The sequence below is a fragment of the Brachypodium distachyon genome, chromosome 4 (assembly GCF_000005505.3).
Source record: "Brachypodium distachyon strain Bd21 chromosome 4, Brachypodium_distachyon_v3.0, whole genome shotgun sequence".
In the NCBI taxonomy this organism is placed as follows: domain Eukaryota; kingdom Viridiplantae; phylum Streptophyta; class Magnoliopsida; order Poales; family Poaceae; genus Brachypodium; species Brachypodium distachyon.
In genome coordinates, this window is record NC_016134.3 from 61708 (window position 1) to 184493 (window position 122786).

A 122786-nucleotide genomic window follows, 5' to 3' on the forward strand; every position below is an offset into this window, starting at 1 on the left:
GCAGAAAATGCACCGTTTTGGCCGTTTTCGTGGGCAATAGCCCACGTTTTTTGAGTTCCTAGTCGATTTTCACGAACCATGTTCCGGAGTACACGGTTTCGGGCACTTTCCGGCAGGTGCATAAAATTCACCGTTTGGGCCGTTTTCGTGGGCAACGTGTTTTGGGTTTCCGGCCGATTTTGAGATACCGTGACCTCGGGCACACGGTTTCGGGCAGTTTCGATCCAGTGCAAAAAAATTCACCATTTTTGCCATTTTCGTGGGCTATCGTACACGATTTTTGGGTTCCTGGCCGATTTTGAGATACCGTGACCTCGGGTACTCGTTTCGAGTAGTTTCGGGCCGGTGGAGAAAATTCAACGTTTTAGCCGTTTTCGTGGGCCATGGCACACGTTTTTTGGGTTTTTGGCCGAATTTGAGATACCGTGACCCCGGGTACAACGTTTCGGGCAGTTTCGGGCCGTTGCATAAAATTCATCGTTTTGGCCGTTTTCGTGGTCTATAAGCACACGTTTTATGGGTTCCTTGCCGATTTTGAGATACCGTGACCCCGGATACAACGTTTCGGGCAGTTTTCGTGGCCTATAGCCCACGTTTTTCTGGTTCCTGGCCTAATTTGATATTCCGTGACCCCGGGTACACGGTTTTGGCCGTTTCACGGTTTCGGGCACTTTCGGGCCGGTGCAGAAAATTCACAGTTTTAGCCGTTTTCGTGGGCAATAACCCACTTTTTCCCGGTTGATTTTCACGAACCATGACCCGGAATACACGGCTTCGGTCACTTTCAGGCCAGTGCTGAAAGTTCATCGTTTGGGCGCTTTTCGTAGGCTATAGACCACGTTTTTTGGGCTCCCGGCCGATTTTGAGATACCATGACCCCGGGTACACGGATCGGGCAGTTCAGTCCGGTGCAGAAAATTCACCATTTGGGCCATTTTCGTGGGCTATAGTTCACGATTTTTGGGTTCCCAGCCGATTTTGAGATACCGTGACCCCGGGTACAAAGTTTAGAGCAGTTTCGGGCCGGTACAAAAAATTCAACGTTTTGGCCGTTTTCGTGGGGTATAGCACGCGTTTTTTTGGTTCCTGGCCGATTTTGAGACATGAACCCGGGTACAACGTTTCGGGGAGTTTCGGGCCGGTCCATAAAATTCACCGTTCTGGCCGATTTCGTGAGCAGCGCACGTTTTTTGGCTTCTCGATCGATTTTGAGAGACCTTGACCCAGGGTACACGGTTTCGGGCAGCCTCGGGCCGGTGCAGAAAATTCACCATTTTGGCCGTTTTTATGTGCTATGCCCACGCTTTTTGGGTTCCCGGCCGATTTTGAGACACCGTGACCCCGGGTACCCGGTTTCGGTCCGTTTAAGGCCGGTGCGGAAAATTCACCGTTTTGGCCGTTTTCGTGGGCTATCCCCACGTTTTTTGGGTTCCCGGTCGATTTTCACGAACCATGACCCTGGTTAAATGGTTTCGGGCACTTTCAGGCCCGTGCATAAAATTCACCGTTTGGTCCCTTTTCATGGGTTAGAGCCCACGTTTTTTGGGTTCCCGGCCGATTTTGAGAGATCGTGACCCCGGGTACATGGTTTCGGTCCGTTTCACGGTTTCGAACAGTTTCGGGCCGGTGCAGAAAAATTTACCGTTTTGGCTGTTTTCGTGGGCTATAGCCCACGTTTTTTGGGTTCCCGGCCGAATTTGATATACCGTGACCCCGGGTACACGGTTTTGGCCGTTTCACGGTTTCGGGCTGTTTTGGGCCGGTCGAGAAAATTGACCGTTTTGGCCGTTTTCGTGGGCTATAGCCCACGTTTTTTGGGTTCCCGGCTGATTTTGAGACACCGTGACCCGGGGTACACGGTTTCGGTCCGTTTCGGGCCGGCGCAAAAAATTCACCATTTTTGCCGTTTTCCTGGGCAATAGCCCACGTTTTTTGGATTCCCGGTTGATTTTCACGAACCATGACCAGGGTACGCGGTTTCGGGCAGTTTCGGGCCGGTGCAAAAAATTCATCGTTTTGGCAGTTTCCGTGGGCTATAGCCCACGTTTTTTGGGTTCCCGCCGATTTTGAGATACCGTGACCACGGGTACAAGGTTTCGGTCCGTTTCGCGATTTCGGACAGTTTCGTGCCGGTGCAGAAAATTTACCGTTTTGGCAGTTCTCGTGGACAATAGCCCACGTTTTTTGGGTTCCCGGTCGATTTTCACGAACAATGACCCCGGGTACACGGTTTCGGGCACTTTCAGCCTCGTGCATAAAATTCAAAGTTTGGGCCCTTTTCAGGGGTTAGAGCACACGTTTTTTCGGATCCGGCCGATTTTGAGAGACCGTGACCCCGGGTACATAATTTTGAGATACCGTGACCACGGGTACAACGTTTCGGGCAGTTGTGGGCCCGAGCAGAAAATAAACCGTTTTGGCCGTTTTACGATTTTGGGGTTCCTCACCGATTTTCACGAACCATGGCCGGGGTTACACGGTTTCGGGCTGTTTCGGGCCGGTCGAGAAAATTCACCGTTTTGGCCGTTTTCGTGGGCTATATCCCACGTTTTTTGAGTTCCCGGCCGATTTTGAGACACCGTGACCCCGGGTACACGGTTTCAGTCCGTCTCAGGCCAGCGCGGAAAACCCACCATTTTGGCCGTTTTCGTGGACAATAGCCCACATTTTTTGGGTTCCCGGTTGATTTTCACGAACCATGACCCGGAGTAGACGGCATCGGGCACTTTCAGGCCCATGCAGAAAATTCACCGTTTGGGCCCTTTTCGTAGGCTATATACCACGTTTTTTGGGTTTCCGGCTGATTTTGAGATACCGTGAACCCGGGTACACGGTTTCGGGCAGTTTCGTTCCGGTGCAGAAAAATCACCATTTGGGCCATTTTCGTGGGCAGTTTCGTTCCGGCACACGTTTTTTGGGTTGCCGGCCGATTTTGACATACCGTGACCGCGGGTACACGGTTTCGAGCAGTTTCGGGCCGGTCCAGAAAATTCAACATTTTGCCCGTTTTCGTGGGCTATAGCACACTTTTTTGGGTTCCTGGACAATTTTGAGATATCGTGGCCCCGGGTACAAAGGTTCGGGCAGTTTTGGGCCGGTGCAAAAAATTCACCGTTTCGACCGACTTCGTGAGATATAGCGCACGTTTTTAAGGTTCCCGGCCGATTTTCACATACCGTGACTGCGGGTACACGGTTTCGAGCAGTTTCGGGCCGGTCCAGAAAATTCAACGTTTTGGCCGTTTAGCACACGTTTTTTGGGTTCCTGGACGATTTTGAGATACCATGACCACGGGTACAACGTTTCGCGCAGTTTCGGTCCGGTGCATAAAATTCACCGTTCTGGGCGATTTCGAGAGCTATAGTGCACTTTTTTTGGGTTCTCGGCCGATTTTGAGAGACCGTGACCCGGGTACACGGTTTCGGGCAGTGTCGGGCCGGTGTAGAAAATTCACCGTTTTGGCCATTTTTATGTGTTATGCCCGCGTTTTTTGGGTTCCCGGCCGATTTTTGGGTTCCCGGCCGATTTTGAGACACCGTGACCCCGGGTACACGGTTTCGGTCCGTTTAAGGCGGTGCGGAAAATTCACCGTTTTGGCGTTTTCGTGGGCAGCCCACGTTTTTTGGGTTCCCGGTCGATTTTCACGAACCATTACCTGGGTTACATGGTTTCGGGCACTTTCAGGCCCGTGCGGAAAATTCACCGTTTGGGCCGTTTTCATGGGTTAGAGCCCACGTTTTTTGGGTTCCCGGCCGATTTTGAGACACCGTGACCCCGGGTACAAGGTTTCGGTCCGTTTCACGGTTTAGGACAGTTTCGGGCCGGTGGAGAAAATTTTACCGTTTTGGCCGTTTTCGTGGGCTATAGCCCACGTTTTTTGGGTTCCCGGCCGATTTTGAGACACCGTGACCCCGGGTACACGGTTTCGGTCCGTTTCGGGCGGACGCAAAAAATTCACCATTTTTGCCATTTTCCTGGGCAATAGCCCACGTTTTTTGGATTCTCGGTTGATTTTCACGAAGCATGACCCGGGTACACGGTTTTGGGCAGTTTCGGGCCGGTGCATAAAATTCATCGTTTTCGCCGTTTTCATGGGCAATAGCCCACTTTTTTTGGTTCCCGGTTGATTTTCACGAACCATGACCCGGGTACACGGTTTCGGGCAGTTTCGGGCGGTGCATAAAATTCATCGTTTTCGGCGTTTTCGTGGGCTATAGCCCATGTTTTTTGGTTTCCCGGGCGATTTTGGGATACCGTGAGCACGGGTACAACGTTTCGGGCAGTTGTGGGCCCGAGCAGAAAATAAACCGTTCTGGCTGTTATACGATTTTGGGGTTCCTCACCGATTTTCACGAACCATGGCCGGGGTTACACGGTTTCGAGCTGTTTCCGGCCGGTCGAGAAAATTCACCGTTTTGGCCGTTTTCGTGGGCTATAGCCCACGTTTTTTGGGTTCCCGGTCGATTTTGAGATACCGAGACCCCGGGTACAAGGTTTCGGTCCGTTTCACGATTTCGGACAGTTTCGGGCCGGTGCAGAAAATTCACCGTCTTGGCCGTTTTCGTGGGGTATAGCACACGTCTTTTGGGTTCCTGGCCGATTTTGAGACACCGTGACCCCGGGTACACCGTTTCAGTCCGTTTCGGGCCGGCGCAAAAAATTCACCGTTTTGGCCGTTTTCGTGGGCAATACCCACGTTTTTTGGGTTCCCGGTCGATTTTGAGATACCGAGACCCCGGGTACAAGGTTTCGGTCCGTTTCGGCCGGAGCAAAAAATTCACGGTTTTGGCCGTTTTCGTGGCCTATAGCCCACGTTTTTCTGGTTCCTGGCCTAATTTGATATTCTGTGACCCCGGGTACACGGTTTTGGCCGTTTCACGGTTTCGATTACTTTCGGGCCGGTGCAGAAAATTCACCGTTTTAGCCGTTTTCGTTGGCAATAGCCCACGTTTTTTGGGTTTCCGGTTGATTTTCACGAACCATGACCCGGAGTACACGGCTTCGGGCACTTTTAGGCCGGTGCAGAAAATTCATCGTTTGGGCCATTTTCGTAGGCTATAGACCACGTCTTTTGGGCTCCCGGCCGATTTTGAGATATCGTGACCCCGGGTATATGTTTTCGGGCAGTTTCGGTCCGGTGCAGAAAATTCACACTTTGGGCCATTTTCGTGGGCTATAGTCCACGATTTTTGGGTTCCCAGCCGATTTTGAGATACCGTGACACCGGGTACAAAGTTTAGAGCAGTTTCGGGCCGGTATAGAAAATTCAACGTTTTGGCCGTTTTCGTGGGGTATAGCACACATTTTTTTGGTTCCTAGCCGATTTTTTCGTGGGGTATAGCCTAAACCCATGAACCCGGGTACAACGTTTCGGGCAGTTTCGGGCCGGTGCATTAAATTCACCGTTCTGGCCGATTTCGTGAGCAGCGCACGTTTTTTGGGTTCTCGGCCGATTTTGAGATACCTTGACCCCGGGTACACGGTTTCGGGCAGTGTCAGGCCGGTGCAGAAAATTCACCATTTAGGCTGTTTTTATGTGCTATGCCCACGCTTTTTGGGTTCCCGGCCGATTTTGAGACACCATGACCCCGTGTACACGGTTTCGGTCCGTTTAAGGCCGGAGCGGAAAATTCACCGTTTTGGTCGTTTTCGTGGGCTATAGCCCACGTTTTTTGGGTTCCCGGTCGATTTTCACGAACCATTACCCGGGTTACATGGTTTCGGGCACTTTCAGGCCCGTGCAGAAAATTCACCGTTTGGGCCCTTTTCATGGGTTAGAGCCCACGTTTTTTGGGTTCCCGGCCGATTTTGAGACACCGTGACCCCGGGTACAAGGTTTCGGTCCGTTTCACGGTTTAGGACTGTTTCGGGCCGGTGGAGAAAAATTTACCGTTTTGGCTGTTTTCGTCGGCTATAGCACACGTTTTTTGGGTTCGCGGCCGATTTTGAGACACCGTGACCCCGGATACACGGTTTCGGTCCGTTTCGGGTGGACGCAAAAAATTCACCATTTTTGCCATTTTCCTGGGCAATAGCCCACGTTTTTTGGATGCTCGGTTGATTTTCATGAACCATGACCAGGGTACACGGTTTCGGGCAGTTTCGGGCCGGTCCATAAAATTCATCGTTTTCGCCGTTTTCGTGGGCAATAGCCCACTATTTTGGGTTCCCGGTTGATTTTCACGAACCATGACCCGGGTACACGGCTTCGGGCACTTTCAGGCCGGTGCAGAAAATTCATCGTTTGGGCCCTTTTCGTAGGCCCTAGACCACGTTTTTTGGGTTCCCGGCCGATTTTGAAATACCGTGACCCCGGGTACACGGTTTCAGGCATTTTCGGTCCGATGCAGAAAATTCACCATTTGGCCCATTTTCTTGGGCTATAGTCCACGATTTTTGGGTTCCTAACCAATTTTCAGATACCGTAACCCCGGGTACAAAGTTTAGAGCAGTTTCGGGCCGCTACAGAAAATTCAACGTTTTGGCCGTTTTCGTGGGGTATAGGACACGTTTTTTGGGTTCCTGGCCGATTTTGAGATACCCTGACCCCGGGTACAACGTTTCGGGTAGTTTCGGTCCGGTGCAAAAAAATTCACCGTTTTTGCCGTTTTCGGGGGCAATAGCCCACGTTTTTTGGGTTCCCGGTTGATTTTCACGAACCATGACCCGGGTACACGGTTTCGGGCAGTTCGGGCCGGTGCATAAAATTCATCGTTTTGGCCGTTTTCGTGTGCTATAGCCCACGTTTTTTGGTTTCCCGGGCGATTTTGAGATACCGTGTCCCGAGGTAAAATGTTTCAGGCAGTTGTGGGCCGGAGCAAAAATTAAACCGTTTTGGCCGTTTTACGTTTTTTAGGTTCCCGACCGATTTTCGCGAACCATGGCCGGGGTTACACGGTTTCGGGAGGTTTCGGGCCGGTGGAGAAAATTCACCGTTTTGGCCGTTTTCGTGGGCTATATCCCTCTTTTTTTGGGTTCCCAGCCGATTTTGAGATACCGTGACCCCGGGTACACGGTTTGGGGCAGTTTCAGGCCGGTGCGGAAAATTCACCGTTTGGGCCCTTTTCATAGGCTATAGCCCACGGTTTTTGGGTTCCTCGGCGATTTTCACGAACCATGATCCCGGATACACGGTTTCGGGCACTTTCAGGCCGGTGCATAAAATTCACCGTTTGGACCCTTTTCATGGGCAATAGCCCACGGTTTTTGGGTTCCTGGCCGATTTTGAGATACCGTGACCCCGGGTACATGGTTTGGGGCAGTTTCAGGCCGGTGCGGAAAATTCACCGTTTTGGCCGTTTTCGTGGGCTATAGCCCACGTTTTTTGGGTTCCCGGCCGATTTTGAGATAGCATGACCCCGGGTACACGGTTTCGGTCTGTTTCAGGCCGGCGCAGAAAATTCTCCGTTTTGGCCGTTTTCGTGGATAATGGCCCACGTGTTTTGGGTTCCCGGTCGATTTTCACGAACCATAACCCGCGATACACGGTTTCGGGCACTTTCAGGCCCGTGCATAAAATTCATCGTTTGGGCCCTTTTCATGGGTTATAGCCCACGTTTTTTGGGTTCCGGACCGATTTCACTGGTTCGGGCAATTTTGGACCCATGCAGAAAATTCACCGTTTTAACCGATTTCATGGGAATAGCCCACGTTTTTTTTAATCCGGGCCGATTTTGCGATGCCGTGACCCCGGGTACAAAGTCGTGCAACTTCGTGCCGGTGCAGAAAATTTACCGTTTTGGCCGTTTCTCTTGTTATATATAACACGTTTTTTGGGTTCCCAACAGATTTTCAGATGTCGTGGCACTGTATACACATTTTCGGACAGTTTCGCACCGGTGCAAAAATTTCACCATTTTGGCCATTTTCTTGGGCTATAGCCCGCGATTTTTGGGTTCCGGCTGATTTCTCGGTACCATGACCCGGGTACACAGTTTTGGGCAGTTTCATAACGGTGCAGAATATTCACCGTTTTAGCCGTTTTCGTGAGCTATAAACTACATTTTTTTAGTTCACAGCCGATTATTTAGTTACCGTAATTGATGGCGAATTCAAAGCAATGGTATATTTGTACTACATGCAAATTTTGAGTAGCAGATTTGGCACCGAAAAATTCTTAGTTGCATTTGGTCATCCGAGCAAATTTTGTAACTAGGTGGATATTTCGACCTCTCAGGGTAATGGTATATTTGTCCGTCCGGTGAGACAACTCGGAAGGACACAACTTGGTAGGCTAGGTAGGGAAGCCAGTAGGTTGCCTATTTTACTACCACTCTTCCTCGCCGGAATGCTGGCAAAATGAAACGATCACACACATAGCGTGGCATTTAAGGGCTGAAGAATCACATCCTAGTTGTAGGTCGATCAAACAATCGGGTGCGGTCAAAACAAAGTATAGCAGATAGCAAGCACGTGCTCTACTTCCGATGGCCACCCCTACGACGACGCCATCAATCAAGCAAACTTAGGTGTGGTCCGAGTTAGGCGTGTGGAGAGACGTTCATTCGGTTGTCGTAAGACGTTGGTCATTGTCTATGATCATAATATAATCATAAAACGATACACGCAAGCAGCAAATTCAAAAGTTAGGTGCCGTTCAATTCCATATTTCTGGTCCAGAATTATGGATGGCAATGGGTACCCGAAACCCGATTACCCGACAGGTCTAGACCCGATTAGCAGCGGGTCTGGGAAAATCAGACCCACGGGTCTATAAATGGGAAAGTTTCGGACCCGTCGGTCTAATGGGTCCGGGTATGGTAGTGTCTTACCCGAACCCAGAAACCAGGTTCAGCATGTCAAAAATGCATTGAGTTACTCAAATTCAGCCCAGCACAATAGATAAGCCCAGTCCTAACTCCCGGTCAAACTAAAAACCCTAACCTCCCGATCCCATCCAAACTCCACGAGAAGCAACTCCCTTCGTTCTCCTCCTCCCCACGACAGCACCGCCCCCTGTTCTCTTCCTCTCGCAGTCTCGCGTCTATCCCCAGCAGGGCTCCCCAGTCCCTAATTCCGCCCTCTGCCGCCAGCCAGCCAACCACGGGCCCGCAGCCAGCTGCTGTGCTGCCATCTCCTTCGCCGATTGCTCCGCTTCCCCAAGTCCCCAACTCCCCATCCACCTCCGGCCCAGCCGTGGACACCTAATATAAGCTGCTGTGATAGTGATGGATGTACGATGATGCTTGTGTGTTATGCCCTGTGCCGTTCTATTAGCACCTGATGCTTGCAGCTTTTCTTTTCGATTTGTTATTTATGTTCCTCTCCTGATTTTAATCTCGACTGATTTGAGGCTTTGAACCTTAGGGCCCGTTTGCATCTTATATTTTTAATTCTCGTCTGAATTGCTATTGTTGTGGTGAAGACTGAAGTGCTTATTGCTAGACTGTTGAACCGGGTCAGGTATACCCGCGGGTTCTTGAGACCCACGTCGGGTCTGGGTCTGGAAAAAATTTAGACCCAGGTCCGGGTTCGGGTCGCAAGGCGAGTGGCCGGGTCCGGGTCTCGTATGGCTGGCTGGACCCAGCCCCGAACCTGCCGGATCCAGAATAGGCCGATGAAGACACAAACCAGGAGTAAATAAGCTCGCCAGCTTTCCCCTGAAAACAAGTACAATGCACAAACTACCGTGCCCTCAGATCGTCATCATTGCATCAGTTAAAATGACGAAAATTTACCGGTTGCACAAGTGTATTTTTCCTCACTACCATAAGCAGCTTACTATAAATTCGTTACGGATTAGCGTCAGGCACCAAAGAATTAATGGTCCACATAAATTTCATCCTATCACAGGAGATGTACATGTACTGGTATCAGATGATGACCTGGATTTTTCTTTTCTGACAGAATAAGATGACTTGGATAACACTTAAGGGAGAGATAAAACAAGTAATGACAAGTAAAACATATTCATACAATCCCCCCAAATTAAAATTTTCTTTGTTCCATCAAAACAGGACAGACACCCAACCAGTCAAAAAGGTAAGACCATTGTTCTTTCAAGGTCTCCAGATTGTCAAAAATATTGTACCCACCCAGCCAGAAACAATCAAGACTTAAACAGTTTAAAACCCAGCTTACTCTGAGCATGGGTAGGGGCTACAACGTTTGGAACAAGCTTGCTGCCATTCGTTCTTAGACTTTAGAACACAATCTGATCCCACGATGTAAGTCAAATTCTCTTTCACTAGCTAGAAATCTCAAACCTAACTACATGTGTACAGCCATATTAACTAAATACGGCAGGAGCAATGAAATATGTTTTACCAATAAAAAAACGCAAACTTTGTGTTCCAAGATACTGGGGAAATAGATCCACAGTATGCACAAGTTGACCAATATCCTTGGTTTTCACAATTTACTTGATATTTATGAGTGTACCTTGTGTGCAACGCAAGGCATGCCTCATAGCTGGATGACAACTTACAGCTTTCTGCATTCTGAAAATTGTTTTGACGCTGGAATTATGTCAGGCACCATTCTACTGATGTTACGAAACATAAATTGTTTAGCTCTACTAACTTTCTGCGCTATCCAAAAGGTCATATCAAGGTAACAAATAAATATAACATTTCTTTTTAGAAAGGAATAAACGGACGGATACAAATAATAATATATATAATGACAAGCGACTTTCTTGTCTATTTGAAAAGGTAAACCTGTGTAACTATGGACATTTTAAGCTTTTGTTAAGCTTGCAAAATGTCTTTTCACAGGAAAGAATAGGAGGAATCTGATATGTTAGAATATTCAAATAATTCCAATGTTCGAAATAATGAAGAACAGTTAGTAGCGCCACCGAATTTGAAAATGATAACAAAAACTTGCTTAACAAAAAAAAGTAGCTTCGAAGTTTTTTTATTTTGTTTTCTGAATTACATCAAGGAACAGAAGCCACAATAATCCGATATCTAAATTTGGCTAGTTCCTGAAAAAAAATGTGGCTAGCGGTTTCAGAATCAAGCTGTTTAGACCATGTATCCTTAAGTACAGCTTGATATCAAAAAATTTAAAATGCTGCTGCAAAATATAGCATTTTACTGAACTGGAACCAACTAGATGCAAGTGCAGAACCGACCAATGCAGAATATCAGGTGAGAAGTTATCATTTGCATAAACCTTTTACGCCCAGCCAAAAGTTAAGGTCATGTTAGCAGAACATTAATATCAGATAAATGTAATAACTTAACTACAACATCAATAATTAAATAATCGTTCGCCACTGCCAAAATAATTCAAATGGCAGTGAACAATTTAAACAACAGAAAGAAAAAAAAGCTATGTATAGTATGATTCTGTAAAGCACAAAATCCAAAAGAAGGGCAACAATTTTTAAGTACTAGGTCATATATCCAACGTCAAGTTATCTTCGTATTGGAAGAGAAGAAAACTGTGGAAGTTTACATCCATTTATGATATAAGACAATTTATCTAACAACTATCTTGATATGGGAAGAGAAGAAAACATAGAACGTTTACATTCATCTATGATAAGACAAGATTTTATCTAACAGCATGTTTATCTTCTAAATGAATATATTGCTTAAGTACTTCAGGATGTGGCATTTAGCCTTAAGGCGAACATTGAGTCATTGACAAATGCGTTTGAAGGCATCAACTGAATGGAAATAAAAGCAGCAGCTTCAGGGTGCACTTCCAGATTTTCACGTAATAAATGTGCATACATTTTTTTTTAGCTACACTGCTAAGTTTCTCCAACTTTTCACTTGCTTCATTACACAATGAGATAGCGCCAAATACCAAAGGAGTTACATAACCTAATAATACGGAGCGTTTCTGAAGAGTGAAAGCACTCAGTAAGAACGTCATGTGTGAAGCACTAAAGTTCTCATAAGATATTACCTACCAATTAACTCTGCTTCGTTATCCCTCAAAAAAAAAACTCTGGTTCGTTAAAATACTTAACAGAATCCTGTAATGAAGATTAGAGAACACCCTAGACATACACATAAAAAAAGGTTGTTCATAGAGAGAGGACATTTAAGAACGAACTAAGACATATCTAGGAAGTTCAAAGAGGTTACCACATGACAAGTGTAACCGGTGCATCCAGGAATCTTCATCCCAGGGCCGCGATGCATAAAAGGAAAGGTAAAACTTTCAATTGGTATTCCACATGGTATGATGCAGGTACATAATAACAATAAAAAGGGAAGAAAGGCTTTCTTAGAAACAAAACTAACAGAAACAAAATAAACATCACATCAGTTCACACAAAATATCAAAATGGCGATAGTAGAGTCGACTTTCTCAGTCTACCCAAAAATACTAAAATATATCCATAACTTCAATAATACAAAAGAAAAAGAAATTACATGGTAGATTTGTTTGTATTTTAATTTAATCACTCCGCATACCTTTTCCGCCATCCACTAACCCTACAGGAGGAGAAAGGTGACAAATGGCAAAATGTGAGAGCGAAAAGGGTTATACATTTTGTCGCTAAAAATCATTGTACAGTAACCATCCTAAATAGAGAGAGAAAAAATATAATCAAACAGCTATTAAGAGACCAGATGACCAACAAGTGAATATTCAGTATTAACAAAATTTCAATGTAGTTTCCCCCAAAAAAAATCAATGTTCTATACCTACGTATTAAGAGACTAGATGACCAACAATCAAACAGATAGCTATTATATCTACGCATGACTTATCTAACCAACTTAAACGCAGAATCATCAGTTTCCCAAAGAACAAGAAAAAACAATAACATTACATAGGTTAAAACACACAAGTCACCCAGATTTCAACCAGGGTACCTTCTTATGTAGGCCCTTAAGGATATAAAATGTGCACGCAGCAGAGGTCCTGGCAGAAACCCTGAATGAAAAGAAGAATTAGATCTTAAACTACAAATACAAATGTACACGTAAATTAACAGCAAAAGGCCTGTTTTAGTATTAAACAAAGGAACTTGTCAAGCAGTGAGAACATCCGGTGCATTGCACCTCCAGATAAGTAAATGCCTGAGCCAAGCATGAAAACAGTGAAATTTAAACATCAGCAGTGCTTGGCAGCACAAAGAGAAGTGTGCTTGATCCATAGACGTATCATGTGCAAAGATTTGCTCACCCCAGTTATTAAAAATACATAGAACCTTGGTTTTCACACAAGTCAGCACAATTGTTAAGTGAAGTTAACCACAATTTCATCTATATATTGTAAATCCAGAAGAAAATGCATACAGGGAATGAAATGCCAACCGGCCAGTTGTCTTACAAGCAACAGAACATATCCAAATGACAAGTGAATGCAGCAAGGCCTGTAAGACAGCCATCTCTTCAGCAATCCCATGCTTCATCCATGTACTCGGATCTCATAGCTCCAAGGAGTCCAGGACACAAGATAGAAATGCCGATGATTAGACAGGAGGAACCCAAATTGTAGTTTACAATGTCAAGAGGAATCAACATCTTATTTTTCACTTGCCAGTGATAAATGGATGGCTAAGTGCCTGTGACACGGTTATCCTCTTATCTGGATCTAAGACAAATATTTTTTCAAGAAGATCTTTAAAATTGGAGAGCATTTTTGGGTCCTCGCCAGCAAAGTTTGAAATCAAAGAACCCATATCCTTTGGTTTAATATTGAGAATCAACCTCCTCACAGGCTGCAAAAAAAACAATAAATTAGGAACTTGGAGTGCTTTTAAATATATATAGTACATATAATAAACAAAATATGGTTGCATAGACACCTTTTTTGTCACAGGATCTTCATCGATAGCGTTAAAATTGAGATCTTGGTCGAAGTGTTGCATCGTGAACGCACCCTGTATAATTAGGAACATAACTTTAGAAAAATAATTACATATTCACCTGAAGTCGAACAGGGTTACAGTAGTTTGTAGGCTTGCAGCTGTAAAGTTAATAAAGAATATATATCTATATCTATCTATACCTATCCAAAAAATGTGTAACGTTCCCTTCACCCCCACCTTAGTCGGCATCCCCCTTTGTCAAACCCCCACTTCTTCCGCCGTCGTCGTAGCTTTTCGACACCCCCACACTTCATCATACCCCTTCGACACCTATCCCTTTCCCTTCGTCATACACCTTCCACGCCTAAATCTAAAAGCTTTGTCAAAGCTGGAATCCTCCTGCCACTCTTGCCTGCTGCCCCAACACGCCTGCCTGGCCTGCCACCACGCCACACGCCGCCCAGCAGCCTCGATGCATCCCTTCCTTGCACCGCCGCCTACCTGCAGCGGCAATCTCCTCGAATCCCTGCAGCCTCTCGGGGTCATCACAGGTCGTCAGCGTTGCAGACGGGGTCGCCACTTGCAACCTTGGTTCATTGATTTGGTTGTGAGGAATTGGGATTTTGATTTCCTGATTGGGATTGGGTTTGGGTGTGGGTGGGTGGGGGTGGGGACCCATCAGTCCATCGATCCATGTGTGAGGAGGCCGGCGGCTACGATTACGGCTTCCTCCGTGGCGGTGGCAGGAGTGGGGAGTATGCGAGGGTCTCTGGACATGAGATGGATATATGTCTTACTACATAAAAACACAGTAGGAAGCTTTTGAAGAATTCATCTATAGACATCTAATTGAAACTCAGAGAGCATCTAAGAGCCTCATCCGGTCCTCATTCTTTTTTTTAATCTCATCCCTTTATTTAAGCACATAAGTTCAGTTTGTATTGCTAAAGGTGGCTACAAGTTGCACTTATATTTTCCTCACTTTCTGATCCTTAGGTCTTGTGAGAGAAGCGGTTGTGGATGAGATGAAATAATTGGTCTGGAGAACATGTGTGACACCTAAATGAAATTACCTGCTTATTATCCTGCTTGTCAATATGGTGATGTAATGGCTCCAGGCAACGCTTGGATGAATAAGTGCAAGCATATGAGGTTTAGAACTGATGTGTCGTTCTGGTATAGTTTGGATTGCATGGCTATGTTGCTGAGATGTTTGAGATCAGGGAACCAAATAAGCTTTGGGCAGCTGGCATGACAATATGGCATATGGTGTACACTAATTCACTACTTAATAGATATTGGTAGCAGATCAAAATGAGCAATTAGGAAACAACACTGGTTGGTAGCATGAGGACGGGTTTGATAGCATGATGTGATAGGACAGACATGAGTACTTCTGAGAAGATATAATTCCGATCTTGTTTTGCTACCTGAAAACTGTCTTAGCCTGTGCGACCACATGTAAAAATCCTGCATAGTAGAACTCCTTGATTTCGTGGATGACTAAAGTTGGCATGAAGCTAAATGGTACAAAATCCAAATCAGAATGGAATTTTAAGATTTTAAGTAGTGCAATTTTCTGTTTTTTTTTCTTGTGAGTACAAAATAGCCTATTTTGTTAATCAGTTGCAATGCACGGGCATCGGCTAGTAATTATGTAAAGTTCATAAAAAATTCTAACCTTCCGGAGCATCTTCTTAGGGAAGGGGCCCTTCAGTTCCATATGAAGCCGAAGCATGTCGTTATTTGTTGCACCTGGAAATAAGACCTTTCCGGTAGAAAGCTCATATAGACAACAGCCAACTGACCAGATGTCCAATGGGTGATCATAGGGCAGACCAAGAACTGCATGAAAAGTAACTTATTAGAGGTAAGATACATTTTAAATAGAGCACACATATGGAGACAGCCTGTGAGTAGAAAGAGTATCAACCAAACATAGCAAAACAAGGAGCAAGAAGAAAAAACTCACTGATCTCAGGCGCCCGATAAAAACGGCTGACAAGATAAGGCGTGACCTCATTCATTCCAGCAAGCATAGCATTGCCAAAATCACATAGCTTCAGGACATTCTTAGCATCATTCACCTAAAACACAAGCAAATGATACAATTAAAAGGATGTCTACTTGATAATTGTACAATAATGAATGGATGCTCCACACTCAAAGGATATAAGAAGGTGACCATGACCTAACACCATATTTGTAACTTTTTGCCTAACTAGTGGATATAAAATATGTTCCATGTGACCAAATTCGAAACTACAAAAGAAAATACAGTGAAGTGAAAAAATATATGCAAAGGATGACACCATACCAGCATATTATCTGGCTTTATATCGCAGTGCAGAACTTTGCAGTTCTTCAGGTGCTTCAACGCGATGAAAAGCTGCTTTGAATATGCCCTCACAGCAGTCAGTTTAAGCCCAATATTACGACCAAATTTCTTTAGTACCTCACGGAGATTCATATTTAAAGATTCAAAAACTAAGCAAAGATGGTTCCGGTACATGAAACTAGAAATAAACCGCACGCAGTGGCGTCTGTCCTCACGATCCGCACTTGCCAGTTTTTCTAATATTGAAACCTCTTGCTTACCAGCCTTGTACCTGTCAAACAAAATATTGAATTAAAGCCTAGCAAAAGAGACGAATTAAAAGGCCATCTTTCATTCTCTTAGGGTAGCTTAACTCACATTGTCTCGTTCTTGCGAATAATTTTAATAGCAACTACTTCAGGGTCATCTTTCCCGGCTTTAAGATCTTTTGCCCGGACGACTGTAGAGAACACCCCCTTCCCATGTGCGGCTGTAATTTCATAACGGCCATCCAACAATTCCCCAAATCGATGAGCTGTAAAAAGTTGCAAAAGGTTATGCAAAAAGAAATATATGAAAGGTACAGGAAGAGAGTTTGGGCACATTAACAAACAAAGAAACTAGAAGGGAAATGTCAGTTTAATATAGCAGAACTTACTATAGTATCCCTCAGGATCATCCCAATTGTCGTGAAGAGCATTTTTCTCAATACACAAGCCATCATCCTTATCCTGCGCAACAAATGAACTGAGATTGAATAAGCAGAATAAGGGTCTTTTTATCTAACACTGGGAAAATATATTTCATCTTCAAAGTTCAACCAGATGGCATGTGACACAAAAAAATAAGTTATCTCTTTTTCCATGACTTTTTTAATCGGACAGTAAAGTGTTTTTCGATGATTTTTGTGTTCACATTTTGAAACAAATCTCACAAGTAATACAACTTGAATGCTGAGAATAAATAAGATTTTAGTAATTGTTACAACTTACAAGCATATTGTAGATGAAGCACACTTGATCACTAGTGACCTAAATTAGAGCACTAAGGTAGCAGAAAGAATAAGAACTGTACCAATTTTCGAAATCCTGGAGGTGATTCTCCGAAAATATCATCACAAAACATATCCGCTGATCTCTCGCTCTGAAAATTTAAAAGGGTCAACATAAATATTCTGCTAGGTACAATTTTGCATAAAATCTATAGCTGGATAGGATAAGAGAACAAAAATACCTTTGGAGTACCCTCTCCAAGGCCTGAAACAGCTGTTGTCCTCTCATTACCCAATGCATCCGCATGGGCTACAGCAGCATCACAGGCAGGAGACTTGCCCACAGTGAAGTCCGCTTCACCAACAAATGCATCTGAAGAATCTTGCTTGTTTTCAGCTTCCTCGTTGTCCACAGAAATGCTATCATTATCATCTTTCACATCTACAGTCTCACCTCGATCCAATGTTCTTACTTCTGTGCAATAAACGGTACATTTGTCACTAAAAAGTAAGACGAATTGAACTAGTACATGCATATTATTATGTCATGAATACGTCGTTTCAAATTTAATTAGCTGGTCAAATTACCTTCATCAGCGTTTCTAGATACAGATTCCAGTTGCTGCTTCTGCAATTGTTGCTGCCTGTATTTTGCCAAAATAGCTTCTTTCCTCCTCCTCGCTTCCTCCTTAATTTTTTCAGGGTCCTCTTCTTCCTGCATGGCCAATTGTTGCTCAATTTTCTCTTGATACTCTTCTTCGTCTTCCTCCCTAACACCATCAGGACAGAAGTAAATATAAAGTGCCAGAAAATAAAAAAAACAAAGAGAGGAGAAGTATGGCAGATCATCATATGAAAGACGTCTTACTTGAAAGAATTTTCCTTCATTCCCCTAGATCTCTGGCTTCTACTGTCAGAATCTCTACCTTTCTCCCCGGATCTTGGCCTACCTTTATGAACATCAGACGTGCTGTATTTTGAGCGTGAAGAATCCATCTGCCTATCAATATTGCTAACTCTGTCCTTCCGTTCTCCAGCTCCAGTTCTACGAGTTTCACTTTCCATATCCCTATGCCTCCCCCTGTCTCTATCCTCTCGCACTTTATCCTTTTCATTACCAGTACCAACCATGTTGTATTCCTTATAACGATCTGTACTTGATTCCCTTCTCCCGTGGTCTTTATGCCTTGAACTACCACTCCGTCTTTCCCTCTCCCTGCTTTCATCACGAGTGTGGTGTGCACTTTCCCTTCGTTCAGGTCTACTATAACTGCTGCTCCTTTCTCTGTGCCTACGATCAACATTGTCTCTATCTACAACGTTGCTGCTGTGCCTCCTTTCATCCCTATATCTTTCTCTGCCGTCACGCCTGTCACCATGTCCTTCGTGAACAGTACGACTGCTGCTCCTGTGTTTCTCATCCTGCCTTACCCTAGTCGCATGCCTACCAAAACCATTCCTATCACTGTTATCACGATCAGAATCATCCCTTGGACTTGCCCGTGAACCATTAGCTTCGGCATCAGCTTCTCCAGCCCTTGAGTGATTCCTAGCATGAACTTCAGTGTGGTGCCTCGAGGAAGGAGATCTTTTGGTGTGATCTTTCGGATGAGAATCTTTAGAAGGCGTAGTTTGATGCTCATCTTTGTGCCTTCTTCCCTTGTCCCTTGTCGGTTCTGGAGATTTTGACACCCTTTGACTTTGTCCATATCCTTTGGCATTCTCTGCATCGCTTGAAAAGATACCTCCACTTTCAGACTCACGAGCAGCGTGATTTGACTCGCGTTCGTCTTTGGAGGGTGAATGACTAGACAGCCGCAAAGCATGCAGCTTGGTTGCATCAATGGTTGAGTTGGTATCAGCATGATTACCAAAGAGATCCTGCATTTAAAAATAATATCAAACAGTAAGTAGATTTCCGGATTAGGCAGCAGCAGCAGCATGGAGAAAGCACAGAAGAAAAACTACATACTATTTTTCCTCTCTCTCGAGTCGTTTCTTCCAAGTCATTCAAGAAATTGTTAGTTACACTAGCCCTCGTTGCTCTGGATAGGATTTTCAAATCTACTTTACAGCACAACAGTGTGTCGCGACCTGAACAATCGAAGCGTACTAATATGGATTGCCTTCCTAAATTAAGAGGGCACACATGGATAATTAGCGCAAACTCTGAATCAGGTCTGTAAACAGCAACTGCGGGTGGGTTGGAGAGACTGGGAGAAAGATTGGGGACAGACCGGAGCAGAGGCGGAATCGTTCTTGGCGTGGGTGTCGACATCCATAGCGGCGGCGGCGGCGGCGCTGCCGTCGTCCAGTATCTCTCCCTCCTCCACGTCTTCGTCGGCCGTCGCTGGTAGCGGGGGCTCGTCATCCTCCACGTGACGGTGGCGGTGCGAGCGGTGGCGGTGGTGGTGGCGGTGGTGCCTGCGGCGCTTCGGGGAGGCGTCGGGGTCGGCGTCGTCGTGCGAGCGGCGGCGGTGCTTGGCGGGGGAGGAGGTGGGCGGCGACGGCGAGGGTTCTCCGGCCATCTCGAGGGTAGGGTTAGGGTTTGCGGCGCGAGGCGAGGCGGGCCGGCGACTAGAGAAAGGATGCCGATGCGCTTCGTATTGCTAGGAGGACTACTTTATTATTGCCAACAGCTGATACTGACGGGATGGCCCCTCCACGTTTCCCAATCCACTCGGACTCTATTCAGAGTCTATTTCAGTCAATCTTTTTAGTAAGTACGGAGTATAAAAAAAATCTTTGATAAAAAACTTTTAAAATTATTTTCTAGCGAAAATGTAATTAATTGCCGCAGCGAGCACACAAAAGTCCCATATATATATAGTCAACCCCATGATCATAATCAAAAGGGGGAAACGTTAGCCTCCTTCTTTCTTGTTAACATCTGCCTCCAACACCACAACGTGGCATCGAGGTGGCCATGCCTACCGCCGAAATCTCCGGCATGGTCAGCAACCGCAGAAGAAAGGAGGTAGTGGTGGCTATATAGGGTCTTTTTTTAGTGCGGACTTGAAGTGCTTTTGTGACCGAGTTGAAACTTGTGATTCATATGGCGGGTAGTTTTTTTTAATAAATTGAGTCAAGGTTTATTGAATTCCAGTGAGACGTGGTTTTAATTTTATTTTTAGTGGGAGAAATACCCATGAATTGTTAGTGGAAATTTCATTCAATTCAGCTAAGCTTTGCGGTTTAATTGATAGTTTCCCAGATACCCATGAAATGTTAGTAGAAATTTCATTCAATTCAGCTGGCTCAGGACCTCCACCTTCTCGTCCTGAGACGCTTTCGGAAGACACGCACGGTCTGTGAGGCCTTCACAGATAGGCGTTGGATCCGTGATATCCACGAGCTATTGGGCCGATGGCTCTTTTGCAATACATTAAAATTTGGAGAAGGATCCGCGCCGTTCACCTCTTGGAGTCGGTTGATGTCCTTTCCTAGAGATTCCAGTACTCATCCAAGTCGTGCTACCGGGCCTGGAAGCTGAACTAGAAATGTTTGTTCCCACCACGGGTGAAATTCTTTATATGGTTGCCATGTCAGGATTGTTGCTGGACTGCTGAGAGGCGGGCAGGTCACGGTTTGACCCACGCGTCGCTTGCCGTGTGACCAGACCTTGGATACAATGAACCACCTCCTCGTGGACTGTCCGTTCTCCCGCGTCCTATGGCATGAGGTACTCTAGTGGATTCATTCCAGCTGTGTCCCGCCAACTGTCGACGATTCTTTTGCAGGTTGGTGGCAGGAGTCCATCAGCTCTTCCCCTCCCACCGCACGGAAGGGTGCCGCGTTTCTGGTCATGCTTACGGCGTGGTCAATCTGGAAGCATCACAATGCCGCTGTCTTCGACAATGCAATCCCCAACTTCACCTCCCTTCTTGACCTGATCAAGACTGATGCCAAGAGTCGGGCGAGTGTGGGCGTTGCAGGCCTCCGAGCATTATTGCCGGCAAACCCTATTTAGGCGTGTCGCGTTGTAATTCGGGGTGTGGCCCTCTGTGATCTTGTACATAAAGTTGTTTCTATCAATGCATGGAGACGCAAAGCTTTTGTGTTTTCTCGAGAACAAAATGTCTAGCCCTTTTTATGAAAGCTCCAAGTGGTTACTTAAACATCCTATGCAATTTAGTTGAAAGTTTTGGGATCATTTGATGGTTAGTTTGAAGTTCTGAATGCAGGATTATTTGAATGCCTTGATGTTTGATTGGAAGTTGCATTTCCTTTCTTTTTTGGTGCTATTTTTCTTCCCCGCCGGAAGTGCAAAGGAAATGACGGTCAGGAAAAAAGAACATAAAAGTAAGAGGAGGAGGTTTGCTGACATGTTTGGGAATCAACCACGCGAACAAACAATCAACTGAGATTAGGTGCCTCCCAAAAATAGATACTGTACAATATCAAACATCTTGTCTGACAAAACAATTACCACGAACCAGTTGGTAGACCTCTTTTGCAGACGAGGAAAAAGGTCTGTTACCTTTCAGCCTCGGCACCGATGGATGCACATAGCCAAAACATTTATAAAAAAATCCAACGGCACCAGAAAAGAGAACGATAGCTTCTCAAGATCTTCAAACAGTGCATAGCGTATTAAACGACCGCCATCCATGTTGGTACACTCATAATAAAACTCATTCCTCGTGACATCCGCAAACAGAAAACGAAATACAAATTACAAGGTTGTCTGATGGCCATTTCCACACCTAAAAAGAGAACAGTCACATCTGTAGATTTATCTGTACTGGCAGGAGAAGCATTTTTTGTTATTGGACATGATTTTCTCTGCGCCCGAAACCACATCGGCACCAGTATTCAGGGACTGGCCCCTCCTCCCCAACCACCCACGAATTCTGTGCCGCGGACTGCAGGCTCATGCGATCTCCTGGATCTACAATGCCTTTCATTAAATCCACAACCAAATACACAAATTACACAGTTAAGAATAAAAATACACAAATTACATACTCCCTCCGTCCTAAAAAGGACGTCACAAAATTTTCAAAATATGGATGTATCTAGACATGTTTTAGTGTCTAGATACATCCAAATTTAGACAAATTTCAGACATCCTTTTCTGGACGGAGGAAGTAGAAGAATTAAGACAAACCTTTACAGAGAAGTCCTTCCAGAAAATCCAGAAGCTGGGGGTTAATGGCATCAGGAATTTCCAGTGGATTGTTCACTATCTATTTGACAGAAATAACAAGTTTACAATATGCCCAAGATTTCTCAAAAAGATACCCATACACTATAACAATTGGCAAAGTCACACCTTGTCATAAGTTTCCTGCAAGGTATCCCCGAGAAATGGATACTGACCCAAAATCATACAGTATAGAGTAACACCAATGGCCCATGTATCGGCTGCCCTGCCATGATAGGTCAAACCTACAGGATGGGGAACACGAAGGAGAAGTGCTCATCAGATATTAGAAAGCATGGGCCAGATGTCAGGATAATTTAGTCTACTTCAGCCATGATCCATCGCCCACCACCAACTCAAATATTTTGAACTCTTTTGCAGATGTATCCAATTACGATGTAATGGAAGCTACAGTCGACCAGTTGCAAGAAGCACTTACAGACAACACACATGGACTTTTTACCTTGGCAGCACTCTGGTGCGGTGAAAACAGGAGTCCCTGGAGATCTCCGGAGCATATCATCGTCATCCTGCAAGACAACAAGGAAGGAACTTCTCAGCAAGTGACAAGCATGAAAGTGGCTACCATGAGGGCTTGTTTTGACTATGAGAGCGAAGCTGAAAAAAGAGGACATGAAACTGTTCCATTTCATGCGGGGAACACTCCAAAGGGAAACTGAATGTCCATTCAACTAAACTACAAAATCTCTGGACAAGCATCTAGATCAGTGCAACCATGGCCTTAGGAACTCTAGAATTACATTGTTATACTTCATTTACAAAAGAGGCTATTTTCTTAACCAAGAAAAAGGTATGGGCATGGTTAACTTAACTTTCATATTTAAGAGGAACAATGTGGTATAATAATGTAGTAAATTTAGATCTTATTCGGATGGTACCTGATGAAAAGACCTTATTAAATGTTATTCTTAAATACCTTAGGAAAAAACCTTATGAGGGTCAATTTAACATGATGGTACTTGTAGAGACTACCTCAAACACCTGGCTAACACTAAAATCCCCTATCTTCACATTGCCGTTACTTGTGACCAGAAGATTGTCTGGCTTAATGTCACCATGAATGATATTCGGCACATAAATAGCCAAAAGATCTTTTGAGTGAAAGCAGGATTTACTTATCATTAGTCAGTGTGACACATAATCAACAGCATGGATGCAATTCCAGGAACATGTAACGGAGAGTCCGAAGAATCTTACATGAGAATGGAGGTACATGAGGCCACAGATAATCTCCCGCAAATATTTTCTGGAAACAATTTCCCCTAAACCATTACCGCAAACCATCTTTCCTTCAACATATTCCAAAACTGGAAACGCCGCCCCCAAAAGGCAAATGTCACTGATTAGAAATCTTATAGTACCAAACAATAACCTTATCAAGACATCAATAAGAAATGCCATTTTAGAAGGTTAAACAAGAATGGTATGACGAAGAGAGGGCAAGTAAATACCCATGTAGAATTTATAAATTTCTGGGTCATCAATCACCTCAATGAGATTTACTATATTTGGGATGATCCAACATTTTCATGATGGAAACCTGTCACCGACAAGGTTATTAGAGAATTTAGATGATACTAAATCAGATGGTATCATGTGGGAAGAATACTGTCTATTTGACTAGCGCTTGCTAAAATACGGCCTTTCTACAAGTTGACAATTAACACGATAAAAGTAGAATTTCAGTTCAAAACTGGTGTAATGGACGAACTCTAGGTCACATTGCTCAGTGGCATTTAGCAATCCAGCCATCCAGGTACATTTAGAGTGACTTCTAGGAGAGGATGAATACTTCTCGCTCTCGGAGCTTTATATTGACATCAGTTCTTGGTTATGATATGAAAATCTTCTGATGTAAAGGTGGATCACAGACAATAAAGTGAATATCTCAAAACTCACAAGTGGTGTTTAGCAGTATTGTGTACTCAGGAGTCTAGAATCTAGATGTGTGCCAGAAAAAACACAAGCACGACATTTTCCGTATGTGCAAATGAGCGTGATAACTGCCAATTATTCTAAGCCTTATGTGGATGAATAAAGCAAAGTATTCCTTACCTCGCGAAGAACATCACTCATGGCAGTCTCTGATGGTGCTACGCGTACTTTCTTCATGTAAGATTTATGCAAAACCTGTAACAGAATGGGATAGGGTACAATTCCACAAATCAGAAATCGCCATTATGTGCATACAGAAGCATATGCCTGAGCTATTAACAAATTATAATGTGTGAAAGTTCAATAACTAGTTTCACAACAAAAGCCTCACAAGTAAATAACGTCCTAGCAAGACATCATCAAGTTCTTATGAGATCACACAAGCAAGCAGAGTAAGCAATAATTAGCCTGCTCACACACATGGAAATGATTAGCCAAAAAAGACATCCAAATCATTACCTTTAATGCATATAGCTTCCCATCTTCAGTGTTCCGGTATAGAACCTGTTTGACAGAAGAAGTAGAAAAGGGGAAATGAAAATGTGTTGATCACAGTTATGTTGCTGCATATTAAATGTCTTACCACTTTGCCATAGCTTCCAGACCCAATCTTCCACAGGTGGACATATTCATTAACCATCTTGTTACCCTCCTCGTCCTGAATATGAAGAAAATTGAGCATGATGTTTCCTTACTTATGAATGTAAGTATAAATATTTCTTATTCACTGTTTCCTTCAAGATGGAGATGAAAACACAGAGACAATCATACAAAGGCAACAACAAAACCACAAACAGAATAAATGTTGATAGAAAGGGTATGATTTCTGCGATAAATGTTGGTTACTCAATGCCACATGCAGGCAATGTACAATAAACACAAAAATAAAAACAATAAAGCATATATATAAATATATACTCCCTCTGGTCCTGTAAGCTGTCATTTTAAGGGGAGTCAAACTTTTAATGCTTTGACTACTAACATCTTTACAAATATTTAGATTTGATACTCGAAAGTTATGTACTATAAATCTGTCTCAATTATACAATTCTTTCAAATTTTAACGAAAGTAAAAAAGTAAAACGGTATCAATTCTTGCTGCATTTAGTCTGATGCCACTTAAAAGGAACAAAGTTGATGTCCGTGGAAATATTACCTCGTGGCAAAATGCTTTATTTGTCTCCTTAACAGGAACTTGCCGACACACAAAACCACTCTGAGCTCTGGACATTATAATCTCTTGAGCGCGCTTGACAGACCGTCGTGGCCTAGTGTCACTTTCAAAAGGAAAATCTGCATCTTCGCCATCGTGACCGTAGTCGTCTTGACAAATCAATGGATCATCGGATAAGAAGCCATCAGAGTCACGAGACTGGGAGGGAGACTCACGACGTTTGGTGAAAAGGCCAAAACAACTAGAGCAACCCATGTCAGTTAGGTCCGACAGGCAGAATGAGCAGTCACCTCGGAGCTCTGAAACAGAAGGAACGTTAGATTTGAGCGTACAGGAATCAAAGAGTGACATGCATTTTACCAGCTTGCATAGGAGATGGCGAAGCAAACAAAAAGAATACAACAGAAACGGGTAGCAAGTACCGGTGATCTCTACAAGAAGAGTTGGCATAGAAAACCCCACGGTTTGGATTTGAGGGGCACAATTAAGAATGGAACGCAAGGATCACACTACTGGTACATAGTAAATTGAGTCAATTTAAATGCAGGAGGTATTCTAATTCTTGTCTCAGGTGAAATTATTATTATGATGATAGAAATAAGAACAGTCGTCGAGTACAGTGAGTTGGATAACAGGCTAATACAGTAGCACTTGAACAAGAATCGAACTAACTCCGCGACTGATCGGATGGATTGGACTATGAAGTGGACTAGTAAAGAAGAGGGATTTGGATCCGATTGCTCACAGCAAAGAAGGAAAGTGACGATCCACATCCACGCTAGGGCTTCCGCGCCAAGAGAAGAAATAAGGCTGAGGTGTGTGTCTCCTCCGGCACATACTTACGGCAGCCAGCCAGCCGAAGGGAAAGAGCGCCTTGGAGTTCTCCGGCGACGGGCAACAGATGCAGAGGGTTCGGTGGGCGGCGCTGGATTCGGAAGTGGGGAACGAACGAGGTGGGGTGTGTTGTGTGTGGGGGGGCAATTTGCATCCGCAAACCCCCAACGTTTCAGTAAATCCGGTCGTTTTTACCGCCAAATTTGACATTGGTTACTCGTATTGTCGTATTCAACTTCTTGTCAAAATAATTATGAGAGTTTTCTGCTTACTCAGTTCTTGTCGTGATTTTAGTAAAAACGGAGTGAGTAAATCTTCTAACTATGGATACTCGTTTCCGTAATTTGCGTCGATGTTGTAAAAATAATTTTTTTTGCAAAACCGTCATTTTGATATTGATCTCACTCTTCAGTTGCCTGATTTTTATATAAGCAAAATGCTTAAATCAGTCAATGTATCGGAACCGTTGGGTTAAGATTTGGATGACATCCACATTCTCTCATCTCCTACGTGTTGTTGTTGGATTAAGATATGACAGCCAAACACACCGACTTATCTCTAACTAAAATACAGACGATTCCTCGATAGTAAAACCGTTTGTAGTTATATATGACAAGATATAATAAAGCGTCCCCAAAAAAAAAATCAAAACCCAAATATATATGGGGAGAAAAAAATTAGAGTGCTGAATAATGTCTTTTTTCTTTTCCTTTTCCGAATTCACTTCGCAAGATGTAAAAAGACCTTGGTCACAAATACCTAACCCCTCACTCAAGGTGCATGTTCACTTGTAGTCTTGTTGCCACACCACAAAATGTCTCTATTTCCGTACGACAACCTTAAGCGATGATTGACCGTTTAAAACGTGCCCACGCAACGCGCGAGAGTCGACTCTCCCCCTCCGTGTGTGTGTGTGTGTGGGTGGGTGGGGGTTGGGGGGGGGGATGGTGATGACTCCGAAGCAAAGGCAAGAGGCGTTTTGAAAACTTGCTTCTTCAAGAGGTCCGAGACAATCGAGCGACAACGCCGTGAAAGTCGAAAAAGAGCATGCTTGTCAACGAGCGAAAGGACAAGAGAGACCAAAGGAAAGCAAATGGAGAAAGTAAAAGAGCGGGGTCCACATGGTCAGGCGAGCCGAGGAAAGGAGAGGGAGAAATGATCGTTGGAGCGGGCGTGCGTCGGTTAGAATTCCTGGCAAAATCATGTCACATGGTGGTAACATGGAAAGCAGCTCAGCTGAGTGAGTGGAGCAAATAACAATCCTCTTCTTCTCCTTCATCATACACACTGTCATGTGGCCTGACCGCCATTAACACACTCTTTCTCTCCTTCCTCCCTCCCTCCCTCTGCCCCACCCAGCCGCAGCAGCCAGCCATTGCCGTCCATGGCCGATCCGTACGGCGACGGCAGGGCGCTCAAGCAGCAGCAGCAGCAGCAGCAGCGCCCCAAGCTCAAGCCCGCCCTGGAGATGGAGGACTTCATCAACCTCCTCCACGGCTCCGATCCCGTCCGCGTCGAGCTCACCCGCCTCGAGAACGACCTCCATTGTGAGCCACCCAATGCCGATCTGATCTCGTCCCATCTGCCTAGATCTCCTCCTCCTACTCTGCTTACAGATTCCCATCTCAATTCCGTCTCCCTCTGCTTGCTTGCTTGCAGACAAGGAGAAGGAGCTGGGGGACGCCCAGGCGGAGATCAGGGCCCTGCGCCTCTCCGAGCGAGCGCGCGAGAAGGCCGTCGAGGATGTCAGTACAATTCCCTTCCCCCCCTCTCTCTCTCTTCAACGCCTGCCTCTTTTACATCTGGATTCTAGGCTAGATCCCACCAGCAACCTCCCATTTCATCTTTCCAGCAATTTCATGTTTTTTTGTTCTCTCGTGTCAAAAGACATATCTTGAGCTACAACTCACGAACAAGTACCTTCAAAGGATCATCTATCATCTGGCAAACCTCAGTAATTTCAGGAAACATGTATCAACTGGCAACCTTCAGTAATTTCAGGAAACATCTATCAACTGGCAGCCTTCAGTAATAATTTCTAGAAGAAAAAAAATGCAACCTTCAGTAATTTGGGACAATTGTTTACATGTAGACACCTCTCCTGTATCTGCACTTCAAATGTCTTCTTTCCTGAAATTTGTCAAAAAATAAATTTATATATAATTTCATACTTCCTTTTAAACTACTGTATTTATTAAGGATTTTGTTTTCTACTTTTGGGACAATCCTGACTTTGCCTTCTGCATCAATGTAAGCTTACGGAAGAATTGGCAAAGGTGGATGGGAAGCTGAAGCTTACAGAGTCTCTCCTGGAAAGCAAAGTAATGGACTAGCCCTTTTTTCTTTCCTCTTTCCAAGCTCAAGGTTTCATCTTTACAACATCTATTGATGCTATGTGGCATTGCAGAACCTTGAAGCAAAGAAAATCAACGATGAAAAGAAAGCAGCACTTGCTGCCCAGTTTGCAGCAGAGGCTACGCTACGAAGGGTTCATGCAGCGCAGAGGGATGACGACATGCCTCCTATCGAAGCCATTCTCGCGCCACTGGAAGCTGATCTGAAACTAGCCCGTCAAGAGGTACTTGATCCAAGCTTATGGTTTTATTGTCTTCTTTTCTTTTCAGTCATGATCAGTGTGCTTCATGCATTTGTATTTGTGCAAAACATTTGCTGCGGGTATCCATCGACCTTTGAGCACTGAGGAAATCGTATCCAGTTCTTTTTATTAGATGCTTTTCCGTCTTTGCAAAAGAAGAGTGCCGCAATTTTTCTCAAGACATAATTATGCGAAACCTCCTGCAGTCCTACTTATATGTCAATCTATTTCCTGGTAGTTGGCAATAGTACAACCATCTGCTTTTTGGAGGTGATCCTTCACAAATTTGCAAGGCATGTATTATGGCATTGTTATTTATGTGCAGCTGTTGATTTTTACCATTAGGGCTGGCTACTTTCCCCCTGTTGATTGGATGTCAAGCTCCCGCTGAAACACTAAGGTTCTGATTTTCTTGCACAGATCGCAAAACTGCAAGATGACAATAGGGCATTAGACCGTCTTACAAAGTCTAAGGAAGCAGCCCTACTGGAAGCAGAAAGGACAGTTCAGATAGCATTAGCAAAAGCTTCACTGGTGGATGATTTGCAAAACAAAAACCAAGAATTGGTGAAACAGATTGAGATATGTCAGGTATAAGACGACAAATGCATGCATTCCAACAATTTACTTGCCGTGGCATACAATTACCGTATATGAGACCTTTTCTGTGGTCTTCCAGGAAGAGAACAAAATCTTGGACAGAATGCACCGCCAAAAAGTTGCTGAGGTTGAAAAGCTTACTCAGACTGTCAGAGAGCTAGAAGAAGCTGTTCTTGCTGGTGGTGCAGCCGCAAATGCTGTGAGAGACTATCAGCGGAAAGTTCAGGAGATGAATGTAATGCATGATAAGCTGAACCTTTATTCATGTATTTCATGGTATTTAGCAAAGTGTATCTGAAATCATAGTGATACATGACAATATATTTTTTGCGTGTGTTGTTATCAGGAGGAAATGAAAACTCTGGATCGTGAGCTAGCCCGTGCAAAGGTTTCAGCAAATAGGGTTGCAGTAGTGGTGGCAAATGAGTGGAAAGACGGCAATGATAAAGTAATGCCTGTTAAACAATGGCTTGAAGAACGGAGGATTCTGCAAGTAAGTAATGAAGGTTTCACATCGTGTAGTTTTACACTGCTGTTGACATGTTCTGGATGGATATCTAGAAGCCCCTCAATGTAACTGTAGGCATTTCACTTTTTTTCTCTTCTCTTTGACTGGAGTAAATTATGGAGCTTTTTACAGGGAGAAATGCAGCAACTCCGTGATAGACTTGCGATAGCAGAAAGGGCTGCAAGATCAGAAGCTCAACTGAAAGTATGTTTTTGCTCTTCATGTTTCTCATCAAATCCTTTACTTCCGTCTTCCTATCAGTTTAGGTTGTTGCACTGTACTCTCTTCATTGTGATATGCATCGAATATCTCAGGACAAGTTCCAGCTGCGGCTTAAAGTACTTGAGGAAGGATTGAGAATGCCGACATCCCGAACGAATGCAAGCGCTGCACGCCGCCAGTCTATTGGTGGTGCTGAGAGCGTGTCTAAGACCAATGGCTTTCTATCAAAGCGGCCATCGTTCCAGATGAGATCACCAGTATCTACCACAACAACTACTCTAGTGAACCATGCAAAGGGGGCATCAAAGTCTTTTGATGGAGGCTGTAGATCACTTGACCGTTATAAGGGTCATGTAAATGGGATTGGCATGAACGTATCTACCGACTCGAGCGAGGATAAGGAGTCAAACAACTCAGATGAGAAGCCTAGTGAATTTACATCTGTCGAGTCGGAGGATACAGTGTCAGGCATGCTGTACGATATGCTGCAAAAGGAGGTCGTTGCTCTAAGGAAGGCATGCCACGAAAAGGATCAAAGCCTTAAGGACAAGGACGATGCAGTTGAGGTAACTCTTGTTGGCTACCAGGATTCGTACGATCGGGTCGCTCATTCTTGTACATTCCTTTTGCCCGCCTTGTCTTAACGAGTGGTTCACTATGTAGATGCTGGCGAAGAAAGTCGATACTTTAACAAAGGCGATGGAATCAGAGGCTAAGAAGATGAGGCGGGAGGTAGCTGCCATGGAAAAGGAGGTGGTGGCTATGCGATTAGAGAAAGATCAGGATACGAAAGCGAGAAGGTTCGGCAGTTCAAGTGGTTCTGCCAACAGTTCATCGCTTCCGCCTGGAAGGTATTTTTTTTTATAGAAAATAAGCTTTATGCACAATTGCACACACAGCCCACCCTCCCTGGTATGTGTTGTTTAAACAGTTTGTTGTATGTATTTATATATGTCAGGACTCTGCCTCGTAGCGGTTCAGCACGCAATATGTGATGATGCGTGAGAAGGAAGCCGTAAGGGGCCATACGATGGAGCATTCGAAAAGTATGGAGCATCCTCGTCTAGTCTAGTTTGAATCCGAGGACCCTCTACTGATTGATTTGCTTCCTGGAGAAAAGAAGATGGCGTTTCGACTTGATAATAGAAGTGGTGAGCCTGAGCCTGAGCCTGATCCTGCCTACTACTTCTCGTGGTCGCAGGGAATCGATCGGTGACTCCCACGAAGCTAGCGGATTTTTCTAATGAGATTTGGTTGTGTTGTTGTATTTATGTTTCTCTTATATTGTGAAATCGGAACCCCGTTGCTGTATAGGTTTGGTGTGTGCCCTTGCAATGTTGTTTTGTAATCTACTCGAGAGGTTTTCCAGCGTTTTCTGCTGGCCAAGATGTTGTGAATGACACGATGACCATAGCATAATTGCTGATGAGGAAGTAATTAATATCTGCGTGTGTGTTTTTTTGGGGGTGAATTATTGAAATCGATAAAAAGTTGCCACTGAGTGATTGTAAAACTGTAGCTTCAGTCAGACCTGGTACCACTTTGGTGTGTGCGATGAAAACTGGATTGAAGAGTGAAGCGAGCTCATGAGGCAGGCAGGCATCCATCCAGTATGTGTGTAGAATGAAATTCATGGCCTTGGATTTTGTTCTTGACTTGCAGCTTGAAGAGTCTGTTGAGCAAAACTAAAAAGAAATTTTGTTTGCGTTGGTTGGGAAAAGAGGAATTAAGAAAGAAAAATGTGAGGCGGAGGAGGCCCTGTGGGCGGAAGGAAGCGATGAATCGGGCGCGAAGAGTGCGGGCTTCCGCTTCCGACCCCGATAAATAGCATTTGCACCTCCATTCAGATTCATTCCTTACCATCCTCTTCCAGTACGTCCATCCAATCGAGACAAGACATCCAAGCTAGCAGCCATGGCGGACGGCGAGGACATCCAGCCTCTGGTGTGCGACAACGGGACGGGCATGGTGAAGGCCGGGTTCGCCGGCGACGACGCGCCCCGTGCCGTGTTCCCGAGCATCGTGGGGCGGCCGCGGCATACCGGCGTGATGGTGGGCATGGGTCAGAAGGACGCGTACGTGGGCGACGAGGCGCAGTCGAAGCGGGGCATCCTGACGCTCAAGTACCCCATCGAGCACGGCATCGTCTCCAACTGGGACGACATGGAGAAGATCTGGCACCACACCTTCTACAACGAGCTCCGCGTCGCCCCCGAGGAGCACCCCGTGTTGTTGACTGAGGCGCCGCTCAACCCTAAGGCCAACCGGGAGAAGATGACCCAGATCATGTTCGAGACCTTCAACACCCCCGCCATGTACGTCGCCATCCAGGCCGTCCTCTCCCTCTACGCCAGCGGACGAACCACCGGTCGGTATTCCTTGGCTTCCTCTTCTTCTTCCTTGGGTTCCTCCGTTCATCTTCTGAATCCTCCATCTTGCAGGCATCGTCCTCGACTCCGGCGACGGCGTCAGCCACACGGTGCCCATCTACGAGGGCTACGCGCTGCCGCACGCCATCCTCCGCCTCGACCTCGCCGGCCGGGACCTCACCGACTACATGATGAAGATCCTCACGGAGCGGGGCTACTCCTTCACCACCACGGCAGAACGCGAGATCGTCAGGGACATGAAGGAGAAGCTCTCCTACATCGCGCTCGACTACGACCAGGAGATGGAGACCTCCAAGACGAGCTCCTCCGTCGAGAAGTCCTACGAGCTCCCCGACGGCCAGGTCATCACCATCGGCGCCGAGCGCTTCCGCTGCCCCGAGGTGCTCTTCCAGCCCTCCTTCATCGGGATGGAAGCCGCGGGCATCCACGAGACCACCTACAACTCCATCATGAAGTGCGACGTCGACATCAGGAAGGACCTCTACGGCAACATCGTGCTCAGCGGTGGCACCACCATGTTCACCGGCATCGCCGACAGGATGAGCAAGGAGATCACCGCGCTGGCTCCCAGCAGCATGAAGATCAAGGTCGTGGCTCCCCCCGAGAGGAAGTACAGTGTCTGGATCGGAGGATCCATCCTCGCCTCGCTCAGCACCTTCCAGCAGATGTGGATTGCCAAGGCCGAGTACGATGAGTCCGGACCTTCCATCGTCCACCGGAAATGCTTCTAGGAAAATCCAAGAGGCCAGCCACCATGCCTATGCATTATATATTAACCTCCTCCTCCTCCTTCGACCAACAATTTTTACACAATCGATCTTGCCCCGGCCGGCTCCTTTTTATTCATCTCTTCCTTCTTTCTTCTTCCATCCGCGAGCGCGACGAGGCAATCTACCTATCTATTCTATTATCTGTAATTTTTGTTTGTTTTCTACTCCCCTTTTTCCATTTGATTGGAGATCTCGGGCATATATAATGCTATTGCACCACGTATGTACAAGCAGCATGCAATTTTGGTTCATCTAATTCTAATGCGTACCATTTTTGGTTCATCCTTTTCTTTCTTTCTTTCTCAAGAAAGATGTTTTGCTTCATTTGGACTCTTGTGTCAAAATGTATCATGCAATTTTTTTTATCATGATTTTTGTTCCCATGGTTACTAACTAGTATTTAGCATGCCAGTGCTCCTTCCTTATGTACCTAATTCTAGTTTATTTTTTTGGGCCAAAGTTGACAACTCAGGATGGCAAACAAAACCATGGCCAAATTTTGGCAGGCTCAAGCCGGACTCACCCTTAGTTTTTGTTATTCCAAATATCTACATCATATATACTACTCCGTACTAACAAAGAAAATAAAAAAGATACTTTATTGCTAAATAAATATAGGGCATATTTTTTTGTTTTCAACTTAGCCCGCAAATTCACTGTACGATGTTTATTATTGATAGTTACGTAATCACAATCACCAAATAGGAATCCAATGCAATGGTCAAGTTTACAGTCAGATTTGGAGAACTCACCTACGTACTCTCTTTTCATAGGATTGACAGGATGAATAGTCCACAATCTCTGGTGGGGCACGACACAACCATGGCTCCAATTATCCAAGAAAACTGGTTCGATGCGAGAAATCATGCAGTTTGCTGTTCCACAGGTACAGTTTTATTGTTCCACTGTGGGCGCAAATCTGAATTACCCTCCAATAATGCATACAAATTACAAAAGCTGAATGATGGAACGAACCACCACCACCCCTCTCCCCCATCGCTCACTTCTGCAAGTCTATGTCCAGCGTCGAATCGGAGCGAAGCCTTTTAGGTTCCCGCTCGCCCAGATGCAGAGAAAAACAAATGTCTTCGGGCGAATTCTCCAGCTCTGACAGGTTGTCCAAACCACCGTTGCCTTCTCGAGCGTTGTCGCGCATCGGTGACATACCAATGAGGTTTGGGATGAATTGACGCTCTTCGACATTGTTCATCCCTTCCACTGTGTCCACATGGAACTCGTCGCTCCCAAAGGGTTGGTCCGTCAGGTTAGCGGAACCATCTCGGGGAAGTTGTTGGATGTTGATTCCAAGAGGCTCATAGATCTTGTCAACTTTCTCATTTTCTTGGGGGGTGGCCACAGGTGACGATTCTGTGGCAGTAGAATTAGCCGCGGCGGCGGCAGCTGCTAGAGAGATTCTCTGTTCTTCTAGGGCCTCTGTACATCAAAGAAGGAGATGTGTTTCATCAGGAGGAAAACAACGGGATGCTACAAAACAAGGTTAACATGTCTAGTCATGATACAATTTTGTTCCGTCTTAACAAAGCACAAACCTTGTAATCCTTCACTTGTCGTGATTAGATCAAGCTCCAGGAGATCAAGAAGGCGGCCCAGATCAACTCCACTTGTCCAGTTCTCTGGACCCTGACCACTTTTTAGCTTCAACCTTCCACGATTAGCTGTACCACCCCATATAATCCCTATAGGCTGTGGCTTCTCACCATCTTGTCCTGTTAAGATTATAAGGCTTCCGCTATCGCCTTCAAGATCAAATGTTTGTTGATTCTCCCCAACGACGAGAAAGTCAGTAAAAAAGCATATGCCCTTCTCATCATTGTATTCAAGAGCATATGCCATAACGGTCCCTGTTGTCAGACCTGAGCTTCTCCCAACTTTGACAACTTGCTTCCCAATGAGACTGCTAATTGGCGATTGTAGATCGATCGCCTTGATATCACCAATGATTCCGACTCCTTTAACTGAAGTGCTGACATTAGTGATGTCAAAGTCGTCAGCGAATGGTATAAATGCACCATCAGCTCGGACAAATGTTTCTGCAGATGCACCACAAGGCAAGTGATATTCAGGGAACAAGAACATTATAAGAAAACAGATGACAGCAAAAGCATGAAATGAGCAGTTGTGAATGGACTGCAAGATAGGCCTGGCAGAACACAGTATAAATGTATGCCAAAACATGAAAGCTCCACAGATAAATCTTTCCTATTCTGCTTGGCTAGAGTTGGTAGTTGATTTGTTGAACTAATGTATTAATCTATTGCCATGAAAAATATTGTTACCTGGGTTTGTTCCCGCATAGATACCATACCAAACATCATCCGTGATAAAAGATGTTGCTCGCTCAACAGCACCTAAGTAAACTCCAGGTCCAAGATTTGGAGGCAAGGGATGGAACATCTTCTGATTAGGATAATCCAGGTCAACCGCAACATGCCTGTTAGTTAAGAAGCCTACTTGCTTGCTGCCAGTTCGACTCTTCACAATGGCACCCAATGTCCCATATGTTTCAAGGCTAGCTACCTGAGGATTAAAAAACAACAACTATAAGTTACACTGTCAATTCGTGAAACTGGTATGCATGTCGAGAGATGACAACTAAATAATGATTTATCATCTTCGGGAAAGAATAGCGAAATACAAAATAACAGAATCTTTAGTCCTTGTGTTGTTTGATTATAGCAAACCACACCAGATGGTAAGAGCCTCTTTGATGCAGGATTCCAAAAATGCAGGGTTGAGAGGTTGTTTGATTGCACCGTAGGAGAAACATGGGAAGCTTTACAAGAGGCATGAGTCAATGGTGATTTTCCCATAAACATAGAGCAAAGAAACTTCCTACAGGTCAGAATCCTATGAATCAGACAACCCACAGAGAGAAAACTTGAAATCTAGATAATCATTTGAAATTGCTTAAGAGTGACATGCGCAGTGCATCAACTTTTTATTGTGATCGTGTGACAAAGCATTAGTAGCAGTGAGAAAAATATGACCTGTGAACCAGAACCTATAGATGGATCACTACCACGCAGTCCATCAACAAGCTCATCATACAACTGTTCCTTTGGAGTCGGTGCAGGTGCACCGTAATAAGAGAATTCAACAACATCAACATCACACCACACACCCCCAGGTCCCTGTTTATGAACAGTAACCGATTATGAAGTTTCATATGGCATAAGTAATTAAATTGCTAGATTTACAAAACCACGTGACGTACCTCAAGGGCAGCTGGGAGACACTGTGTAGGCCTGAGCCATTTCTTGTTAACCTTACGAGCAACAAAGACAAGGATGGCAGGTGTGTCAGTCAACGTCCCCTTCCTGATCCGAAAACCTATTGCTGTACCAAGGCTAAAGCGACGCAGGATCTTGCTATGGAATGCTCTTATAATCATCAAATCAAGTAAGGTGGTGGCTTGCTGCCCTTTTGGCAAGCGGCCAAGATGTCCTGGCAATACGCCCTTCTGTAGGTTCCCGAAGTAATTAGCACGACCTTCGGCAGAACCGTGCATTAGAGTAGATGTAGGCCAAGAAAAGTATGCAACGCTGCTCTCGGAGTGCTGGCCAGCTGAGGCAATCGGTTGGAGAGGAGGTGGGCAACAGTTATGATTGCATCCGTTTCTCTCCATATCCAGTGCTGGCCCCTCTGACTGCGATGATCCTGCATGCGCCTTCCAAATATCTGAAGGCCGCATTATGCAAGTATCATCTGGTTCTTTTGAGCTTTAGAGATCTTCAACATCAATCTGTAGCATTGGAGAGCAGAACTTCACATAAATAAACTCTATTCAAGTTGACACAGAATGACGAAGATAACAAACGAAAATGTCATTATTGTTCAAGAAATCGGTAACTGCTCGGTCGGGTAGGGATTAGCGATTAATCAGTCCGAGAAGGGAGCAGCAGCAGAAGAAGAAGAGAATGATAGGGAGAGGGTGGAGGACATACCTGTAGCAGCAGGTCTTCAAGCAGGGGCTGGCGGAGATACTGATGGGGCTGGTCTGGCCGGCGGAGACTGCTTGGTGCTGGGCCTGCTGGGGCGGAGTCTGCAGGGGCTGGCCGGCGGAAGCTGCTGGGGCAGGCCAAGGAGAGCAGCGTCGTGGGGGAGGAGGAGGACGAGGAGACGACCCGGCGTCCTAGATCCGAGCGCCGGCGGCTGGGTGAATCGGGGCGGCGGTGTGGTCTCCAGACCTAGAACGAGGCGGGAGGCGGGGGATCGAGCGCGTCGGCGGTGAAGCTAGGGCTACGGCACGGCGACCGCTGGTGGTGGAGTGGTGGCTGAGCTCATGGTAGCAGGGCTGGGCTTTTCTCTAACTTGTCTCTCTGCTCTCGACACAGCTTTAGTATTCGCTAAAAAAACTGTTTCTCATCATTTTCTAAAAGTATATGTATAGTTTTTCTTGTTTTCACCGATGCATATATCAAGCAGGGTGGTACCTTTTCCAGAGCAAACATAGAAATCGTGCTGTGTATTTTACGCCGGACAAGTTTTCGCTGTCTGTATGTATGGCCTCCTTGATGGTGATCGTGATATAAGTGTTGACACTCCCATGTAGGAAGACAATAGTTTTCCTAAGAGAGATAAGGTAGAGCAACTAACGCCGAGAAAGTGAATGATGCACAACGATGACGTTTTCACAAGTTTAGCCCAACAAAGTTAAACGAGATTTCATCTATAACGGAGCAATGAACCCTCTAGGAGGCTATCACCACTTGCAAACACAACCTCCACCTAGCAGTACATCATTGAAAAAGCTAAATCTGACCAACGTTAAACCTACCACATTCAATAGTCACTCCACACATGTGATTCCTAGGGACCGGTACCACCGGCTAAAAGCGAACATAGCGCATTCGCAAAAACCCTACGCTGTTAGATTTGGACCAAGGGATGGCGTGCATGACCTGCTCTAGATTTGTAGAGACCCATGATAGAAAGTATTAATTTATTGCCACCTAAGCCCTAAAGTGCCGTTAGAAGTACCACCCGCCACGGAAGGCATGTTATGTTGTGTTATGTGATGTGAGTGGAACCGTCTCCCACAATTTTTTTTGATGTTCTTGTCTGTGTAATTCAAATCTGTTTTCTTTTGATACTTGTTTTTTGCATATTAATAGACACAAGGGCTTAGGCTAATAACCTAATCCTAAACCCTAAACTCTAAGCATAAGCTCTTCGATATTTTGCAACTATTTGTAAATTTTTAGGAAGAAAAAAAGTTGTAAAGTGTGTTTAAGGACATCTTTGGACTGTAGAATTCTAATCTTTCCTTTAAAAACCATTTGGATTGTAGAAAGACATTTGTCATAATCCTATGAAATGCATCCCAATGGCCTCAATTCCATAGGAATTATAACATGAGCTCAAATCTTATTTTTTTTCCTTTGAAAGCTATCTCTCTCTCTATCTATTCTCTTACTCTATCTTATTTCAAATCTTCCTATGTAGCACCCAAACACACTTTTCAAACAATTCCTATGTTTTTATTCATATCCTGTGTTTTTGCAATCTTGTCAATTGTGATCCAAAGAAGCTCTAAGCAAGAGTTAAGCCGTAAGTAAAGAGTTGTTGCAAAGGAGGTGACAAAATGGCAAAATGACAAGAGGGGAAGGGAGGAGCTCACGTACACACAAGACTCTGCACACAAAGACACACTCTTTGCAGTGGCAAAACAAAATCAACCAAGGTTAGCCAGAAGGGGAAACCCTAGAAAAGAAAAGAAGAAGCAAGCGGCAGCAGCAGCTCGCCGGGTCTTGGTGGATCGACCGAATCCGGGGGCGGAGGCGGAATAGATAAAGACCATGGTCCCATGGGCCGCCGTCGCGTCAACCTCCCCCCTCGCGTGACCACCAGGGCCGCCGCGCGTGCCGCCGCCCAAGCGCAGCCGGAGCCCAGCAGCGACCCCGCCGACGTACAGCAAGAGCAAAAACCCTCCAACAAGGAGATGGCGGACAGCGGCGGAGTCAGCGCCAACAACGCCGCCGCCGGCCACGACGACGAGGAGGGCAACACCGCCCCTTTCCCTGAGACGGTCAGTGCTTTGCTCGCAAAATGATCCATTTCATGGACACACGCATCATCTCCGTCTAATTCAAAACCATCTTTTTGTGTTACTTACCAACCATATCCATATGTTTTCGTTTTTGCTCGCGTATATTAGTATATTAGATGCATATTCTCTCTCAAGGAATCCGGCCACTATCTTTTTCTGGCCGCACCAATCTCTGTTAGTTCCATCTCGGTCTAGGTACTTCTTTTTTGCATCAAGAATCGTATCTACGGCAGATATAAGAAATGCAATTACTATTATGACCTTTTCCTAGCAGATCCGAGACAAGCAAGGGAAGAAACAAGAATCAACACGCAAGGGATGCCGATCCCAATTTAGTTGTTGATTCACCAAAGGCCCATCCACGAACCGACACATTTATCTCAGTTTTTTCCCCAATTACACAAGGATGCTAGCTTAGTCAGGGCTGGTGGCATTGACCAACCATCGGAGATCCTTGTTTTTGTCTGTGGCTTTGCTTTTCTCACCTTCACCTTGTCCCATGTTTTGTTGGCGCTGCCAACTTTGGTACTGGTCATGACATAGCATTATGATGTGCACCTATTGGAAGTAATGAGCTATGTTACACGAACGGGGATACGAATATGGGGATACTGATACGGAGATACGGGAAAACGGCATTTTCTAAAAATGCTGTTACGGGAATACGGCGAGTATATGTAGAAAACTGGCATTTAAATCTTTGCATTGCCTCGCGATGCGTCGCCAAGAGCTTCACGTTGGCGATGTGTAAGTGCGAGATGAGAGAAATTGGCTTTCGATTGAGCAGTAACAGGCCGCCTGTAGTATCCCACATGTATCCCAGCAGTTTTCCTTTTAATTCGGAAAAAGTGTACAAATCATGGACTGGAGTATCCCAGCCGTTTTTTGAAGTATCCCCGTTTTTGCACGTATCCTGCACGGATACGGCAGGTTTGGGCCGTATCCGTGCAACATAGGTAATGAGCACCACATCTATTGGGAGTGAAGGGTATAACTGGAGTGGCTTCCTAACAGTTAGACCCAAAGCTTTGCAGCAGAGTGTTTTAGCTACAATTCTAGCACAAACTTACTCCCGAAAAATCAAATATTTTTCCCTTCCTTTACTAGGTTATATGTCTGTCAGTAAGTCTATTTAATTAGAAATGATGCAAATATGAAGTCACATTTCCTTGGCTCCATAGACCTTAGATATGTGAATTCCAATTAACACTACCTTTCCCTTTCCAGGTCCAGGTAGGTGGATCTCCTGAGTACAAGGTCGAGAGGAAGTTGGGCAAAGGTGGATTTGGCCATGTTTTTGTTGGCCGACGTTTAACTGGTGGGAATGGACGGTCAACAGGTGCCAGTGCTCAAGAGGTGCTAATATTTGTTTGTTTTGTGCCTTTTTTTATCAGAAGAACCCTTCTGTTTTGCAAGTGTAAATTGCTGGGTTTTTCCTTGCGGCTAACAAGCAGCTTCCTTTTGTAGGTTGCAATAAAATTTGAGCATAATAGCAGCAAGGGTTGCAACTACGGTCCTCCATATGAGTGGCAAGTCTATGCGTAAGTGCTGTCTTCTGTCAGCGCAAACAACACCACCATTCTTGTTACTTATTTGTGCTTTGCTTTATATTGCCATCGATCTCATAGTTTTACAATACCAGTGCTCTAGGAGGTACTCATGGTGTGCCCAAGGTGCATTATAAAGGTCGAAAGGGTGACTACTATGTAATGGTATAAATTCTTGTCCTTTCCGATAATCTTGCTGAATGATATTATCCCAATGGTAGTGCAAGTATTTTATTCATCTTGTAAAACTGCAGATTATGGATATGTTGGGGCCTAGCTTATGGGATTCGTGGAATTCGTCAGGGCAATCGTGAGTTCCTCTATTCTGTTAGTCTTCTGAACAGTTCAGAATGACTTCTATTTTCTTGTTGTAAACATAGAACCTGTTTAGCAGCTGCTTTTCTTGGAAGTCATTCCTTACAAACATACAATCGCGGAGTCAACTTTTGGAAATATTTTTTTTTCTTTCGCTGCAACTAGGATGTTCGAACTTTGTACTAGAAACTATCACTATCAGTTTTCATGGACCGAAATTACTACACGTACGACACTTTGCTGATACGATTCTCGTACGACGTGAATCCAGTGGACTTCCTTGCTCTATGCTGCTCCATCGAAGGCTGCTATGCAGCGTCGTGCGAGAATCATACAGAATTGACCGTACGCATAGCAGCTCTCTTCATGGACCATTACATTTTTGTTCTCTGACTAGATGTCTTTTCATCTTTTGTTCCGTGTGAGAAAAGAAATCAGTTATAGTTTTGCATATTTACATGAGCAATAATTGTAGTTGAAGGGCCAACTCTGTTGATTCCTTTACACACTCATAACACATTAGATTTTTTTAATATTGTACTGTTATGCTTAAATTTGGTATAGTTACCTTTCCTGGAATTGCATAATGATCTTTTCATCAAGTTGTGTAATCAACACACACTATTGTTTTTTGCTTGCTATTTCTGTAACTTTTGTTGAAAACTTCCAGCATGTCATCAGAAATGGTAGCTTGTATTGCTGTAGAGGCCATCTCTATCCTGGAAAGCATGCATTCAAAAGGGTAAGCAGGCATCCGAAGGCTGGCTACGTTTAATGCATTAGGCATGTTCTGTCTTTCTCTTGATGCTTCTATTATTTTGCTTTCAGGTATGTACATGGAGATGTCAAACCTGAGAACTTTCTTCTTGGTCAGCCTTCAACTGCTCAAGAAAAGAAACTTTATCTTGTGGATCTTGGGTTAGGTAAACAAACCTCTTTAATCAGGCTGTTATTAATTTTAGTGTAGATGTGAATTGCCTCTTTTTTTTCTGCTAGAGTTCTGGTTGTTTTGAGTGTTCAAATTTGATAATCTCACTGCTTTTACCTTCAGCATTGTTCCATCTTGCTTTGTAAGTAGATCATTTGATTTTTGCTTTGTTTTCATTTGGCAGCAACAAGGTGGAAAGATCCTACTACCGGGACACATGTTGAATATGATCAACGTCCAGATGCCTTCAGGTATGTTTTTTTCCAGCTCAATGCAACAATAGTCATATATCTGGACATATCTAAATTTCGTCTTTGTAATATAGAGGGACAGTCAGATATGCTAGTGCTCATGCACATTTAGGAAGAACTGCAAGCAGGAGAGATGATTTGGAATCACTGGCTTATACACTAGTATTTCTTCATCGAGGCAGGTTGCCATGGCAAGGATACCAGGTATTTTACTGTGTAATCTGGTTGTTCATTCATTGTCATTTTTGTATCATGCCTGTTTGAGTAATTTCCTTTTTCATGTGTGTACTTATCTGTGTTTGCAGGGTGATAATAAATCATTTCTCGTGTGCAAGAGAAAGATGAGCACCTCACCTGAGAGCCTTTGCGGCATCTGTCCTCCACCTTTCAGGCAGTTTCTTGAGACTGTAGTCAATATGAAGTTTGATGAAGAACCAAACTACTCCAAGTTGATTTCTTTGTTTGATAGTTTAATTGGACCAAACCCTTCCATCAGACCAATTAATACTGACGGAGCCCAAAAGGTTCTTGATCGGGCACTGCTCATGTTTTCATGTTATGAAATGAACCTAGAAAACTAGGTGTATCTTGTATGCACTTATATATTCTTACGGACAAGTTTCCCCTGCAGGTAGGGCAGAAGCGTGCCAGGCTGCTTAACGATGACGATGATAGTAATGCAAGAAAGAAGGTCCGCCTGGGTGTTCCGGCAACACAATGGATTTCAGTATATAATTCTAGATCACCCATGAAACAGAGGTACGGTGCTGATTCTCAAGCTAACTTTCGTCTATTGAATGACACATGGAGGTCAGATAATGTGCTTATTACTTTGTTTTGGTGAAACCCGAAGAATCATCTTAGTATTTGTTTCAAGTCCAGCTTTGAGGAAGTGTTAGTTTGAGGGTTTACCCCAAAAATTACAATTGAAAAGCAACTCATAAATCTTCAGATGTAATCACAGAACCCATGCCGCATACTTCTTTCACTACATTTTGTTTAGATCAAGCTTACAGAACCCAGTATGCAGGTGGACTATAATGCCAAAATGCTTTCTTTCATTTTTATTTTATTTTGCATTCGTTGATGCAGCGTTGTCCTTTATATTGAATTTCTGTATTGGCTAATTAAGTTTCCCCTTGGTAGGTACCACTATAATGTGGCTGATATAAGGTTAGCACCACATGTGGAGAAAGGAAATGATGATGGTCTGCTGATAAGTTCAGTATCATCGTGTATTGATCTCTGGGCAGTCATCATGGATGCTGGAACTGGCTTCACGGATCAAGTCTATCAACTGTCTCCACATTTCCTTCACAAGGTAGAAACTTCCCACCTGTTCCTCATGTAATTTATACTCTTTACTTGTCCTCATTTTCACCATAAAAAGCAGGACTGGATTATGGAACAGTGGGAAAAAAATTTCTATATCAGTTCTGTTGCTGGCTCCAACAACGGAAGCTCCCTTGTAGTGATGTCCAAAGGTATATATATATTTTTTGTGACATACATTCCTTTCTGTGATTTTGCTAGCTGTGACTTATGTTGCAGTATAGCTTGAAGCATGTTTTCTGTGGTGAGTCGCATTGTTTCATCATGTACCATACCAGATGAATGAGCTTGAAAAGTAAACCCGGACAGCCAAATACCAGCTCCAAATCTGACCGTTTTCCAACAACAGGATCAGTAGTTCTGTGTATCTGCTGAAATTAGATGAATATGTACCTTCTATCTGAACACGCATCTGCCATCTCTTCTATGTATTGACATTAACACATCATTTCTGCGTGGTTCCTGTCTTTCTAAATGGCCCATCGCGATTCTGCGCGGTTCCTGTCTTTCTAAATGGCCCATCTTTGCTTAGCTGGTCCTCTAATATCATGTCTGATTCTTGCCAGGCACACCGTACACCCAACAGTCTTACAAAGTGAGTGAGTCTTTCCCATTTAAATGGATAAACAAGAAATGGAAGGAAGGTTTTTATGTCACATCAATGGCAACATCAGGTGGTCGATGGGCTATAGTCATGTCACGCAATGCTGGATTTACTGACCAGGTCAGATGTTCCTACCGATGCTAAACTTCATAAAGATAAGAAAGTGCTCATGATTTTCATTTAATTGCAAGCAATTAAATGTTGTGAAGAAGAGCAAAAATATAACTTGTAATTTTCTTTCATACCGCATTATTCTCTAAGGTTTTTGGAAATCATTGTTTCCCCGAGTTGTGGGAGATTGTTCTGCCAAGTCACGATACAAGATGGTGTCGACTCAAGAGTTGACTTGTAACATTGTCACTCTCATAGGTGGTGGAGTTGGACTTCCTGTACCCAAGTGAAGGCATCCATAAACGCTGGGACAATGGCTACCGGATCACTGCAATGGCGGCTACGATGGACCAGTCCGCTCTGATCTTAAGTATGCCAAGGCGGCGCCCAAGAGATGAGACGCAAGAGACCCTGCGGACATCACAGTTTCCAAGTGCACATGTCAAGGTACACTGAACATGAGATGCTAGTTGTTGACCATTTATGCTGTTCCGATTCTTAGCTTTACTTCTTTGCGATATGCAGGACAAATGGGCCAAGAATCTTTACCTTGCTGGAATTTGCTACGGGCGAACTGTGGCGTAACATGCCGGACAGTGGGGCTACGCATCCTTGTAGGGTTCCTATTAATCCATCCCAACCACCCCTTGATGTATATTTCCCAATTGTAGCATTGATCAGCTGCTGCAGGCTACCTAGTTGGTTTATTTTGCGTTGAAAAGGGATGACAAATTCTGATGTATGTATGTAGTAATTGTATACTTGGTCTCTTAATTTTAATGAAGTAATGCTAGGGTATCTGACGTTGATCGGTCCAACAAATGGTCTCCTCATAATGCATACTCGTAATTCGATGAAAACTATTCTAGCAAAGCGTAAACTTTTTTTTGCCCTTAACTGTACTTGAAAGTTACAAACGTGCCAGAATTATTATCATTGGACTTATACACATGCATGGTGACTTTGTAAGACAGGGTGACACAAGAAAGACAAGTAATGGTACAGGTAGGTAACAAACCATCCATGGTATGTTCAGTTGCCATGCGGTGCCTGAGTAAAAGACAGCATGCTGGGAGAGTCGACCCTGACAATGACCTCTTCTTCTCCTGCTGACTCATCACTCGACTTGTCATCTTCTATCGCCTTGCGCTGCCTTTGCCGGCTTGCCCCCGCTGCTGGAGCTGGAGCCGGAGCCAGAGCTGGAGCTTTTCTGCTCATCAGATTGGAACCCTCGGACTGCACAGATAGCAGAGGCCGTGCGTTGGATGACCTTGAAGGGACTCTTGGGTAGGATGAACTCTGCTTCTGGTTCTTCTGGCTTGCTTGCAACCCGCCACGACGAAACTTCTGACCAGCGTCCATGACATTAATCTGTGGATGGAATGATGAACAATGAAAAAGCCTTATGGTTTCAGTGCATGCTATGCTACCGGGAAGCATAATCGACAAGAAGAACACACACACACATACCATGCTGCCGTACATGCTCAGCTGCAAAGCTCTAGCAGACAGGCTACCAGGATGGTTTCTGATATCAGTTAAGCTGGCATGTTGAGGCCCTATGGATTTCCGGAAGCTCTCCGGCCAACTCAGCAACCCGCTATGCTCTTTGCTCAGCATCCGTGGCACTTCGACAGTTTGAGACATGCTTCTTTGCAGATTGGCCTCTGTGTCTGCCCTTCCTATTTCAAAGAAGATAATCCTAGCTCTAGCTTCCACCTGATAGCTGGGTGCAGTGTAGCAGAAGTCCATACGGTTGGAGGCTGTAAACAAGATTGAGCCATCAGTCAGGTAACTAATAAATAAACGTATCACTAGATCTCTTGACTGTTCGCTAGAGCAATGAAAATGCAGTGTACAGAACCTGAAGACTGCAGACCAAACAAGTTCAGATCGGTGTTTGATGGTAGAAGTACTCCTGGAGGCGTGATCAAACTTTGGTTCCTTGTCTTCAAAAATCCTTCCAGTAAGACCCCGATGGTATTATGCTCAAGTTCAATATCTTCCCCCTTAATGTAGATGTTCATATTAGCTCTTTCAGCAATGAGAACCCTCATCTCATGCATTGCCATTTTCTCAAATATCCGAGGGAGCAAAACTCTGGCAATGACTAGAGCACTTTCCTGTAATGTGCATGTATGAATGGTCAAGGGCCAGCAGATATATAAAATTCTGAGATACAATGTAACATTTCCACACCCAGCGAGACTGGAGGTGGGACCATATGGCTAGCGTGGAGTGGTAGTGGTGGGTTAGTCCCACCTTGGAAGTTCAGAATCACTAGCATGCTCTCAAATATAGTAACTTCGGATTAACAAACTCAGGTGAAACAAAGACAAAATTCTGAGCAAGTTGAGATCTGTGCTTAGGCTCATCACATGCCAAACACATGGTGGCCAACTAACAAGGCTAGTTTGCTGCTTCTTAACCAGACAATTGCTGATAACTTGATATATCGCTGGATATTTTGCAGGTGTTGCCTAATTCTTTGCCTCCTAGTTCTCAGTTGGGCCAAAACCTGATGAATTGCCATGTTTTATTTTCTTTGCAGAAATCAGTAGGAACACGTTAGTTGTCTATTTTTTAAAAATCTTGGAGATTTTAGGTTGAGAACTAGAAGCAACTCTGCCTCATGTCAAGTTAGAATTACAAAAAAAAAACTGCTCCCACGCCTCACATAATTTATAATTAACAAGGAAACAATAACAGTAGAAATATACAGTTGCAGGATGTACAAGCACGCAGCATTATGAAATTGTACCTGCCACAGAAAAGCCTCAATAGAAGGATCTGCCTGACGCAATTGCTCTATCTTTTCAGCTTCAATGAAGAAACAATGCACCACGGAATCTGTAATCATGTCACAAATATAAGACTTCCCTATTAATGCTTCATATAGACCCAAAGTGCTTCCATGTGATAAAATTGGATCCAATGAATGCCTGCTGCCCAGTCGCTGACTTGTCCACTGTCAAAAAGGGGGGATACAGAGTTATATGTTCATTATAGAACCAAATAGGTCAGAAAAGTGTGTTCTATAAGCTCCAACCAAATTTAGTAAAGTGGCCTTGATGCAGACACAGACCTTTACTATTCCAACTGAAACGAGCCATATACCAGTTGGCCTTGAGCCTTCCCTATAAAGGACTGTTCCATGTCCTTTTACTGCTTCTTTTGTATTACTTAACAACGGATCACGCATAGCAGCAGGCAGTGCGCCGACCAAAGGATGAGTGTTTAAAAGATCGCCGACTCTTGGCATTTTCACCAATGGTGGATTCCTCTTAAGCTTCTTCAAGTCTGTCTGCCAAGTAAATTAACTAACCATAATTGGCATATTTGTAGTGTGAACTCAAATCTCAAAGTCAATTATTCGAGCTACCTGCAAAGCATCATCTAGATGGACCATCTCCTTTTCTTCGAGTAATCCAGTTTTCTGGAGGTTTTGAATATACTCACTTAAGTGTGTCAATACTGAATATGTCACCTGTCTAGTCTTTAGCACATGAAGCACCTGAAAAGTGTAGAAAGTTTCAGATCTACATCACAATGAACTCCCAGGCATGCTTTTCAAATCAATGGAAGATTTCTTATTTTAGTCATATATTGATGTTTTTCTTCATTAATATAGTTGTAGTCTGAATATAAAATGAAGTATTCCGATGTCTTTCCAACCTAGGGCCTCATAGTTCCTCTTTCAGTGCAGACACTGTGCTTTTGATTTCATGTTTTGCAGAACAAAACTGCTCTACTTGTTGAATGAATTAATCATGAGTTATATTGGAAGCTGAAGGCTCCATAGTAGTTGAGTGCAATGATAGAAGAACATTGTAACCACAAACCTGAGGGAATGTTACACGGACATCTTCCAAAAACTTTCTAGCCTCCTCCCCAACAGCATTACTTTCATCAATAACAATTCTTGCAATCTCACTATCACCTGAAGAACGAAGAATAAATAAAAAATAAAAATAGGAACTTCAATAGGCTTTTAATGGTGACTGCAAAATAAAGTAAACTTGCTCAGCTTGAACCTTAATATTTACCAAGAAAATCATGCAGTTGTCTCCTTGCAATTCTATGAGCACGAAGAAATGCAGCACATATGTAACATCCTGACTCCAATCTTTCTACTGTAAATTGTGTGATAAGCCTTCGCGGCAACCTACTCATCTGAAGGAACCTATAGTAATTTGGGAAATGGACACTGGACCGCAACCCCTTCCAGTCACATAATGATTGGCTAGAGAGATCCATAGCTTCATCAACTGATCTCATTAAAATATTTGCTGTAGCTTGAGTTATCCGTCCCTCTTCAAGCATTCCCCAATAAGCGGCTTGCACACCTGACCAAGAATATTTACAAAATAAACAATCTTCTTGTTATTAGTATGTCGACAAAATAGAATCATGAACAAATAAGATACAGAAAATTAAACAAGAGGATGCAAAATATGACAAGAATTTTACGTTCTAACATAACAAATATAGGTGTTTCTCAGCAAGAAGAATTAATTTCCAATTTATGTAATAGATAGATAAGTACCAATGAGAAGTCAGGAAGTAAAAAGGGACTAAGGTATTCTTGAGTAGCATGCTTGGTGATTCACCGACAATATCAAGTTAAAGGAGGCTTCTCCTGTGATCAACCGGCTATGTTGCTATCACTAAAACCGCTATATCAGCAACTCCATCTAGCTGTAACACCCTGGTCCAAATTTGCTTAATGCTCAAGCCAGCCCACCTGTGGTGCAGGCCCATGTACGCACAACCCGGTTACAGTTTTGTCCTTGCTTCATGTATAAACTTGGAAGGGTTAACCGCAAAGCTCTATGTTTGAACACAAGGGTACATATGATAGACTAAACCTATCTAAAATCTCCTTGGGGGATCAACCACATCACACAACTACACTTGGGCCACATGGGCCACCACACTACTAGGCTAGGTATTAGATTAGCCTAGTGAGTGCCTAGTGAGTTTTGGACCAGCGATGAATCACTTAACAAGTTTAGTGACCTTGATGTGCAGTTTGAGAGTTCAGGACCTAGTTGATTATTGCAGCTGCCTTAAAAGTTGATTAATGCAGCAAGTTCAAGGAGCCATGGTGTGTTTCCTCCTCTACATATGTATGTTTTTCCCTGACAGATGCAGCATGGCATTCTGAAGAAGGTACAGCAAAGAAAATCAAACATCATTTAACCAAAGGGAAAAGCATATATTCTAAATGCTCACATATGACTTTTGTCACATCGTTTTGCAGATGCGCTGTTCCAACATGTTGCTCATGTACAATTTTTCGGGGGTTTATTACATGCGCAATTATGCAATTCAAAACCCTTTGCACTCCACTATAAGTGCAAAAGGGGACCACATTCATTAACCAAATACCAAATTCAGTCAGCGCATTATCATGTAACTAGATTGCATACCATTCAAAAGCCGCACTCGAATATCCCTTAAGTTCATGGTATGCACGTGGTCGTCTCTGTCAGAAACATCATGAGGATGCGTACGCTCATCTTCCAAGTTATTCAAGCATGTGATATATTTCTTAACAGTAACCCAATCAGCAGGTCCAAGTTCTTCATCCTCCCTAAGATCACCAAAAGCCTCCAATGCCTTGTTTAGCATTTCATATCTTGTATAGTTTAATATGCGAAGCTGTAGCGGAAATCACATTAGAAATTTGATGTGGAGCACTGACAGAAACAGAACTATACTACGACATACTATTCATCAATCATATGTGAAGCCCAAAAACATGCTGCAACAAGGTAACAATCATGGCGAATTGACCCACCTCGTTGCTCATGAAAGAAGAGGTTTAATCAACAATAGCAGTCAAGACTCTATGAACGACTTTTATTTTTCTCATCATTGGCGTATGTTGTTTAGAAGGACATACAGTTTGTGGAACCTAGAAATTATTGTGTTGAGATCCCAAGGCTAGAATTATGTTACAGATGGCAATTGTAAAGCTAACCTTTGTTGCAGAAAGTTTGTCCATACCAAGTAGGTGCAACAAAAATTGTGTGGTAGAACCATTCAAAATCAAAGTCAGAAAAACGATGCCACCAGTGAAGAACACAAACTGCAAAAGATGTAATAAAATCAGAAAAGATCAACTTAAACATCTCGTACTTTGTCAGGAAATATATATAAAAGCATACCATTGCTCCGACTTCCGGTTTCAGATACGGTTGAACTGCATCGCTAGTACGCTAGCAAAAGTATTCCAGTAAATACCTCAGTAAATGATATAATAGATTACTTTTAAAAAGTAGTCTAGTATGCTCATGATGATAGCAAGAAGTAAATAAGAGAGCCACGTGTTACAATAAAAAATAATACATACTTTAACAGACAGTGATAGTGATAGAGCAACAGCCCCTCGCAGCCCTGACCAAACGAGAATTGTGGCTTCTTTCAGGTCCAAACCATACCCGAAGTGACGCAACAGCGGATATAGAACACCAACAACTAAAGCCCGTGATACTAGCACTAAGACATAGAGCAGAAGAAGGAACCCCCATGAAGTGCCTAAAACAGCAAGAATAAGATGGATCAGAACCAAGCTTCGTTGTGCCTAATGCATAAGCTCAACTAAGATCACATGTCCTGACTACTGGAACGGGGGTTTAATGGAGACGGTACAGAACAATGACTCCGTTGTCTCCAATGCAGAGGATCAACAGTCCACATGTCCTAACTGCTGGAAACCCAAATGGGTGTGTCTTTGCAGCTTCCGCAATGCCAGGGACAGAAGTCAAATGATTTCACAAAACGACAGTTGGCACCCAGGTCGTGAAAGAGAAACTAGAGATGCCCCACTAGCTTTTTGGTTGAATACAAATAGCAGATAGAGATAAATGGAGATGAATACCATGCCTCTCAAAATGGATATTATTTTGTAGCACACCATCTGCAATAACAACCCCACTGAGGGGAATTCAGATGTAAGAGACATTATAACAGTGTCTCTATATAAAGCATAATGTAATACGAAACAAAGCAGGCAGTCTGGTTTAGCCAGGCAAATCGCTTTTCCAGTACAAACAAAAGGTTGTCCATACCTCAGAATGAATATAAGCGTGTTCGCAATGTAAGCAACCATTTCCCTGAATAGAAGTAAAACAGTAATTTGATATGAGGTTCAAACATAAATATGTATGCATATATCAGGAAATCTACAAATAAAGTTCATACATCTATTATCTGATGGCTTAGATGAGAATTCAAATAATGCCTAAATTAGTGTCAACTGAAGACATGACATTTTTTGCCAGTTACATAATCCCATATAGTGGATATGATGAAATCACACGGCTATCAACAGAAATAATAAAACCAGGTGATGAAGACACAAAGCTAGGAAAAAATACTGGATAATGGGTGCCAGCTTCTCGAACGATGGGCGCCAACAAAATTGTTAACTGGTTTATTTAAGAGAGAAAAATGGTTTAAATATAAATCTATGAACTGCAGGCAAGGCTCACAAAAAAAGAAGCATGAACAGAATAATGGAACTGCTGGAATACATGAGGAACAGAGACAAACAAATCAGCATGTGTGACAAGGAACACTAAAGTTGGTCATCTGTTGAGAATCTCGATCTTTGCTGAAAGAAGAAAGTGACATATATTGCTAGAACGTACCAGAAATGATGCAAACTTTGCTGACTGTCACCCTTAAAAGCAGTTTTTGCAAAAGCTGCATAAAACCTGCCACAATGACAAAGTTATAATCGGATGAAGTATTCAAGAATATGCACATTAGATTGTGAAGACAAGTTTTACTAACATTCCCAAGGTCATGACAGTCAAAACACCAGAGACCTCCAGCGCATCTTGTGCCTGATATGAACAATATTAGCAAAATGGATTCTGACAAACTAGAGGCTGAGAACTTCTTAAATGCAAAGTTTATATCCATATCCAGAAAAATATGTGAAACAGTTCATGATTCACAAGCAATAAATAATAAGCTAGTACCAGTAATGAATCTGTTTAACCTAAAAAAAATTGACAGAAAAATAAGACATGGAATTGGAGGATGATAACCTTCGGTTCAATGGTACGAACTCAATAGCTCAAACAAAATTAACTGGACTAGTTAAGAAATTGGATTTAATCCATTTATCATATATCAAATTCTAGAGCCATGCTCCTCGAGTTTCTTTTACACGAAGAGCAAACATTCTGTTCCACGGCATATACTATTTTGTTGTACAAACATTCCTTGGCATGTCTAAATCTTCAGTAAACACCCATCAACTACTCGAAAGTATACCCTTACTTGGAGATATTTGTGTCAACCACATAGCACTCCACAATGCATATCAGAGGAAGACCAATGACACTCTGTCCAGTGTAAACAGGCAGGTACTTTGCCATATGAATATCAAGAAGTTAACTCAGCTTACAAGTGCAACAGCAACACTAGCAATATTGCAAGAAGGCTACCATGAAACATAATTCAGGGACTAGAACTATGAGTTATTCCATTTTCTGTCAATGATTTCAAGAAATTGAACCAATCATGCCTTTCAGAATAAAAAAGTAGGATTATGAGAGCTTGGATATGTTCATCCTCTTACAGTAAAGAAAGCAATATAGCTGACGGCAAGAGTAAGAGAAATCTCTATGATTGTATCATTGAAAATAAAGCCCAGCCATAGTACTGATACAATTCCAAATGCAAGGCCCAAAGCAACACTGGTCAAAGAAAAAATTGATTATGATTAGCATTAGCAGCATGGTAGATTGGTAGCCATATTGGTTAGCCTGGAAGTAAAAGACTATTCCACGTACGCTCCAAGTGCAACTTCTGACAAGAACTTTATTATTGACCCTGCATTGAAGGTTCTTCCGAGCACCATTTGGTAGAATAACTGATAGACCACAATAGCAGTCCTGTAAAATGCATGGTCATATATCGTCATTAACAGTTCCAACGTAAATCTTATTATGGTAGATAGTGTAAATTTACAAAATCAAAAAGGTTTTGAATTAGCTTCTCAAACACCTTAATTACCCCAATATTAAGCTTCACCTTAATACATTAAACAAGAGTACGTGTGGATAGAGGTGTCAGGTCATAGTTAACTAAATCCTGATTTAAACTTTCATCGATAAAATAGCAAAATTACATTTGCAGTATGGCCATAAAATCTTTGTAGCATATATTTTTGTTATGGTTCTATTATATGTCCTCATTGTAAATTCAGGTTACAGCCTGTTATTTCAGAAAACGGAACTTGAATTTTGTAGTGCTAGGTGATCCAGTTCCACTGCCAATGAATACGTGAATGTTAACCTTTTTCAAAAAGAAGGTTCAGCCCCTGAAATGAAGCTCAAGACAACTTACTTTTCACTACAAAATTATTTCCAGATATTCAAGTAATTGACAAGAGAAAGGAGAAAGGTTGTCTTCCAAGAAAAAAAATAACAGAGGGGCATAGCAGCATACCCATCATTCATTAAGGATTCTCCCTCGATGATTGTGCTGATCTTTTTACTTGCTCCGAGATCTTTTAGAAGCGCAACCACAGCAACAGGATCGGTGGCACTGAGCAGCCCACCAAGCAACAATGAAGTTTTCCAGTCCCAATTGTATGGAAAAGTAAGCTGTGCCAAATGAAGAAGCAATTATCAAAATATTAAAATTAACGGTCTGCTTTAATTTTAAGTGTGGGAACATTACCTTTAAAGAAGTGCCAAATGAACAAGCTAGTATCGAAATATTAAAATAAACGGTCTGTTTATAGTTTTGAAATGTAAGAACATACCTTCAAAGCAGTGCCAAGAAAAAATGTCGATATTAGCACGCCTGGGCCAGCAAGTAATAGCATTTGTGCCATGCATTTCTGCAAAACAATCATTTTTAGTATGACTCGGAACAAAAATACATGTTGGATATGACAAGAGAAATTCCATGCTTCCGAAGCAGCATAAAAGACCAGAAAGAAAGAAAAAAAATAAAAGAGTCTAGAAATGGTTAAACAGTAGGGAGACTGCCAGCATAGCATAGCATAAACATGAAATTTGATTGATGATAGAATAGACGAAGGTTAGAAAGCTGCCTTGATCTGGTGTATTTCCATGGAGAAGGAGCTTTCAAAGAGGAGCGCAGGAAGGAAAACGGCGAGAAGAAGGTCAGGATTTATGTTAGCCCCTGCAATTTGGGGAAGGAAATAACAAAATCAAGTCGAGATCCAAAGAAGATCACGTAGATAGATATCCACTGGGGAGGGGTTGAACTTACAGATACGAATCCCAGCTCCAAGTTTCCCTAGACCATCTTTCGTCCCGTATTCTGAAAAAAGGGAAAGAATTGGTGGGAAATTGGAGTTTTTGTTGAGAGCTGCATGTATAGAAAGAAAGAAAGTGAGTGAGTGAGGAGGAGGACCTAGCGATCCTAGGGCGATGCCGAGGACGAGCAGCGCGACGGTGTAGGGGACGCGGGAGCCGCGGAGGAGGTGGCGGGATGCGATCCCGAGCACGAGCGACACCCCGAAGAAGAGCACCGCGTCGTCGGGGTTGGAAGCGTCCATGGCCGCCGGTGCACCGGCGTCCAAGAGGATGAAGCTTAAAATTTCGACTCTTTCTCTTGTAACTACTAGGGTACCATAAAAATGCTCGTTTTGGGAGGGAGTGAGCCGGAAAGGAAGCAAGCAGCAGCAGAAGAAGCCCCCCGAAAACTGTTGTTTGGATGTTTGGTATGGAGGGATTTTGGAGGGATCAGACAGAGAAAAGCAGAGTTTATTTGGGGATTGGGGCGATTTCACAGCAAAAGCCTGCGTTTTCACTTCACAGGATCTGCCATGGGCAGCAGGAAGGCTGGATGGAGACAATGTCGCAAATCAATTTGCGAGTAATCTCTCTCTCTCTCTCTCTCTCTCTCTCTCCAGTTAACTAGAATCCACAGCTTAGCTTCATTAGTTAATGGTTCGATCTCATCTCCTATGGGATGGGACACAAGTAGAAGAATACAATACGATCAGGCAGTACGTGGGTCGGCATCACATCTATTTATAACTCTATCTATAAAACAAAATTAAAGTTAATTAAGATGGGATATGATAGATTTTGCGTGTAGTCTGATCTGATGGGGATGGCGTTGGACGACGATTAGGGAGACTCATCTAACTTGTTGATCCTCGCACCCGAATTTCTAACACGAGGGGCCTAACCTGTTGATCCTGATTAAAAAATCTCTGCTAAAGGCACTTTGTTTGGCCACACCCTCCCTCTCTTGTCAACTCGTTCTACCTTGTTACCACTCAAAAGAAAAAACTCGTTCTACCTTATCAGATAGAAACACACGGCTCAAATTATTTCTCGTAAAACTCCTTTCTCGTCTCCCTACAATCGGTACAGTACAAAAAATGGTCCTAAACGTGTGTTTTATAGCAGCAACAATGCAAATGACCACAAACAACATCCATTGGAGCCGTCTTTAGAAAGAAAGAAAGAAAAAAAGGAAAAAAAACATCCACACTGGAGCTGTGTGACGCATTGGGACGATGTGTCCTTGTTTGTGAGGCTGTTTTTGCGCGAGCAAAACCAAATTCGTTACATTTTTTGGTGAGTCAGTTGGGCCAGGAGTTCCGTGTACAAGTGGCTACACCAGCAGCCACTCACTCCTCAACTGCCATCCCCATGGAGGCGAGCTGGTCTCGTGGAAAAGCAAAGCAAAAAGAATAACAATGCAGTCCAGCTGCAGATCCATGGCCGCCGCCGGCCATGGCCTCTTTCCTCCTCCTCCTTGTCCCTCCATCTTCTCCAAACCAAGACACTGCTACTCTCCCTCCAGATCCACCTGTTCACCTCGTCGATCCCCAATAATTATCCGCAGCAGCAGCACAGAGTCTTCCTCTTCCTCTTCCTCTTCCTCGTCCACCACCACAGCCACAGGAACAAGAACAAGCATCAGCAGCAGCTCGTCGATGAAGCTGACATACCTCGAGTTCAACGGCTGGATATGGGAGCTGCAGAACGGGTTCCGGATCCTCGTCGACCCAATCCTCGTCGGCAACCTCGACTTCGGCGTCCCGTGGCTCTTCGACGGCGCCAAGAAGAGCCTCACCGCAGCAGACTCCTCCGGCATCATCCGAGACCCCAAAGTGGACCTGCTGCTCATCACCCAGAGCCTGGACGACCACTGCCACCTCCGCACCCTCAAGGAGCTCTCCGCCATGGCGCCGGGCCTCCCCGTCGTCACCACGCCCAACGCCCAACCCATCGTCTCCAAGCTCCCCTTCAAACAGGTCACCTACCTGGAGCCCGGCCAGTGCACCACCGTCGATGGCGGCGGCGTCACCGTGCTGGCCACGGCCGGCCCCGTGCTCGGCCCGCCCTGGCAGCGGCCGGAGAACGGATACATCGTCACCCCCTCCGGCTCCGGCAACAACAACAGCATCTACTACGAGCCGCACTGCGTCTACGACGCCGCCTTCCTGCGCGACCGCGGGCTGCGCGCCGACGTGCTCATCACGCCGGTCGTCAAGCAGCTCCTCCCGGCCAACTTCACCCTCGTGTCCGGGCAGGAGGACGCCGTCGAGCTCGCCAGGCTGCTCCGGCCCGCCTACGTGGTGCCCATGAGCAACGGCGAGTTCGATGCCAAGGGCCTCCTCACCGCCGTCATCACCACCCAGGGCACGCCGCTGGCATTCAAGGCTCTGCTTTCCCAGGCGCTCCCCCAGGCCCAGGTCATGGAACCAACCCCCGGCGTCCCGCTTCACCTGCAATTCGACAACACATCGAGCTCTGTCCTAGCAGCAGATTAATTCCCCATTCCAACGATAAGAACGAGAGACAGATTCATCATCATCAATCTATTTTAGAATGTACTCTCTATATATACACAATCAAAGTAGACTGAGTGATGATTGATGTGTTTCATATTCAGGCTAGCCTGTATCCATTCCATCATCAGGATCAGCAGCACGGCCAAGGTGAACCCACACATACTGCAGCAGGTTCTTAGAGCCTGTAAACTGTTTATCCGAGTCCGACTCCAGGTCGTAGCACCAGGCGGTGCTGTCGACACCATCGCCCGATCTCGACCCCTCCTGCTTTGCCACGAAGAAGAGGCGGCCGCCGGAGGTTGCAACCTCTGCTTGGATCACCTGCGGACGGCCATAGAACCTGGGAAGGTACACCTTGTTTGCCCCGGCAGTGGGCATCGACAGAGACGATGGTGTGCCGGTGAAGAGCGAGCGGCCACCCAAGGAGGTCACCCTCTCCCACGCCATCTTCCTCTCGTTCAGCTTCAAAACGTAAACGGGCGCCCCGTTCTTGCCCGTCAGAGCGGCGAGCAGCTCCCCCTGCGACTCAATGAGGTAGCAGCTCTTGTAGCGGAACTCGGCTCCGAAGCCGGCGGGTTCACGGAGGACGATCCACCTCCTAAAACGGGTATCGTACAATCCTAAATTCCCCTCTTCCCCAAGGCAGTACAAGAGCCCCCGGTGCAACACCGGGTTGCAGCACGGCGACATTGTGAATCGTGCCCTTGTCAGCCATCCCTCCATATCATCGCCGACCTCGAATCTCGCCCAGTTCTTCCCATCCCAGCTCTGGACCTTGAGAGTGCCCATGTTGGCGTAGAGGCTGAGCAAGAGACAGTTCCGGGGGGGCGTGCCGCAGCACATGAATCCATGATGGTCGTCTTCGTTCCCCTGTTGCTGTGGAGTCTCCAGCATGGATCCATCCAGGAGATTGGCGAACAAGACGGTCTTCCTCGGCGTCCTGAGCATGACCCACCCACCGGCGGCCGCCGAGAAGATCCTGCTGCTGTCCGGAGCCCTGAGAGGTGTGGCGAGGACCAACATCTTGTTCAGGCAAGGGTCGTAGCAGTGGACGGTGCCGGCGACGGTGCTGATGAGGAGAGGGGAGACGTCGGCCGGGAAGACGGGGAACGCGCACGAGTTCCAGTGCTTGCAGACGGCGCCGAAGCGAGGGACGTCGGGCAGCGGGAGACGGCAGCAGATCAGCCGGAGCAGCTCCGGCAGGAAGCTCGACCAACCACTGTCTTCTTCTTCCTGATCCTGATCCATGTCTGTAGTGTCGCAAGAGATCTGCAATCCTCCTGGCGATGGATGCAAGGAAGTGAGTCTGCGATTGAATCTGATTTGATTTGATGCGCGACCGGATTGAATCGAGGGGAATACGTACCGGGGCCGTGGCGGTTGGCGAGGAAGAGCGAGGAGAGCTCCGGCGCGCTGCCGGCGGTGGCGCGGCAGGGCTTCTTGGGCTTGTCGGCGGGTCGAGGCGGCCACTCCACCGCCCTCTTGCCCCGATCCATGGATTTCGATTCCTCCTGCTCTGCTCCTCTTCCTCCTCCTTGTAATTGATTTGATTGATCCAAGGTGGAACGGAAGCATCCTCGTATATGTATATAGGCAGGGTAATATTCGTATTTCCAATTCGAATTCGTGCAGGAATAATCGCATCGAAATTACTACTGCGCGATTATTTGGACGACGAGACACAAGGGAACATCTGGTGTAAATCATGAATTTTTTTTTTACCCAATAGTACCTTTTTCAAAAGACAACAAACTTCGTTGTTGTAAATTTACAGTCTATACCGACTTGGGGAGTCCTTCTTGCCCTGCTTTTGCCTTTCTTTACCAAGAGATCCCTTCAATTCACCTCACGTTTATACACTGCTTTGTCCGTCCCAAAATATAAGACAATTCAGTTAATTCTTCACAAATTTTCGCTTATTTATATTTCTGCACATATTAGTGGACAAAGTTTTAAACTGTTCAATAAAGCTGGCCGAAGAAGCCTTATGTCCCAAAAATAAAATTGTTAACCACACGGAGAATATTGCTCGTCTTTGATTAAAAAAATCTACGCAACATTACCTTATTGTTTACTCTCTCCGTATCATAATTCTTGTCGAAATATTACATGTATCTAGACACTTTTTAGGAATAGATACGTCCATTTTTTTTTTACAAATTTGAGACGGAGTAGTACTAAAATTTGTGCATAATTGGTTTGTGGTCTGCGCTGCAGCGGCAGGAGAAGAGCTTGCCACAGGATTTATGACATCTAGCATTTCATATGAACAGTAACATATTTCTATTTGTGCTACTAGGCACTGCATGCTGTTAAGACTTTGTGGATGCTGACACTGTATACATTATCTTGATGCAGAGTTCAGAAAACAATAAATTTACTCCATAAAAAAAAAGAGCATGTCAAGAACAAGTGATAAGGAGAGCCAGGCGCCCATGGATGCCAGAATCATCTCAAGCAAAACCCTGCGACTTTTATTTATTGATGATGGTGATCTCCGACAAAATGATAAAAAGCATCTGATATACAACAAAACGTACAACGATGTCTGTCTCAGACGGAGACGTGAAAATGGCAACAAAACAGCTCATGGAGGAAGCAAAGACCAAATTCCAGAGCTGTTTCTTCCCTCGAACCGAGCATTAATATACAGAACCCCCCATGCCTAAGCGTCATAGCGTGCGTTCCCAGTGTCTTCTTCCAAGAAGTGCAAAGAATGGTTGCAACTTCCAACTGCTTAACTCGAGGATGATGTACAAACCTGTGTAACTCAACGATGTGCGTACTCATCATCGTTGGCCTCTCCTCCTCGATGATGCAATGCGGGCTCGTGGAAGTCCCAGGATAGCAACCAGCCCACCGACGAAAGAGGCGGCAGCTGCCACAAAAAATGCCGGCGCATTTCCACCGCCGAAGAGTTGGTCCCACGGCCCACTACCCAGCGACACAATGATCTGCAGGTACCACAAGTTTGTTTCCAGTTAATTTTCTACTTCTTTGAAAAAACTGTTTTTCTTTCAGGGTTCAACTGTGCTAGTGCATTTTAACAAATTTTAGGTAAACTAAGCACAAAATCATCAAATTTTGAGGACTTCTCAAGGCTGCAGGAACTGGCAGAAATGTTATATCTGTGCAAATTTTAGGTAAACTAGAACTAGTTTCTAGTTTTGCTTTATGATGAAGAGATCAACTGGCTATTATACTGAACTGATAAGGTACCAGAAGGTCAACGTTTCATAAACAGTAGCTTATCATCCTTTTTTTAGCATAGTCTAGGGTTAGTTCTTGCCGTTTCATTGTGTTGGCTACCTTGGTGTCCCCATGTTTTCTCAACACGGACTACTGGAAATTCAAAATATGCAGACAAATGAACCAAGCTCAAAAGCAAACATAATAAAAAGAAGCCAATACCTGTGGAATGACAATAGATAAATTGAGAATGCCCATTGCTAGACCTGTGGGGAAAAGGAGCCATGTAAGAACACAAATCCAAGATGATTCAGTCGAACAGCTCGCTCATAAGCAAATTACCTTGGCCAAGCCCAAGATTTTCAACACGACTTGCAGCCATCGCATATGGTATACTGTATGTGACCTGCAATGGCAAACAAAAAAAGAATCAACACCAGATGTACAGCATATGATCGAACTGGAAGAAAACCATACAGGTAATACTGACCGCCAGTGGTGCTCCTAAAATTGTAAAAACTATAATGGAAGCAACAACAATGCCGGTTGGAGGTTCTCCACTAGGTCCATAATCCGAATTCTTTGCCACATATGTTATAATAAGCATCGCCACGAAGCACAAAGCCATTATGATATTGGAGACACCCCACACAAGTCCAGCTCCCCACTTTCTGCACAACTTCTCCATTACAACAGATGTGACTCCAAGAAGGACCGAGTTCAGCATCAGACCAAATGAACCCATTCTCACACCATCATGATACTTTTGAGTGTCGGCAACGATTTCTGGGCTTCCTCGGTAGATCTCTCGACCCATCCAATCGGTGTCAAAGAGGATAAAAGGAAACCACCCAATCCAAGTAAGGGAAGTAACGATCAAAACCATCCAAACAGGTAACGTGAAGTATTTGAACGATCCAAAAAGTTCGAAGAGGAAAGCTTCCTCTTGGTGGCTTGGACGTTCTGCTTCATCACTTCCAAAAGATCGAGGCTCTTCTACTGATGCTACAGTAATGTATGTAGTAATCGCCAAAATGATGATATCGAGCAGAAAGGCAGACTTGAGGTTGGCACAACTGACGCCGCAGGATGCAGTAACAGTGAAAGGAAATATCTTGTACCAGCCACTGTATGCTCCAGTGGCGTATCCGAGTATGTTTCCCAGGGCCATGAAGAGCGAAAAGTAAGCATTAGCAATCCGAGTCCTCCTCGGGTCATTCTCTGCAATACGAAGGAACAGAAACGAGTTATATTCGAAACCAGAAACCAGATTTTTTTTTAGCATATAATACAGATATACAGTGTGATGTGTGGCATGACACCTGATGACAATTGCAAGGCCACGGCCAGAAATCATTGGCAGCCTTGCAATTATTAAGCAAGCAGGGCCCCCAGAGAATACATGGCTGCTGACAAAAGATGCCCTTCCTTCCTAAGTCGTATGATTCTAGGTCGGCAATGGGAGTGAGAAATATCTCCGTCTGTGTGCAACACGCCTAGCTCAATCGGAAAGCGATGCCTTGAGTGAGCTCCCACACACTCATCATCGATCCCACATAAAGAAAATAGACAGATAAATAAATGAGAAACTAGCGTAGAGAGGACACATGTGGTGGCGACATTTGCACCAACCGTGATTATTCAAAGATTTGCATGGTTTTGTAATGGAGTGCCACGTCGTTATTTGGTTTGGCAAGGCTAGTAGGAGGAGCAGGCAGTGTGTCTACTAACCCCGTTGCTACTAGCAGAGGGGAGCAGCTGGCAAGGAGAAGAAGGAATTGAGGGCCGAGCAGCATCGCATCGAAGCGAGAATCTTGGCCTAAAGGGGAAAGCGACATTGCTCTTCTCTTCTTCTTTCTCCTCCCTTTGACACGCACGGAAAATTAAAATACTAGTCAGAACCGTTCGTTCTGCAGTTTATCCCCTTTGCCGTCGCAAAATTGGGATCCCCAATTACTAACAAACAATTTGTTCCTTGCGAGGAACTAAAATTGAAGCAATCAGGAGTAGAACAAGCGATGATTTTGCTTTGCTACAGAAGCAAAGAATCAAAATTGAGTAACTAGTAACTGACCGGTGAGGTCTGCGAGGAAGGCTCTGCAGGGCCCCTGGGTGGCGTTGTTGCCGACGTCGAGGAGCCAGAAGCCGATGAGGTAGACGATGATGGCGCCGAAGCGGGTGGTCCCGGGCTGGACGGAGTCGCCGAAGAGGCGGCCGAGGTCGGCGGAGAAGCCGACGGCGAGGACGGCGGCGGCGATGGATGCGGCCCCCGCGGCGATGAAGGGGCGGCGGCGGCCGAGCGGGGAGTCGGCGGGGGCGAGGCGGTCGGAGAGGTGGCCGACGAGGGGCTGCACGAGGAGGCCCGAGAGCGGGCCGCAGAGCCAGACGAGGCTGGCGAAGGCGTGCGGGATGCCGAGCTCCTGCACGTAGGGGGTGAGCAGGGAGAGCTGCAGCGCCCAGCCGAACTGCACCCCGCACGCCACCGACGCCGCGCGCAGCAGGAAGCGGGAGGGCACCTTCTTCGGCGGAGGCGCCGCCGCCGACGAGGTCCCGCCGCCGCTGTTGGGCCGCCGCGGCGGCATCTCCCCTCCCCCCCTTTCTTTTTCGCTGAGATGCTTTGCGTGGCGGAGAGAAGAGCAGAGAGCACGAGGCAATCAGTTAAGCAAAGCAGGGCTGTCCTGCAGGGAGAAGAAGAGGAGGAATTGGAGGGGCTTTGAGCAACGTGGCAGCAAACAAAATTTTAAAAATAAATAAGAAGCAAGCCGAAATGACCTTTCTCTTTCTCCTTGTGTGTGTGGTGGATCCACGGCAGCAGCTGTCAGTGAGTCCGGAGTGGAGTGGGGAAGACTCTAAATCTTGTTCTACCCTTCTTCTTCTTTTTTATGTTCTTTTGTCAATAAGCAAAGCAAAACAAAATGGATCAATCTTCTATCACTCACTCTACGGTATTGCTATGCTGGCAGCTGGCCTCTTCTTCCACATGTGGATCACGATACTTGCTCATCTATGTATGCATTGAGGATGAAACCAAATGGTATACGAGCTGCCCTAATCAAATCCATGATTTCTTCTATCCACGGTCCATCACCGGCAGCATTCACGATGACTTATAATATCCTACCAATGTTTTCAGGCTTTTTTTATTATTTACAAAACACCAACTCGTATGCAAATTTTTGTTGTTGGAAAAACAGGGGGCGTCTTTATGGTTTTTTTAAGGAAAACTACGGCGGGGTCAGATGGAATACCTTCCCGTCTAAGCGGGCAAAGGAACCACCACCTCTTACCCCCTCCCAACACCGGAGTATGCCGTTGGGCTACCAAAACTCGGTCCATCGACAAGATATTGATGATTGTGGACACCGTCACCGCGAGGTTGCCAGCACGCAAGCTTTCGACATGGTTCTCGCCACCCGAGGCGACCGGCGTAAAGCTCTGACGAGGAGCCTACCGTCGGTTTTGCTTTCGATTACGTTGGATGTATTCAGCAAAGATAAAAGTGGAAAGTTTTTGTCAAGAGGTGTCGTACGAGTGCTAGTGTTTAAATTTGAGCGAGCTAAAGTCCCCTATTGCATTTTTCGTCTGTCAACCAATATGCTCACTAAAGATTAATGCTACATTTTTACGGGTCGATAAACAAAACTACTCCCCGAATGTAATGCCGGTCCTTATCTTAGTCGGATATACGTAGTTCATCCCTATAATGTTTTTGGTGCGCCATGAAAACGCAAAGATGGCCAGGACTCGGTGTTGTTTTAGCTTTGATCGATGATTATTTCATACCTAGGCGATATGTAATAATTATTATCGTTTGGGTTCTCATCGGAGAGAACTTTTGTCTATACTGCTCATGAATGTTTTCTTTTAGAGAAAAACCTTTGACGCCAGTGGAAAAGAAGTTGCTTTGAGATTGTAGACAGACGTGGCGTTATCTAAGAGGGGTCTAAATAAATTTGAGTATCCCGGAAGAAAACTGTCCCAAGAAAAGCATGCGGAGGGATTGGGTTGTAGACTGCTCCGTTCCAAAATACTTGGTGGCAGATGCATGGAGTCCGTTTGGCGGCCTTGGCTGTAGTAATTTTCTGGCCTCTTTCCTAGCTCTCGGAGTCCTGTCCTGCAAGTGCTAATCGATCGTTCTGGAAGTTAACTACTCTAGTTAAGCTAGCTAAATAGGCCGCCGGGAGGACGTCCTATGCATACCTGGCACCACAAGTGGTGCTCACTCCACTGGATGTTACCAGCGTTATTATTACTTGCTCGTGTCCGGTGATCGACTGCTCATGGTTGACGTGAGATTGAATTTTCTCCAAAACCTACCCGTCCGAACTCGCCGGCTCGAGGTTTTCGAGGCAACGGACCTGCATAACGACGCCGATAATGGACGTTGGACTAAGGTTGATAGTTTGAGATGGGGCATGCTCTCTTTGTCAGCCAAGATTGCTCTCGGTCGCTCCCCGTTGCCCATGGACGGATCCAGAATAAAAATTAAGAGGGGGCAACAATGTATTCATGAATTAGTCGGACAACGGAGAGTGGGGGCAGCTTCTCTATACCCAAGCTTAGTAGTGGGGGCAGCTGCCCCCACGGCTTCTATGCTGGATACGTCCATGCCGTTGCCAATCAATATGGAGCTCAGCAAGATTGCGCACAACTTCGACATTTACGAGGGTAGAGAACCTGAGGATGATTTTCTCGGCTCCGGCGTGTACAATAGCAGAGACCAGACCCTGGCGCCATTGTCAACGGAGATGGCGCCCATGAAGACGGCGGTGGTGTCGCATGCCGGTGAAGAGTCTTTGAGTTGGTTGTTTTTGCCCCAAAACTGACCTAGTGTATATAGTTGCTCTCTAATCTCTATGCAGTTCACATTGGAAACCCCATGTTCAGTAGGGTTTGCTTTTGTTTTTGCTTTTGTTTCTGTGTTGTGAACTTCCTTTAGTGGAAATGATCCTTCTGTAATTTCGTTATCGATATCCTGGTAATTAATGAAATCTGTTCAAAGCCATTTGGAGAGAGAGAAAATGCATTGGGAACTTTTTAGGGAGGAATAATTGTAGACTGATGTTTTGCTGATGCTTTGCGTGGCGGAGAGAAGAGCAGATCAGAAGGCAGTCAGTTAAACAAGGCAGGCCGAGAGGGGAAAGCAAAAGCATCAACGGAGAGGAAGAGGAGACCAAGGGGTTGGGGAGCAACGTCGTGGCAGCAAAACTTTTTTTAGAACAAATGTGGAATTTGAGCCCGGGGTGGAGTGGGGACGACTCTAATTCTTGTTTCTACCCTTCCTTCTTCTTTCTTTTTCAATAAGCAAAGCAAAATGGATCGTTAATTCTTCTATCAGTCACTCTACGCTATGCTAGCCTCTTCTTCCACATGTGGCTGCCAGCGCTTGTTCTTCCAGGCATTCACAAGGATGAAACCAAATGGTATACGAGCTAAGCCTAAAGAAATATCCTCTCCTCTCCTATTTAATCTTGGCACAGTTCACGATGACTTATGAGAATACATTGCCGAGTGTCTAGCTATATTTCTCGGTTGATTTAGAAATAGTTATTTTCCGGTCCCATCTGATTAATTATGAGAATATTGTACGAATCTCAATGGTTGGATCGTACGGTCATTAGCATCCTCTTATAAATAGTTATTTTTCAGTCGGCTTACGAATATCTTACACCATGTTTTACAGATATATTTTTATTACACAGAACCATAACTTGTATGCTGCCAAGTCTTTTTCTCTCTCTTAATAATAACAGCACAGCTAAACTGGTTTGCATAGCTTCATCCACAAAAACCCATTCCCAGCGTGTAAACCATTTCGGTTATTCCATGTCTACGTGATATATAAAATTGGTTATGTTGGATTCGTAGCTAAGAACTTAATTTTCGTGTTAACAATCATTTCTTCTTCAAATGAGTGCATGACAAATAATTCTCTTCCCCGGGCCGTGGCCCAGCCTGCCCTTGTATCTGGCCCATGTGTTGACAAATTAATGTTCCTTACCGTACCCAGATTTTTTTCCAATCGCACTTTTTTAGGACAATAATCCAGTTTATATTTTTTTATACAGAAATAACCCTTTATAGTTTTTTTTCTCTTTCTTTATTAAACCTTTGACGAGCCGTGTGTGACCTGCGGAAAGAAGTTGCTTTGAGATTCGTAGACCCCCGCAAAAGAGAGTCGATTCTGGATCCGAACCCAAGGACCTAAATTCATTGGAAACCGACATGGATTTGGTCATTGTGTGTATATAATTGGGAGAGATTGGAGGTGGTAGCAATACGTTGGATACGTAGGATGAAGACGGCGTCGACCCACAGATCGACGCTGCTCCAAGGCACGCACCGGCTGGACATCCTCGGCTACAGCGGCGTCCCGGCAACTTCGACGCCGGCGGCTTCTCCTGGGCTCTCCTCTGCCGCTTCGACTTGGGTGGCCCTGACCATCATGTCGACGACCAAGACGAGACCCCGTCCGAAAACAACACAAACGAGGCCATTGCCAGCTCGGAGCAGAGAACAAACCTCCACGGCGACCAAGACGAGGCCAGCTTGGAGGACTAGAAGCCCCGGCGGCGGCGGCAATGCCAGCTCGTGTCCATCTCGCTGGAGCAGAATCATCGGTACCACTACACCGGCCGCGACCTGGTCGCTATGGCCAGCCTCAGGATCGACGAGACCACCGGCACCGGCAAATTCCCCGCCGCCGTCTGGCGGAGCGAGGAGCCCAAAAGCTTCGCCGCCTGGTCCACTGACGGCTCCTGGGAGCTCGCCGTGCCCGACGAGTTCCGGAAGCACGAGTGGCGCTATGTCGACGCCCACGGCTGTTGGGTTTGCCCAAATCACGAAGACGCACACAATCGGGAGGCATCTGTCGTGCATTTCTTTTTATTTCTTTTTATATCTCAAATCCCACGACCTTGTTAACCTACGGCTATGCCCGTGTATATATATACACGGCCAACACCTAACACACAGGGACTAGTACTCACACGTAGGTAACTCCAATCCTAATAACACAAGGACTCCAACACGTAGGCTAGCCTAACAAAGAAACTAACCTGATTGCAACTCACAAACTCACCTAATCCTAGTAGAACTCAAACTCAAGATTAATTATAACAATCTCCCTCTAATCTTGAAGTTGTTGTCTTCAACGCTCTCCCTGATCTTGGCTCTCTTCAGTTTCACGACTAGTCGACTCAACTCAATGCATGATCCGGACTACCAGCCCACGCGGACACATCTCGCGTGATACGTGCAGATTAGACACACCATTAATCTCACGCAGGAACTCAACTAAACTGGTCATGGTCCCACTACATGCCAAGTTTGATCTTCTCGCCGAGACACGGAGATGACCACATGCCACCTTGTGTGCACGCACGTCGATCTCTTGCTCCGATGACACACCATACTGGACAACCTTCGACCGTGACATGCTTCTACTGCAACAGAGCCTCACACCGACGAGCACTTGGACACAACCACGACTCACAGACGCTGACGCTAAAACACATAACTCCTCAACGAGCTTGCCGACAACAATTTTCCCTAATGCCGAGTACTTTCCGGCGATCAGTATTATGATGTCCCGTTACTAGAAGATCGGCCCACCGCGATGACAACTCGATCCAATCCAATCCACGCTACTCCGTTGCACAACCGCAGATCGCCCGCTTTGATCTGTAGACACCACTCCGCCCATTGACCGCTTCGATCCGCAGACGCCGCTCCGCCACGGTTGCCCGTCCTGAGGCGCTAGCACATCACCTCCCCGGGGCAAGCGCGTCTTCAAATCTTGGACCTCGCTCTGATACCAAATGTTGGATTTGCCCAAAGATCAGTCATATGAAGACGCACACGATCGAGAATTTATTTAGCCAGAGGCACCTGTCGTGCCTCTCTTTTTATTTCTTCTCAATATCTCAAATCCCACGACGTTGTTACAACCTACGGCTATGCCTGCGTATATATATACACGGCCAACACCTAAACACACACGAACTAGTACTCACATGTGGATAACTCCAATCCTAATAACACAAGGACTCCAACACTCAGGCTAGCTTAACAAAGAAACTAACCTGATTGCAACTCACAAACTCACCTAATCCTGGTAGAACTCAAACTCAAAGATTAATTCTAACAACGGCGACCGGCTCACCATCCACTGCACCGTCCAAGTCCTCAAGGAGGAAACCGAGAAGGACGGCTCCCGTGCCGCCGCCACCAGCAGGAACTGCTTCGTCTCCGTGCCGCCGGCGCCGACCGTCTCCAAAGACGTGCACAGGATCCTCAAGGACACCCAGCTGTGGCCGCCCGACGTGACGTTCGACGTCGGCGGGTCCGAGATCCCGGCGCACAAGCTCGTGCTCGCCATGCGGTCGCCGGTGTTCGCCGCCCAGTTCCTCCGCGGCGACATGAAGGACCGGAGCACGCGGCGCCTGAGGATCACCCATGGTGCTGGTGGCGGCGACGACGATGCGATCAGCGTCACCGCCTTGAAATCCACGCTCTACTTCATCTACACCGACAAGCAGCCCGGGATCCTGAGAGGGAAGCGCAAGGTGGCCATGGCGCAGGAGCTGCTGCTGGTGGCGGACCTCTACGACCTGGAGCGGCTGAGGCTCATGTGCGAGAAGACGCTCTCCGAGAGCCTCGCAACGTCATGCCGACGCTGATGCTGGTGCACCAGCGGCACAGCTGCCGGCAGCTAGAGGACCGCTGCATCGACTTCATCGCCTCCGACCCCGACGTGTACGCCGCCGTCAAGGCCACCAAGGAGTACAAGGAGCTCCGCAGCAGCGCCTCCAGCTGTTTCGTAAACGAGATGATGGAAAAGATCGCAGAGCGTGCAGTTGCAATGGCGGCAACCAGCTCTTCTTCGTCTTCCTCCGGTAGCAGCAGCATCAAGATGACGAGGAGTAGCGTGTCGAGGTCGAGTTACAACCCGGCGGCGAGCATGAGTTCCGGATCGGTAACCTGAGCGCCGTGAGGAAGAGGTATGGCGTGGGCAGGGGGGTCCGGTCGGGGAGATTCCATGTCGGAGGCTACGATTGGGCCATCAATGTGTACCCATCGGGATTGAGATGCACGGAGACAGAGGAGGAGCACATTGGCGTCTTCCTCTGGCTCTTCCACCCCCGCTGCTGGCAGCGTCGTCCAAGCATCGGCCGTCTTCACCATCCGTGACCCCGACGACGGCGAGGATGACTTCTATCGGGAACTCGCCCCCTACGATTATGCTGTCGTCAAGGACTCGGATGGGTTCCCAAAGTTGGACTTGCGTGGGTTCCCAGAGTTCATCACGGTGGCCTGGGCAAATTCATACTACCTGGGACACGACGGCTCCCTCACCCTGCACTGTGAGATCCATGTCACCACGGAGTCCAGCTACACCACCGCCGCCAGAGCCGCCATTGTCGACGACGTGCCTCCATCCAACATGGCCTGGCATCTCGAGCAGCTGCTGGAGACCGAGCAAGGCTGCGACGTGACGTTTCTGGTCCAACAAGAGGAGATCCGCGCGCACCGGATCATCATCGCCGCCCGCTCGCCGGAGCTACATGAGATGGCCGTGGCGGCGGATCACGCCGTGAGGATCGATGGCATGACGGCCTGGGCTTTCAAGGCCATGCTCCACTTCATCTACACCGACGAGCTGCCGCCTGACGGCGTGATCGCCGAGGAGATGCTGGCGGCGGCGTGCCGGTTCCGGCTGGAGAGGATGAAGCGGCTGTGCGAGAACCTCCTGGCGGAGCATGTGACGACGGTGTCGATGGCGCGGCTGCCCGGAGCTGGAAGAGTACTGCGTCGCATACATGTCGTTGCCGCATGTCGCCAAGGATGTCACGGCAGCCTGCCTAAGCCTCTTCCTGAATGGACGATCGAGCGACTAGCTAGCAGCTTAATTAGGACTAGGCTGTATATACTTACTGTATGATATGATTGCCTGCAAGTTTCAGGAGTTACTCCTATAAAGATTAAAGAGAGGAATTTTACTAATTCAGCAGGTGATGAGATCATGAGATATGCGCGCTGCATGCAGCTTATTACGTGTCTATTGCGGCGCACCACGTGCCACTGCCGCTTCCATACGTGTCAGTCAATTCATCCAACGCCATAAAAAACACAGCTTTCCCATCTTCTTCTTCCACCTGCGGCTGCACAGCTTATGGCGGACAGTGGCGCCCAGCAGCAGCAACACACGACCGGCAGCCACGGTGAAGGACCACCGGCGCTCGCCGTGCCGGCGCTCCTGGCACTTGCAAGCGGCCTGGCCGTCCTCTCAGGCACGGCCTTGGCCGCCTCCGTCGTGGGGCTGGCCGTGGCCACGCCGCTGTTCGTGCTCTTTAGCCCGGTGCTCGTCCCGGGGGCACTGATGGCGGCGCTGATTGGCACCGGCATGGCGGCGACAGGCGCGCTGGCCCTCGGGGCGCTGGCGTTGCTGTCGCCGCTGGTGAAGGCGGCAAGGAAGGCCGCGGCGAGCCCGCCCGACTACGTGGCGGAAGGGAAGCGGCGGGTGGCAGAGGTGGTGGGGCCCACGACGGCGCACGTGGAGGCCGGCCAGGCCATGAAAACGGTGGAGCGAGGGCCGCCAAGCCGATGGCCATATGTGCCACAACACAGGCCTTAAGCTCTATGCTGCTTTTAGAATTGTTGTTATGTCTGTTCTAGCTAGTCAGTGCTGTAATAATAATCATGGCATGGAACCTGTCACCAAATGAAGCATATGCAAGCAATCTTTTCATTCTTCCTTTGCTGGAAATATGAATATTCTGTGGGTAGTAGATTAATTCCAAATCCATCTGGATGTTTATCAGACTGGTCTGATAAAATGTACTGTGCTTGCATATATGTACATCTCCTTCTACGTAGCAATTCATTCGTTGTACAGATATATTTGAGGGCATATACCAATTTACCTCCTATATATGTCATTTGCTTTATTGTTTTTCCAACGTGTGTAGGCAGAATATGCAGATCCAGTACGTTCTGGGTTCACTCCTCTGCTTGTCGTCCAAGTTGTTCCTGTCAAAACAAACCAGATTATTATTTTCTCGTTTCTCAAAAACCAGCTAAGTTACAACAACGAATTGTCAACTGCAAATGGTACCTAACAGCTAAATTTTATATAACTCAAGCTTGATCACAAAAAGAAGATAGTGGTAACATTTTATTATATTACCTCATTGACAAAGAAGGCATGGAATCCGTAAGGAACCCGGTTTGGCAGCTCGACAACTGCTACTGGATCAGGAGACATTGTCTTGGCGTCGATCACATTGACTTCAGATTTCCTGCATCCACAACATAAGAGATGACAAATTAAAGCTCCAAATTTGGTCAGAATCAGAGCAACTTATGGAACTTACTAAGCAGTTAAAGCATGCACCAGGCCACCAGCAGAGGGTTATGCAGAAAAAGAAGGAAAGGAAGAGTACCCCGTGTTCTCATCATGGACGAAAAATATCAGATACCCATCATCTTCTTCTCCAGAGACACCTGGCTTCTTGGGCACAAAAACTGCCTCTGAACCGTACCTGCCAGGTCCCAGGTCATATATGCCTGTCACGTTTCCCCCAACTTCAAGCTGCTTCTTGCCACTTTCTGGTTCAGCGTGTAGGTCAAACTTTATGATGCCAGTCACCTTTGCTATGCTGTCGAGCATGGTGCAGTACACGTACCGCTGCTTTCTGCATTCAACAGAAGTAACAGATCAGGGAGATTTGATAGCTTCAGGACAAAATCTTACTCTCTAAATGAACGCGGTTTCTCAATGATGCTAAGTTGATAGTTCTTAAGAAGAGGAACTTTGAAGTTGAAGGTTCAAACCTCCAGCAAAATTCAGTACCTGCCAGTATAGCTCTCGTTAATTCGAGGAAAGTCTACGGCGGAGACAGACAGTTGCTTCTGTGAAGCAGCACCAGTTTTCATGTTGAATCGCATCTCGTACCTAAAAATAATAACATTAGGCCGAGCATTGGATTGTATGGAATTAGAATAAAGTTGAGATTGTAGGTATATACAGCTCGTTCCCAAAGTTCTCAAGCTTCTCGTTCTGGTGACCATTCACCTTGTCCAAATCTGGATTCTCGAGGCGGCAGGTAATTAGAATAACTTCATCGCCCTCTTCCCAAGCATTAGCTGTGACAGGAGATACTTCTTGTGATTAGGTCACTAAGATTAGTATGAAATGAAATACTGATGATTAGATCGTGTCCGTGTAATGTATGGATTGCAACAATCAGATGACATACTTCAACAGAAGGTTACGGATGGCATACCATTGTGGAAAATGAAGCAATTGGGGAGTTCAAACCATCTGATATTTTTCTCATCCTTTTCATACCGTTGGAGTATACCGAAACGAGCTTTCTTTGTAGGATCAAACTTGTAGATGAATTCACCATTCTTCACCATTTCCTTTATACAAGAATCCCAAACAACAAGATTAGATTACGACACAGAGATTGAACCCTTTATCAACTAATGCAAACATGTGCCTATCTCATGCAACTGTGAAGCAAATGTTGACTAGGTCATCCTTCAACAGCAGAAAAACAAATGTACAAAGGCATTTATCATTCATGACATTGCCTGTCAACCTGAAATGCATGAAACATCATGTACCTTTGGTCGAAACAACAAAGGCAGGTCCATGAATATGGAATAGTTCTCTGTGATGGCAAAGTCATGCATCATTACGGATTCTGGTATTGTAATTGGCACAGGATCAAGCATAACTCCATCCTTGGTTATGACCCGGTATGTACAATAAGGAGGTTCATGTGAGTACCCAAAGGTGAACATTTCATCTGAAAGAAGGAAAACTACATCGTTTAACCCAATTGTCCTAAAAGAAATTAAGAAATAGAACACATTACCCTAATATACCTGTAAATGGATCAACCTTTGGATGAGCAGTGAAAGAATGTTTCAACCTTTTGTCATAATCCAACAACCCAAGAGTTTGCAGGTCACCATCTTCAAGGACCTTAACAACGTCTGAAAACAAAATAGAAACTCATGTTAACAGTTGCATACCTATTGTCCTGGATGTGGGATTTGTGGATGACAACAAGTTGCAACAAGCTGTAATAATTTACAATCGTACATGTAGAATTTACTGGGACAAAACATGATATGCAATAATTACTTAGAACATAGTATTTTATAATGGTCTCGATGAATGAATTAATTTAGCTTTTTTTACATGAGACAGGTATGTTTCTGCTCTATTCTGGGAAATATAAAGGTTTCATAGCAACTCAAAGAATTAGCTGCCCACGCAACCACGCTTAAGGCCCCTATTTCGAATGGCATACACACATGCACATAGAAAAAGAATTGTGCAAACAGGCTGAGGACTTACAAGGTTTATCTGCTTCCGACAGGGCCATGAGTTTGCCATGATGGTATACAAGTGCAGTATTAGCTGGAAGAGAAGGAAATGGATCAATAAAATAAATGGTACTACAATAAAACTGCCATGAAAAGATATGTAGATGTATATCATATAGTGTCTGCATAAGGGAAAGAAGTACCTGTCCCGATTCCATAAGTAGCATCCAAAACTTTAAGCTTTTTCCTAAGTTCTTGCATTTGGACCATGAACAATCCAAAAAAGCCTTTCAGGTCTCCAATCTGTAAAAGTTGGAAAAAAGATCACTTGGATGCACCACTGATTTTCAGATATAGCTACGAGGCCATCACTAAACCTTCCAGTGGGCAGGGAAAGTTATAGCTACGAGGCCATCACTAATACTTAGTGTTAATGTTGTAAACCTACATGCGAGCACAGGTAGATTTGCGAGCACTAAAAGCATACTGAAGAAAATTAGGTTGGGCATAAGATTGGCTATGCCATTAAGAACTAATCTGATCAGAGAGCTTCCCCAAACAAAAATGATGGGATTAAGTCAGAGGTATGCGTGGTATATATTAGATCTTAATTAACTGGGAAGAAAAATCCCAAGCATCAATAGGAAAAACAGAGCTAAAAACATATTCAAGTTTTTGGATCAAATAAGAAACTTACCTTCATAAACTTTGCTCCCCCAAAATACTCTTCTTGCTTGAGGCGAGAAGTTTTCACGTATCTTGATACATATGTAGCTTTCCCATCTTTAATACGCATTGCATGGATCATTCTGTCAGAAACAATGTAGAGGTTGATGTAAAAGTGAACCATACTATAGCATATTTGCAGCTAAGATCATTTTCTGCAGATACCCAAAAAAGTTCGAAACGTAGATGAAAACTTGATTTTGTATCAAAAAGCTTGAGCTAGTATTGCAATCTTGATTTAGAGATAATAATGCTGAAGTTTGTGTTAGACCGTCGTCTGTAGCGTGGCAAATGTGGCCATCGAACAGAAAAATAAGTGGTACGGAAAAAAGTTCTTAAAAAGTACACTTCTTTCTATATAAAGCCGGGCGAATGCCTTTTCTCTAAAAAACAGTTCTTAAAACAGGACAAAATGAATGTACAACACTAAGCTAGATCTGCAGTATTCCAAACAGAAGAGATTGCATCACATACCCATCTCCGTCAAACCTGCAAAACAGAAAAGCAAAATAAAAAATTAATTAAAAAATGATGCTACATTATTGGAAGCAAAAGATGTGACGATGAGCACTTGATTTACAAAAAAATTCAGTACGACTACTACAGTTAAATTGTGTGCATCAAAGTAGATGTGGATAACTGTAGTCCCTCTGTTGAATGAGGATAACAGTCGGTGTTTATGCCCTTAGGACCACATAGGGATGTTGACGAGTTTGCTGGGAACTGGTGAAGACCAGAATCATGTCTATATGACAAAGGTAAATTTCATCAAGAGTCAATACCAGTGATAGCCTGCAACAGGGACAAACTTGGGATTAGGGCCCACCCTGACAAACTCTCCATTCAAGCACTCCTGTAGATAGCAAAAAAGGAACACTATAAAAAAAGGGCAGCCCGGTGCACGTCAAAAAAGGAACACTATGAGGAAAAGAAAAAGGATAATCTAGCAGGGGCTGCAAGAATTCGTAAGAAAAAAAGAGAAATTCTTGAAGGAAGTGATGAATAACCAGTTCCTCGAAGGATAGTGTATTTTATTATTTTTGCAAATTAGCATATAGGTTGTTCTTATAGAATGCTGGAAACAGATGTAATTTGCACCTAAAAGAAGTTTGATCAAAAGGCCAGATCCTGGCCTACCAGACATAGGTTGAATGAGCCAGTGAAGATAAAGAGTAATGAATAAGAGAACAAAGTATACGATATTTTGGCCACAACAAAAAATGTAAATATACTAGCAGACAGAGATAAGGACATAAGGTAAGACTAAAAGATATTTTGGTCACAATAAAAAATATAAATATGCATGCAGACACGTTGGTAGCTATCCTAGTATTTCAATTTTCACAATGGGCCGAGGTAAACAATAGTTTCCCCAATAATGAGGTAAACAAGTTGTAGCTTGAGTTATTCTAGAGATCCCAGAGAAGACCGTGATAATTCCTTGTGATGGTGGCACCATATATCCATATTATTACACAGAGACTATTTTGTGACTTCCTTGATTCCTTCGAGAGATGAAACGAGGAAAAGCAATAACAATAATCAGGATGCAAAAAGATACTAGGAGGGGAGAAAAAGAGGGATAAAAGGTGAGCAGTACTAATCAGCAATGTCCTGTAAATAAAACCAAGGTTTTTGACATGCAAGGGAGAAGGAAAGGTTCTCCTCCTATTCATCCAGGACGACAGACTGAACTTTTTTAAACGCACATATTTGCCGGGTAGTAGTAAAATACTGTAGTAACAAGGTGTCATGCCAAGAGGCATTAATTTGAGGTATCTACTCCTGGGGTTGACTAGAAAGGTGTATTTGTCGACTCCTGACTTGCTGAGCAAAATATTTTTAATTCCAATCTTCCACGGTTGACTAACGATGTTAGTGTTTGGTAGTATCATCTCAAGTTGTGCACTGGATGGAGGGTTTGGACTTTGGAACTCCGAATTCAGATAAGGGTTTACAGAGAAGCCATAGAATTTCGGTTTACAGTTGAGCACCGTGAAACAAAAATCATCTATTTTTTGACGGCAGAAACGTGAGAGTAGCAGAGATTAGATTAGCAGAGAGAAGGGGAAGGACAAGGGGGTTGCAGTGCAGACCGGGAGGTGTCCCCGGACGGGGAGGTCGGGCGCCGGCGGGGTCTCGTCGACGACGGGGGCGAAGTTGCCGGAGAGCCAGTGGAGCGGCTGGGTCTTGTCATGGCCGAGGCGGACGGCGAGGCGCTCCAGCAGGTCCACCGCCCACGAGGCCACCCCCTTGCGCGGCCTAGGCGCCGGCGCCACCACCAGGCTCTTGGGGATATCCTCCGCTGCCGCCGCCGCCGCTTCTCCCATGGCCGCCCTCCTCTTCGCGCGCTATCGAAATTGTTGGTTTGGCGGGGCGGGGGGATCTGGTATGGGAGGCTGGGCGGAGATGCTCAACGCATTTGGTCTTGGCAGTTTCGTATGAGCCACCCACATCCACACCGGACGACAGGACAGGAGAGGAGAGACGGCAGCAGCAAGAGCAATGGTGTGTGTGTGGCAGTGACAGATACAGCAACGCAGCGCCTGGTTTTGGTGACATCCACATCTTTTACACCTGGCCTGAAATTCATCGTCTACGATGTCACTGATTTAGTACAAAATTACAAATTACACATGTACTACTAAGTCAGCTACGTTTATTATGGATAGGAGGAATTAGCTGTTTATCGAGTAGAAATGTGCACAATCTGCTGACTTGCGTAGCGGGCCGAAACTGCTTAAACAGTAAGATTTGATAGCGTGTGGTTTTGGTGAGTAGTGTAGTCAGTTGATCCACACACCTTTCACAGTTTACACTAGGCACCGTCCAGATTAACCGTTTTCAGTGGAAATCGTAATTTTTGACATTCGAAACCCGACAGGCACCATGATATATCATGCTTAAGAATAATTAAGAAGAAGAAATAGGCGGCAGAGCACTCATGCTGGTGGACGTACGCAGCCAATTAACATGAATTGAGGGAAAAGATGAAGCAATCTTTTATTTCTTCCTTTTGCTGGAAACATGAATGTTCTGTGGGCAGTAGACTAGTTCCAAATCCATCTGGATATTTATCAGACCAGAATATTACATATAAAATGTACGTGTATTCTAAGTGGGGAACGTGCCCCACCTCGCCTTACACAACGGCGCGCTTTGAGATTGGTGAAAACTGAATCGTGCGACCCAGGCTCCGCCCGTGTTCCCTGCCCCCGATCCTCTCTCATCCCCATCTTTTCCTTTCTTCTTCATTCCGCCGACGCCACCAGCCCCAACTCAGATCCCGGTCAACTCCCTCCCTCCCCACGGGCCACGGCTACCGTCCGGCTCGCCGCTCCTCTCTCACTTCCACCGCCGCTGCACCATTCCCCTGCATCCAGCGTCGCTGCTTTGCCCGTTGGTCCCCCTATCCCCCAGATCAAGCGCACAGCAACAGCAGGGAGAGGACGGCAGTGGGGGAGTGGCGCGAGAGCAAGACGAGGTGGACCGCCGCCATCTCCGCCCCTTCGCAAGTACGTCTCTTCGTCGCCTCACTGTCCAACCCCTCCTCCTCCTCATGCCTCGACGCCGTCCGTGCAGATCCCCACGAGACATCTCCCTCTCTTCTACTTGCCTCCAGCGTCTCATGTGAACTCCTCAGGCCCGCCACGGCTGTGCCGCAATCCACAGCGCGTAAAGGTCAAGGACTGGCGGTCGGCGCCTCCTCGTCTTGGCAGCCGTCTTCGCCGTGATGGATGCCTCTGGGTCAGCCAAGGCCCTCTAGTCTGCACTGCAGCACCAACAGATGTGTTCCCTCCTCATCTGCAGCCTCCCCTATGTATCTGTGACCTGACCGTGATTTTGATTTTGTCCCCCCATGTGCCTTGCTGAATCTGTACCTTCCATGAAAATTAAGTATTTCACGATGCATGTGCTCACCAGGAGGAAGGAGAAGAAGAGGGGTGACAACATGGCACTCATATTCGCTGGCCTTCAAGCTTTTGTGGACGACACTACTACGTTGCTTGCTGATTGCGTATCGGTGAATGTACATATATGTCTACCCTATTTATAGTCTATTCTTCTCAAAGGAAACAAAACGAGAAGTCTGATTGGAGATATCACCGTGTTGTGTGGTCACCAGGTTCTCTTGATTTGCGAAAGCTAGGCCCCGTTGTTGTCCATGACAAGCCATTTTACTGTGAAATCGTCATAATGTCAAGGTTAGCTCCCTACCATCTCTCCCATGTTTATTTTGTGTCTACTAGTTTTGATGCAATTCACGCAATGCTCAAATGTTTGATGAATCAGTCTATCCAATTTTTTTCATGAGAAGAACTCCTGATCATGGTAACCTAACCCAAAGAACCTGGTAGCTACTTGCAGAGAATCTGGCAGGTGTTTGGAAAGAACCTGGTAGCTATAGCGGAAAACCTGGTATCTCTATTTTTCAGAAAACCTGGTGTCTATGTAGGAAAACATTGTAGTTGTTTGTGAAGCACTTGGTAGTTGTTTCAAAAGAACCCGGAAATTTTTTGGTAGCTTTACAAGATAGCTTTGCATGTTTATTCATCGTCATATTCTGAACAACTTGGTACTAGTTGTTTGTAAAGAACCTTGTAGGATTTGTAAACAACATGGTAGTTATTTGGACAAAAAGCAGGTAGCTATTTCCGAAAAAACTTGGTAGCTATGCGGAAAGAACATGGCACGTGTATGAAACCCGATAGCTAATTGGAAACAACCCGGTAGTTGTTTAGAAAGAACATGGTAGCTGTTTAGAAAGAACCTGGCAGCTATATGGAAAAACTGGTGGATATATCTGAAAACACGGTAGTTGTTTGTGAAGAAGTTATTTGTAAATTAAGAACTTGTCAATTCGTTTTCTAAATAACCTGGCAATTGTTTGCAAAGAACATGGCAATTGTTTGTAAAAAAATCTGGCAATTTATTTTCTAAATAACCTGGCAATTAATTATTTTGTAGAGAACGTGGCAATTTGTTTCTAATCAACCTGACATTTGTTTGCAAGGAACCTGGCAACTATTTGTGTATAACCTAGCGATTGTTTGGAAAGAACCTGGCAATTTGTTTGTGAAGAATTTGATTCTAATCAACCTGGCAATTTATTACGAACAACATGGCAATTGTTTGTAAAGAACCCAACAATCTGGCAATTGCTTGCAAGGAACCTGGCAACTATTTGTAAATAACCTGGCCGTTGTTTGGAGAGAACCTGGCAAAAAAAATTTGTGAAGAATTTGATTCTAATAAACCTATCTATTTTTTTACAAAGAACCTGGCAATTGTTATAAAGAACGTGGTATTTGTTTATAAAGAACCTGGTAATTGTTTAGAAAGATCCGTGTAGCTGTTTGTATAGTTCATTTCTCTTAGTCTTCCTCTTTTATTGTTATCAATAGTGAGAAATATATGTGTTCATATTCATTTCTCAACATGAGTAGCAGTCGATCAGCGTCGGTTTCAAAGAAGTGATGTTCCTGTCTTGTTGGGTCAAGACAAGCTGGTAGGCAGCAATGGTCGGCCGGTCAATGACTCGGGGAGGTGAATGAGGAGCTAGATCAGCAACCTCGGCAACATACTGTGGTGGATGAAGAAGATTTTCGTGGCAACAAAGAGTTCAAAGAAAATGCGTTTCGTTTGCCTCCACAAAAATGCTCATATGCAAACTTGTAAATTTGGCTCCATGATGTCTGATAAAGTGGTGCTGCAATTTTCAGTTTTAAAGGCTAAATATTTGATGGTTTTAGAAGACGTTGTGCTTATTATAATGTTGTCGTATACATGTGTGTGTGCCTATACGATGTATGAGTCGTCTATTTTTCTTGCTGGAAAAAATTAACTAGTTTTAAAAAGAAATGGATGAGGAAGAGATGCATGCAAGGACCAGAAATGGCCCAGTAAACATTTGTTGTGCACATGCCGTCTCTGCAAGACAAGCCTAACTGCCTAAGCTGGAGCACATGGGCCGTACATGCTACAACCTACGAAGGCTGGCGGAGGCTTTCGCGCGGCAGCATGGCAGGCGCCGCTTGCGAGCCTTACGTGGGGCCACGCCGCTCCTTAGTCAGCTTCTAAAATGTATACTACTCCTCCGTCGAACGAAAGATGTCTCAGCTTTGGCTAAATTTAAATGCATCTATACACTAAGTCATGTTTAGATACATCCAAATTTTGATAAACTTAAGACATCTTTTATTGGACGGATGGAGTACTGTATATATGTACTTGAACGTATGTACATCTCCTTCTACGTAGTACACGTATTTGAGGGCGTATACCAATTTACCTCCTATACAGAACATGCAATTTATTATTTTTTCCAACGTGTGTAGGCAGAATATATATGCATGCAGATCCAGTTCGTTCTGGGTTCACTCCGTTGCTTGTCGTCCCAGTTGTTCCTGTCAAAACAAAAACCAGGTTTATTTACTTTCTCATTTCTCACATACCAACTTACTATTTTCGTTACCAATTGCAAATTGCAAATAGTAGCTACCAATTAAATTTTTATATACGAGCTTGATCGATAAAAAAAACGGAACATTTCATTACCTCGTTAACAAAGAAGGCATGGAATCCGTAAGGAACCCGGTTCGGCAGCTCAACAACTGCTACTGGATCAGCTGACATTGTCTTGGCATCAATCACATTGACTTCAGATTTCCTGCATCCACAACATAAGAAACGACAGATTAAAGCTCCAAATTTGGGTAGAGCAACTTTTTTATGAAACTTCTTAAGCATCGCACCAGCACAGCGCTATGCAGAAAAATAAGAAGGGAATGAAGAGTACCCTGTGTTCTCGTCATGGACGAAGAATATCAGATAGCCATCATCTTCTTCTCCAGAGACACCTGGCTCCTTGGGCACAAAAACTGCCTCTGAACCGTACCTGCCAGGTCCCAGGTCATATATGCCTCTCACGTTCCCCCCAACTTCAAGCTGCTTCTTGCCACTCTCTGCTTCAGCGTGTAGGTCAAACTTTATGATGCCAGTCACCTTCGCTATGCTGTCGAGCACGGTGCAGTACACGTACCGCTGCTTTCTTCATTCAACAGAAGTAACAGATCAGAAAGATTTGATAGCTTCAGGACAAATCTTACTCTCTAAATGAATGCGGGTTCTCAATGGTGCTGAGTTGATAGTGCTTAATAAGAGAAACTTTGAAGTTGAAACCTCCAGCATAAATTTCAGTACCTGCCAGTATAACTCTCGTTAATTCGAGGAAAGTCTACCGCAGAAACGGATAGTTGCTTCTGTGAAGCAGCACCAGTTTTCATGTTGAATCGCATTTCGTACCTAAAATAATGATAACATTAGGCCAAGCATTGGATCGGATGGAATTCAAATAAGGTTGGGATTGCAGGTATATACAGCTCATTCCCGGAGTTCTCAAGCTTGATGCTCTGGTGACCGTTCGCCTTGTCCAAATCTGGATTATTGATGCGGCAGGTAATTAGAATAACTTCTTCACCCTCTTCCCAAGCATTAGCTGTGACAAGTGATACTTCTTGTGATCAGTTCAGTAATACTAGCATGAAATAAAATACTAATAATTAGATTTTCTAATGTACGAATTGCAAATACCTACAAATGACATAAAAAGACTGTACATTGAGACTTCAAGCAGAAGGTTGCAGATGGCATACCATTGTGGAAAATGAAGCAATTGGGGAGTTCAAACCATCTGATGTTTTTCTCATCCTTTTCATACCGCTGGAGTATACCGAAGCGAGCTTTCTTTGTAGGATCAAACTTGTAGATGAATTCACCATTCTTCACCATTTCCTTTATTATAAAAGAATGCCAAACAACAAGACTAGATTATGACAAGGACATCGAACACTTATCAATGGTTAATGCAAACATGTGCCTATCTCATGCAACTGTGAAACAAATGTTGACTAGATCATCCTTCAACAGCGGAAAAAAGAATTTACAGAAGGCATTTATCATTCATGACATTGCCTGTCAATCTGAACCGCATAAAACATCACGCACCTTTGGTCGAAACAATAAAGGCAGGTCCATGAATATGGAATAGTTCTCTGTGATGGCAAAATCATGCATCATTACAGATTCCGGTATTGTAATTGGCACAGGATCAAGCATAACTCCATCCTTGGTGATGACGCGGTATGTACAATAAGGAGGTTCGTGTGAGTACCCAAAGGTGAACATTTCATCTGAAAGAAGGAAAACTGCATCATTTGAACCAATTGTCCCAAAAGAAAGTAAGAAATGGTACAAGTTACCATAATGTACCTGTAAATGGATCGACCTTTGGATGAGCTGTGAAAGGATGTTTCAACCTTTTGTCATAATCCAACAACCCAAGAGTTTGCAGGTCACCATCTTCAAGGACCTTAACAACGTCTGAAAACAAATTAGAAACTCATGTTACACAGTTGCATGCCTATTGTGCTGGGTGTGGGATTTTTGGATGATAACAATTTGCAACAAGCTGTAATAATTTACAATCTATACATGTAGTTGTATGAAATGGGAAAAAATCTAGCATGTAGAATTTACTGGGACAAAACATTAAGATTCCTGTGGCATTGACAGCAATACCCCAGAACATCATTTTATAAAATGAAAAAAGTACCCCAGAACATACTGTGGTAGGTAAAACATATGACATCTTATCTGTGCACACTGCACAACAAAACACGATATGCAATAATTACTTAGAACATATGTTATAATGGTCTCAGTGACTTAATTTATTTAGCACTTCTTTTTACATGAGACAGGGATGTTCCTGCTCTATTCTGGGAAATACAAGCGTTTGATAGTAACGCAAAAAAATACAAAAAGAATGGCATGCAAACATGCATGTAGAAAAAGAATTGTGCTAACAGGCTGAGAACTTACAAGGTTTATCTGCTTCCGAGAGGGCCATGAGTTTGCCATGATGGTATACAAGTGCAGTATTAGCTGGAAGAGAAGGAGACGGATCAACAAAATAAATGGTACTATAAAATGGCCATGAAAATATATGTAGATGTGCATGCCTCATATAGTGTCTGCATAAGGGAAAGAGGTACCTGTCCCGGTTCCATAAGTAGCATCCAAGACATTAAGCTTTTTCCTAAGTTCTTGCATTAGGACCATGAACAATCCAAAAAAGCCTTTCAGATCTCCAATCTGTAAAATTGAGAAAAAAATCAGTTGGATGGACCACTGATTTTTGGATATAGCTGTGAGGCCATCACTAACCTGCCAGGGGCAGGGAAAGTTAGGGTTTAAAATTTGGTATCAATGTGTAAACCTACATGTGAGCACAGGTAGATTTGCAAGCACTAAAAGTATACTGCAGAAAATTAGGTTGGGCATCAGATTAGCTATCCATTAAGAACTAATCTGATCAGAGAAATTCCCAAAGCAAAATGACGATTTAAGTTAGACATATGCACTGTATATATTAGATCTTAATTAACTGGGAAGAAAAGTCGCAAGCACCAGTAGGCAAAACAGAGCTAAAAATGTATTCAAGTTTTTGAATCAAACAAGTAAACTTACCTTCATAAACTTTGCTCCCCCAAAATACTCTTCTTGCTTGAGGCGTGAAGTCTTCACGTATCTTGATATATATGTAGCTTTCCCATCTTTGATACGCATTGCATGGATCATTCTGTAAACAACAATGTAGAGGTCGATGTAACTGTGAAGCGTACTATAGCATATATGCAGCTAAGATCATCTGCCGATCCCCAAAAAAGTTTGAAACGCAGATCAAAGATTGACTTTTTATAAAAATTGTTGAGTTATACTATTGCAAACATGAATTCGAGACATTAAAATTTAGAAAAAGCTGAAGCATATGTAAACCGTCATCTGCAGCATGGCAAATGAGGCCATGAAAGAGTAACATAAGTGGTCTGGCACGGAAAACTGTTCTGGAAACAGGACAAAATGAATGTACAGCAATAAACCTAGATCTGTAGTATTCAAAATGTAAGAGATTGTATCACATACCCATCTCCATCAAACCTGCAAAACGAAAACACAAAATAACAAATAGATTAGAAATTTGATGCTTAATAAGGAAAAGATGTGACGATGAGAACTTGCGTTACAAAAAAAAACATATATTGTGTGCACATATATGTGTAAATCATCAAAGCAGATATGAATTGCTGTAGTAACATTATTGAATGAAGATAACAGCCTGGTTTTTATGCCCTTAGGAGCACAGTGATATTTGAGATCTTGCTGGGAACTGGTGCATGACCAGAATCATGTACTCCCTCCGTCACATATTTAAGTATCTCAAATTTGTCCAAATATGGATGTATCTATGCTTAAAAAGCGTCTAGATACATGTAATATTTCGACACTTGATATGAGATGGAGGGAGTATAAATGACAAAGGTATATTGTCATGAATTAAGAGTCAGTACCAATGATACCCTGCAACAGGGACAAACTTGGGATTAGACCCCACCCTGACAAACTCGCCATTCAAGCACTCCTGTAGACAGCCAAAAAAAAGGAACGGTATGAGAAAAGGAGAGGATACGTAGCAAGCGAAGTTTTTGAAGGAACTGTGGAATAACCAGTTTCTCGAAGAAAAGTGTATGCCATTATTTTTCAGCAAATTAGCATAGAGGAGAATGCTGGAAACAAATGTAATATGCTTCTAGTAAGAGTCAACTCCAATGTTTATTTTTTTTTTGTCTGTCTGTTAAGAAAATGACTCTAATCTGAGGTAGAATCAACAAGGAGTCAATGAACAAGAGAGCTGGAGTGAGAGGATTTTGTGAGGAAGAAGCTGGGGGCTTTGGGACTTGCCCCATCCCCTTTCCTTTTCTTTCTTTTTAATTTCTTTGATGTCTCCCATTGACATCCCTCTGACATTTACAAATTAACAACGAGTAGTCCTAAACATCGACACGTAATCGCTAAACCTCCAACATCCGAGATTAAATTAGCAGAGAGACGATGATATGGGAAGGAAAAGGGTTTGCATTGCAGATACCGGGAGGTGTCCCCGGACGGGGAGGTCGTGCGCCGGCGGCGTCTCGTCTGTGACGGGGGCGAAGTTGCCGGAGAGCCAGTAGAGCGGCCTGGTCTTGTCGTGGGCGAGGCGGACGGCGACGCGCTCCAGCAGGTCCACCGCCCACGACGCCACCCCCTTGCGCGGCCGCGGCGCCGGCGCCACCACCACGCCCCTCCTCTTCGGGACATCCTCCGCCGCCGATTCTCCCATGGCCGCCCTCCTCTAATTTGCGGCTGAAATTGTTTGTTTGTTGCCGCGCTCTTGGGGATCTGGTACTGGAGATGCTCAGCTCAGAGCATTTGGTTTTGGTTGTTTCGTATGGAAGAGACGGGCGGCAACAATAGCAATGGTGGTGTGTTTCGTGTGGCAGCGACAGATGCTGCAGCAACACGGCGTCTGGTTTTGGTGACTAGTGTGGAGTTCCGTTTGATGCACATCTTCTGGCACCTGACCTGGAATTCGTCGCCCAAAATTAACTGTTTTGCAGTAGAAATCTGAAACCTCCGATACTAGTGCACGAAAGCGTGTGGTTTTGGTCAGTAGTGGAGTCAGTTGATCCAAAGTACACACCTTTTACACTAGGCCTGGAATTCATCGTCCTGATTAACCGGCTTCAGTACAAATTTGAATTTTTTGACATTCCACGTAACAATATATACAGTACGGCATCGATTGATCAGCCGTACTACGTCATAGTGCATACGAAGTAATTATACATTTAGCGTATTGATCATGGCTACAAAATACAAAGTCTGTCGAAACAACTGGGGAAAAAAACACAATTATACAACTAGAGCATTTTTATCTGATACTAATTAGTTAGTCCTTGGTTTTGAGTTTGGCTGCGCCTGATTTGACGACGCAGGACTGGACCAGGCTCTTGATCCCCTTCCTCTTCTTCTTCTTCTTCTCCCTGCTGCTCCCGCTGTCTGCAGCCATCCCCTCCATGGCCGCCGTGCTGCTGCTGCTGGCTATGGGGCTCCTCCTACTGAAACTCATTCGCTCCTCCTCCTCCATCTTGAGCACTCTGTTCTCGAGGCAGGCGATGCGGTCGACGAGGCTGCCCTTGGCCCTGGTCTCCTGCAGCAGCTCCTCCGCCGGCCGGCAGCGAGCTGCAGCCCGAGGCGTGCTCGCCGGGGAAGATGAAGACAAGGTTGTGGCAGTGGAGGAGGACCTGGCGCTGCCGCCGTTGCCGCTGCGCATGTCCTCGAGGTAGCCCACCACCAGGTCCAGCCGGTCCACCCGCGCCATCATGCTCGCCGGCGCCGGCGCCTGATGCCCGCTCACCGCCGAAGAAGCAGCCATGTATTGTGTATTTGTTGTTGTATCTAGCTCCCACAAGCAAGGGCGATCGAGATTGAGGAGTTGTTGGTCTTTGGTCTTTCTCTTGTTGTTCTTGGTAGGCAGCCGGCGTGGGCTATAAGTAAGAAAGCGGTTGGATTTGGATTAGCGCGCCATTGCTGATCGGCTGTATGTATGTAGTACGTGTCACGGCTGCGTGCGTGCGTGCGTGATGTGGCACGGCTAGAAGCGTCGACGCCTCCTGGTCGTCGTGGCGGACGGAGGAGACACGCATGCATATGCCTGCCTCTGTGACCGCCCACGTGTCCAACTTTTAACATCCTTGCGCCGCCCTCGTAGTGCTAACCAAGTGCATGTGCGCTGCCGAATACATTAGACTATATAAAAAATGGGAGCATCATAATTTATGATAACATGTAAATCTCATTAATTGTTTTATAGATAAAAAAATATATGATGTGATGGTAACGTATTTAGTTATCATATTTTTCTTTTTCTTCATTAATTATCATGCCATGTCACCAAAATATCTAGTTGGTATATATATTACTATATAAGTTAATTGCAAACCAAATTAGCGTAGACTCGGACTCTGAATTGCGTGCATTGGTGCAATGTGCAACGTAGTAGATCGAGCCAGAGCTGCCTTTTGGATCATGCATGCTGCATACGGCCGCTCACGATGGATCGGAGGACATACAGCGAAGAAATGGTCAAATCAGACAGAGAGGTGGCTGATCATCAAAGGACGGCATACAGCGAGATGCTCTCGCTAATTCAGGAAACCAGCAGGCAGCTCCCCCTCCGATGGTGCCTGCGAGCCGCATACTCAATCTACGGCCACCATGATCAGCCACCCAATGAAGCTCTCCTCCATCGCCGGACCGCCGCTCCTCCGTCGCTTCCTTCCACCCATAAATACCCCAACACACCACCCATCGTCCCAAAACACAACCAACAACAACAACACAACAACAGCAGCTCACCATCTCGATCGCGACCGATCTCCAAACAAGAAGAAGCAGCTAGCAATGGCGTCGAGGAAGGCACTGTTGGCGCTGGCGATGGCGGCGGCGCTGTTCGCGGTGGCGTGCGCGGTGAAGCCGACGTTCACGGTGCAGCCGGGGTCGACGACGAAGAAGCTCGGGGTGAAGGTGAACAAGCCTGGCCACAGCGTGGCGGAGGTAGAGCTCCGGCAGCACGGCTCCGAGACGTGGCTGACGATGAAGAAGACGGGTCCCGACACCTTCACGGTGCAGAGCCCGACCCCGCTCAAGGGGCCCTACAACTTCCGCATCGTCACCGAGAAGGGACTCCGCGGGGTCTTCGATGACGTCGTGCCCGAGACCTTCAAGTGCGGCACCACATACGTCCCAGACGAGTACTGATCATTCCATCCATCCATCCATCCATCCATTGGGTTGAGTTCATCTCAGCGATTTCACCCATGGATATCGTATATCATAATTAAGCCGTATGCAATGAATAAGCTTCGTCGGAGAAGAAGCTATATGTAGCTAGCAGCGGCCACGACGGATGTGCGTGCGTGCTGATAGCTAGCTAGCCGCCGGGTCTTATTGATTCATGTCGACCGGCCGCTTCTTTTCTGTTTTTCATTTATGTAATCAAATTTATTTATTATTTTGTTCAAGAATTATTTTTATATGGAATATGTGGATTTCTTTTTTGACAATTATGGATGCGGCTATATCTTAGGCGTCTAGATTTTTTTTAAGTTAAAGTCTTAAACTGGGTCCCACATTTCAGGATGGGGATTTTTTTTTGATGGGGTAAAAGATGGCACAAGTTTCACTAAATGGGGTAATTTGTGTCAAAAAACCAAATTAGAGGGTAAAAATCAAATTTACTGTTCCCAAAATTCTTCTATAAAAAATCTTCACTCTATTTTAGGCTCAAGGTCCATGATCAGTTGAAGTTGAGTTGTTTCATGCAGAATTTATATGAAAAAACCTCAATTTAAATCTTCGGATTCTCTAGTTTCTGATATTTATTGTCTCATCTTTAAAGCACATATCAAATCACAGTTTCTCAAATTTTCTTGCTGATTGGACCACATAATTAACCTGTAGCCAAACTCCACGCATAGGTGAGCTGTAAAGACATGGGCACCGAGCCACCGCCCCTGTGCCAAGGCTCTTTTGATTAAATTTGTGTTAAGCTAACATTAATTTTATGGGCAAATGCTTGCTTAGGAGGAAGTACTTAGGGCGACTCCAGCACATCCACCTGAATCGGACACAAAACGTGTCCATTTTGGTCCGTTCGGGTCGCGACTCGGAGAACCCATGCGGCTTTGTCCAGCCTATGTCCATTTGGGTCTGCTGGTGCCATAGGCGGAGCCAGCGATTTGGCAGAGCCTGGGCACAACACAAGCTAAACAAAAATTTCAACAGTTCATAGTACGAAAATATAAGTGGTAATGTTGACATTTTGACAAAGAAAATTTCACGACAGTGCCAATTAGATCATATTAATAGTCAGAAACGCAAAATGTGATAACAAACAAGCCGCTAGCTAACAATCCACCATCAACTTCCAAGTCGACAACAAAAGTCCAAAATCAACCGCACATCAACGAGGCCATGAGAGAATCTAGAGAAAAAAAAGGATTAGTAAATCATAGTATCCAAATATGAAGTATTAAATACATTGGAATTAATAAAATAAAACTTACCCATGAGATGCTAATGAGGCCTTGGCAAAAGTCCTCTACGAAATCTCATGGCTTGAAACCGCTTAACGATAAGGTAACATATCATCAAATCATTGAACCACTCATTAGCCATCTTGTTGCGCAACTTAAACTTGATAATCTTCATAGCCGAGAAAGCCCTTTCAACCGATGCCGTTGACACCGGCAATAATAAAGCCAACTCAATCAGTTTGTAGACCAATGGAAAAACCAAATGCTTCTCGGTTTCTACCATCTTTATAGCCAAACTTTCAAGATCAGTCAATGAAGAGAATGCAGCATGCCTTCTTACATGAAGAATGTAAGTCTCAAGTTGATCTCTAATAATTGCACGATCATCATTAGAGAAATCAGCATGGTAAATTTCAGCTAGGCTAGCAAGCTTGTCAACATCAAACATAGAGAAGGAATTCTTTGGAGTAAGGCATGAGAAGCTCACTATTATCTCCGAAGATTCTTCATTAAAGCGATGATTCATCTCCGTGCATATCTTATCAATGGCAACATAAAAGATCTCAACTCGATAAAAATGAAGATTAGTGTAAGTCATCCCATCAAGCCTCGAACGACCCCGAACCGGTATTCTTTCTTCCATATTGGGAACCGGAATACCTTTGGCTTGACAAAATATTACCAATTTCCACATTTGACTCAACCAAAGCAAAGTTGTATAATGTGAACCCCATCTAGTATCCCCGTGTCTAACTAGATTTGATTGTTGATTCAAACCCCTTCCACTAAATATCTCACCTTTCTCGAGCTCATCTAAAATATTTTGATGAGTTTGCTCTGTCAATATATCCCTCCTCTTGCAAGATGCACTTGTTGTGGTCACAATCAAAGAGACATACTCAAACAAATCATGAATGGATGAGCAGCAGCTAGCAACCGAGACAACTACCAATTGCAAATGGTGGGCAAAGCAATGGACGTATAAAGCATAAGGGTTTTCATCAATAATCTTTCTTTGCAAACCATTAAATTCACCTCTCATATTTGAAGCCACATCATATCCTTGCCCCCGAAGCCTATGTATGGTAAAGTTGTAATGGTCAAGTATGGCATCAAGAGCTTCCTTTAGTGCCATTGATGTAGTTTCTTTGACATGATAGAGAGAAAGAAACCGCTCCACGACCTTTCCTTTGCTGCTCACATACCTACAACCACAATTCCAATAAGGTTTAAAAAAATATGAAACAACCATGCAACAATTGGTATATAGAATAATGAACTGCTACTAAGTACTAACCTCAACATTACTGCCATTTGCTCTTTCAACGATATATCATGTGACTCGTCAATAAGCACGGACAATTTTCTATCACCAATCTCTCTCATGATCACTTCGGTGACCTCTTGTGCGCAACACTTTGAAAGATCCTTTTGAATTTCTGGAGATAGCATCCTGCAATTCCTTCCGGCACGGTCAAAAGCATCTCTCACTTTCTCATCATTGATTTTGTGCCAATCAATCATCTCAAGAAAGTTACCCTTGTTCAATGAAGTGGAAGATTCATCATGGCCACGAAAAGACAAGCCTTGAGAAATTAGATACCTTGCACACCCAAGAGAAGAATGCAAACGGATTTTATATAGTTGTTTGGATTCTTCGGTTGCCCTAGCAAGGTTAGTAGACACACTTTGATTTTGATTACAAAAATCATCACAATGCAGCCTTGCCTTGTTGTGTGCACTACCTACACCACCAACATGACCGGGCAATGCCTTATAAGCATGCTTCCAATCCTTAAATCCTTTTTTGTTGAAGACATCATAACCAAAGTGCTCATTGCTTCCTGGCTGCTTAAAAAGAAAGCAATAGAAACAAAATGCAGCATTGCGATCCTTGCTATATTTTATCCAATCATACTTCTTATACCAAGTTTTAGAAAATGCCCTTGTCTTAATGCGGCAGATTTGGTTGGGTTGGACCTTTCAAAAGGTAAGCTCTTGTTACTCGGTCTTGACTTCTATTTGTCTCCGAAGAGCGGGATCGGATTCAATTTCATCCGGGTTGAACATTGTCCCAATTCTGGAAAAAAATATCCTAATTTGAGATAAACCATTCAAGCCAACAAAAATATGAACAAGCTACTGTCGACTGTCAATCTCAATGTCTCAAACTCTCAATCTGTCAATCACTCATATTAGAAGAGGGAAGGTGAAAATTAGCAAACCAAGTTGTCTAACGCCTCCTCTTGGCTGGCTGCTGCTCGCTTCCGAAGTTGAAGTCCCACCGGAATTCCCATTTCCGCGTGGGCGTATGCAATCCCTGCCGCCGCCCACCTTAGGTGCTGCCCGGCCTGAGCCACCCGCCATCTGCCCTCGTGGCTTGCCGGAGCCCGATTCCTGTAGGTACTTACTTCCCTAGCTAGCAGAGTGGTGTGGGGATTTTTGATTTGGGCATTGGGGTTTTGGCAGAAGAAGCCCTAGCGAGGAGTCAGGGAGATGAAGCTTTTTCTCGTCCAGACGAAGAGACGCAGCAGAACTGATCGATCGAGGAGTCAGGGAGACGAAGCTGGGGCAGATCGATCGACACTTGGGCTGAGTGGAGACCGACCAGGCCAAGCCCAGGCTAGACACGGCCTAGAAAAACCAAGAGGCCAAGAGGCCCGTTCGGAGGGAGGGAAGGAAATAACGTTTTGGCCCAGAAGAAACAGATCGTGGCTTTGTTCTCAGGGGCACTCCCGATCTGGAGACGGCCGATCCGCCATAGCTGCTCGTCAGAGCTCCGAAGGCTGGCGCCGGTGAGCCCGGGCACGTGCCCTAGGTGCCCGCACGGCGGCTCCGCCCATGGCCGGTGTCCCCAATGCAGTCACCTATTTGGTCCGTTTATTGGTCACAAACATGCGGGTCAAGGGAGGACGACGGAGAAGTGTGGTGCAAACGTGCTGTCTGGCAAGACCCAAACCCAATCCAAATTTGGGTTGGAAATGGATCGCCGCGGACAGAAAAGCGGACGGCTGCCGAAATGGATCCCCCCCTGCCGTCGGAGCCGCCCTTACCTGACTTCACAGATCGGCTGGCTCCGCCCATGTGCAAAGGTAAAACTGGCTGCTTTGTTTCTCGAAGTTAAAGGTGGTTGCTTCTCTAACCACGGGGCTAGAGAACTTTGGTCCATTCAAGCCCTGTTTGGAAGACATCATGTATGTTGTTTTGTATTTATATTACTTTTTTCGTTGTTTCGTGCAAAATTCTTGCTTGCATTTCAAACAACAGACATGAAATAATTAATAACCATGCTTAAACAATAAATTTCAATTTGGATACATATACATAAACAAGGCGGTGGAGAGAGTAAGGCGTGGGGGGAGAGCAAACCACGTACACGCTGGTTTGCCTCCTATAAGCAAATCAAATTACTTGTGCATACACCTCACATATGCCTCTTGACAAATTATTCTCACCATGCAGCAAGCAGAAGCTCAGAAGCTGCTGGCCTTGGCCTGAAGAAGCACATACGTAGCCGGCCGCGGCAGGGAGGCAATGCACGGAATGGAATCAGTACTTGGCGACATACATGGTGTCGGGCTTCCACTTCTCAGGGATGACATCCGGTGAGACTGCCTTGGTGCCGCCATCAGTAGTGTACCTCACGCTAAGCGGCCCCTTGAGCGGCTTCGCGGTATCAATCCTCCAGACGGCGCCCCATGACTCCTTGAGCGGGATCCAGTTATACTTGCCCTTCTCCTGGACTTCCACGGCCACCACATCCCCATCTCCACCGACAAACTTGACCAACAACGCCAGGTAATTCGGGTTAGACCCCTTCTCGACATGGTAGGTCACCTTGGTGCCCAGCGGGTAGTAGCATTTCACCCTCCGGAACTGGATCTCCACTTCTCCACAGCCACGCAGCTTCTGCTCCTGCCCCTTCTTGGCCATGGACCCGAAGGCCTTGCCGGAGAGGTCGAAGTGGTATGCGGCGATGGGCTCCTCGTTGTCGTCGGTGATGTGGACGAGGACGGGCTGCCCGGAGCAGAACTCGGCCGGCTTGTCGCACTTGATCTCGAAGCAGGAGCCGCAGCCGCGCCCGTCCCGGAAGATGGGCGTGTTGCCGCAGGATGTCATGCCGTTGAAGGGCGGCTTGTCGACGTCCTTGTAGCCGCAGGCGCCGCCGTTGTCCTTGGGCCCGGCGCCTTCGGGCCTGCCGTACCATGTGCTCTTGGCGTCCAGCCATTTGCCGTTGTAGGTGGCCGTGATGTTGGGGCCTGGGGGCACCTTGGGGATGCCGTGGGCGAGGCTCAGGAGCGCCGCCAGGAGCGCCATGGCAAGCATCACCTGAGAGGAGGAGGCGGCCATCTTGGAAAAGGATCGGGTGTCTTGTGTCTTGTGTCCTGGGTGTTTAATTATATAGGCATTGGCTGGAGGAACAAACCTCCGGCGATGTCGGTGGGCGACTCGGCTTGTCCGTCCATGTGCCTATGCGGCTCTCCGTCGCCTCAGGAGACCTCTGCTCGTCCCCCTTGATTAAGGACTTGCATGCATGCATGCCATGCATGTGCTTAATTAGGTGCAGCTATATACGTAGGATTATTAGCATTCAGTTCGTGAAGTTAGTTTGGCTCTAGTCAAAGTAGTCAACCCATGCATGCATGCAAGATGGCTACTTCAAAGGATTGGCCAAGGTACGTACGCTCGTGTTGACTTTGTTAATGTTCAGCTCTGCGGTTCTCAGCTGACATTTTTTTTATGATTTCATCCAAGAAATTTATTTTGCATCGGCTTATCGGAATTGCACAAACGCAGTAATTAACCTGATTTTTTTAGTGAAGAAATCATTACAATTTTTTATTTGATTTTGCTTCGTTCACACAGGGAAAAATGATGTGCTCAGCAAGGGGACCTGATGAATGTACTTATCTACAACTAGGCTAGCTTAGCATAACATTCACATGTCACGAGGCATCTGAAGCCATGACATCGACGGTGGACACTGACGAAACTGAAGAAGAGGCGAGGCGCGATTGACAGCTACTCCCTCCGTTTCTCTCAAATTTGCCAAAAATTCTTGTCTCAAAATTTGCTCAAAAATGGATGTACCTATTCCTAAAAAAGTCTAGATAAATGTAAGATTTCGACAAGAATTATGAAACAGAGGGAGTAATTGCAAAGCCACCAATGGAAAATATGGAATGGATGGAGATTTTATTGTTTGGACACACATTCATATATGTACATGAACGACGACTGTGGCGATTCATATTGTGCTATAGATAGGCACAGGCAGGGTTCCTCATGTAGCAGCTACAATGCAGCTTGCACGGGAGAATACCTTGCCGGTGGAAAGACGACTAACAGTAATAATTTACAGTCATGCCTGTCATGCGACGAACAAGCCTAATTAATCTTGCATTGTGGGTCACATGGTGTCCTGATCATCATCCTCGCTCTCGCTAATCCGAGCATCATGCTCAGCCCACAGCTGGATCCGATCGGTAGGGCCGCCACCGTGTATCTTGCACCTGCGCCCCAACAGAACACGATGAACGATTTCAGTACGCTTGATTCTCAAGGAAAATACTAGCTAGCTACTTAGACTGCCTAGTTCTGACTTGTGTACATTTTGGAAAACTTGTGATAAATCCATGTAACCAGCTAGCTGGTTTAATTTTTGTAGGTATACTTAAGGGCGGAGGGTAAAAGTAAACAATGATAAGACGGTGGCAGCACCATGTTTCAGTCTGTCAGAATCACACACCACAGGGTGATTAAAATTGATGTCAGTGATTTTATTTATCTGGACTAGATAACAAAGCACATGAACATAAGGATTGATGGATTGATTGAGCGGCTCACCTCTCAAGGATGAACTTGCCCTCCTTGTACCTCTGGCTCTTCTCAAATGCAGAAACCTGCATTGGCCATGAACAGAGCAATTAAATTAAGGAGCGCAGCAATGGGACCTTTTGGCTACTGATGAACAATCAAACAAATTGTGTTTTACATATTTCCATCCGAGGATGGCTCCGCAGCCGACGCAGAAGATGTCGCAGACGGTGTGCAGGCCGGTGGTCATCATCCGGTCATCCTTCTCCCCATCATTCACATTGACACTGCACCATTCATTCAGACGTCATTTGTAGCCAGTACAGTGAACAGAGAACAAACAGCCGCGCAGCAACAACAGATGATTGGGAGTAAATTAAGATGGAGAGTGTGGTTTACTTACACCTTGTCGAAGAGGTAGGCCTTGCCGTGCTTGCAGCGGAACATCTGACGGGGTAAGAAAACAAGTTAGTCAGGAAGGAGGAGATGGGGGAAGAAAAAGAAAGAAAAATGTCGGGAATGGAGATGGGGGAAGGACCTTGGAGACGATGTGGTGGGCGTAGGCGAGGTGGGTCTGGCAGTGCTTGCAGGAGTAGATGGCGCCGGTGGGCGCCAGGCTCATCAAGAAGAGCCGCCCCATCACAAACACCTCTTCTTCTTCTCCCGTTCCGGCCGATGAACAGAACTGATGCACGGCGGCGGCGCCCAGTCAGTGAATAAATAATCAATCTCCGTGGGCTCGAGAGCGCCCTGGAAGGCGATCGATCTGGGTAGCGGTGGGGCTGGAAGGCGGCGATCGCGACGCAACGGGGGGATGCAGAAAGGAGTAATTTGCGGGAGAGAAGAAGAGAAAGGAAAGGGGATGCAATTGCAATGCAGAGACGGCAAGCAAGGAAATGGGGAATTCACGAGCCAAAAAGACGGTTCTGCCCACTCCCACTAAGCAAGCTAGGTAACTGGGCCTGGGCCAGGCCCATCTTACAATACAATGTACGTGCACACACTGGTCCTGGGCCTGAGAGACGAGATTTTACAGGGGCATGAACTCGTCGTCGATGACCTTGTAGTGCTTCTTGGCGTCGTACTGCTGGACGATGAGGACGGAGGCGGTGGCGGAGAAGTCGGAGGAGGCGAGGATGTCGCCGACTGGGCCGAGCTCGAGGCACTCGGCCCACTCGTCCAGCCCTTCCGTGAGCACCGAGTTCCGGTCCCTCCCCTTGCCGACGACCAAGAGCCGGTAGTCCCCCTGCATCCCCCTGAGCACCGACACGAGCTCGGCGCCGTCCGCCACGTGCTTCTCCAGGTACCCCACGCCGCCCTTGTTCCCGGCCACGTGCTTCCGGTAGAACTCCGCGAAGAACTTGTCGTCCGCCTGCGCCTGCAGCTCCTCGTTCGACGCCGCCGCCTGCAGGTGCAGGATGTTCCGCCGGCTCTTGGACTCGAACAGGCTCGTCCTCGCCTTCGCCCTCGCCTGCGCCGCCGCGCTCTGCACGATCCGCAGCGCCGTCAGACGGATCCCGGGGTGCTTGCAGACGAACGCCGCCAGCGTCAGCGCCTCCCTGTCGTCCGCGCCGCCGATGAACACCACCATCACATTCACCGGCGTCTGGTTTTGCTGTTGTTGATTTTGCTGTTGAAGCCGGCCGAGGCCGCGGTCCACCATGATCCCCACGGAGCATGGCGCGAGCTGCAGCACCTTCTGGTTCACCAGGCGGAACCCGTAGTGGAGCCCCGCGGCGTCCATGGTGCCGTCCAGGCATTGGGCCTTGTGGAAGGGGAGCAGGATGAGCGCCGCCATGGCGTCCTCGGCGCAGATGCACATGTCGCTGTGCATGTCCTGGAACGACGACAGCGCCAGAAGCCGGCGCACCTTGACGTCGCTGCTGATGTACGCGTCCAGGGCCTCGCCGATGAGCTTGCGCATCTCCGACACCTCCTCGTCCACCACCGTCACGCCGTCGAACCCGCCGCCCTTCACGATGGCCGCCGCCGTCTGGTCCGTCAGCTGCACCATGTCCACGGCGTAGCACGCCAGGGACCTCCCGCCGCCGCCGCCGCCGTTGCTCCGCAGGGACTCCACCAGGAACGCCAGCGTCGGCACGTCCTGGGCGCCGTGGAGCCCCACCACGAGGCGGAGCTCGGTGGCCGGGTCGTGGTGCTGCAGCCCCATGAGGCGCCACTGCACGGTCCGGCGCGCCCAGGACGCGATGCCCATGCCGACCACGGGCGTGACGGCCACGTTGAGCGCCACCATGAAGATGAGCGCCATGAAGGCCTTGTCCGTGATGATCCCGGCCTCGAACGCCGCCAGCGCGCAGTAGATGTGGAAGTAGCCCTTGACGTTGAGCAGCATCCCCAGCGCCAGCGCCTCCAGCCACCCGAGCCCTTTCAACAGCCCGACGCCCGCGCAGCCGGCGAGCTTGCCCAGCGTGCCCATGGCCGTGGCGAACAAGACCTTCCACCACGGGAACGGCAGCTGCATGACGTAGATGCGGAACACCTGGCTGTCCGGTTCGATCCCGGCCGCCTCGATGTCGTCCGTGGTCTGCCGGAGCGACAGGCACACGTGCGCCACGTAGAGCGGCAGCACGAAGGAGCTGAGCACGAAGTTGGTCTTGCTCACCAGCAGCCTCGACACCCGGCCTTCGCTGGGGAACGCCAGCCCCACCATGAACGCCGCCATATTGAAGTCCAGCCGCAGCGCCGACACGACCCAGCACATGGCGGCGGCGGCGAGCGCCACGAGCGACAGGTCGAAGCCGCGCATCCGCCGGCCTTCCGGGTTCCGCCCGTCCACCCACTCCGCCATGGCCCGAGACGCGAACCCGGACATGGCCACGGCCAGCAACGCCGCCCCCGTCAGCACCGGCTGCGCCAGGTAGGCGCTCGAGGTCACGGCGTCGGCGTCGCCGTCGCGCCACACCATGCTTCCCAGCGCGATGAGCAGCGTGGTGACCATGTCGGAGGTCACCCCGGCGCCGACCGCCAGGCGGCCGACGTTTGTCTTGGCGATCTTGAGGTCCGTGGCGAGCCGCGTGAGCACGGGCGAGGCCGTGTTGGCGAGCACGGCGGCGAGGCCGAGGAAGGCCCGGAGGGAGTTCTCGTGGACGAAGCCGGTGACGGGGAGGACGACGGCGGAGTGGAGCAGCGCGGCGAGGGCGGCGGTGGAGAGGATCCCGGCGTAGGCGACGACGGCGGCGGCGTCGAGGAGGAGCGCGAAGGGGTCCATCTCGACGCCGAGGGCGAAGAGGTAGGGGGCGAAGACGAAGGGGCCGAGCTTGGCGAAGACGAGATTGATGGCGTTGGTGACGGAGAGGATGCGGAACTGCGCCAAAAGGATGCCGAGGAGGAGGTCGGAGAAGACGCGCGGCTGGTACAGCTTGCGGAGGAGCGCGTACAGGATCTTGCTCGACACCAGCGTCACCCCGAACTCGAACAGGATCGTGTTGTAGTTGGCCGAAAGCACGCTGCTCGTCATCGAGCAATCCATCTTTTTCTTCTTTGCTTTGATTGATTTTTTATGCAAATAGATCGATTTATTCTGCCTCCGGCGTTAACGATCTTCAGTAATCGATCGACCACCAAGAACAGAGGATTGATTATTCAGGAGGAATTTGATTTCATCTCATTTCGCCAAGAACAACGACAAGGAACCAGCAGAGGGTCGCATGCATGCATCTCTGGCTGGCAGAGAGCATTTTGCGGAGGGGATTCTTTTTCCTTCTTAACTTAGCTCTTGGCTAGATTTTTCTTCTTCTTGTGTTTTGTAATTCGAGCGAGCTAGCTGCTAGATTTCCTGAATTTAGGCTGCCGTTTCCCAATGGGTTTACCCCAAACTTCGTTGCAAAAAATATTTCAATCTACGCCAAAATTAATCTCTTGAATGTCTTTGAACCAATTGCCAGGAAAGAATAAGTCTGTACAAAATATTTGCAGGTTTTTAAACTGTACTCCGTATACGAAAAGAAAAGGAGAGTCAGTTGTTGTAGCAAGAAAGATGGAAAATTATAAGGAAAGGAACCGTAACAGATACAATTACGGATGGAGCTTGTGTCGACTTGAAATCGTGACAGTACTACTTGACTAGCAACAGAAAACCATGCGCAAGTAGTGGAGCGAAAATTTAGGGATAATTAACCCACGATTTAGGGAGTTGTACCCCATCCAGCCATCAATCGGTCGTTAGCAGCCAAAGCAAACATGGCAGCAGCAGCGCTCAGCGGCGGCGGCGCCGTACGCCGGCGGAAGTTCTTCAAGGTCCTCCTGCCCGGCACCTTCGAATCCAGCCTGGTACGTACGTCGATTCCTGAATCCTAATCGATCAAGGATCGCTCAAATCAATCTGCAATCCTGCGTCGATTGATCGTCCAACTGATCGATTGTTTTGCATATCAATGAATCGCAGTGGCTGCCGCCCAAGTTCGCGGCGGGGCTGGAGGCTTGCCCGCCGGGCATCGCCGTGGCCACGCTGCGTGACCCCGCGGGCCGCTCATGGCGCGTCGACCTCGACCGCCGCGGCGGCAACAGCGTGTGCTTCACGGGGAAAGGGTGGCGCGGCTTCGTCTCCTGCTGCGGCCTCTCCGCCGGCAACTTCCTGGTGTTCGACCACCTCGCCGCCCTCGACTTCGCCGTCGACCCCTTCGACGCCTCCGGCTGCAGCCTCGACGCCATCGTTACTCCCCCCGTGAAGCTCAAGGTCGACGAAGACGACGACACCGCCAGCCGCTGCCACCAAGACACCCTGTCCTCCGGCAATGATAATAACAACGGTGGCCGGAGCCCGGCCGGGACGAAGAGGAAGAGGAAGCGCTCGCCGAATGCCACTACGGCGGGCGGCGGGTCCTGCGAAAGAGGAGGAAGAAGAAGAGCGAGAACAGAGGAGGAGGACAATGGCGAGACGCTCCTGGTCCGGCGGCGCATCGGGACGCCGTACGAGCTGCAGTGCCTGGACGTGACCATGGGCTTCTGCGAGAGCCTCGGGTGGACCACGTCGCGCACGGCCGAGCTCGTCGTCGTCGACGCCGGCAATGGCGGCGAGCGGCGGCGGTGGGAGGTGGGCGTGAAGGTGGCCGGCAAGGGCGGGATGATCTTGCGAGGGTGGCCGGAGTTCGCCAAGGACAACGGGCTCAGGGTTGCCGACGCCTGCGTCTTCCGGCCGGTCCACGTCGTCGGCACCGGCGACCGATTCGTCCAGGTCCAGGTCCTCAGGGGCCAAGCTTAGGTACCTGATCGATCAGGGTCATGAAAACAATGCTATCAATGTCATCAGGTGCTCAGGTAACTCGTTTTATCGATCGATCCCCCACATGGAAGATCGATCCATGATTTAGAGGATGACGATTAATCTAGGCCGGCATGAGTTGGTTGTATGTATCGCAAACATGCATGTCCGATGCGATCCTGATTCATAAACCCAAAGTTTCGTATACTGGCGTTGTTTTGCAATGTCCGGGCTCATTTTGGTTGGCTTAATTAATAGGAAGTGCTGAATTTCAGATTTTGTAAGGCCAAGGCATGCGTTTTGGTGTCACACCCTTGTCTGTACTATTTGCGATTCAACGATTGATGATTGCTTTGTGCGAATTGAGCGCGGACACCTCCATGTATCTCTTCCTTGCTAATCTCAGATGTAACTGTCATCGCTAATGAATAAAATGCCTGCTTAGTTTCAAAAAAGAAAAGTGCCCGCAAGCGGTTACAAGACAGTAATTAGCTAGTTGCCCTTCCTCGTTCACAAGCCATCTGATGTATAGAAGACGACGGCTGGATAAGTTGGGCTTCGGAGCGATGGGCCTCGCGCAGCATCTTGTGAGCCTCTGTCCTTGTCTTCACTTGCAAGGCCCGGTCCAGGTAGGTCGCCGTGACACTTTGGAAGATAACTGAAGAAATAGTCCACACGTGGATAAAACATACGGAGACACCAACACGTGTGATGTGAACCGATGGAAGATGGTGTAAATAAGTCAAGCGAAGTGCGAGACGGAGCATTGATTTGCAGAGACTAGTTTATGTTGTGCGTACTTTCTGACCTACTCTACTTGCAGGCGGCACGGCTCTCCCGTGCTGCCCTGCCCTGAGCCCCTGGTAGATCGGTACAGTACAAGCTAGGGGGATCAACCCGCATGGTCTGACAAATCACCGTCTTCTTCTAGATCTGCACACAGAGGAAGCTAGCTAGCCGCCCTGTATTAATTTACCCCAAGCGGACAAGCGGTGGTAGCTAGGTTGGTGCATGATCGAAACCACGTACACGCGTCAGCTTGACAAGTCCTGTACGCGCGATTGATCGTGCATGCATGCATTTGAAGCTCTCTGTAGTTGGAGCAAAAAGAAGAGACAGATGGATCGACCACCGCCCGAGATCGCCAATGCACGTATATATGTACGAATTACGATCTCCGCTCTCTAGTTAGATAAGTTTTGGATTGGATCGGCGAGCCGGCAAGCTTTGGCGCCCTCCAATTTACTGCTCCCGGCCGCGGCCGCTCACCTGTTCCCCGCTTCCTCCATAACTTCACTTCACTTCACTTGTCATGCATCCAATTTAACCCACACTGTATACCGGCACCGATCTTCTTCCATCTCTCCATCTATATAAAGCCGTGCGTACCTAGTGGTAACTGGCAGCAGTACGAAAGCTAGCATCACGTACGTACGATCAAGGAGAGTCGCGACGATCTCTCTGTACATGGCCAGGTCTCGCGCCGCTGCCGCCGCAATGGCCAAGCTCATCTGCTTCCTGGCCGTCGTCGTCTTCTTCCTCGCGCTGGCTGAGGCCAGGGACGTGCCTGCAGCTGCCACTGCCACGACTACGACAGCAGCAGCAACCAAGGTTGGCACGAAGAAGGTGGCGGCGGCGGGGCTGGGCGAGCAGAAGACGTTCCTGCCGCCGGTGGTAGGAGGGTACGGCGGCGGCGTCGGAGGATTCGCTGGCGCTGGCGGCGTGGGAGGCTTCGGCGGAGCCGTCGGGGGAATCGGCAGTGCGCTTGGTGGCGTCGGTGGTGGCGTTGGAGGGATCGGAGGTGTCGGTGGCGGCGTTGGAGGGATCGGAGGCGTTAGTAGCCTCGGTGGAGCCGGCGGCGGCATCGGTGGGCTTGGCGGGCTCGGTGGTGGTGGGCTTGGCGGGCTTGGCGGTGGTGGGCTCGGCGGCGGCTCCGGTGGTGGAATCGGCGGTCTCGGAGGAGGCGGTTTGGGCGGTGGCTCCGGCGGTATCGGAGGCGGCGGCCTGGGCGGTGGCTCCGCTGGTCTTGGAGGCGGTGGTGCCGGCGGGCTCGGCGGTGGCATCGGCCATGGTGGCGGCGGCGGTGGATGCATCCACCCGTGATCCGTGCGTGCATGAATGCTCGCTTCTTGACGACGGAGTCAACACTGATCTGGTCGCTGCATGCATGGATTTGACTGTCGCTACGTACGTGCCTACTCGTAGTAGCAAGTGTTCATCATGTAGCTTGTGCTAAAATGTCTCGTTCGTGCGTGCGTGTAGTTCGTGTGGGAATAAGAGGGTGCTAATTAATCAAGCTACAGCAGCTTGTAATTAGCCTTAGCTTCATGTTTGAACCATGCATGCATGGTGCTAGCAGCTGTTTTCGATATTTTTCTCGCCTTTGTGTTTGACAGCGTGTTTTGACTGTTTGACCAGTCTGTCTTGGATCCATTGACTGACCCCACCTGCAACCTTGCCGGTCAAGGAAGAAAGAAAAAAAAAGCAGAGTCGATACTCTGTTCGTGTCGGAACCGGAGACGAAGACCCCCCGCGCGCGCGAGAATCCGATTGGACGCCGGCCTCACCTCCGGCCGACTCCGTCTCAGCGACCGTGTGATCCCCGTCGTCAAATACTAGATCTTTATTCTTACTTAATTTTGGATCTGCCATAGGTGTTAGATTTCACTTAATTTTGGGTTGCATGCATCAACTCAATGTATACGGGTTGCCAAGAACTCGCTCTGAAATTTTGCCTATGTTTCTTCAGTAATACAGTAAGCATATCAATTGAATGATTATAGACAAATGAATGTTCAGTATATGTGATCCATGAGTAGCTTGTTAAACTGATGATGTGATCTTTCGCTTATTCAATTCGGTAGCGCGCTAGAGAAACATAACTCATGGGAGAGGAAGGATGAAGAATTAAGAACAAACAGCAACGCTAGCTAGCAATGCAAGTCTGTACAGTACAAGCTAAGCTTAGCCAAACTCAACAATAACGATATGCTGCATTATTAAAGCTAGTGGCATCTGTCATGGCAAGCGGTGAGGACGACGATGAGGACGACGGCGACGACGATGCCGCCGACGATGAGCCTGGCCTTCATGTTCTGGTACCACATCCGGCGCCTGACACGCGTCCCCTGCGTCCTGAAATCCGCTGCCTGGTCGTGGAGCTGCTCCGTCCTGCTCACCAGCACGTCGATGTGTTCCCCACGGTCGATGGCCTGACATCAAGGATTTCATCACCACAAATTTCCATTCATCCATCCATCCATCCATCCATCCATGGAGGAAATCGAGCTAATTCGATCCGATTAGTTAGCAATTTTACCTTGTCGATGTTGTCGAGCATGATGCCTTTGACCTCGGAGACCTGGACTTTGACCTTGGACAGCCTGCTCAGCTCCTCCGGATGATCCATGCAGTACTGCATCTGCTCCTTGAGCTTCGGTCTGTCCTCGATCATCACACGAGCCAGTTATTAAATTGATCACATGCATGGAAATGAATGATTGAGTTCTGAAACTCTGTCTGAATACCATAAATCACTTTATGCATCTGAACTGAACTTAACTGAATTGTGTGTTCTGAACTTAAACTGAACTGAAGTTACCCGAAATCCCGGGTGAGGCTGTTGGCGGCGGCGGTGTCGGCTTTGCCTCCGGCGTATCTCCTGACGAACTCGTCCTTGATGTTGTCCAGAAAGGCCAGAGGGATCTCACGCCCAGCAGACTCGCTCGCCACCACGCAGTAGGCTGCAGTCCCCAAAATTTCGATATGATTAACTGATTGAAAACACAGAGAGATGGAGTCATGGAGAGACATATAGGAGTATGTATGTATACCGTAGCCGTGGTGGATGAGGAAGGTGAAAGTGTGTCCGTCGCAGGTGTAGGTGAAGCGGTTGTCGCCGGCGGGGAGTTTCTGCAGGCACTGCGCCGCGATGTCCCGGAAGTTGCCCGTGTACGCCGTCTGCTCCGCCACCACCACCGTCCCCCGCGCCACCATCGCGTATATCAGCCGCCCACCCTCCTCCCCTTGCGCCGCCATCGATGCGATCACCACAACCAACTCGATCACCGAGGAAGAAGAAGAGGAGGAAGAGGAAGAACAAGTGTTGGGGATATGATGAGCTTGTGACCCAAAGACAGGAACAAGAAAATGGTGGACGATACAATGTCCTCCTCGGCTCACAAGGATTAATTTAACAATGTACTAGTGCTAGAATATGTTTGAGAATGTCGTCGTTAATTGGCCTGGAGGGACGCCGTTTTTGGAACTTGTCAAATGGTTCTACGTCATGTATGCATTAGTTACCAAACAACATCCTGGCCGTCCGACCGTTGACTAGGACTTCCCGCGTTAGTTACTATACTGCTAGCTTCCTTGGACGACAAACCTTGTTGCTGGTCTCAATAGCTAGCTTAGCAGTCATCAGCCAGGCTATTTGCAAATCAAACACCGCATAGCAGGCTTACTTTTCTTGTACACAGCATTTTGCTCATGGAGCAAACTAGGCTTGGAATTTTGCTGGGCACACACACAGAGGACAACAATATCATGACATGAGGTCTCAGGGAGCCAGAATGCAATACCACCACCACATGCAAATTTTCCAAGACACAATTAACAGCAATGGAATAACACAAGGGAATCCACTCAAAAACTCCAGTGACATTTACAAGATGCATGGCCAAAGTACGCATACGCTAAGACAAACATATTCGGTCACCAAGTTTCGATTTCCAGGATCGTGACGTGGGCGTGGATCGATCATCTTGTGTGTCATGGTCTTACAAGTGGGTAACGTGGTAAGACAAACTCTACATTACGCTACGTGGTTGTACAACATTGCGCGTGTTAAAACCGAAGCTGCCTGGCAAAAATGGCGGATGGCAAGTCAAAAACAGTCATGTACTTGTCACCCCGGTAGCAGTCCGACGTGTTGCTGTTTTACTTGCACTGCCGTGGGTGGAACTTCTCCTCTGACAGGAGTGACGTGATGAGCCGCTCCAGCCGTACAGCTCCACGGCCGGGCTGAAGGAGGGTGGCGTTGCCAATGGCTGAGCAAGGGTCGCTCCCGTTCTCTTGTGTCCCTGCGCACCAGCCTCCGGGAGTAGGCATGTCAGGGCCACGGAACAGGATCTCTGCGTCTATCTTGTCCAGCACTGGGTCATCCGCGTGGAATTTCCGAGCAAATGGGGCATCACTTGCAACCATCCTGTCCAAGTCGTCGATCGTCAGGTAGTGAGGATGCTGCTTTGGAGGGTTGTCCCATGAGATGTAGTGCAGGTCATGGTTCACCGTGGTGTTCTTGAATTCCTCGGCGTTGCAGACCACAGTGTGGAAGTAACCTTCTGGTGAGGAGATGAAGTTGGAATAGTACATGAGTACAGTGCGAGGTAGGTTGTCCCAGCCCCATATGCTGTATTCGACAAGCGGCCTAGACAGTGCCATCCAAGCAGAACCTGCAGTGTAGAACGATTATCAGATGCATCTACAAATAAGAGCAACATTATTCCTGAAAGAGGCCCAAAGAAACAAAGTTGCTCACTCCATAAAAGCTTTTTAAACACAAGATTTGTTGGGCTTCAGTGAGGAAGAGTAAGAGCCTGCCAGATTCGTTTGTTGGTTGTTAACAAGAAAGCTGGATTGCTATTATTAGCCAAATGAGCCTATATAAATCCTATGCCCTGATCTTCAATGGCAAGTCAGGCTCTGAATCTAAAATCTTCTAGCTATCTGGTTGAGATGCTGAAATATGGAGTGCTCATATCACATTGAGAACTATTGAGAAACATGGATGGATTGGGGTCTAGGGAACCAGAATGCATTTTTTTGGTATTGCTATTAGGGGCATTTTTTGGTGTGAATTAGACCACCACGTCAACTAACGCATCCAAAGGCATCTACAGGTAGTGCTTAAACATTTAAGGGGAAACAAGACATTTATGGCAGGTTTATTAACACAAATCAGTACTTGGGGAGCAAATAGACACAAATTAGGACGGAAGACCCAGATTATGATTTCATCACAACCAATTTATTCGATAGGCAGGCTTTCCACTCTAGGATGGCTCCCAAAAGACTAAAACAAGAGCTTGTCTTCATATTAAATGCTTCTCCTTGTCATGCAAAGCAGCAAAATCAGAAAATTGCAAAGAGCCAAAGAGAATAATAAATGCTACTAGTTACACTCAATTAGATCAAACTGAAACTACTACTCATACTATCATGCAACAAAGGTAAAGAGTGTTTCCACATATACTATTTTCTCAGCAGAAACAGGTAATCTCTCAGTGAAACATTTTGACAATCCTAGCCACATTTGCAAGATCAAATTATCATCTAGACTAGTGTGAACAGAAACATGGAAAATTCTGCATGCTTATGTTTGGTAAGTGGAAAACTAGTATGAGGATATTTGGGCTAGTCCAATAAAAAACAGGTCAATGGATCAACTCAGAGTACCAGTGAAGAGTTTGAAGGCCGTTGGCACGCTGCGCCGCTGCGGTATCCAAAACACATCTGCCTTCTTCTTCATGTAGAGCCCTGGGTCGATGATGACCGGCTTGGCCCTCTGAAACCTAGGCAGATTCACAAACAAACAAGTGCATTGGCTTGATTCAGTGCCCACCCATATTTGGCAATCAATCAGAGAAGCTAGCATGTAGGATGAATGAAACACCTACTCCTTCCATCCGATGTTGCTGGTGTGGTCGATGAAGTTGAGATCACGCGGCAGCTTGGAGAACACATGTAGCAGATCTGCAGCAAAACTCCAAGAGAGGTCAAAATGTTAGGTTACCCTAGAAGCTGTCACGAAACAAAGCAGCGAAGAGGAATGGCGCACCGTCCTGCGTGACGAGCGGGTAATCGGAGGCGGAGAGGTTGATGAACCAGTCCCAGTCGGAGCCGCCGGCGCCGGAGTGGCCCCAGAGGAGCGCGGCGGCGGCGTGGAGCGTGCTGGCGACCATGGTGGGGCCCCGGTAGGTGACGAGATTGGCCTTCTCGACGACGCGCACGTTCCCGGCGGCGGAGATGGCCGGGTGCGCGGCGAGCCCCGCGGCGAGGTCCGCCCGGTCGGAGTCGGGCGCCTCGGCGTCCAGGTGGAGGATGTAGAGGTTCCTCGGGTGGTACAGCGCGAGGAGCACGCGGCGGAGCGCGGGGGCGTCGCGCGCGGATCCGGAGACGAGGTAGGCGATGCGGGGCAGCGGGTCGCCGGCGCGGGAGGAGGGCGGGGTCGGGGCGAGCTTGTGCTCGACGAAGAGGGTCGGGGAAGGCGAGGAGGCGGAGGGGAAGAAGGGGAGCGGGATGGTGGTGAGGAGGACGAGGAGGAGCAGCGAGAGCGCGGAGCCGGCGGCGAGCGGGAGCAGCCACCGGCGGTCCACCGCCGCGGCGGCGTGGACCAGGGGCTTCATCGGCGGTGGGTGGCGACTGAGCCGACTAGCTCTTATTTACCGAGAAATACTCCATTGGTTCTTCCGGGCGAGCTGGTAGAGAGTGGTTGACCGGCTTTACTGCCGACAGCTAGTATAAGATTCAAATTTATTTGAAATCCACATTTGAATTTTGCCAGTTTGTACCGACCGAATTAAATGATTACCAATTTTAAATTTGTTTACACTCGTAGTTTTGATAGATAATAAAATGATACCACTGCTTTTTTTTCTTTCCATACAACCGTTGCAGGTCGGGTTCCAGTGTCAAAATCATGACACAATGTTATAGGTCTTGTCCAGCACCATCAACAAAATTTAGAGGAGCACCACATATTCATCAGAGGAACGAATCCGAGAAAAAACTATTTTAGCTAACTTATGCGTTTAACAAATAATTGAAAAATAAAATAAAATCAGATGACCACCAACATGCCTAGTGAATTAAAAAGGTCAAATTAATGGTATGCACCAACCTTTTTAATTAATGTACATTTGCACCATAACCTCAAATAAATTTAGAAGCATCGTCAATTCATGAGTATTAGTTCATCATATTTTCCGATGATTTTACAATGTTTTAGTTGTATCGCTTTCAATTTAAATCAGGGTATTATTCCTTTTCTAAAAGAATAAACATTTTGACTAACCTAGTGCGGCATGACCAATTTCTCAACCCTCATCCTAGTCTTTGTCGGATACGTTTAATACTCAATTATGACTATTAAGTCGCATGTGTGCACAACTTAGTCCACAACGTCAATCTTGGTGCTCATCTCTTTACACGCACAAGCGTCTGAGTAGCAATTCGAGTGAAAGAAATGACGATGTGGTTCAAATCCGAAACAAAAAAGAGATGAGAGAATGAGATAGGTTCATATAATCATAAGTTATGAACCATAACAAGCAATAATGAAGTAGGTGAGGTGTTTTTTGATAAGCGCGAAGATTAGCATGCGTGGGTCATGAAACCAACCAGTTAACCAGTTCATTTCAATTTTCTCGTGGAGCAGCGGCCCTAAGGACAATGGGCCAAGTAGTGAAGTTGAAATTAGATGGTGTGGTGTGAGATCGGACCAGAGGAGGGCCAGATGGACTGAGAACGTGTGACAGCTGTGTTTTGTTGTCCTTAATTGCACCATTCCTTCATACAAATCTAGAAGTATCATCATCATCCTCATCCATCCTATCAACTTGCACAACAACACAATTGCAGTTTCACAAAAGAATGAAAAATCTAGAACAAACATGAGGCCTGAACCACATGATTCGAAATAAAAGACAAAACCAAAACAAAAACCACACACCGACTTACTGCATTACTTATCATGTAGTATTGCTATCTTAAAACTTGTAAGACACTACATGCTAACTATGAACATCTGGATCCATCTTCAACAACTTGCACAACCCTACAAGTTCAGTCTCACCAAAAAATAATCAGCAATGCGTTGCTTGAACCACATGGTTCTCTTCGTACAACATAAAAACCAAAAGTTCAAGATCAGCTTTGGTCTATCTTGAGAAAGGAGCAGATTTAGTACACGGAAACATCGTCTATCTCAACAACCTACACAGACTTTTTGAGCTTGCAAAGTAATCTAGCACACCAGGGTCACATCACCACATCTATAAATAGCGGGGGAGTTCTTCCCATCCATATCAAACACAAGTAATCAACACCATGAAGACCTTCTTCTTCCTCCTTGCTCTCCTTTCTCTGAGCCTGGCAGCAAGCAGTGCCTTTGCTCAATGCAACGATGTTCAAGGCCAGGGTGGTTATGGGCAATGCCATGAGGACCAGATAAAGAAGCTGGACCTTTGCCAGGATTACATGATGGAGCGTTGCAGGGAGATCGGGTCATGGAGATGGGTCCCAAACTGCGAGGACTTGCGGCGCCAGTGCTGCGAGCAGATGTCGGAGACGTCGCAGCAGTACCGCTGCAAGGCCATCTGCAAGGGGTTCCAACGCGAGCTGAGTGATTTACTGAGACAGAGTGCCGAATTGGGTCCTCCTTTCACTCCTTCCCTGCAAGAGCAGGTTCCCAAGCTGATGCAGAGGGCCAACAGCCTGCCCTCCATGTGCAACATGAACCCAGGCTACTGCAACATCTCCCCCATCGGAGATTGCTACTGACCATGTATGTAGCTTCCATTGGTGACCAATAAACCTTGTCATGTACCACCGTATGGGACCAATAAATGTAGTCACCATGGAATAATGTAATGAATAAAGTTTCCCTTGCATGTGTTGTTTCTCTTGCAGATATCTCAGCATATGTTTATGTTCGTCAAGGCATCGTCGATGTTAGATTTCAGGTTCTCATCCTCATATGCCGCTACCATGTGTGCCCGTGTGTCATGATTCGTGTATCGTGAGCTTTTGCTCGACGAAGATGAGGCGGCATCATGATGCTAATATAAGACAATACAAAAGGAGACGGCATCTTCATGCATTACTTGCGAGACACAATCTCTAGTAAATTTGGTATAAGCTAGCTAGGAACATCTGGATGCATATTCAACAACCTGCACAAGCCTACAAGTTCAGTTCCAATAAAGTTATGGATGGCTTGAACCACATGATTTCCTTGGTGCAATACAAAACCAAAACCATGAGATCTTTGGTTTATCTTCATAGAGGGGCAGATTCAGTACACAAAACATCATCTTATCTCAACAACTCAGTGGTCTTGCACAATTTCCTGTGTGCTTGGCTGCTTGCAAAGTAACTTTGATCAGTTGTATCCAGCTAGTTTTTGCAAACTAGAGGGAAGTTCTCATCAATCTATGCATCTCACCAAAGTACAACTGATACCATGAAGACCTTCCTCCTTGCTCTCCTTTCTCTGGGCCTGCTGGCAGCAAGAAGCACTGCCTTTGCAAAATGCAACGATGCTCATGCCATGCCAGGAAACAGAGAGAGCTGGACCCTTGAAGGGATTACCACCATATACCACCGCATGCGACCAATAAATGTAGTCGTGGAATATATATGAATACAGTTTCAGGATCTGATCCTCAGTGTCATGATTCATGTTCCTAACTGCACAGGACTTATTTTCACTGTTAGCACTCCTGGTTTATTATTATACTGCTACTACTCCGTCCATTCCAAAACACAACTCATATAGATTTTTTTCATTTGTTCCACAACACATCTCATTTTTCTATTAAAATCCGCACCCGGCCAATAACTACTCACATCCATTTAATATTACTCCAATATGAGTGGTCAGGCACTAGAAACAAAACATGTCTGGGTCCAAGTGCACAAATCTATATGAGTTGTGTTTTGGAACGGAGGGAGTACTACTAAGATATCAGGATTAATCTACATTGGCTCACCAAGGCATGAGGTAATAGGATCCTCCTATCTTACCAAAACCCAGAACATGATAACAGACAGTAAAATTGCCCCTATCTGCTTGCCCATTCTCGTTGCTGACGCCTTTGACGAAGGACCAGCAGGCACCGTGTTCGTCGCGGGTTTCTCTATAGGACAAGTATAGCTGCACAAGCTGGGCCGGACAACCCGGTAGACACCTTTGCTTGCCAAGACGTAGATGTCCTTGCTGTTGTCCTCACCGAAGGAATATATGTAACCAAGCGATGGGAGAGGGCTACCAGCAGCAGTGTCACAGGGTATGGGAGAGTTCTTGGAGCAGCTGAAGGGGATCAGAGTGGACGTGTAGTTCCCACTGCTCTCTGGGGTCTCTGTGCCGGTCCACATGGCTGATGCGTACAGGTCAGCATATAAGTACCTGAAAAAACATTAACAGGTGCATCTTATGAATACAATACAACTTCAAGAAATGTGCTGCACATCTAGTAGTTCAAGGCCATCTTTCAGTTCCAATAAACGCAACATGACTTCAAAAATTTAATGAAGATATACTTCAACGATGCTAATACCTTCCGTACAAGCAGGGATCAGTAGATCCTCGATAGACATAACCACCCATTATTGATGCAGACCCAATGTTCTTATTAACATCAGAATGGTTGTATCCCATGATAGGAGGAATAGCGTTTATGGACTTAAGTGACGTGTTTCCTCCAGGTGCCCATGGTGGATTGTAAACCAATGGTCCCTCATACACGCGCCATCCATAGTTTCCTCCCTTGGAGATTAAATCAACTTCTTCATATTGATCCTGCATAGTAGGGCCAAGATACAAAGTGTCATATACAACTGATCAGCAAAAATAAAATAAAAAATAGAGGATTTTTTTTAGAGGAAAACTGAGTAGCAATTTTAAAGTACATATATGATATATGGCACCAGTACCACTCTCACTAATCTACTTGAGAGAGAATGCAAGTGTTATCGAGAATGAATAGTTGAGTTCTATTAATATGATGCACATAATACACATAAGAATTCATAACTGTCATCTGTTACATGTGTTATAGTGTACTTTGTACAATGTAAATGCCTGTCAAAGTTGAAAATGTATGAAGTTAGTGATCAAGCCAGATCCAACATTCGAAACTACGCAGTGCACTCATCCCATGGGGATATCAAATTAATGAATGAAGGAGCTACTCTGCCTTTACTACATACAGTTAAATCAATAGAAATTTAGCCGCTCGCAAATAACTGTTTATAATCTTGAATGGTACCTGACCAACATCTGCACAGTAGAAGTAGGAAGGCCTCTCAAAATCAAAGCTGCATCTCCAAGGATTTCTAACACCCAATGCCCAAATTTCTGGTTGCAAGTCACTATCATCAGAGAACGGGTTGTCTTTCGGAATGGAATAGTTACCCCATAAACTTTGGTTAGTGATTTCACTCTGTCCTGAAATACCAAAAAAGAAAATCTTAGAAAGGCTTTAGGGACAAAATGATCAATCTTAATGCATGATGAAGTACACAGTCTGTCCTGAAATGGCCCACATGTTAGTAGTTGTTTCTTCATAGGATAGAGGTGAAGTACACAATCCATTTGACGGAACAACTTGCGGTGGTAACACAAAATGTCAATCCAGATGGCATAGACTTAAACACCTTGAGTGCAAAATTTGCTTTATAATGAATTCTAAGTTGAACATATAGTAACATTCTAGTTTAATAAATACGGAATGTCAATGCTGCCAATATGAAGCTGGTGAACAAGATTTGACTACCTCATTTGTTAGACAGGAAAATCATGTGCCCGCTAGTTTACTCAGCAAATACAATTGTCAAAAGCGGCATGTCATTGAAACAGTCTCACCGAAGGAGGTAGTTAGGACTCAGGAGTATCCATGTTGAGTTTTACATATTTGCCATCAGCTTACCTAAGCAAACAATTTTCTAGTAAAACAACAAAGAGCCACTTTTATAGAGAAATGTTCCAGTACTAAACCTTTTAATACTGAAAGAGAAGAGCAGCATATGAACATGTAGCATGGAAACTAAAGCGAAAAAAAAATCCATTTGAGGAAATCTAACAAATGGCAAAACATGGCCTTCTCAAAGACTTACCCGGGGGTGTATTGTCAATGTCAAGCCTCATAATTTTTCCCAAAAGTGACTTTTTGTTCTGTGCAAAATTAAAAGGGTCTCCTTTCTGTCCACCGTCCCCCATCATGAGGTAGAGGTATCCATCAGTTGGCCCGAAAAGTATCTGACCTCCATGTTGAGATGTATAAGGCAGCCCCATAGTAAAGATCCTTCTAACTTCAGATGGATCGGCAGATGTTACCTAACAAAAATATGGAAAGAGGAGTGTCAGTGGATGAGGTTGAAGGCACATCAGGACCAGAATGGAAGAGTGTATCCATATGCACAAACCTCTGAAACATTTGATGATGAACCTTTAGCAGAATATTCGGATACAACAACTTGATACTGGCATGGCTGAGCACCGTTATTATTGCCAAGCTTTGAGGGATCACAGCCCACATCAGAGTTGCAAGAGCACCTACCAGAGCAACTGGGTGACTTTGCTCTGTCACAGTTGTAAGAGGCGAAGAAGCGTCCATTGGTCGCAAAGTTGGGATGAAATGCCATACCCATGAGTCCAAAAGCCGAATCGAAATGCACCTGGTCAGTCAGATCGACGAACGGGATCGCCTCGAATTGCAGGGTACCTCCAGATCCCTGCTCTGGCACAGTTGCCAGCCATATCTTTCCAGCTTGGGTGCCCAAGAACACTCTGTTAGACCCATCAGGGTGAGGAACCATGTTAAGGTAGGGGTAGGACCCGTTATCGATCCTCTCGAGGCATATCCCCTTAGGAGAGGGTGAAGGTTGGGTAGTGTTAAACGAGACATCATTCCCGCTGAAGCATACTGATCGGTCATTAGGTGCACCGCCAAAAGATGTACAGAAGTCATTTTCAGACTGCCAGGCATCAGTAAGCTTTGACGTTGAACTAGGAAGTCTTCCACCTCCTTGCAGGGGAGGCTGAAAGGGGGAGTTGGGTATTTCCACGTTCTTGCAAGCATCCCAAACTAGTTTGCAGTAGTCCTGCGTTGTTTCCTTGGATTGGGCAGAAGTTGCTGAGGAGGTAGAGTTGCACAAGAAGGGAACTGTTCGGATCTTTGGCCCGGCGTCGAACAGTTCAGAAGAATATGGATTGCATTTCTGAAGAAGAAAAGAATGGAATGGTTAGTCCGGCTGCAAGTTAGTTATTGGAAAAATATATCTTTTCATATGAGCAGAAATCCAGAACGTATAGTCAGTTATTGGGTTCAGTTCATACTGCATACCAACCCACACAGGCAGCCACATGTCTGATCTAAGAACTGGATAAAACAAGCATACGAAAGCTCGTCCAGCAGTAGTATAACACAACCATGAGCTATCTATCGAGGCAAACCGTCGAGCAGTTGGTGTGCAGAGGCAGAATTGAAGTTGGCAACAGAAAAGACAGAGATGAGGGTACTACCGCGCAGAGGATTGACTTGAGGACGGCGCGGCAGGCGGCGTCGGAGACGTTGACGGCGCCGACCTGCTTCTGCAGGGCAGCGTCGGAGGCGGCGTCGCAGCAGCTGCTCCCGGCGTAGCCGCAGAACGGGAGCGTCCCGTTGAGCGGCACCGGCGCCCCTGATGGAGCAAGAAACAAGACGATGAGTAAGAGAAGCCGAGGCAAGCTCAGCTCAGCGCAGCTGGTGCGGTGTAGTGGCTACTGACTTGCGTCCGTGCAGAGCGGGAAGGCGCGGGAGGCCGGCAGCAGGAGGAGGAGGAAGCCCAAGATCAAGCTGCAGAGGACTGTGGCAGCAGGAGGTGGCGTCGTCGGCATCGGCATCGGCATCGCGGCGGAAGTGGAAGCAGCTCGATCTGACGGAACTGAATCGATTTAAGTAGGAAGGAGAGTGTGAGTGCGGTGTCCACTGACTGAACTTTTGAAGAGCATGGCCGGCTACTGAATTCGTTTGACCAACAAACAAACAAACAAACAGCCCACACTGCTGCTTCTGGTCGGATTGCCTATCGGATAATGGTGGTTGTTGGCTACTGCAGCTAGATTGGACTTGCTTGTCTGATTCTGCCCTGCAGCCCAAGTTTGTCAAAGGAAGCCGGTCGATAGCACCTTGGGTTTAACTTTTATGGTCACATTCTACTGCAAAGATACGGCTGCAGTAGTGCAGTGCTGTTGTTCGATTCTTTCTTATCACAGTTGCAGCTAGTAGCTAATGTTGGGTGCCATATTCTTTTATACAGGTCAGCTCAACATTGCATCCGACTTTTTTTTTAGCAAAAACTTTGTCAAAACTGCGACAATTGAGCTCTTCACAGGTCACAACAGCCAAAAGTTCAGCAGAAAATCAAAGCGTATCAGACTTAATACAACTTGGCGATGTTTACGTCCGGGTAAATCAGCGCCACACATGAGGTGGATATTCTGTAGTAGTAGGTAGGCAAGCTAGCTAGTGTAGGATGGATCCACACAGAACAGAAGGCAATTAACGAAGCATGGATAAATGGATCCCAGACCAACCAACAGTGCACTCTGCAAGTGTCCATTTCTTAGTATATGTGCTATGCCAGCAGTGCCAGGTCATGCATGATGCCCAGATCGATCGAGCTGTACTACTGTTTATATATGTATGCTCGCGTCGGCAGGTTTAATTGGTTTGACTGCAAAGTGGAGTAGACCTACTTACTGCTAGGTACAGCTAACTGTACTTAGTTTGCTCATCTGGCCCAAGCTAGCTAGTAACAAAGGGCCAAAGTCAAACTGGAATTTCTCCATCGATCCGTCTCTTTCGATAGCTTGTCAATGATACATCACGAGGCTAGGCCGTCCGTCCGTCCCTCAGTACATTTTTCTACATTAAGTTAGCTTAGTTTTTATTTTCAAGCTAGCACCCCGAATTTTACTAGATTCAGCGATGAACAATCCATGAAACACTAGGTTTTATTCACCCAGCAAAACAGATGGAAGGAACTAGCAGAGCAGGTTATCTATCGAGGTTGGATTGGACAAGATCAGCTAGCCCTTTAGGTTGGAGAATAATACTCCGGCAGTCCTCCCTTCCTATGACTAGTACAGCTACGGGCCGGACTTCCGCACGCACGGGCTTCGTTCCGGTCTATCTGAGCCCACGTCCCTGCTGGGTAATTACAAAGGCCCATCCGGGTAGATGGCCCAGTCTGTAATCCGACTGGGCCACTTCTCACTCCAATCACTGTGCCGGCCCGTAGCCTGTTCAACAGCTGCTTTGAGGATCCCGCGGCCCGAGATAATAACAAGCAAAATGCCAGAGCGACAGCTCCTAATTAATGCTTTGGACCTGGTCAACTCAATACTCAACGAAGCTTCAGTTACTACAACTGTATTGTAATCGAGGGTTTTAAGAAAAAAAACTCAATACTCAACGAAGCTCGATCGGCTGATCTGGATGCTAGGTAATGTTTGAGTTACTAATAATGTTTTTTCATAGACCTGCGCCTCGCCTTCGTGGTGCTTTCCTCTAATACAAAATGATGCACAACTAGATGAGCGTTCGAGAGCGTAATCAAAACTCCTACTCCCTCCGTCTCAAAATAAGCGACGTGGTGGTACACATTGGAAACTGTCATTGGCAAGGTATAAGGGTGGTTATATATAAACAACAAAGCCAATTCAGCATGCATTTCAATACGCCGGCCATCCCATCCATTCAAGCTATATAGCATGCCAATTAATCTGCATTTTCCCATCGTACACTGGATTCCTCGAACCTTCCTAAGCTCCCATCCACTAGCAACAGTACTGAGAGTGATCGGCTGAATATATAGGGCTATGTTGTTGGCTGAATATAGCAAGCTTAGTACGTAGCTTGTAGCGCCTTGGACTTGCTTGCCCCCTTTGTCAAAGGAAGCCAGCTGAGCTGGCCAGCACGTTGGGTCAATTACAATATACTTACACTTGATCGCCTGTCACTGACAAAGGATTCAGCGACCAGTATATAGCCCAACTCCATCTGCATCGAATCTTGCTGTAATAAGCTCCCATATATCGGCAGCTCCTGGGCCACCAGCAACAGTACTGAGAGTGATCTGCTGAATATGGCTAAGTTGTTGGCGGCTTTCTTGGAGCCTTCCCCTTCTCATTTGCCTTGTTAGTCAAAGGAAGCCAGCTGGCCAGCACGTTGGGTCAATTACTTAATCTGATATAATGTCACATTTAGATACGCATGGACGGTTCTTGTTTGTTTGATCCACACAACCGTACGTTAATAAAGCTTCTCCCACGTCGTTAGTGACAAGGTCGATCGATATGTTGTTAATTAACCTGCTCGATCGATCGCTCCTTGGGTTAAGCCAGAAGCTTGCCAATTCTGCATTTGCCACCCCATCTCCACTACTAAAAAGGTAGCTAGCCAATTCTGAATTGTACGGTACTCGATCATGGACTCATCGTTGTACGTGTACGGTGCTCCCACACACGACGACGCCACTAGCTCCAAACAAGAACCGCCTACCTAGCCAGGTCAACATAAGTAAATGAACACTACACACACAGCTGCTGATCCGGGACACTATAAATACACGTGTGCGTTGCTGGTCATTAGCATTAAGTGAACACAACATCAAGAGCTAGCTAGTTAATTAGCCAGCATCAAGATCTAGTTAGCACTGAGTGAAGATCAAGAGGCATGTTGATGTTCATGGAGAAATGGGCGGGGTTGGGCAGCATCCTCCTCCTATTGTCGGTGGTGAAGAACCACATCCCTGAAACCCTCCGCCTCTACCTCACTGCATGTGCCACCAAGCTCACCACCTACTTCAGCCCTTACATTACCATCACCATCCCCGAGTACTGCGCCGAGCGCTTCAAGCGTGGCGAATTCTTCCTCGCCATCGAGTCCTACCTCGGCCATGCTTGTGCCCGCCGTGCGCACAAGCTCAAGGCCGAGCTTGCCAAGGACAGCAAGAACCTTCAGGTCTCCGTCGACGACCACGAGGAGGTCATGGACGAATTCAAAGGTGTCACTCTCTGGTGGTATGCCTCCAAGCAACCATCCAAGGCCAGCCTCATCAGCTTCTACCCTGGCCAGGAAGACAAGCGCTTCTACCAGCTCGTCTTCCATCGCCAACACCGCGACCTCATCGTCGATGAGTACCTCCCTTTCGTCCTCGCCGAGGGCCGTGCCGTCACCGTCAGGAACCGCCAGCGCCGCCTCTTCACCAACAACGCCAGCGGAAGCTGGAACTCCTACAGGCAGAAGAGCGTCTGGAGCCACGTCAAGTTTGAACACCCGGCGACCTTCGACACTCTCGCCATGGACACCGACCACAAGGAGTCCATCATCAGCGACCTCATGGCTTTTCAGGAGAGCAAGGAATACTATGCCAAGGTCGGCAATGCGTGGAAGCGTGGGTACCTCCTCTATGGCCCACCAGGCACCGGCAAGTCCACCATGATCGCCGCCATGGCCAACTTCCTTGATTATGACATCTACGACCTCGAGCTCACTGCCGTCAAGAACAACACCGAGCTAAGGAAGCTCTTCATCGAGACCACCGGCAAGTCCATCATCGTCATCGAGGACATTGACTGCTCCATCGACCTCACCGGGAAGCGCCTCAAGCGGGACAAGAAAGGCACCAAGGAGTCAGACGATGACGAAAAACCCAAGTTGCCGACGGACCCGGAGAAGGATGAAACTAGCAAGGTGACGCTCTCGGGGCTACTTAACTTCATCGACGGGTTGTGGTCAGCATGCGGCGGTGAACGGATCATCATCTTCACGACCAACCACAAGGAGAAGTTGGACTCTGCGCTGATCCGACGGGGCAGGATGGACAAGCACATCGAGATGTCCTACTGTCGCTTCGAGGGCTTCAAGGTACTGGCGAATAACTACTTAGACGTCGCTGAGCACGAGTTATTCGGGGAGATCCGACAGCTTCTCGAGGAAACAGACATGTCGCCTGCTGATGTTGCGGAGAACATGATGCCGATGTCCGAGAAGAAGAAGAGAGACCCCAACGTGTGCTTGGCAGGCCTTGTCGAGGCGCTGAAGAAGGCAAAGGTGGCCAAGGCCAAGGAGGAAGAGGAAGCTGAAGCGAAGAAAGCAAAGGAGAAACATGAGCAAGAGGAGGCTGAAGCGAAGAAAGCCAAAGAAGAGACCTGAGGAGGAAGGGGTGAAGGATGCCAAGGAGAAGGACGCCGTTACCATTTAACCTAGGAAGTATCTTTTCTGTTTTCAGTAAGTTGTCACGTCCGATTCGTGACTTAAGTGTGATATATAGGAAGCTGCCAACCTGTTTGGCATGCGTTAGATCGAGTCTACCTAGCTACTTTGCATGTGTACCGTGTCGCTCATGTCATGTGGGGATTGGGCGAGCTTTGTGTGGATATATTATTGTATCGTGAGCTCGACGCTATAAATGTGTATTAGCTATGGAATAAAAATGAACTAAGAAAAGACGCATGTATGGTTACGCGTCACAAAAAAAACCGCCTTGACTCAAAGCTCTTTGGAATGTTCATCTCCACGGAATATTTCTACGCACGCACGTACGTTCCTGCCAGTTTACAAGATGCAATTTACAATCGGAATGGATGAATATTCGCAAGATCGATGCAGCTAGCTAGCTTAGCTACGAATCGGAACTAGACTTGCTGCTCATATATATAGTCGTAGGATGTGTAAAGAATGCCAAATTCTGCATTTTTCCAACAGCCCTGAAGCGTGGTATTCCCGAATGCTGAGGCTGGATCGAAAATCTAAAGACACTCGTCGGAAATCCCTTCGTGGAAATGTCCATCAACTGTGAAATAGTGGCACACGTGCAGGACAACAATGCAAACCTTGCCGAAAGACACGCTCCAGAGTCAAGTGCGGGTCCAAGAATGAAAGATCACCTAAGACGATTAGGCTTGTGACAAAATCCCAACTTCGGACATGTGCTGGATGCAGGTTGTCATCGTGGCCCGAGCAGTTCCTTAAACAGATTGGGGTGACAATGCAATATGGTGCAACACTAGACAAACAAATGCAGAGCAAATAAGAGTAAACTGGTGTTCACTTTCGCTAGCTAGCTACACAAGGCAGCAAAACGGAGTTAGTCCAGTAAGAAATCTGGATCACCAGTTTAACTACAAAAGTTGCTCCATCTCTCTGTTATAGCTAGCATCAACAGGAAGAAAAACGGAATCAGACTAAACCATTTCGTTTCAAATGATACGCGAAAGAAAATGAGGCGATGACCTTGCACACACCACTTCTTCTCAGCAAGGGAGTTTGACAGAAACTGAACAATGTGCATCAGGTTTATCTCCATTTTATGGTCACTCTACTGCAAGATACGGCTGCTCTTGTTTGATTCTTCCTTATCACAGTTGAGGGTGCAGCCATAATCTTTTAGAGGTCAGCTCAACATTGCATCTGACTTCTTTTTTTTTTAGCAAACTTTGTCAAATCTGCGACAATTGAGCTCTTCACAAGTCATGACAGCCAAAAGTTTAGCAGAAAATCAAAGCGAATCATGCAACTTGATACAACTTGGCGATGTAAGCAAATATAAAAATATTCCATTGCCACCAACAAGTAGCAGTAAAAAAATTCAGTAATGCTTTTCCAGGAATGCTCCTATATATGCAGAGCCCTGGCAAGTATTGTCCATAAAATTGAGATAAGGCAACAAACAACAGTTGTTAAGAGAAGCCAGGCATGTTCATCACTACATTATGCAGAAGATCAATATTCCCAAGGTGTTGGTTCATCACAGCCAAAAGTTATGCAAGATCCGATGTTCAACCACTGTTTTTTTTGAGGCACCACTGTGAGCTAGTCCAAACTGTCCCTAAGATGATCCATGAGATGTTCAACCTCTATGAGCTAGTCCAAACTGTCTGAAGGTACTACCAAGTCCCTAAGATGATCCATCAAATGTTCAACCTCTATGAGCTAGTCCAAACTGTCTGCAGGTAGTACCAAGTCCCTAAGATGATCCATCAGATGTTCAACCTCTATGAGCTAGTCCAAACGGTCTGGAGGCACTACTACCCAGTCCCTAAGATGATTTGCAGGCACAAAATAAGAATGTGCTGTACCGAACCCACCGTGGAGCATCCCTATAACCTCTCCGTCTTGGTCAACCAATGGTGCTCCCGAGGACCCTTCCTCCGTGGTCATGTGAACCTCTAATAGAGACATATCGTACCCATGAGGATTTGGGTCAGAAATCACATTGATCCCTCTCAAGGAACTTGTCCAGCCCCTCGACACCTTGTTATGCATATGGGACGGCCAAGACACCAACATTGCCTCCTTGGCTTCCCTTGGCGCACCCTCAGTGATGACGATCTCGTGATGGTTCCTTGCACATGTATCACCAACCATATTCTTGAGGTTGGTCTTTGGGACCCCCAAGATGAGGATATCCTTTCGGCTTTCAGCTACCAGAATGTGTGCCTGGGCATGATTTCTCTCCCCTGGCAAACCATGCTGTTGATATTCCTCTTCAAAATGATGGCACACAACAGATGCATCAATCATGTCCAATGTAGTTGCCTCGAGGGGATGATCTGAGCTGAAAAGATGACTCAAACTATGCGCGGTTGTCACGACATAGAGCGTGGTGGGGCCGGACATGAGAACGAAGCCGGTGGAGCAGTAACCAGATCTGACCCTCTGCCGTCGCTTCTTTCTGCCTTGGACGGTTCTTGCTCTGTCGGCCACCTCGTTGAGCGCCCCAAGCTTTCCTTCCTTTGGTTCCAGGCAGACAAAGAACACGGACTCTTTGACCCTGTCAAAGATGGCAGTCCAATCAACAACTCCTGCGGGGGCGGGACCTTGGGCGTGGTGGGGGAAAGGCGGAGGAATTTGTGCTGCCATTGGCGCGGTGGGCGTCGTGGGTGGAAGGCTCCTGATGTGGCGGCGGCCGGCGGGGGCGAGACCTCGGGCGTCGTGGGCGGAAGGCGGCTCCTGGTGTGGCGGAAGGCGGAGGAGGAGGGTTTTGCGTCCTGAGGACAGGAAGGAAGGAAGGCGGAGGAGGAGGGTTGCTTGCGTTTGCGTGGAGCGGAGGAAAGAAGCAAGGTTTTGGCGCGGTCCCACCTGTCTGCCTTTTGCCAGTCTTTGGGCCAAATGCCGCTTCTTCAATTTCAACCAGAGGAACGGCCCAATGCCTGCCGGTTTTGATCATAATTTCAACGAGAGAGATTCTTTTTTTTGCGGGTAGGAGAGGTTTCTTCTTCTTTTTTGACTGTAATAATATTACGATGAGATAACGGTTAGTACATCATTAACCAAAAGAGGTAAAATAAATACTCAGGGGGAGGAGGGATAGAAAACCAGCGGGTTAGACTTGGCTAATTCTGCTAATTCATGACTTGCCTAGCTCTTCGGCAATGTTCAAAAGCAATCTTCACAAAGTCAACAAGAGATGGATACCCTTGTAACAATCATCAAACACGGCAGCAGCATCACCATAAGACTGCCCACACCCTCCTTCATCA

The 122786-nt window shown here is 46.2% G+C and overlaps 25 protein-coding genes, 2 long non-coding RNA genes and 1 pseudogene across 34 annotated transcripts; 13 read left to right on the forward strand and 15 right to left on the reverse strand.

The window, feature by feature from the left end:
- Positions 1 to 10024: 10024 nt before the first annotated feature.
- Positions 10025 to 19621, reverse strand: LOC100842999 (serine/threonine-protein kinase prpf4B). Of its 6 annotated transcripts, none has more exons than XR_002960562.1 (15): positions 19269 to 19620; positions 17900 to 18912; positions 17620 to 17801; positions 17274 to 17506; positions 17115 to 17183; positions 16699 to 16771; positions 16419 to 16575; positions 16041 to 16332; positions 15696 to 15810; positions 15405 to 15568; positions 13721 to 13795; positions 13243 to 13633; positions 12783 to 12843; positions 12045 to 12077; positions 10025 to 10439 (listed from the first exon to the last, which is right to left on the reverse strand). XR_002960562.1 is itself a non-coding variant. In XM_003578087.4 (12 exons), the coding sequence occupies exons 1-12, from the start codon at positions 19557 to 19559 to the stop codon at positions 13445 to 13447; spliced, it is 2853 nt and encodes a 950-aa protein (XP_003578135.1). In that variant the 5' UTR covers positions 19560 to 19620; the 3' UTR covers positions 13077 to 13444. The 6 variants fall into 6 exon arrangements, 1 of the variants encoding a protein (XP_003578135.1); XR_002960561.1 differs by lacking the exon at positions 10025 to 10439 and adding an exon at positions 10803 to 11118; XR_731995.3 differs by lacking the exon at positions 10025 to 10439 and adding an exon at positions 10814 to 10927.
- A 1949-nt stretch (positions 19622 to 21570) lies between these two features.
- On the reverse strand, positions 21571 to 26298 carry LOC100845037 (serine/threonine-protein kinase GRIK2-like). Its single transcript, XM_014901968.2, is given in 12 exon segments — positions 21571 to 21922; positions 22142 to 22220; positions 22307 to 22422; positions 22641 to 22707; positions 23396 to 23505; positions 23650 to 23710; positions 23712 to 23738; positions 24254 to 24328; positions 24593 to 24637; positions 24717 to 24791; positions 25290 to 25606; positions 26053 to 26298. Coding segments are annotated over 11 exon segments (1053 nt in total). The 5' UTR covers positions 25563 to 25606; positions 26053 to 26298; the 3' UTR covers positions 21571 to 21797.
- A 1095-nt stretch (positions 26299 to 27393) lies between these two features.
- LOC100828012 (microtubule-associated protein 70-1) lies at positions 27394 to 31508 on the forward strand. The gene is made up of 11 exons (XM_003575390.4): positions 27394 to 27688; positions 27801 to 27886; positions 28397 to 28462; positions 28549 to 28719; positions 29158 to 29328; positions 29417 to 29572; positions 29684 to 29830; positions 29978 to 30049; positions 30160 to 30633; positions 30731 to 30918; positions 31026 to 31508. Exons 1-11 carry the CDS (start codon positions 27526 to 27528, stop codon positions 31060 to 31062), a joined length of 1731 nt encoding a protein of 576 aa, XP_003575438.1. The 5' UTR covers positions 27394 to 27525; the 3' UTR covers positions 31063 to 31508.
- A 408-nt stretch (positions 31509 to 31916) lies between these two features.
- Positions 31917 to 33592, forward strand: LOC100841760 (actin-1). Its single transcript, XM_003575791.3, has 2 exons — positions 31917 to 32435; positions 32509 to 33592. Exons 1-2 carry the CDS (start codon positions 31982 to 31984, stop codon positions 33186 to 33188), a joined length of 1134 nt encoding a protein of 377 aa, XP_003575839.1. The 5' UTR covers positions 31917 to 31981; the 3' UTR covers positions 33189 to 33592.
- Positions 33593 to 33879: 287 nt separating this feature from the next.
- Positions 33880 to 37571, reverse strand: LOC100833303. Its single transcript, XM_003576077.4, has 6 exons — positions 37193 to 37571; positions 36463 to 36990; positions 36236 to 36379; positions 35525 to 35765; positions 34778 to 35278; positions 33880 to 34661 (listed from the first exon to the last, which is right to left on the reverse strand). Exons 2-6 carry the CDS (start codon positions 36937 to 36939, stop codon positions 34228 to 34230), a joined length of 1797 nt encoding a protein of 598 aa, XP_003576125.1. The 5' UTR covers positions 36940 to 36990; positions 37193 to 37571; the 3' UTR covers positions 33880 to 34227.
- A 1333-nt stretch (positions 37572 to 38904) lies between these two features.
- On the forward strand, positions 38905 to 45245 carry LOC100836999 (casein kinase 1-like protein HD16). Its single transcript, XM_003577008.4, has 16 exons — positions 38905 to 39276; positions 40525 to 40653; positions 40765 to 40838; positions 40940 to 41009; positions 41099 to 41154; positions 41830 to 41901; positions 41988 to 42082; positions 42272 to 42338; positions 42413 to 42542; positions 42644 to 42862; positions 42970 to 43097; positions 43485 to 43659; positions 43732 to 43822; positions 44237 to 44394; positions 44644 to 44832; positions 44911 to 45245. Exons 1-16 carry the CDS (start codon positions 39055 to 39057, stop codon positions 44968 to 44970), a joined length of 1935 nt encoding a protein of 644 aa, XP_003577056.1. The 5' UTR covers positions 38905 to 39054; the 3' UTR covers positions 44971 to 45245.
- A 25-nt stretch (positions 45246 to 45270) lies between these two features.
- On the reverse strand, positions 45271 to 55230 carry LOC100844706 (sodium/hydrogen exchanger 8). The gene is made up of 23 exons (XM_003576457.4): positions 54796 to 55230; positions 54652 to 54702; positions 54470 to 54561; positions 54176 to 54253; positions 53857 to 54014; positions 53199 to 53300; positions 52985 to 53102; positions 52189 to 52241; positions 52044 to 52109; positions 51462 to 51506; positions 51272 to 51327; positions 50744 to 50928; positions 50559 to 50609; positions 50372 to 50479; positions 49818 to 50049; positions 48432 to 48731; positions 48228 to 48325; positions 47768 to 47899; positions 47471 to 47689; positions 47147 to 47353; positions 46250 to 46508; positions 45856 to 46148; positions 45271 to 45756 (listed from the first exon to the last, which is right to left on the reverse strand). The coding sequence occupies exons 1-23, from the start codon at positions 54938 to 54940 to the stop codon at positions 45418 to 45420; spliced, it is 3387 nt and encodes a 1128-aa protein (XP_003576505.1). The 5' UTR covers positions 54941 to 55230; the 3' UTR covers positions 45271 to 45417.
- A 686-nt stretch (positions 55231 to 55916) lies between these two features.
- LOC100842381 lies at positions 55917 to 57301 on the forward strand. Its single transcript, XM_003577168.4, has one exon. The coding sequence runs from the start codon at positions 56096 to 56098 to the stop codon at positions 57173 to 57175; it is 1080 nt and encodes a 359-aa protein (XP_003577216.3). The 5' UTR covers positions 55917 to 56095; the 3' UTR covers positions 57176 to 57301.
- On the reverse strand, positions 57213 to 59492 carry LOC100845346 (F-box protein At3g56470). The gene is given in 2 exon segments (XM_024463371.1): positions 57213 to 58497; positions 58500 to 59492. Coding segments are annotated over 2 exon segments (1392 nt in total). The 5' UTR covers positions 58693 to 59492; the 3' UTR covers positions 57213 to 57298.
- A 157-nt stretch (positions 59493 to 59649) lies between these two features.
- Positions 59650 to 63074, reverse strand: LOC100836690 (sucrose transport protein SUT2). The gene is made up of 5 exons (XM_003577230.4): positions 62460 to 63074; positions 60876 to 61606; positions 60728 to 60791; positions 60608 to 60651; positions 59650 to 60150 (listed from the first exon to the last, which is right to left on the reverse strand). The coding sequence occupies exons 1-5, from the start codon at positions 62965 to 62967 to the stop codon at positions 59986 to 59988; spliced, it is 1512 nt and encodes a 503-aa protein (XP_003577278.1). The 5' UTR covers positions 62968 to 63074; the 3' UTR covers positions 59650 to 59985.
- Positions 63075 to 63141: 67 nt separating this feature from the next.
- On the forward strand, positions 63142 to 64143 carry LOC112272475. Its single transcript, XR_002966306.1, has 2 exons — positions 63142 to 63419; positions 63580 to 64143. It is a non-coding gene; the product is annotated as an uncharacterized LOC112272475 (long non-coding RNA).
- Positions 64144 to 67036: 2893 nt separating this feature from the next.
- LOC104584823 lies at positions 67037 to 70284 on the forward strand (annotated as a pseudogene).
- A 186-nt stretch (positions 70285 to 70470) lies between these two features.
- Positions 70471 to 71242, forward strand: LOC104584338 (oleosin Zm-II-like). The gene has a single exon (XM_010238652.3). It carries the CDS (start codon positions 70560 to 70562, stop codon positions 71019 to 71021), a length of 462 nt encoding a protein of 153 aa, XP_010236954.1. The 5' UTR covers positions 70471 to 70559; the 3' UTR covers positions 71022 to 71242.
- LOC100821646 (carotenoid 9,10(9',10')-cleavage dioxygenase) lies at positions 71117 to 76966 on the reverse strand. The gene is made up of 14 exons (XM_003577265.4): positions 76552 to 76966; positions 75238 to 75308; positions 74930 to 74944; positions 74427 to 74538; positions 73933 to 74032; positions 73761 to 73823; positions 73283 to 73393; positions 73019 to 73203; positions 72673 to 72811; positions 72415 to 72532; positions 72240 to 72341; positions 71830 to 72081; positions 71574 to 71685; positions 71117 to 71416 (listed from the first exon to the last, which is right to left on the reverse strand). The coding sequence occupies exons 1-14, from the start codon at positions 76783 to 76785 to the stop codon at positions 71387 to 71389; spliced, it is 1644 nt and encodes a 547-aa protein (XP_003577313.1). The 5' UTR covers positions 76786 to 76966; the 3' UTR covers positions 71117 to 71386.
- Positions 76967 to 77659: 693 nt separating this feature from the next.
- On the forward strand, positions 77660 to 80313 carry LOC104584339. Of its 3 annotated transcripts, none has more exons than XR_001408005.2 (4): positions 77660 to 77970; positions 78038 to 78485; positions 78582 to 78660; positions 79903 to 80313. It is a non-coding gene; the product is annotated as an uncharacterized LOC104584339 (long non-coding RNA). The 3 variants fall into 3 exon arrangements; XR_001408006.2 differs by having other exon boundaries at positions 77661 to 77970; positions 78099 to 78485; positions 79906 to 80313; XR_731998.3 differs by having other exon boundaries at positions 77662 to 77970; positions 79906 to 80313.
- Positions 80314 to 80533: 220 nt separating this feature from the next.
- Positions 80534 to 85862, reverse strand: LOC100832496 (carotenoid 9,10(9',10')-cleavage dioxygenase). The gene is made up of 14 exons (XM_003577301.4): positions 85446 to 85862; positions 84868 to 84938; positions 84443 to 84457; positions 83987 to 84098; positions 83512 to 83611; positions 83339 to 83401; positions 82727 to 82837; positions 82463 to 82647; positions 82111 to 82249; positions 81836 to 81953; positions 81659 to 81760; positions 81255 to 81506; positions 81014 to 81125; positions 80534 to 80862 (listed from the first exon to the last, which is right to left on the reverse strand). Exons 1-14 carry the CDS (start codon positions 85674 to 85676, stop codon positions 80833 to 80835), a joined length of 1641 nt encoding a protein of 546 aa, XP_003577349.1. The 5' UTR covers positions 85677 to 85862; the 3' UTR covers positions 80534 to 80832.
- A 183-nt stretch (positions 85863 to 86045) lies between these two features.
- Positions 86046 to 86882, reverse strand: LOC100845645. Its single transcript, XM_010240548.3, has one exon. It carries the CDS (start codon positions 86769 to 86771, stop codon positions 86286 to 86288), a length of 486 nt encoding a protein of 161 aa, XP_010238850.2. The 5' UTR covers positions 86772 to 86882; the 3' UTR covers positions 86046 to 86285.
- A 600-nt stretch (positions 86883 to 87482) lies between these two features.
- Positions 87483 to 88461, forward strand: LOC100832189 (pollen allergen Lol p 2-A). Its single transcript, XM_003577386.4, has one exon. It carries the CDS (start codon positions 87614 to 87616, stop codon positions 88154 to 88156), a length of 543 nt encoding a protein of 180 aa, XP_003577434.2. The 5' UTR covers positions 87483 to 87613; the 3' UTR covers positions 88157 to 88461.
- Positions 88462 to 92703: 4242 nt separating this feature from the next.
- Positions 92704 to 93798, reverse strand: LOC100823920 (pollen allergen Phl p 1). The gene has a single exon (XM_003577529.3). It carries the CDS (start codon positions 93781 to 93783, stop codon positions 92983 to 92985), a length of 801 nt encoding a protein of 266 aa, XP_003577577.1. The 5' UTR covers positions 93784 to 93798; the 3' UTR covers positions 92704 to 92982.
- Positions 93799 to 94603: 805 nt separating this feature from the next.
- On the reverse strand, positions 94604 to 96145 carry LOC100839643 (protein yippee-like). Its single transcript, XM_003577581.4, has 5 exons — positions 95789 to 96145; positions 95654 to 95697; positions 95429 to 95537; positions 95281 to 95336; positions 94604 to 94946 (listed from the first exon to the last, which is right to left on the reverse strand). The coding sequence occupies exons 1-5, from the start codon at positions 95888 to 95890 to the stop codon at positions 94844 to 94846; spliced, it is 414 nt and encodes a 137-aa protein (XP_003577629.1). The 5' UTR covers positions 95891 to 96145; the 3' UTR covers positions 94604 to 94843.
- Positions 96146 to 96280: 135 nt separating this feature from the next.
- LOC100834547 (cation/H(+) antiporter 28) lies at positions 96281 to 98740 on the reverse strand. The gene has a single exon (XM_003577478.4). The coding sequence runs from the start codon at positions 98738 to 98740 to the stop codon at positions 96281 to 96283; it is 2460 nt and encodes an 819-aa protein (XP_003577526.1).
- A 710-nt stretch (positions 98741 to 99450) lies between these two features.
- Positions 99451 to 101327, forward strand: LOC104584824 (B3 domain-containing protein At3g18960). The gene is made up of 3 exons (XM_014902233.1): positions 99451 to 99540; positions 99656 to 100078; positions 101295 to 101327. Exons 1-3 carry the CDS (start codon positions 99451 to 99453, stop codon positions 101325 to 101327), a joined length of 546 nt encoding a protein of 181 aa, XP_014757719.1.
- A 558-nt stretch (positions 101328 to 101885) lies between these two features.
- Positions 101886 to 102849, forward strand: LOC104584825 (acanthoscurrin-2). The gene has a single exon (XM_010240550.2). The coding sequence runs from the start codon at positions 101939 to 101941 to the stop codon at positions 102572 to 102574; it is 636 nt and encodes a 211-aa protein (XP_010238852.2). The 5' UTR covers positions 101886 to 101938; the 3' UTR covers positions 102575 to 102849.
- Positions 102850 to 103371: 522 nt separating this feature from the next.
- LOC100844928 (putative vesicle-associated membrane protein 726) lies at positions 103372 to 104637 on the reverse strand. Its single transcript, XM_003577766.4, has 4 exons — positions 104305 to 104637; positions 104073 to 104214; positions 103791 to 103911; positions 103372 to 103683 (listed from the first exon to the last, which is right to left on the reverse strand). The coding sequence occupies exons 1-4, from the start codon at positions 104507 to 104509 to the stop codon at positions 103477 to 103479; spliced, it is 675 nt and encodes a 224-aa protein (XP_003577814.1). The 5' UTR covers positions 104510 to 104637; the 3' UTR covers positions 103372 to 103476.
- Positions 104638 to 105077: 440 nt separating this feature from the next.
- On the reverse strand, positions 105078 to 107956 carry LOC100829640 (beta-glucuronosyltransferase GlcAT14B). The gene is made up of 4 exons (XM_003577633.4): positions 107313 to 107956; positions 107152 to 107227; positions 106931 to 107046; positions 105078 to 105927 (listed from the first exon to the last, which is right to left on the reverse strand). Exons 1-4 carry the CDS (start codon positions 107878 to 107880, stop codon positions 105413 to 105415), a joined length of 1275 nt encoding a protein of 424 aa, XP_003577681.1. The 5' UTR covers positions 107881 to 107956; the 3' UTR covers positions 105078 to 105412.
- A 1493-nt stretch (positions 107957 to 109449) lies between these two features.
- LOC100828834 (hordoindoline-A) lies at positions 109450 to 110151 on the forward strand. Its single transcript, XM_003577793.4, has one exon. The coding sequence runs from the start codon at positions 109583 to 109585 to the stop codon at positions 110033 to 110035; it is 453 nt and encodes a 150-aa protein (XP_003577841.1). The 5' UTR covers positions 109450 to 109582; the 3' UTR covers positions 110036 to 110151.
- A 227-nt stretch (positions 110152 to 110378) lies between these two features.
- Positions 110379 to 115386, reverse strand: LOC100843503 (HIPL1 protein). The gene is made up of 7 exons (XM_003577678.4): positions 115025 to 115386; positions 114780 to 114937; positions 113681 to 114475; positions 113372 to 113591; positions 112525 to 112703; positions 111814 to 112055; positions 110379 to 111662 (listed from the first exon to the last, which is right to left on the reverse strand). Exons 1-7 carry the CDS (start codon positions 115143 to 115145, stop codon positions 111272 to 111274), a joined length of 2106 nt encoding a protein of 701 aa, XP_003577726.2. The 5' UTR covers positions 115146 to 115386; the 3' UTR covers positions 110379 to 111271.
- Positions 115387 to 117880: 2494 nt separating this feature from the next.
- Positions 117881 to 119634, forward strand: LOC100846254 (AAA-ATPase ASD, mitochondrial). The gene has a single exon (XM_003579029.4). The coding sequence runs from the start codon at positions 117976 to 117978 to the stop codon at positions 119455 to 119457; it is 1482 nt and encodes a 493-aa protein (XP_003579077.1). The 5' UTR covers positions 117881 to 117975; the 3' UTR covers positions 119458 to 119634.
- The last annotated feature ends 3152 nt before the right edge of the window (positions 119635 to 122786 follow it).

Excerpts from the sequence above, each read along its gene's own strand:
- LOC100842999 (XM_003578087.4), bottom strand. The coding sequence starts at position 19,559 with ATGGCCGGAGAACCCTCGCCGTCGCCGCCCACCTCCTCCCCCGCCAAG. Across the intron at positions 17,184-17,273 it reads TTGGAGAGGGTACTCCAAAG|AGCGAGAGATCAGCGGATAT; the intron begins GTATTTTTGTTC and ends TTAAATTTTCAG. Across the intron at positions 16,772-17,114 it reads CTCCAGGATTTCGAAAATTG|GATAAGGATGATGGCTTGTG; the intron begins GTACAGTTCTTA and ends TTTGTTGCGCAG.
- LOC100828012 (XM_003575390.4), top strand. The coding sequence starts at position 27,526 with ATGGCCGATCCGTACGGCGACGGCAGGGCGCTCAAGCAGCAGCAGCAG. Across the intron at positions 28,720-29,157 it reads TGAAACTAGCCCGTCAAGAG|ATCGCAAAACTGCAAGATGA; the intron begins GTACTTGATCCA and ends TTTCTTGCACAG. Across the intron at positions 29,831-29,977 it reads AAGAACGGAGGATTCTGCAA|GGAGAAATGCAGCAACTCCG; the intron begins GTAAGTAATGAA and ends AGCTTTTTACAG.
- LOC100841760 (XM_003575791.3), top strand. The coding sequence starts at position 31,982 with ATGGCGGACGGCGAGGACATCCAGCCTCTGGTGTGCGACAACGGGACG. Across the intron at positions 32,436-32,508 it reads CGCCAGCGGACGAACCACCG|GCATCGTCCTCGACTCCGGC; the intron begins GTCGGTATTCCT and ends TCCATCTTGCAG.
- LOC100833303 (XM_003576077.4), bottom strand. The coding sequence starts at position 36,939 with ATGCGGCCTTCAGATATTTGGAAGGCGCATGCAGGATCATCGCAGTCA. Across the intron at positions 36,380-36,462 it reads GTCTCCCAGCTGCCCTTGAG|GGACCTGGGGGTGTGTGGTG; the intron begins GTACGTCACGTG and ends GTTCATAAACAG. Across the intron at positions 35,279-35,524 it reads CTATGCGGGAACAAACCCAG|AAACATTTGTCCGAGCTGAT; the intron begins GTAACAATATTT and ends GTGCATCTGCAG.
- LOC100836999 (XM_003577008.4), top strand. The coding sequence starts at position 39,055 with ATGGGCCGCCGTCGCGTCAACCTCCCCCCTCGCGTGACCACCAGGGCC. Across the intron at positions 42,863-42,969 it reads ATACTGACGGAGCCCAAAAG|GTAGGGCAGAAGCGTGCCAG; the intron begins GTTCTTGATCGG and ends TTTCCCCTGCAG. Across the intron at positions 43,823-44,236 it reads CCTTGTAGTGATGTCCAAAG|GCACACCGTACACCCAACAG; the intron begins GTATATATATAT and ends GATTCTTGCCAG.
- LOC100844706 (XM_003576457.4), bottom strand. The coding sequence starts at position 54,940 with ATGGACGCTTCCAACCCCGACGACGCGGTGCTCTTCTTCGGGGTGTCG. Across the intron at positions 51,507-52,043 it reads CAAAGTTTGCATCATTTCTG|GGAAATGGTTGCTTACATTG; the intron begins GTACGTTCTAGC and ends ACTTCTATTCAG. Across the intron at positions 45,757-45,855 it reads TGAGCATGTACGGCAGCATG|ATTAATGTCATGGACGCTGG; the intron begins GTATGTGTGTGT and ends TTCCATCCACAG.
- LOC100842381 (XM_003577168.4), top strand. The coding sequence starts at position 56,096 with ATGCAGTCCAGCTGCAGATCCATGGCCGCCGCCGGCCATGGCCTCTTT.
- LOC100836690 (XM_003577230.4), bottom strand. The coding sequence starts at position 62,967 with ATGCCGCCGCGGCGGCCCAACAGCGGCGGCGGGACCTCGTCGGCGGCG. Across the intron at positions 60,792-60,875 it reads TTTTAGGAGCACCACTGGCG|GTCACATACAGTATACCATA; the intron begins GTCAGTATTACC and ends TTGCCATTGCAG. Across the intron at positions 60,151-60,607 it reads TATCTATTGTCATTCCACAG|ATCATTGTGTCGCTGGGTAG; the intron begins GTATTGGCTTCT and ends TGGTACCTGCAG.
- LOC104584338 (XM_010238652.3), top strand. The coding sequence starts at position 70,560 with ATGGCGGACAGTGGCGCCCAGCAGCAGCAACACACGACCGGCAGCCAC.
- LOC100821646 (XM_003577265.4), bottom strand. The coding sequence starts at position 76,785 with ATGGGAGAAGCGGCGGCGGCGGCAGCGGAGGATATCCCCAAGAGCCTG. Across the intron at positions 74,033-74,426 it reads GGGGAGCAAAGTTTATGAAG|ATTGGAGACCTGAAAGGCTT; the intron begins GTAAGTTTCTTA and ends CAACTTTTACAG. Across the intron at positions 72,342-72,414 it reads GAGAACTTTGGGAACGAGCT|GTACGAGATGCGATTCAACA; the intron begins GTATATACCTAC and ends TATTATTTTTAG.
- LOC100832496 (XM_003577301.4), bottom strand. The coding sequence starts at position 85,676 with ATGGGAGAATCGGCGGCGGAGGATGTCCCGAAGAGGAGGGGCGTGGTG. Across the intron at positions 82,250-82,462 it reads CTTTATTGTTTCGACCAAAG|GAAATGGTGAAGAATGGTGA; the intron begins GTGCGTGATGTT and ends TTTATAATAAAG. Across the intron at positions 81,761-81,835 it reads GAGAACTCCGGGAATGAGCT|GTACGAAATGCGATTCAACA; the intron begins GTATATACCTGC and ends TCATTATTTTAG.
- LOC100845645 (XM_010240548.3), bottom strand. The coding sequence starts at position 86,771 with ATGGCTGCTTCTTCGGCGGTGAGCGGGCATCAGGCGCCGGCGCCGGCG.
- LOC100832189 (XM_003577386.4), top strand. The coding sequence starts at position 87,614 with ATGATCAGCCACCCAATGAAGCTCTCCTCCATCGCCGGACCGCCGCTC.
- LOC100823920 (XM_003577529.3), bottom strand. The coding sequence starts at position 93,783 with ATGGCCGCCTCCTCCTCTCAGGTGATGCTTGCCATGGCGCTCCTGGCG.
- LOC100839643 (XM_003577581.4), bottom strand. The coding sequence starts at position 95,890 with ATGGGGCGGCTCTTCTTGATGAGCCTGGCGCCCACCGGCGCCATCTAC. Across the intron at positions 95,698-95,788 it reads CCCACCACATCGTCTCCAAG|ATGTTCCGCTGCAAGCACGG; the intron begins GTCCTTCCCCCA and ends TTACCCCGTCAG. Across the intron at positions 95,538-95,653 it reads GCCTACCTCTTCGACAAGGT|TGTCAATGTGAATGATGGGG; the intron begins GTAAGTAAACCA and ends TGAATGGTGCAG.
- LOC100834547 (XM_003577478.4), bottom strand. The coding sequence starts at position 98,740 with ATGGATTGCTCGATGACGAGCAGCGTGCTTTCGGCCAACTACAACACG.
- LOC104584824 (XM_014902233.1), top strand. The coding sequence starts at position 99,451 with ATGGCAGCAGCAGCGCTCAGCGGCGGCGGCGCCGTACGCCGGCGGAAG. Across the intron at positions 99,541-99,655 it reads GCACCTTCGAATCCAGCCTG|TGGCTGCCGCCCAAGTTCGC; the intron begins GTACGTACGTCG and ends AATGAATCGCAG. Across the intron at positions 100,079-101,294 it reads GCTCGCCGAATGCCACTACG|GCGGCACGGCTCTCCCGTGC; the intron begins GCGGGCGGCGGG and ends CTCTACTTGCAG.
- LOC104584825 (XM_010240550.2), top strand. The coding sequence starts at position 101,939 with ATGGCCAGGTCTCGCGCCGCTGCCGCCGCAATGGCCAAGCTCATCTGC.
- LOC100844928 (XM_003577766.4), bottom strand. The coding sequence starts at position 104,509 with ATGGCGGCGCAAGGGGAGGAGGGTGGGCGGCTGATATACGCGATGGTG. Across the intron at positions 103,912-104,072 it reads AGCCTCACCCGGGATTTCGG|ACCGAAGCTCAAGGAGCAGA; the intron begins GTAACTTCAGTT and ends GATCGAGGACAG. Across the intron at positions 103,684-103,790 it reads TGCTCGACAACATCGACAAG|GCCATCGACCGTGGGGAACA; the intron begins GTAAAATTGCTA and ends CCTTGATGTCAG.
- LOC100829640 (XM_003577633.4), bottom strand. The coding sequence starts at position 107,880 with ATGAAGCCCCTGGTCCACGCCGCCGCGGCGGTGGACCGCCGGTGGCTG. Across the intron at positions 107,228-107,312 it reads CCCGCTCGTCACGCAGGACG|ATCTGCTACATGTGTTCTCC; the intron begins GTGCGCCATTCC and ends GTTTTGCTGCAG. Across the intron at positions 105,928-106,930 it reads GGCCTTCAAACTCTTCACTG|GTTCTGCTTGGATGGCACTG; the intron begins GTACTCTGAGTT and ends TCTACACTGCAG.
- LOC100828834 (XM_003577793.4), top strand. The coding sequence starts at position 109,583 with ATGAAGACCTTCTTCTTCCTCCTTGCTCTCCTTTCTCTGAGCCTGGCA.
- LOC100843503 (XM_003577678.4), bottom strand. The coding sequence starts at position 115,145 with ATGCCGATGCCGATGCCGACGACGCCACCTCCTGCTGCCACAGTCCTC. Across the intron at positions 112,056-112,524 it reads ACTGTGCAGATGTTGGTCAG|GATCAATATGAAGAAGTTGA; the intron begins GTACCATTCAAG and ends CCTACTATGCAG. Across the intron at positions 111,663-111,813 it reads GATCCCTGCTTGTACGGAAG|GTACTTATATGCTGACCTGT; the intron begins GTATTAGCATCG and ends ATGTTTTTTCAG.
- LOC100846254 (XM_003579029.4), top strand. The coding sequence starts at position 117,976 with ATGTTGATGTTCATGGAGAAATGGGCGGGGTTGGGCAGCATCCTCCTC.